General features: G+C 39.1%; 1 protein-coding gene across 2 annotated transcripts; it reads left to right on the forward strand.

The window, feature by feature from the left end:
• The first annotated feature begins 15,580 nt into the window (after nt 1-15,580).
• STIM2 (stromal interaction molecule 2) lies at nt 15,581-91,201 on the forward strand. Of its 2 annotated transcripts, XM_064449262.1 has the most exons (13): nt 15,581-15,961; nt 53,784-53,914; nt 65,481-65,595; nt 73,693-73,804; nt 74,492-74,607; nt 75,910-76,087; nt 76,962-77,139; nt 77,743-77,910; nt 78,119-78,219; nt 78,469-78,707; nt 82,319-82,520; nt 82,797-82,945; nt 83,325-83,502. In XM_064449262.1, the coding sequence occupies exons 1-13, from the start codon at nt 15,766-15,768 to the stop codon at nt 83,360-83,362; spliced, it is 1,923 nt and encodes a 640-aa protein (XP_064305332.1). In that variant the 5' UTR covers nt 15,581-15,765; the 3' UTR covers nt 83,363-83,502. The 2 variants fall into 2 exon arrangements, with proteins under 2 accessions (XP_064305332.1, XP_064305331.1); XM_064449261.1 differs by lacking the exon at nt 82,797-82,945 and having other exon boundaries at nt 15,583-15,961; nt 83,325-91,201.
• The last annotated feature ends 52,978 nt before the right edge of the window (nt 91,202-144,179 follow it).

The following is a 144,179-nucleotide window of genomic DNA, read 5'->3' on the forward strand; positions in this document are numbered from 1 at the left end:
TTTTCTCTTTTTTTTTTTCATTTTCAGTAGTTTTGAAAATGTTATCAGCAGGCAGAGATAAAGACTGTTGGGTTCTTCTTTGAACAAGCAGTTCTGTGACTAACAGAATATGGTCTGTTTTCCTCCGACTTGGCATTGCATTATTGACGTTAACAACCTTGCATCTCCCTTGTGTGCCGTCTTACCTCCTGTCGTGGATTAATCCCAGTTGGCAACCAAGCCCCACACAGCCACTGGCTCACTCCCCCACAGTGGGATGGGGAGAGAATCAGAAGGGTGAAAGTGAGAAAACTTGTGGGTTGGTTTAAAGACTAATAGGTAAAACAAAAGCCGCACACACAAGCAAAGCAAAACAAGGAATTCATTCATGGCTTCCCATGAGCAGGCAGGTGTTCAGCCATCGCCAGGAAAGCAGGGCTCCATCACACGTAACGGTTACTTGGGAAGATAAAACACCATCACTCCAAATGCTCCCCTTTCCTTCTTCTTCCCCCAGATTTTCATGCTGAGCATGATGCAATATGGTATGGAATATCCCTTGGGTCAGTTGGGGTCAGCTGTCCCAGCTGTGTCCCCTCCCAGCTCCTTGTGCACCCCCAGCCCACTCACTGGTGGGGTGGGGTGAGAAGCAAAAAAGGCCTTGGCTCTGTGTAAGCCCTGCTCAGCAGTAACTAACACATCCCTGGGTTATCAGCACTGTTTCCAGCACAAATCCAAAACACAGCCCCATACTAGCTACTACAGAGAAAATTAACCCTATCCCAGAACCAGCACACTTCCCCACTGGAGTACTCTTCCTGACTCTTCCAACTCTTCCTGACCTCCACCCTTCTTTCTGCTGTCGGCTGGGCAGGGGACCTTATTCTCTGTGGCTAGTGTGGTCCAACACACATCTTTGGCTAGACCACTCGTGCTGACCACCCAGGCTGGCTGCTCCGTCAACCTGGGGTGATTCTGTGCCTCTTACTTCAGGGTTGGCCAAAGGCTTCATGGACTGCATGCAGCTCTTGAGCTGGGTATCGTATGGTCCGGCTGTGGCAGTGAATCTCTTGAAGACCTCTGCTGCCTTTTGTCAGGTGTTTAAATTGACTTTTTCAAGACATGGAAAGATGCACACACACACACACACAGAGGCATATGTATAGAGGAATAATGGGTATAATTGCTTTAAAAATGAGATTAAGATGAGATTAAAAATGAACCAGATCCTATCCTTAGACTTCAGCTATATTGTTAGATTTTTATATCTTCTTTAAAATCTATTTTCAAAAATCGCTTTTACTGAAGATGTATTGTTTTCATGTTTCTCATTTTAGTTCCAACAAAATATGGCATTTCAGATTCTGGCTGATACTTGTATTTTTAATCTGCCTTGCTTAAATAACACTTGTTTCAAATATTTTTTAAATACTAAAATGAATGGTTTCTATCTTACAGCTAGATACTTCTTTTGTATACATAGGTAGTATCAATTATTTCAGTTTTAATTCTTTAACTTTAAAGACCAGTTCAAACCTGTTGATGTCTGTAGTCTATCATTTGGTTTCTCAATTCCTAAAACTCCTTTTTCATTTTTGCTGCTTTAAGTAATGGACAGATTTTGATAGTAGCATCATATCTAAATTGATAATTACACTGATTTAAACAGGCTCAGCTGAACCTTCAATGGCTCAATTTAGCCAAATTGTTTTTCTCAGTCTGTTCCTCCCTATCTGAAATCAATATAAACAGACATTTCAGTACAAGAACTAATTGTTTCCATATTTATAGGTAAAGGTCAATTTTTTGCTGCTTACCTTAGGATCTGGCTACGTCTGTCAAAGGCTTCTTGTAATGTCAAATAGGCTGTTTAAAAAAACACAAAAGTAAATAGGATTGTCTAAAAATGAACCTAAGTTCGCTTCATTCAGTGCTTCCAAAAATATATTGAAACTTGAACCTTGATGGCTGGGTAATGGAACAATTGAATAACTAGAACAGTTTCTACTTTTTAGTGGATTTTTTTGTCATAGTAACAAATTTTATTATGAGAAATGGGAGAGTATGGAGACTGTAAAACAGTTAGATATCCCAGTAAAGGGAAAAGGCTGGAAAGAGACACCAGTTTAAGACACATTTCTACTTGTTACCAGAAACCAGGAAAAAAAAAAAAAACCAAAACCCCAAGCATATGCCTCTTTTACTGTCATCTAATGAGTTTTATAAAATTCTTCCAACAAGACTGAAGGGATTTCATTAAACAGAATTGCTGTATAAAATCAATTAGGGGAAAGCAATTTAGTGAGCTGCTTATTAACACTAAATAAGAGATTATGTAAAAAATGCTGAAGTATACTGCAAACCTGTAGGGCTGTACCTTCAGTGAGGAAGGGTAAGAGCCTTTTGACGTATTTTAACAAATGGGTATGATATATTCTGTCCAGTAATTTATGTGAGGAAACGGGAGGGAGGGAGGGAGGATGCAGCAGGGGTGGTGGGAGCTGCTGGGCTCTTCCTTTTCCCTCCTTTCCTAAAGGCTGTTCCTGTCCGTGCCTGCCTGCTGGCAGATGCTGCTGCACCGGCTGCTTTCATCCCCAAAGCCCACACAGGAAAGGCAATTAGCTGAAGTGCATATTTGAGATCAACAGAGCTTTGTGTTTTGTACGGCCAGCTGCAGCTGGCTTCCTCCGGCCCCCAGAAACCCACTTGGTGTGCAGTTACTGGGCAGGGGCAGGCGGCAGGGCCAGGGCCGGGGCCCGGACGAGGACTAGGACCAGGGCCAAGGCAGGGCCAGGGCCAAGGCGAGGTCCTCCGGGTAATGGCCGGCAGAGGGGGCATTAGCCAGCCTTCCTGTCCTGAGCAGCACCAGCAGGGGAACCACCCCTGAGAGTAACTCCCGCTCCAGATAGCTGTATTAATGATACTGGGTTTCAGAGGAAGTGCTGGAGGACAGCTGTGGTGGGGTTGGTTGGTGGCTTTTTTTTTTTTTTTTTACAGCCTTAGGACCTAGTATGAGAGGGGACAAAAGAAAAAAACCCTCCAACCTTCTGAAGGCTTCAGGCTTTTAGCACAAGGCCCCACTTGTTATGAGGGACTGCACGTCTGTGAGCAGTTCTTACAGAACTGCTTATTGTAGTAAATAGCCACAGAATAATCCTAAATCTCTAGAATCCAGACTAAGCCGTGCTGCTACTTGAAATCACTGAAAGAATTTTTTTTCCTGCATACTTCATGCTCAGCTTTTTCAATACCTTAACAAAGCTGTTAATGCAGGGAACATTATTTCATACCAGCAGTGGAACAGTTGTTCTCTGCTTTAGAACAGTGTTAAAATGTCTCATCTTGATGTTTTTTTAATTAGGCAATTAATAGTATACCTACCAAATGATGGCCATACAGACCAATCGCACTTTTAAGAAGGATCTCAGGCTACTTGTGTCTCTGCAGATGACAAACAGTGCAGACGTTAATAGGGGCAGAATGACTATGTGGTTAGACTAGGATGTTTGTCTTGGGTTCAGCAGGATTTGCAAGACTGCAACACATAAACGATCGTAACGCAGTCTAACTGTGCTAAATACTGACTAGGGGATCAGCCTTAAAGTAATCACGGGGCAGTAATACTGCTTTTTGGCAAACCATGTTTTCTGAGTCTGCATTTAAGCCCCAGGAGGTTCACCTAATTCTGTGTATCGTCAGACACCACTGGTTGCTGAAGGTGAACTTCAGGGTCTGTGAAGGAGGATGTAGCAGGCCCTGTATTCGCTCATATTCCAAAATCAGTGGGTTGTTCTAGACGTTGGACTAGTGATATGTGCAAACAATTATCTCTAGAGAACTGGCTTTATGGAGGACCACAGTGCTTTGCCAAATGACATTGTGTTTGGCTGAACAGTTTGAACAAATTGTTTCTTTTGGGATTATGACCAAAATAAGTGGAATATTTAACAAAGGAGTTAAAGCTCACAATTTGCGCAAGGCAAAGCATGCGACCAATTTCTGTGCTTTGTTTTAAACAACAAAAAAAATCCGTATCATATTGCTAAGAGACAAATTAGAATTTGATAGTCAAAGACAAAAAATGTTATGTTAGAGCCACATCATATGTTTTAGTAGGTATCTGATAGTTCATTTTATTCGTGGTGCTCCATGAATGGAATATTCTGTGATTTTTTTGTGAAAAGCTCTATTTAAGATAGTTATGCTTTTAATGAGTCCAATCGTAAATAGTAAACCAGCACAAATATATGTTGTAAAAAGCAATAATATTTAATTTTCTATTTGTTCAGAATTATTTATTATCTAAGTGTCTTTGATAATATGTTTAGTGTCACAGCATTTTCCTTATCTCCCTTTTTTTTTTTTTAAGTGCTTCTGGGTTACAAAAACATAAGCATTGCTTTGAAGCCCTGTCTTGGTTCGTTAATGTTAGCATCAAGTTCTGACTGTGGAAAACTGGCGTGGTTACAGCTTATGTAAGAAGTTCAGGTCGCTTTCAGCGTTCACGTTAGTGGTGAAGAAGGTTGCTCCATAGTTTCTGACATGAAGACATCTTTAGCCATTTAATTGTAGCTTGTGATTCATTTGAGATATTGTAACCACAACCAGTTTCTGAAGACACTACAGTTAACTGACAGGCATGGGAAAGTAGTGTTATCAGTACGAATACCCCTCACAATTAACACACAGGCAGGGAGGCCTCTCTCCCACCTCTGCCTCGCTCTCACAAAACACACTTCCATTATGTGGAAAGTTATTCTTGAAAGTGCTTGTGGGAAAAAGTGCTCAAATTCTGTATACTATGTTCTCTGCAACACAGAAAGGGGTCAGTTGCTGTTTGTATACTTAACAAAGTACACTTTCTTCTACTGACTTTAGACTGCATCTTTATCCAGCAATTAACACATGTATGTCAATTAAAAGGTAAAAAGGTGTTTCTGAACTCAGTATCTTTAATTTAAAAGCTTGAGTAAGTTTTGTTAATCATACGAAAGGGAAAATGTCTTTTTGATATGTTCATATAAATTTTGAAATTCAAATTTTTTACGACTACATGTTTCTGTTCCAGAGCTTTATCTTCTCCTCTCTTCTCTTTTTGCAGTATTCATCATCCTTACATAGTTTTGTGCAATCTGGTTTTCCTGTCTTTGTGAATTACAGTTTACAGCTTAAAGAAAATATAGACTTTTCTGATTAGGACTCTCATCTTTCCCTAGCAGGATATTGTTTCTAATCTGTTATGAAGAAATCCTGGAGAAACTTTAAAGATTCGATAATAGTCCATTCCTGTATTAGGAGGTGATACGGATAAAGGGTATTATAGTAGAGAGTTGGTTTACAGCATGTGTTATTTATTTAGGCAGATAATCATTATTCAGACCCGAAAACACACAATTAAGGTATGGAAGTAGTAGATGTTTGGGCTCTGCAACAATCTGGGTTAATAAAGACCTAAATAGAAGTTTGAGATCTTAGAAAGTCAAATCCATCAAAGACCTTCCTGTCAGTGCAGTCCTCCCGAAACAGCAGGGACTGGTGCCCAGGATGGTTTCCTGAACATTCTGTGTCACAGTTCTGAATGCAAACACTGGAGAAAATGTGTGGAGAATGGGTGCGCTGCATATCTAACGGTTTTCAGTTAGAAGGAGAGAATGAGAGAGAAGGAGTGAAGTTACAGGCACCATAAGGGGTGCAAAGTTTCTCGGGCTGGATGGTAGCCTATGTGTTCACCCAAAGTTGGGAAAAAAAACTGGGTGAAAACATACTGAGCGCCTTAGCTTTGAAAGAAGTCACTCACAGTGCTGTACGCACTAACTGTCAAGCAGGTAATGGAGTATATTCCCCTTACTCTATGGCACTCATAAAACTCATCCCTGCTGCTAGGCTTTGGTTGAGGGAGGGGTCAAGATGGTAGTTTGTGCAAGTAAACTTCTTTCTCTTGTGGACACTAGAACTGTATGCAGTGTTCTAGAACATAAGGATAGAACAAAATAAAAGCATAATTTCCAGAGAGCGGTAAAATCTGGGCAAAGAATAAAAGAAAGATCATGTTATATGATATGTACAATATGTACAATAGAAATTTGCGATATTCAAGGCTTTATACTTTTTTCTAGTTTGTCAGACCTTTCCTGGTGTCTGAAAAATGGTAACATTTTCTCCCAGAGGTAGATCAAAGTCTTGATGTTTTTAAGTAAACTGTGGTTTGTTTTTTTTCCTTTTTTATAAAGAGTAAAGCTCCCTCTGACACGTAACGTCTACCTTTGCCTAGTCCGATGTGATTTTTTTTTCCATTGCTAAAGACGTTTATATAAATACGTATTTGTATTTTCCTAGTTCAGAAGCAGGAACTGTAATTGTTACAGTTATTCTAGCTGTGTTTTTGACTTGAGGCTAGTATTCTTATAGCTAGGCAATTCCGAACATTTTTATAAAAATCTCAGTTCAGTCTGTTATACTATTATAAAGGAAAAGATTGCCTTTTTTTCACCAGAACAAAGACATATGCAATGTAAAATTCATAGAAGTAGCCCTTCACAGATAGATATTTTTTGTTCACAAGTTCCAAACAGCTTAATTAAGAATATTTGCAGTTGAACTGGGCTTTTTTTGTTCTCTTTTTATAGAATTTACTGTAGATCTCTCAGAAAACTGGACACAACCCAACTGAAATGAGTATGTTCTCAGTGCAAATGTAAGCTCAGTGCAAAAAGCTGCTTTTTGGTTTTCTCTAGACTGAAATTTTGCCCCTTTTTTGAAACCACTATGGTGCGATTATTAAATGGCCAGTACAGGGTAAATATCTCTTTCCTGAATTCAGTCCAGACATTTAAACAGAGACATGGTTACTGATACTGCTCAGGGAATTGTTCCAATGCAAACAGGTTGACACTGTACGCTCTGCTTTTGGTGGGGCTGGACAATTCAAGGCAGGGTTATTATGGGACAGACGCATTCTTTCAAGACTCAGTGATCTATTAAGATTTTAGTGGGGATTAATGTTAGGCATTTTAGCTCTTTATTTCCTTCATAATACTTACTTTAAATAAATAATTTTCCTTCATAATACTTATTTTAAACTTTCACTAGCCCCCTTATTTCATTGTGAGTTTACAGGCCATCTGTTAGATCTAAAAGGAGGAGATGTTAGAATTGAAGTACAGCACGCATTGTGCTCTTCTTTTCAGCTTAAAACTCCCAGGACAAGGCAACTGCCCATCTCTAGGGAACAACACCCACTGCCATAATTCATGATTTGCTGCAATCTCTCTCCAGTAACTCTGGATAGGTGCCACATCTGCCTCAAGCCTTTATAATTCAGGAGACATTAGCAACCTAATTTTTTGGTCTTGTAGCTAACTGCTTCTTGAGCTTGTCTTTCTTTTTTTCAGATTACAGAAATATCAAGATCCTGTAGAAGGAACCAGTCCTGGAGTGATATCAAAACTTTCAGTTTTGAAGGATCGCAAATCCTGGTTCCAGGTGAAGGGGAACACCACTAGTGTTAGCACAGCTATTCCCACTGGGAATCCATCTTTGGAGCCAAATGCTTCTCTGAGTCTCTCCTTAGTCTTTCAAGATTGGTTCTGAAGGATGATGCTTTCTGAACTAATTTAAGCATACATGTGACAGCAAATAGCAATCATTAGGAAAGGTTTACCCATTGCTACTGGATGTGTGTTCCAACTCTTTCATGCAGTAAGTATTTACTGCATGGTATGGTTGTTTTCTAAGTATATTATTTCAGTAAGGCCTAAAAGTTATTCAGATTCCTGTGTCCCAAGGACAGGAAATATGGCACATGGAAAAGCATCAGGACTGCTTTTTGCAGCTCATTCCCTAGTGGATAAGAGACAAATGATCATTCCGTTTCTTTTTTCTCCTCTCCACTCCCTTCTCAACCATTTTTTTCAATGGCAAGACACGTAGAGCAGGATCTATGTCAACTTATTTTAGAAATCTAGCAGTTAAATGGCTAAAATAGTTTTGCAAGGCTCCCCTTATTGTCAGCAGAGAGAAACAAGTGTTTAAAAGGAAAAGTTGTCTGATCTTCATTGCTTATTTTAGTATGATATGAGCAGCCTTTTGGAAGTTCCCATTACTTTCTATTGATTCTAAAGGGATCAGGAGTGGCCTGTCTCTGACTTAGATGTCTAACTTTTAGTTGAGCCCTTCACTGTGTTTCCTATTAACCACCATGGACAGTTTAAAAAGAACTGCTAAAACTCATTAAATAGTAGATAAGTAAGTCCTAACTTCACTGAATGCAGAACTTTTTTGTCCCACCCTGACCAAAACTCTCCCAATGTTATCATGAAGGCAGATAAAGGAATAAAAAACTCTAGATCCAAGGAAGACCATGAAGCTCATTCAGCTCTGGTGTTCAGGGAAGTTTAGCGCATTGTGCACAACCCGCAAGTATCACAACCTGAAAAGCAACCAGGAACAAAAATGAACTGGACGTACTCTTTCTGAAGATGTAAGCAATAGATGGAATTTTGCTCTCACTTTTTTTTTTTTTTTCCTGAGAAACACAGCTGTTTGTAGGGAGTCTTAATGCCAAGTGCCCAAGGTTGTGTTTGAAAGTAGGAAGATGGTCTGTTTCCAATGACCTTATAACTGAAGATATGGTCTCCGATGTTTTTTGCCCTATTATCCAAACCAAAACATAAAAAAATTGTTACAAAGACAAAATACATGTTATTTGATTTTCTCAGCAGTAGTTTATCTTCTCCAACTTACTGGGTGATTTGAGACCAGCTGTTTCTGCCTCTACATAATAATCTTATTTATTAGGCACCATGTCGCTCACGATACCTGGCAGTATGTGCTGTAGGGTTGTGACGGATCTAGAGAGCTCCTGTTTACAGGATGTGCAACTTGCCTGCAGACATTCCAGGAAGCAGGCTGCTTGCTGTGAGCTCAGAGCAGCCATTTCAATCTACCACAAACCATCTGACAATAGAATTGTATTTACACACGATACACATGTTCACTTGGCTTTTTCTTACTATCTGTTAGTCACAGATAATGCAAATATAATTTCCTACTCACTCAAGCTCTGGCCTCCGATTGAGTGATTGCTTGTTCCACCTTCCAATCAACAGCTGCTAAAACTACCAGAACCACACTTGAAGTAAAAGCTCTGGTCACTTCCTTCTTGCTTCTTCATGAGGTCATAAATATTCTTTGTTCTTATCCCAAATATTTACTTAAAGGGGCAAATTAATTCCATTATATATAATTAATCTGACAGCATTTTTCTGACCATGTTCATTCAGGTAAAGAGCAGCTGTATACATGAGGAGCTACCAGGGCTTTAGCTCCTTATTTAGGCAGGAAAAAAAATTTATTCTGAAAGTTACTGGTTACATTACTTCTAATGCAGCAGTTACTTCCCAGCCACTGAAGAGATCACAGCTGATCCCCCAGCACAGCTCTAGCAGCCCGAATAAGGACTCCATCCCGAACAGTTCCGGTTGCAAGGGAGTGGGAACTTTTTTCTCCCAGTGAAAATATATCTAAGCATGCCCCAGGAGGCAGTCTTCAATACTTGCTATGATCATGAGTTTGTGCTATATTATTATGTCAAAATGATATTGTGATTTTTCATTGTATCTGGTTTTTTCCACACAGTTGGTCACTGTGCTTGTTATAAAAGCTAGTCATGTGCAGAAGTGACTCTCATCACCTCCTGATGGTAATTTTTTTCCTTGTTTGCTGTCCGCAGGAAGGGAGGGAATAAGCAGACACAAAGCCCTGACTGTCTCTTCTCTAGGTAAGGGTGGATTTAGAGATTTACTGGGATTCAGAGAAGGTGAAAGAAAATTATGTATGTACTGGGATATTTTTTTTTCTTATGGCAATGAAATTATCTGTACTCACCTCTAAGACAGCCTTTTTCAGTGAGTCATCACTATAGCTATCACTTCAGTGTTGGGCTGAATTCTTACATTGCTTGAAAACTGAAAAAGAAAGATGGCAAGCAAATAACTTTTACTGTATGGATTGGTTGTGTAATACTGCTGCCCCTTAAACATCAAGAAAGGTTACATTGATCATTTAAAGACAGTTTGAACTACAAATGAACTGATAATGACTTTACTGGGGATGGAAAATTGCCACAATCAAAACCTTCTTAAAATTTAATAAGATGTTTGGACTTCTACAGTCTGGCAACCAATTTTGGCAAAAAAGTTATAGTGAGGTATGCTCTAAGTAGATCAGATGAGGAGAGGGGCTCAGTCACACCATGACCTCCAAGATTGTTCCTTGGCAGTATTTAACATACTTCTGAGCACCTCAATCTGTAATGTACTAACTTCCACAAGTGCTTTTGTGTTACTTTTGGATGTCCTTTAGCTGTCAAAACATATAACAACCCATAACTTTGCTGTAATCCAACTGACATGCCAAATAATATTCAACTGGATAGCAAGATTCCTGCTCCTCTGTTACCAGTAAGATTGTGTCCTGGCAAGCTGTTTGGTTTCTGCTACAGACTCCAGAAATCAAAGTGCTGCCTGAAATATTTTATTCACTCATTCCACCATTGTTTTACTTCAGATTTGGTATCTCTGGATGTACCTCCAGATCTCATGTAAACAGATTGAGTCTTTGTTTATTTTTGAAATAAACGAAACCCAACCACAGTCTGCCTAGCCAACATCTTCTAGCTGGAATGGCATCTTTGTTCCCATAAAGAACTCAACAAATTGAAAAAAGCATAAGCAAAGTTTGCATGGAAATAGGAGACTCAGCTGTAATGAACATGTGCTGAACATTCTGTATTTTTCAAAGGTTTTTTAATATTCGTACTTTAAGCATTATAGAAAAAAAAATCTTCTACAATACCAGTGACAATACTGATTGAAAAAAAGATCTAAAATTAGGAGACATAATCAAAAAGTTCCATGCAGATCTACAGTGCTCTGGTTTGCAGTTAGTGACTGCTCCTTTTCACAGACTGAAAAAGTTTTTGTCATTTTAGCAGCATTTTAGCCTATTACCAGGCAATTTGGTCATTTGAGAGATACCTGGACTCTCTGTCATCCATAAGAAGATCAAAAGGGCTAATACTCTCATCAGATAAGGAAAATGTTTAATTCATTTCCATTCTCTCAGTTCCAATTTCATTATTGGACTGAGATAACATATATCGCCCATAGTTTCTTAGTCCATTAAGGGCTGGGAATACAGACTGCTTAAAATACTTAATACAGTTTCTTCTTGAGCTTACCCTCTCCAAACATAAACTTCTGTAACTCAGAAACAACTGAGCAGGGCGTCCTAAACTGACCCTCTCATCCTGGCAAATATCAAGCTTATAAAATTCCACCTTCATTCAAGATTTTATCAGCATGTGAAATCAGAGAATCAGAAGGTTGCAATTTGTACATTTTATAATTTGGGTGCAGATATAAGTAACTTATCTAATCAAGAAAAGACATTTGAATTTTACTCTCAAGCCTGTTCAGAATGATTGCTTCTTTTCACAGCTTTTGTAGAACCAAATGCTTTTGGACAATTTACCAATAATTTGGTGGTCATTTCTTATTTGAATGTACAGCAACTTACTGTCAGTTTGTATTTGCATTATTTTTAAAGAAATAAATCTGATTGAATTAACTTCTACCTCAGCTTTTGCTTATTATTTCTAAGTCTCCTTTTCTGTAATGTGGCGTCTCAGCATTTTTTTTTCAGCTTGTGCTTTGTTTCTGTTTTGCCCACCAGGTTTCTTTCTCATCTGTTATTGTCAGCCTGTTTCTTTACCTCGTTAATATTTTTCCTCTTGAGTCCCCACATCTGCCCAGGGCATTCCCAGCTAGTAGTTTGGAGACACTGTAAATAGCAGCAAATAGCAGTAAAAATATTTATTTTTCCTTTAGTCTGCTGTTCAAATCTTCTTCCAGGTGTTTTTAGGACCAGACAAATGTGTGCATTGGAAAGAACTGTGGGCATTAAACAACTCTGAAGATTATTTCCTCTCCCTTTTTTTGATTAGACAAATCAATGTGGACAGCAAGGCTACATAGGTGATAAAACTGCTGACAGAAATGGCAACTCAAAGTGGTAAAATATACACTATTAAAAAAAATTAGCTTTCTGCTCTGCAGATGAACGGAAGGATGGAGGACTGGTCTCAAAAAGCATCTCAGGTTATCTCTACAGCAACGTACACTCAGAAAATTTGACCAGGACTGTATGAGTCTATTAATACTGAGCAGGGCTTGTGACTAAAAGTAATGTAAACGGAGTGACTCTAGGCCTTGAGACCAGTTTGCTCTCTGCAAAAAGAGAAATATATGCACTTGTGGGAAATACTGTTGCAACATAATATCAGCAATATAGCATGCACCACTGCCAGACCTTATGAGGGAAAGGTTGTTTTATTTAAAACAGAAATTGAAACAAAATGCCTTTAACTCTTTCTCACACCCTCAGGGTGTCATGCTGAGGAGCACCAGGATGTGCGTGCCCAGCAAGTCTGTACAGCCACTGGGCACCAAGGCAGTAGTGATCAAGCTGCCCACCCAGCACTGTGATGCCTGTGTCCAGACGTCAGACGCAGGTCTGGTATCCATTGCAATTACATGGAGGACAAGTGAAGCAAGCTGTGAAGACCTCCTCATGTCTCCTGGGTTCTCCTTAGGTTGGCGACCATGTGCAGATGTTGGAGATGCCTCTTTGTAGCCTTTAAGAGCTGATAGTGATCAATGTCTCCATCCTGTCCCACCTCTGTGAGTCATCAGGATTTCTTCATTGCTCTTTTTCTCAAGATCTGGGCGTCTGTGAAACTGCACACAAATGTGCTGGGGTCTTGATGACCTGCTAATTTGTGTGCCATAGGCGCAGACCATGCTGAGAGCCCTTTTGCTGGTGTGTGCTTGATCTGGTGCCCCCACGCCCAGACATTAACATTCATTCTCCATTCACACCAATTCCAGCCTTTCTATTACAGCTGCCTACAGCCAGAGGCAGAGAAAACAATCTAAATAATTTTCATTACAAGCATACTAACTCTAAGGACTGCAGGTTCTGCTGCTGAATGGTGACCTAGTGATGAAGGATGGGGGCAAAAGGCTGAGATACTCAAAGCACTCTTTCTCTTGTCCTTTACTAGCAAGGTCAGTCCTCACACCTCACAGATCTCTATGCCTAGTGGCAAAGTTTGGAGGAGGAGACTACTACTAACTGTAGTGGAAGGTTGAATTAGGGTCACTTTATCAAATTAGATGTTTACAAATCCTTAGGACTGGACAGGAGGTGCTGGTGAAGGTGCTGAGGAAGCTGGCTAATGTCATTGTGCTGATTCCTATCACCTTTGAAAGGCTGTGGCAATCAGGTGGGATTTCCTGTTACTGGAAAAAAGCAAATGTCACATCTATCATCAAAGCAAGGTGCAGGAAACTATATGACAGTCATCCTTACCCAGCCTCTCTCTCAGAGAAGATCATGAAACAAATCTTTCTGTAAGCCCTTTCTGCGATGATGAAAGACAAGACAAGAAGTTGATTCAAAAGAACCAGCACCATTCTGCCGACATGATTGCCTTCTATGATGAGATGATTGGCTCTATGGATGAGGTGATCGGAGCAGCGCATACTGATTTTAGCAAGGTTTTTGCCGTGGTATCTGTAGCATCTTACCCAAGTGGGTAAGTGGACAAGGTGTGTGGAAAAGAGTCTGAACGACTCTTCCCAAAATGTAGTGGTCAACAGTCCAAAATGAAACTGACACAAGGTTAAGAGTGGTGTTCTTCAGGGCTGAGTAGGGGGGTTAGACTAGATGACCTCTAGGGGTCATAAATTATACTGTGATTCTGTGACCAAGTCTTGCAGGGTGTTCGGCAGCATTCGAAACCTCCTCATATGGAAACCGCAAATAATTTAAGTTTCTGTGGATTAATGGGTTAGGCTGCAGCCCAGGGTAGGTACCTTCCTTGGTTCTGAGTTTATGTGGCTGAGTCTGCATGATATGAAGCGGCAGTGCGTCATGGTGTTTCCATTTAATACACTTCTGATCATGAGGTTTTCTGCTAAGGTGCCCTGGCCAGCAGTGCCCTCCCCCAGCTCCAGAACACAAGCATTGCTTGACAACAATCCATTCCACGCTTCCTGGGTCACAGACTTGTAGCTGAAAGGAAGAGGTGAAAACTGACTTTGCAGGAGGATTTTAACAAGGAGCATTTTTTACTTCAGGCCCACAGCATTTTCAGTGAAGTGCTCTCTGCATCTCACAGCTATTCAGACGACGGCATTCCTCTGTAGGGCTTATGCAGTCCATACCCTTTGAACTCCAGTGGCTCTCCCTCTCCATCAGAACAGTTCACACTCGTCCAGGAAACTTGCCTCTTTCACGTACCCTTTATGATTACCTCTCTCTTTGCATTTTAAAATTAACTAAAAGTTAAACAGCACTGAAGAAACTTTCATAAGATGCACGTATTTCATTGTTCTCTTTGCACAGGTTCTGGTTGGATACTGTTGGTCTTTAAAGGCTGTTGTATTGAGCCAACAGAAACGATACAGCTACTTCACAATTCAAACAGGATTTATTAGGTGTAGACGCGTTTTCCAGATCTTCATATGCTATATGACTGCTTTAAAGTTTTGTGGGTTTTTTTTTTTGGTAAAAATATATGTCAGCTGGGATGGAGTATGCACATTAACTATGCTGCTAGAGAAATTATTTCCTGCTGCATTTAATAGTGCTATAAAAATTTCAGTTAGCCTTCTGGATTCAGCTGACCTATGCAAGCAGCTTGCACCACTCCATTTTATGCTCCCATCTCCTGTAGGCTTTACAAAGCGGGCATGGGCTTTCCTCAAGACTCTTTCAAAACACTTAATCTGTTATTTCTTAGGTGATTGCAATAGGTAATAGCAAATGTAATGTTTATATAGCTTTTACCATCCATGCTGCATCATTTTGTCCTGTATCATGTATCTCAGATATTTGATTGGATTTGGTCCTAAAAGCTATGTTATTCTTAGTTAAATGACTCAAAACAGACTGGTTGAAAATCCCAGATTTGGACAGGACAAAGCACAATATAGATCTTATTCCCATTCAGTATCTTGATGGAAATGTCTTAAGCAGTTTTTTGGGTTTTTTGGGGTCGTTTTGCTAAGGTCCTAAACACAATTAAATCGGGGTTTAGTCTTTGTGAGGGCTTAGTTTTCCTGATTTCACTGGTATGGGGTCAGATTTAAAACACCATAAATTTTTTGTTTGAGAGGGCTGTACGTGCCGAACTGAAGCGTCTTTCACACATCCCTTCAGAAAGCTCTCCGCAGGTGGCCGCATTTGTTGCAGAGTTGGTGTGAAAAGGACAAATTTAACCAACTCCAAGGTCTCGTTTTTCCCCGCCCTGTAGCTGAACCGGCTTGTTTCAGGGCGGTCCGCCTTTCCGGGATCCGGCGAAACGACCGGCCTCGACCTGAGGGCGTTCGGCAACAGGCCCCGGGCCCCGCCGCCCCGGGGCCGCTGCCGCCGGGGGGGCGGGCGGGGTACGGCTCCGCACGGCTCGGGGGCAGGGCGGGGGGCGGCACCGGCGCCGCCACCGCCCCGAGCGGTGACGTCACGGCGCGGTGACGTGTCGCCCTGGCGGCTCGGCAGCGGTCGCCGGAAGCGGCGGGCGGCAGCGTGGGGCCGGCGCTGAGGCGGGTTGGGGCTGCCGGAGCGGGCAGCGGTGCAGCTCCAGCCCCTTCCTTCCTTCCTTCCGTCCTTGCTCGCTTCCCTCCCTCCGGAGGAGCCCTTTGCTGGGCTGCAGCGGCGGTACCGATGAGCGGGCTCCGAGCGCCCGGCGGGCGGGCGACCGCCCCGGTGCCGACCTGCCTGCTTCTGCTGGGGCTGCTCCTGCCCGCCGCCGTCGCTGCCGGGGGATGCGAGCTGGAGGCTGCGGACGCGAGCGGCGGCCGGCGGGGAGGACGGGGAGGCGTTGCCGCCTCCGCCGCAGAGGCGGCGGCGGTTGTGACAGGTAACGGCTCCCGCGCGTGCCGCCGGCGGGGAGGGCGGGGGGCGCATCCCGGCGGCGGGGCGGGGGCGCGGAGGCCTTCCTGCCGGGGCCCGGCGGGGTCCCCGGGCCGTGCTCCCGAGCCGCTTCCCGCCGCCGCCGCCGCGGCGCGGCTCTGCGGAGGGCGGCGGGCCGGTCTGCAGGGGGTCCGGCTGCGGTGGCGGTACTGCGGTACCGCCCCGGCGGGGGCCGGCCGGCCGCCCCGCTGCCCCTCCCCGGGCAGGAACCCGCCGCAGGAGATTTACAGGATCCTGTTGAATAGGGATATTGTTGAGATCCGGGGCCGCCGCTTCCGCCTGGGCTGCCTGCCGCCGCCGCCGGGCCGCCCCTGCGGGCGGGTGCCTCGGGCGCCGCCAGCCGCGGCCCCGGCCCGGAGCCCTGCCGGCGGGGGTGGGGGGCTGCGGCGGCCCCGCGGCGGGAGGCGAGGTGACCCGCCCCAGCCCACCTGCGCGCCCGGCCGCGACGCCGCCCAGGAGCCCGGTGCTGCGAGCGCGGGGGTGTCCGTCCCCTGCCCTCGCGGGGCTCCGCTTCTCCAGAGGAGCGCGGAAAGGTTTTTTCGCCTTCCCGTACCTCTTTCAAAGAGAGCGAATATATTCGTGCTGCCGTGCTTATGGCTAATTGTAATGCCTGCGGTTAAAACCAGCAGTTGCTGAAACCTTTAAAATAAGCTGATTTGAGCAGGCTTTGAGGGCTCTGAATTGCGTATACACGTTCTGAATCTATCTTGTAACGAGCAGTAGGAAGCGTTATGGTCTTTTGCCTGCTCACTTAGGAAAATGGGATTTGTGCGTTAGGAAACAGGCAAAAACATTTAGAAGTTTGTCATGTCTTATAACGTGCTTTTCAAACACCTCTCTAATTGGGGAGTGCGGAAGGTGGAAGAGAGAAGTAAAAAACATACCCCTTCTGAATCGAAGTAGCCTGCGTTTCCTATCGGGGAAAAACTTCTGGTGTTGTTTGAAATAATATTGACATCCTGAGCTAAAATTTATGAACTTCAGTGGATGAAACATTCATAGGTTTCTTCTCAGTGTAATGCTTTAAAAACATGAGATTTAATTATAATTCATGAAACTTCAACGGTATTCCTGAAATAACTCCAAGACAGCGATCCAAGGCTACGTGATCTAGCGATCTTGCTTGAGATCACAGCATTTCTGAAATCTAAATTGTCCAATCTATTGGCTTGCCATATAAACTAAGGAAGTTGGAACATCCGCAGTCTGTGAAGCAGCAGTCATACCTCCCAAGGGTGTTATGAAAATGCTGTATTGGAGCAGTTTTTTTTTTTTTCAGACTGTAATTAATCTGCCTGTAGGTGGTATTAAGCGGTTCTTGCTATGTATAGTGCTGATGCTGTCTACATTTCATGCTTAATCAGTTTTGATGTGCCAGTGTGTATGAAAAAAGTTTTTTTTAAATCTTATGTACTGTAAAAGTACAGAGATGCTTGTCAGTTGTTGTGGTGCCCCGTCCCACCCCAGCAGTGAATCTGGTGAAGAAATACATTTATTTGAGAAACCTAACATGTTATGAGTGGATTTCCTGTGTTACATGACTGTTCAGTCTGGAAAATACGTATGATTAAGAGCCATCTTGGAATCAGTCTTAATCTTTAGGAGATTTTTAACATAGTTCCATGTTTATCTGCTTGGTAAATATGGTGTTTCAGCTGATCACGTAAGCTGTTCGCTTGTCTGGTAACTAACCCCCAAATACTCTGCAAAGCTGGAAGAACTCTTGAAGGTTGGGAGGAAACCAGATGATGTGTTCAGGGGGTGACTTTAGTTATATTATCTATCACTTTTTCCTTAAAGGTGAAACTTAGACGTGTCAGCAAGTTAGGAGGGATCGCCAGCAGTGGTCTGGAGAAGAATTAAACTTTTAATTCAGTCATTTTGATAGGTCTGAGAAGTACAATCCAGAAGATAAAAAGCTGCTAAGCAGAAAATGCAGTGCTAGGAAAAGGCTGCCAGATGCTCAAATAGAGGTGTATGGGCAGCACAGCTGTAGGAAATAATCCAGGAGTTCTAGTCACAAATTGGTCTGAATAAGCAACATTATGCACCTGGCAGAAGTGGGTGATGTCCTCGGATATGTTGATCCAGTTTAAACTACAGAAGGCATTTATTTTTTTCTGTTTTTATTGCACTTTGGTGTATGTTCTTGACTATTAAACAATCCAAAAAGGAAAGTAGCAATGGGGGTTGGGAGGCTTAGAATCTGACTGAGGAAAAAAAGTTTCAAGTATTGCTTTATTTTGGGGGGGTGGAAAGGCTGTGGGAGGGATGTGTGTGTAAGAAAGAGTTCACAGAAGCATATTGATTTTTTTTCTTCTTAACTTTTTCCATTTTCTATGCGGTTAAGATGGAGGTTAAGAGGAAGTAAATTGTAGTGGGTGAGATCGGGGTTAAATATAGGCGGGGAAGTTTTTACTTATAACAGTCCAATTATGTACATCATTCAACAAGCTCCCATTATTGGAGGTTTTTATTGGGTTTGAGAAGAATCTGGCAAAGATAATCTAGACCCTTGGAGGAAAAGGGATATATGATGAATTTTAGGACTAGGAAAGAACCTAAGATTCTACTCGTGTCATGTTTCATCACATATTCAGGAATTTACTTAATTGCTCATATAGATTATCATTACTGTTGTTGTCCTATGTATATGTGCCTTTTAATGGTAATTTATAAATGACAGCTGTATATGTTAACATCTGATGCTGTGCTGAAGGTGCTTAGTCACAGTTATGAAAATCAGATCAACACAACTGTGTTTCCACTGGATGGAACACTGTGGAGACGATTATCTATACATTCTGGCTCTGCTCATTCACTACTCAATTTGGTAGAAGGTTTTAAGGAACCTTCTGTTCTGAGCCTGAAGATTACACTGGCTTTTCACATTCAGTTTATTCATTGACTTTTAAGTAAGTTGTTTTGTGATCCTGGGTAATTGTGGATTCTCTTCTGGTTTAGAAGTCTATATTTTTATACATGATCATGGATTAATTTGTCTGCCTTTCAGGTGAGACAGAGAACCTGGACCCGTATTTGGCTTATAATTTTGTCTCATAATGGTTTATAATACTGAGCTAGACAATTTTTTAACTACAGCACCACGTTGTGTTTACTGAAGAAACAATGGACAACATAATATAACCTTTTCCTGAAAGTAGTTAAAAAATTGTTTTTCCTTTAATTTTGCTTCCATCCTGGAACTTATCTGTCATCTTAACACTCTGAGTTCTTCAAATTAATCTGACCGGCCTTTGAGAAGTGAAGGTTTCTAGAAAATGTGTGTTGAGCTGCAGCTTCACAATTACTGGTTTAAGCCATTCTAATGTGGGTGGCTTGCTGCTTTGGTGTTGACCCCAGCTGGCCATGGCAAGCAGCTAGTAGGAGCAGGCATGCTCATCCCAGGACTTGCAACCCATGGGGAGGGAGAGAGTTCCTGCTCCCTTTCTGCTTTGTACCCTTTTTGCCCCCAGTGTTGTGATGAGCGCTGTTGCTTTAGCTTGCAGGAATGTGAAAAGGAATGCAGGCAACAGAAAACTCCATGGATCAGACTCTTCCCTGACATACTTTAAGCACTAGCACTGGTGGAGAGAAGAGAGATGATGGGACTGTGCAGGTGGGGTCAGCAGCACAGAAGAAGGGTTGCCTGCCACCTTCAATGGCATGAGACTAGCTGTCAGTAGAATTGCATTGCTCAGGTGATGGTGAAACTGTGGTAGTGACCTTTTGGGCTTGAATAATCCATTTGGAAGTTGGCAGTTGTGTGTGATTTTGGTCACGTGGCACAATGATCATTGTAATTATTTTAGCATGCACTGGTCTTAAAAGGTTGTGAGCTGTATGACTTCTGTCAGTTCCCTAGTAAATGGCTTTTTTAGGGTGAGTGGATTTCTCTGGTGATGAAAACGGAGTATTTCAGGCATTTTTTTTATTCCATTACTTCTATCGGTTTGTCTCTAGTTAAGCTCTTGATCTGGTCTTACTATTTCTGTAGGGAGGACAGAAATTATGAGTCCTTTCTCCACCTAAAGGGTGACAACTTCAAGATGTCATTTACTTTCTGTCTGCATCAGTGCAGTCACCTGTCTCTGAAATCTAGTTAAAGCTCTGTGTTCTCAGTTTCATTAGGTTTTTAATTTCTTAAAATGTTTTTTATTTTTAGTAACAACGAATAGGAGAAACTCAGCAATAGGAGAAGTCCATCAAAGAAACCTTGTGCAACAAGGTTTCCAGGTTTTGATAGCTCTATCAGCAGTTGGTGAATTGCCATAACTACAAGATATGGCTATAACAGCTGCAGTTGGCTGGATTTGTAGAGGTTTTTGAAGCAAAGGTTATAAACCAGTCAGCCAGAAAAAATCTTGGCCTTTATGTAGCTGAGTGGCATTTTGGAATCCCACTCAGATAAAATCGCAAGCACTTTTAACTTCCTTTGCTCATTGCTGAGTATTTTTGCCTTACAGCCTTCCAGTGTTTTCATTGTAACTCTTCTGTGTCTCTGCTAGTGCATTCTGCACCTCCTGGTGTCCTGTGAGCTTTTCCCCCTTGACCATCAGCTTCGCCTCTTCTGAAGATTTCCCTGTTCTTACTGTTGGGAATTAACCAGATAATTTAGCTGGTGTTCGCTTTTTCTTGTCTTGCAGTAGTCTGTAGTAGCCCCTTTAATGCCCCTTAATGTCCCTCCCTGAAATTCTTCGACTCGGTATCATCCCTCCATCAGCGGGTTTTTGTGTTGCCCTTCCAGCTATAAGCTTTCTGAAGACAGCTCTGCTTTTCTGGGGACCTCCTACTAGATTCTGGCTAGCTGCTCCTACGCAATTTGGGCATGACTCATTTTCTGCTAACTAACCTCCATGATACTGATCTGTCATAATTAGGTTGAGCTGCCATGCATTTGTCAAAGGAGGACTGGACCAAATGGCAGAGGCAGTTGATCTTGATAAGATTTCCCATGATGATACTATCGCTATGCAAAACACCTAAAAATGTAGTTTCCTTTTTTGAAGTTTGTATCAAGTGAGCAGTTTAATATTCTTTTAATTAATTTTTAGCTTGCGTGCTGTGACCTTTATGTCCTTTTTGTATTTAATATCTGTTCTCAATCAGCATCGGGGGAGAGGAACGTATTGCGAAGAGCTATGATGAGGAAGAGCTATGAAAATTAGTATTCTTTTTTTTTTGTCATTCTTAATGCATTGTCAAAAACTCCTCAGAAGTGACAAGTGTATTTTAAATAAGAGTTGACTCTAATTTACTGCAGAAATCCTGATGTATGAGGAGACTTCATTGTGATTAGTCTGTTACATCCTATTTGTGAAACTGGCTTTTTAAAATACAGGAACTTGAGATGTTTATCATGACTACATGTGGTATGTGCTAAGAGTAAATAACCACTATGTATGTTGTCCTAAAATAAGCACCTATATATTTTACATACCAAGGTGAGTTTCAAGTTATTACATAAGTTAGTGTTATTCTGCCTTTGGATACTACCAAATCTCTCCTGTTACTATGGAAACTCTTTGCATATTTGAAAGGGGGAGGAGGTGAATAAAATGATAATGCATTGTTAAAATTTAGAATCATCATAAACAGAATGTGATGATTGTCTGGGTACTATAAAATCCACATTTGTTTACTTGATTTCTGTGAGTGCTTCAGACTATAACTGAAGAGAGTTTATTACTATATCTTTCATGTTTGGTTGGTTAATTTTTCTTCTTCTGGACCTTGCTCCTTTTCCTTCCAGTCCCCAAAGCGTGGCATTTTTCAGAGAACTGTTAGAGGAATCCTTAAATCTGTATAATGAAAAGTGCTCCAGAGTTTTAACTAAAATCTGTCTTGGGAATTGAAGATAATGTGCTTGTCAGAGTTAGGAATTTGAGTTAACAGAACTGTTGACTCAAATGAGTCAACAGAATTTGAATTAACAGGTAAGAACTACTGACCTTTTCTTTTAAATTCCATTCTTGTGGTCTCTAGCAAAGATTTTTAAGTATATCAGGAGAAAATCTCTTATGTATACAGAAAGTGTTAACTACTGTGGGTGAACCTTGCTTCTCAGGTGATCTCTGGGTGTGGAGATGGGAGGGAACCCCTCACTGACTGTTGCGGCTTGTGTTGCAACCCATGAGCAGCACCACAGAGAGTTGTGTAAATTGGAATGGTGGCTGAGGGTACTTAGATTGTGTGAAGCTTTAACTTTTGCAGTAGCTCCGAATTTATTGGACTGCAAAGATAGCTTTGATCCTTTTCCTCTAGGCAATGCTTTCTGTTTCCTACCTTCTGCATCATGAGGCATTTAAAAACTGTCAGCAGCCCAGCCCTTGGGTACTGTCTCCAGTTAAATTTTCAACACTTGAGTTTTTTTTGTGTACTTTGTTTCTGTGGTTATTGTTCATTTGTAAGAAATTGTCATGTGCTCAACTTCTAAAACTGAGTTGAGCAATAAACAGTAGTTTATCTGAACCTATTTAGAGCTGTGTTTAAAAGCAAATAGACCTTGTGGTAGAGTATTAATTTAAACAAGTTTTTGTTGAATAAGAATTTGGTGAAGACATTTTGGATTTCTAAGCTCTGTCTGGTTTCTCTTTAAAATGGGAAACTTTCCATACATGAAGGTGTGGTATGAATGCTCTTTCTCACTTCATCATTTAGAATAAAGGAAGGGGTTGGCTGTATGTATTATTAAGCACATGTAGTAATGTTACACAGATAAGGGAACAGTTTTACTCAGTTCTATCAGGGGACTGTGTGAACTGAATTAGATCAAATTCTGAGTTCTCTGCAAGTTAAATATGTTATTTAGAAAGAAAGTTTCCACACAAATGTTACTTTATTCTTAATAGTAAATAAGTCTTCTGGGCTCCCATTAAGGCATTAAGATTAGTCATCAGTAACTCCTGAATGTTTCTTGGTTTTTTTCTGTGTAGCATTTGATGAATGAGTGAATGGCTCGGTAAGTGACAAAAGTTGTGTTGATAATTCCCTAGCAAATCTTACTGAACATATTTCAACATGTAAACAGAGACTTTGATTTTTTTTTTTTAGGCTTTACATTAATCTGGTGAATTTTTTGTCCTGACCACAGAATTTTACTTGAAATGCATTCTTCCTTCCTACCCTCACTAGATGCAGTAAGCAAGTGAATTTTCTGTTTATATGCCTAGATCTAAAGCAAATAAAAAGAATAAGTCATGTTGTTTCTCTCTAGTTATAGTCTGAAAATGACAAGCTTGATTAGCTTTTCCTCAATTTGAATACTACCTAGTATTTTTATTTGAAGAACAACAAGCAAGAAGTATTATACTGTTAACAAATAAATAAACAAAACTACTCAAACCATGTTGTCTGTGATGATTTTGAAACAAATGTGAAAGTTAATTATTCTGAGTAGGAGACTTCCTTCTAGTTTTAATCCTAGATTGCTATATATAGAAGGTTGCAGGATAACTTGCGGTAATATTGTATGTCTGTATGAAAAATACTGTTGGCTTAAGTTATTTTCATTGCCTAAAGACTTAAAAATTATCTTGAAGTGAAAATGAAATTACTTTTCTAGTGCTAAGGCTTGTTTACTGTTTTGCTAAATATGAAAATTAGATTATAATATCATGTAGCTCCAGTACTTATATCATAATGTGGTAGGAAGGAAAAATGTATTTATATCTGTTCCTACTCATGATTTTTAGTTGCAAATGAAATGCATCAAGACAGTTCTCTCTTCCCCAGAGTATATTTTTAATTTTCCTTTGAAGGACTTAACTTTGCCAGTACTTTTTTGGAACATGGCTGCCTCAACCTCTTCATGTTCCCTGAATATATCTACTGAAACATTGCTGTCAGAGCCATGTTGAGTATTGTAGTTAGTTTGGAAACAGTGCAGTGATGTGCTGATCTAAAGTTACAGGTAAGAGACAATGAAATTGACTCCGTTGACTTCGGTGTGTGAACCTGTATTATGTGTTCTCTGGGATTTCTTTCTAAGACTGCATTTTAAGTAAATTAATATTTCGGTTTTGGTCTTATGAAAGTGAAGTCCTGGTAGTTGGTCTTATTTTGATTGTGTTGCAGGCAGTGATACGAGACCTGTAGCTCTGCAGTCTTTGAAAGATGTTGCTTTGTTATTGATTTAAACTGACCTTGGTGTAAGCTGTGGCTGCAGAAAGGGGTGCTCCTCATTTGTGCTTGTTGCTTTCTCTCCTTCCCTGCCTGTTCTGTGTGTCCTAGCGGCTCTCTTAATGTTATCATGGCTGGAGGTGAGCTCATTTGTGGGAGTTGATTGAGCTGGAAGTTGCTATTAATTTTTCTCAGCAGGATCAAGCCCTTCCTTCAGGTCAGGGCGTAGCTGCACAAGGGCATCTGTGAGAAGATAACAGCTTTGGAGGAAAGTAGTATTAACCATTTTAGTAGAAGCCCGTGCATGCCAAGTAAATAGTAAGTGAGAAAGGTGGATAAGGGAGACGTAGCTGCTCATGAAAATCAACATTTTACACAGACGTTACCAACTGTGAAGTTGAAAAATGACATTCAAAATTGGTAAAGAAATGCTTCCGCAATACCTAAAATTTTAGAGGGAGACTTTTAGATGAGCAGTAAAGTCAAGATCTTTGCGGGGCTTAAGGTGATTAGTTATTGTAGATAATAGTGCCTTAGCTTATAGAAAAATAAATGTTTTGGAATGAAATCTTTGTTTCAGGAGTTAATTTGTTTTTTACCCGTCGATTTATTGTAGGAGAGAGTTCATGTCTCAAAACTTAAATCGCCTGCCTGGCATAACTATTTACCTCTGTAAAGGAAATCTGATGAAATGTGATTTTATTAATACAGGATAATGAAGACATGTCCTATATTGAAGACATGTCCTATTCTGATTCAGCTGTAGGTGTTTGAAAGAAAAAAAGAACAAAAAACCCCAACAACCTGAGCTCTAAATGCTTCCAGTTGACTTTTAAACTTTGTTTTAAAGGAATCTGAGTAAAACTGGTTTGTTTCCTTTATTAACTAAACATCCTTCCTAAGAAACTGTGCATCTGTGATGTGTTTCTTTTTTGTCACAGAAGCACTCACACACTTGTTTTATATTGCCTCATGCCTGTTTATAGTATGCTATGAAGGCAGTCAAGGCTCTGATTTCTCGTGATGTTGTCAAGTGGTAAGACTTCCTTATTTCAACAAAATGGAAGCCCTGTACACAACCTTGGCTGTGATCAGGTCCACAGAAATAGCTGTTTCCTTACGAGAGAGTGATAAACAATCACAGGTAAAATGTTACCTCACTGGGAAGAAAAAGGATGCATCTTCACTGTACTAGATGGTTACAAATGGAGCATTATACTGTTTAGCTTAGAAGTGAGTGGAAGTTTCTGTAGTGGGATGATGAAGGCAGACTTGGTGTAAACTGCTGTTGTCTGCAGAGATCTCTGATGGTATTTCATGATATTGTGTGACAGGGTGATGAGATGGTAGTGTCAAAGTGCAAAAAAGTGAGGCAGGGAGAGAAAGGAAGGAGCTTACTTTATTTGGTACTTTCATACTGTTAAGTGTATACTCGGACTGGATTTAACGGCATAATTGGATCTCTGATTAGCTGTTAAACTTGAGATTTTGGGGAGTAATAAAGGATTGTTCTTTGGAAAAAGCCTGGTTGTTGGCCAGGAAGAAATGCTACAAATTATGAATAAAGGAAAATAGTATACTAATAGCTGTCACTTGAAAGGATATGTAAAACTAGAAAGGGTTTGAATAAAGCTTGCCAATGCTTTTGTGTATACATTTTTATTTAGAGAAACTAGGATGTCTTGGTTTTAAGCCCTACCCTGTGGCCATAGTTCTTAGGAAGCTAAAGCCAATGTATGTCGGCAGCTGTGGTATGTCCCCTCCTCATGCCGAACTATTTCAGTGCAGTTGTGGGTTTGTTTTCTTCCAGACTGGTTTGCCAAAATTGGCTAAGTGAAGGTTGATTGAATCCTGGGCTGGAAGCAAGGAAGGCCAAGGAGGTGGAGCGAGGGGAGGGATGGAAGAGCACTGAGGCAGCCAGATGGATTTCAGGCCTTAGGAGGTGACAGTGAGGATGTGGTAGACCTATCTGAAATAATGAGTATTGTAAAGGAAACAACTATAGGAAGACTGGTAGTTATTCTTGTGCTATGAGACTCGGGGGCATTCATTGAAAATCAGAAGGAGGTTTAAAAATAGATAAATCCCCTTGCTTCTTATTTTCCTGGGGGAAGGGGGAGAGCACATGTGCATGAACAGGTAAATTTAAACTAGGAAACTCATTGCAGCGGACTGTTCTGCAAACAAAAAATATGGTGTATTAGGGAAAAATTGTTCTTGCCATCACCTTTCATACTGCCCCATCTGGTGCTGACTGGAGCCGTGTGAAGTGAACTAGATGGACACCTTTGATTCAGTGTGGCCAATTCATATGCTTTTGCTAGTCTTCTGTGAAACTGTAAGGTATGGTTGTGGTGTTTGAGACGAGACAGTTTGACAAATACTTGCTGTTTTCCATTAGCATTTCAGTTTTGGTTTTGTGCAAATGTTTAAAGCGACTGCTAACATAGAGAGAATAAGGGGAAAAATGGTTAAAGAATGTCGTCATTGTGTTGTAGTAAGCTGCATCATTATTTATATGATAAGTTTTTGGGAGGTGTTACTAAGTGGGGGTTTTCAGCTTGAGGACTGGCAAAATTTTTGCTGGCACTGACTCACTTTGTAAATTGATTTTTAGGAACTGTTTTTTCTCTTGATTTGTATTGGTTTGCAGTCTCCTAAATGGTATCCTAAGGATGAAATTTCTTTCCTGTCAGAAGTTAGTGACTTTTTGTTTTGGATTTTTCTTTTTATCACTTTTAGTTTTCTATGCCCCAAATGCTGTCAGCAGCAGACTAACGTTCTTACAGAAGCCAAAGAACAAGACAGCCATTGTCCTGTTACCCAAATTATTGTATTTATTATTTAAATATGAAAATAGTAGTTGATTATTCATTTGAATAGGATTTTTCGGAGTTTTAGCACAAATGTTTTAATAAGTGCTTCTTTAATTCTGGTCATTTGTTGTCTGATACTGTATTTTTTGGGTCTATGAAGAGTTTGAGAAGACTCTAGGCAGAGGACTAAGCATACCAATTGAAGATACTGAGTTTTCAGAATACTGTGATATTGAAAGTCTATATGTAGTGCCTTGCTATGTGTGATGGAAGAACCAGTCTCTAGTCTTTTACCTTCAGATGTGACTGTGGGTGAAGTAGAGATTTTAGGCAGCTGTAGTGTGACAATTTTAAAGATCAGTCAACCCATTGCTGAACATCAGTCAACCCAACTTGCTTTGGAAAATGGGCTTTCACTCTGTAGCTTCTACCAAGCCACTCTTACTTATTTGCAGGATGTTGAGGGAGAATAACTTTAAATTTTCACGCTTTGTGGCCTCTTGTCTTTTTTTAATTTTTTTTTCTCCAAAACATTTCTAAGGCTTACTGGAATGAAAATTACTGTTTTGCTGCTTCTCATGTGACTGTGAATACTTAAGGTGAAACTATCTTGTCTTGCCATGGGTTCTGCTCTGAAAACTGATGGCAGAAATGTTTCATGAATGTGTCTAGTTTTGTTTGCCTTTTTGAAAGTGTTTTTGGTGTACACAAACATTAATGTGGAATTGAAACACTGCTATTAACAAGGACATTTTGCACATGACAATTAGGAGAAGTATGGTGTTTGAAGGAGTAAAAATTCAGCTTGCTTTTCCAGGTCCGTGCTCTATTTTCAATGATCATAAAGGACAAGCTTGATTCTAGCCTGTTTATTGGGAGTATAGTAAGAGACTTGTTAGAAGCAGGAAGCAACATGTATTTCACTAATAAGACAGAGCTATAATTATATTTTCCTTGGCAAGTTTTGCATTCAGAATTTTGGAGAAGGCAGACTTAAATATGAAGTTCTCTGGCACTTTCTGCACACAGATGAGAATTGGAAACATCAGCTGTAAACTGCTGTGGAAGACAATGGTGTATGTCCTGGGATTACCATGGAGGCTGCCATTTTGTACAGCTGATTGGATATTTCGAAGAGCTCTGTTTTCTTAGGTAGTGAATTTAAGATAAGAACTTGAATATGGAGCATTCTGTATTGTGTGAAACAAGCATATAAGGCATTTCTCTTAAACACTTCACTTAACCCCAGGTTTGTTGGATATCTAGTGGAAAGCATAGTTCCTGGATATTTTCTTAATGTTAGTATGTGAAGTAAGTGTAAGTTAGACATGATAGAGGGTGGATTGTGATGTAACTACTGGTGCTAATGCTAATAATGAAGTTCTTGAAATATTGCAGTTGTAAGTGCTAGGGTGAGGTGAATACTGTACTCTTCCTATGCATCTTCTCCAAGTAAGTAGCCTGTTACATTTGCCTTTGGTTCCAACATGTTCACTTGTTGTATGAAATATCCTCACCTGATGCTCTCGGATTTCTCACTTAGAAATATTTTGAAACTTGCTTCCTCTTTGGCCTATCTCAAATTTCTGTTAAACACAGGTTGCTTCAAAGTGCAAGTTCTGGTTACTTGGTTTGTTAAACAGGCAAACCCCCTTGATTTTACTGATTGTATGTTAGTAATTTTCTGTTTACTAATTGAAATAGATGTGAAGTTTAGTTGTTATGAAAGCAACCTCAATTATTTATTTTCTAACCTAAAAGATTTTTAAAGATGGTTGGGTATACTTAGAGATCTGAATATGCGTTAAATAATTCTACTATCAGAAGTTAATATTTCATTTTTGTTAAGGTGTCATCATCCAAAGGATGGCTTTCAGGCATACTCTAGCTCTAGTCCGGTTGTTATTCTTTTCAGAGGAAGTAGGGAAACACTTCAGATTTGCATTTGACAGGGCAGGCAGAAGGCTTTGCCGTTGTCCTCAGTGCTGCTTCCAGAAGGGGCTGAAGCATGTGGGGTACAGGGCCCAGAGCGGAGGGAAGCAGCCAGCCCCAGCACAGCTGTTGCTGCCCACTGTGGGTGTTTCCAACAGTAAGCCTGCTTCCTTCTCCTTGGCTTTTCTGCCTGTCTGTTGCTAATGCCAAGGCTATTGTTGTTATACTGGACTTTGAGACTTTGGGAGCTGGTGTATCATACCATGCAAACTTGAAGATGTGGTGGGAAAAGTGTACTTGGGTAGCAATTACTATGCACTGTTTCCTGTTTTACCTATTAATTATTTTCATTTGTTGTTTAACTGTTAAGTCTGTAGGGCCCACAGGTGTTGAAGTGCTTACCCATGGTGTTACTTGATCAGAAGCTTTAAGGATAGGATTAATTTCACATCTCTTGAGGTGTCAGCATCTGAGCTAGGACTCTGGGCTCCTTCTATAGCAGAGTAAACTTGTTTTGCCATGGGGTAGGAAGCCCTGTTCGGACACGCGGATCAAACCAACAATTCTACTCACCGTGTCAGTTAGATTTCTGTTGAGCATGAAGGGGATACTTACTTCAGATACAGGGAAAAAATGTTGTGCTTCTGGCTTTATGTGAGGACTGTTCCAGGAGCAGTGCCTCATACTGTTTAAGGAGCCTCTAATCTGTTTAAGTTTGTATCTAGACTTAAACACTCTTTGAGTCAGGTATTTTTCCCGTGTTTCTTTAATGTGTGTGTTTTTTGAATGCTACAGAATGAATAATTACTGCTCAGGTTGGATATTAATTTGGTGTTTATGTTCACAGTGCTTCTTAAGTGCACTTAAGTTTTGTTTTCTGTGTCATTTAGCTTTAAAATGTTGCAGGATTATGTTTCAGCCAATCAGTAATAGTACCTAAGAAGCTATAATTAATATGTTACTCAAGGGAGGGCAGATGGTGTTAACTCCTTCTCCCCATCTTTGATAGCCTTGTTAGCAATAATTTATTACTTTCAGAAAGTTTGTGACTTCTTAGTAGATGACTTACTAGAGAATATAGTCTATGCTTGAATTCAGTTCAGCTTTTGATATACTTTACAGACTTTATCTGAATGGTTGGGTTGCAGCATAAGGAAATTTAATTTTTTAAAGGATGTAATGTATTAAAATGTATTTTGTAAGATTCTTTTAAATATCTGATGAGTCATGCTGTTCCATTTGCCTTGCCTTCTGCACCCCAACAAATCTTGTGCAAGTTTGGTAAGTTCTGGTTGTGTACCCCAACCTCCTTAATGGGCCTTCTCACCTCATTTGATTCACCGCTTATTTTTTGCTCCAGTTTAAGAATGGGAAAGGAATACTGAAAAGCTAAATAATTCCATTTGCTATTGCCAAACTTTTGATGCAGGAATTGTGTGGGTCATGTAAAATGCTGGGTACAACAGCACGTAACTGAAAATGCTGTGTAGGTTCCAGAAGGAATTTCCATTCTTGTTCCATTTTTGTTTGTGGGTATAAGGTGGTCAGCTGGTTTTAGACCTATCTGCCTACGTTCATAAGGAGTAGCAGAAGTAGAGTGTAGTCTGCCATCAGTTAATGTGGTTCTGAAATGCTTAACTGAAATATTTTATATCTGTAGATAAGGCTAAAGCACAGCTATGGAAAAAGGAAAGAACAATTCCACCTCTGCATTAATTGCATCTGGGAACTTCAAGTAACACTTTGTACTTCATAGCAGAATGTTGTGCTAAATTAGAAATTGTGATATTCTCGCCCACAATTGTTCAGTATCATGCAACTGTGATTGGTTTAGTCACAAGCAGAATACTGGTCTGCCTACTCTGTCTTTGCAAGTATTGCAGTTGCTCTTAATGGTTCATTACTATTCATATGTGTTTTACAGTAAGAAGGATGAGAGTTGTGGGCAATGTCTTTTTTTTTTTTTCTGGTGGCATAGACTTGTCTTTGAAAGATACTGGAGAAATGCAGAAAACCCAAAGTCTTCAGCAATGTTTAGTCACATAATCTGCAGCTTGTTAGGAGGCCACAGATGTCCTGTGTTTGAGGATTCTTCACTGGTTGTTCAGAGTATCTGATGGGATTCTCCTGAGTTTCTGTTCCCTTTTTGGGCTGACACTGGAATCTGCAGAGAACTCTTACCTGTTATCTAACTAATGCAAATTGCAATGTATCAACATTTATACTTAAATTCAGTACTGTATTTCTAAGCATGGCTGAATGTGTTTTATGTAATTAAGGTGTCTAGAAATATGCAGAGTAACTCTTGATATGCACACGTTTTAATAACTCAACATAGTTGGAAGTAGTGATTTGTCTAGTAGAGAATGACTTATTTCTGTCATGCAATTTAAAAAATTAATCTCTTTTCCTTTGGGCAAAACTCTGGCTTTGGTTGCCTGTCCAACATTACCTTAACTTTTGGTCATACCTGTTATTTACCTCCTCAGTTGAATGTCCAATGGAACTTGCTAAGCAAAGTGTTCAAGAGAAGAAAAAAAAAATCCAGAAGTGGCCTTATGTGCAGCTTTTGCTTTTATGTTGTTTATAAGGTGGTTCAGTTCGGATGGGGGTGATTTGATATGAGGGTGAATACTTGAGAAATCTGGGGTTTGTTCTTAATAAATATTATACAAATAAATTCAGATAAGGCATTAATATGGTCAGTTTATTTTGACTTTTTGTGATTTCTGCCCAATTAATGAATGTCTGTATTATTGCATTTGGAGTTGATGGTTGACCCAATACTTAATGTTGAGAATGATTTTTGTGTTTGGTCTAACACACTGAATATATGCAAAAGGACTTCAAGTGGTATTACAGCATTAATATCTGCTCTGAACCGGGACCTTACTTGTGTCTAGTGATGCTAGATAACTGAATATGCCATGAATATGAAATATTCCATTATTAAAAGTAGTGTAGTCAGCTTTCAGCAAAAGGTGTGTCAAAATTAACTCCATTCTGTCCATGCACCTGCTTGGCATAATATTTAATATGCCAACAGCTGCCACTGTTACCCAACCAGATTGTAGAAAGAAGAGAAGAAATAGGAAAATCAGAGGCAAATAAGAGTAACTGATGAGAGCTTGTCAGTATGGACTCATGAATGTTCAACACAAGATGGGTGCTGGCTGACCATTGGTAGAGAAGCTAAATAAAAGTTTCTAGTGAAATGCGGGGTGGGCCGGGAAAAAGCCCTGTCAAGGTAGAGTAGCAAAGATTGTGTGTGCTGCACAATGCATTGTAAAAATCTGCATCTGTCTAGGAAAAAATACCTTGGCATTAATGGCATTCAGACATACAAGTCATTAGGATAGCAGTGGTGGCAGATTTGTGTAGCATTTAAAGGGTTGCGTATGCAGTTCCCAACAGTAACAAGTTGGGGAAGCTGGGAAATGTCGCTTTGGATTACTCCTTGTCTCTAATTCTTTTGGTGTGTTTGTTCACGCAAGTAAACAATATTCTGTCATGGCTGATTAAGAAACAAGTATAAAGCAAAACAGAAATGTTAAATTAAGACACGCCTTTAATTGTTTATTTTTGAGAAATGCGGTGATTCTGAAATTTTCCACTCTGAAAGTGCCTCACAGGTTAGTTGTGTATTCTTTATTCCAATCATGGAATACTCTTGCATACTTCTGTTATGTGACTGGAAGTTGTTAGCTAATACACTGCTAAAACACCTTATTTTTTTTTAAAAGTAAACCAATTGCTAAATCCTACCCTAAAAAAACCAAACTGGTTTAGCAGAATTTGTGTTAGTGTATGTATGAGAACTGATTGTCCAAAAATTAGTACTACTGAAATTATGCTGCAAAAAATGTTAGTTTTTTTCACTTTTCGGTAGGTAACTTAGCCTTACTTACCAGTGCTTGGTTACTTCCAAAGACTTGGATAACAGACAAGGAGGATTGTATGCATGTATCATACTCTTCTGTAAGTTAATATTTAAAAAGAATTATTGTAATCAAATTTTGGATGTGACCTTAGATCTTTACAGACCACCGAAGTATTATATTTGGAACAAAGCGATCCTGGGCGATATTTTACTGCTTTTACAAATGAGCAAACTTACTTGTGTTTCTACAGAACATCTATCACTGTTGTCTGTTATTCAGAACCATTTTGCTGAGATTTTGCTTCCTGATAGGGATTCAATTCCTGTGGCATCAACTTTTACTGAAACACTGGTGTCTACTTCTTTAAGAGAAAAGCTATGTATATTACCCATGGTGTTGGATTTCCACATTACATGGAAGCTCTTCAGGAATATTGGAATTGTAGTTTTTTTTTCCAGAGGTGGCTCTTCTAGACAATAACTGATGCTATTACTCACAAATATGCTTTTAGGCATAGTGTTGTGTGCATCTCCCCCCTCACTGGTCAGAAGTGACTGGTTAAAAACTTGTTTAATAACATAATTGTTTTACAAAATTAGAGAAGTAATTTATCTAATGTCTTGAAATAACCATCTACTTGGGGTTTGAGAAAAGGATATTGCAAGAAGTCTAGCACATAGTTGCAACACAGGGAATCAGTATGACTCTTCCTAACAAAAAACATTTACTAGTTGTCTTATGTCCTGAAGAGTGAAGACTTGCTCCAGACTGCTTGATTTTTATCTTACCTAATATAAACATGATACTCCATCATGTAGGTCTCACTTTGAGAAAAGGTTTGGTGTCTTGGACATGATTAGTAGAACTCATTGTCGTAACTGTATTATACCACGTGAAAGTGCTTTTGTGGGATTTGGTTTTTTTTTTATTAGCTAATATTTTGAAAAGCTACTATCAATTGGAAAAAAATCAGTATTTGGTTTATTTTTCCTCTAATTGGTTTTTTTATTGCATGCCTTTTGCATATGAAGATCTTCCCTTTCTTCTGTTGGAATTATGCTCATTCTGTTTGGAGATGAGCAGAACAGCACATAGCATCAGGCAAGGAAGGTGTAATTACCTCTGCAGTTGTTTAGTAACTTTTAATAGCTGCTTATTAAGCAAATAACTTAATGGAGCTAACACCAATTAGCAATCGTTCTGGTAAGAAATTCTCTGCTAAAACATTCCAATGTGTATAATTGCCTCAGGTGACTTACTGCGCAGATCAGCAATGGCCAGTTTTTCTATGCCTTCGCCTCCACATTTCCCTCTCCACAGCTCAGGCTTGGATTTCTCTTCAAATTGTCGTAGATGACGTTTGCTGTTAACATGCTTTACTTTGTCAACAGCAAACTTCAGTAGGAAGGAAGAAGATAGTTATGCTCGGTTTCATTTCTGCAATTGAACTTGTAGCTATTCAGCACTGATGGGGAAAAAGGGAAGTCTCAGCTTTTGTTTTGGGTATAAACTGAGAAACATCCGAGTGTAAAAGATTTGCTTTATAAATTGTGTTCAGTATTTCTCTGCCGCATTTGTATCCTGTGTCTGAAAAGTTGTGTTTTGCTTGTTTTTACATGTTATACTGTGTCTTCTATTGAGTACAACAGCTTATAAAAGTATATTGTACAATTTATTGGCTGTTAAATTTGACTTCAGGTAAAATACTAGATTACTTTCAAGAAACAAAGTCAACATTTTTCAGACAGAACTGATTGTAACTGTTTTTCTCCTAGAATGTATTTATGCAATATTTATTGTATTGATAAGGGAAGAGAAAACTCAAGGTGCTCTGGTAGGCCGAGTAAAAGGAAGATGTTAAGGGGAATTGTAGTTCTTTCTTATCTGGTAAACATTTTATGTTGAACAGCAAACAAATGGAGGATGTTCTAGGAACCTATTGGCTCTGTGTGGCCAAGCATTCCTGTGGATCCAAACTGAAATGAACAAGGCAAAATTTTCTTAGCAAAATATTTTACCTACTGAATGATGAATACTACCACTTGTTTTGGAGTAAGTTCTGTTAAGCATCATTTTATTTACATATTGTGCAATTCAATACGTAATTATGGGAATACTATTTCCTTTAGTTTCATAGTGTTTCTTGTCTCTCTTCTGTTCCCTAACACAAGGGAAAGTATCTTAAACAAACACATCCCAAAACAGAAGAAAAAAAAAAAAGCCAAAGAAAAAACCCCACCAAAACCAACCACATATAAACATGTTTTCATCATGTAGAAATGAAATTTTGTTGTTGCTTTTTGGGAAAACGGGTACAAACAGGGAAAGCAAAATGCATACAGGTATTTTTTTTTGTTATACTGTGATCTTGTTTAATGGAGGAAAGTTCTAGTTGGGATAAACAGGTGGTGAGACTTTTGATGTACTTTTTTGGTCCTTTTAACAAGAATACCCCTAGCATCTTTCACCAGAAATATTAATTTGGAATGAAAGAACACAACCAGCATGTTGGAGTGAAAAGTGATGGACCAGGTCTTACGGTTTGATAGAATACTTTGCTGAGATCTCTGAGCTACTGTGAACTTCATCTAGGATTCTGCACAGCACCAGGCGGTCCTAACTTCCCACCCTGAGACGGGCTTGAAAGGCAGGGCTTTTTAGTTCATGTACAACACTTAAGCAGATGAACTACCACAGCAAGACAGCTTTAAGTGTTGCTCTGGCACTTCTGCCCTTGTGTTCATGAGTGTCTTTGGCATAAGGATGTTCCTGTATCAACAGTGTTGGTGTGCTTGTACTGATGTAAGATATAAGGAGAAACTAACAAGTTGGCTTTATTTTAACTTTTAAATATTAAACTTGTGTGTAGTAGGAATAAGCATTGTGTGCTTCTCCTGGCACCTTGATTTACATTATAGTACTTGTCAGTAGTCGTAGCCACCTGGCAGTATATGTAGTGTCTCATAAACTTGTTTTTGTGTTAGATAATGAGTGGAGTACTAAATATTTCTGTATCTTGTTCAAATAATGCTGTTTTCCTGGCTGTGAATTGAGCATACAAAACTACAGGCTGGTGGTTCTAGCCATAGACTGCTCAGTGATGTGCTATAAGTGATTGTGTTCACTTTGCAAGTCCTGCCCGAGGTGTGTGCAAGCCAAGTTAAATATTTGCACCCATACAGAAAATTTCAAGACTGACTTATGAAATCAGCTTTCTATTGTCTTCCTCATTAGTTAATGACATACTACAGAGGCTTCAGCTTGTGCTGGGCTCGTGCTGCAGTTTGTTCTTCTGTCTCATGCTTGTGCCAGGGACCTTTGGGGTGGCTGGGCGGTGGACCTTTGATCAGAGAAGGGAAAATCCTAATGAGAAGATAGGTTTTTGTAACAGTTTGCCATCTCAGAGGTGACAGGAAGACACGATGCAACAGACATGACTGAATGGCCTGATTTCCTTGTTTCTGTTTGAAACCTCTCTGAGGTGTGGCTTCTATCAATCACATCTTCATGTGGGTGGATAATTCTCTAGACTAAAGATACTGATTAATCAAACTAGGGTAGAGTGTGCGGGAAGAGCGGGATGGCACTCTGCGGTTTAGATCAAGATGCTAGGGGTGACTGCAGAAGTTCTGGGCTCTGGCATTTTTTTTTTTTTTGAAGTAAAATGTAATGTGAAACTGTTGCCCAGGTTTGTTCTTTCTAAATTGCCATTCAGCTTAATTTGGATGAGGTTGAAAACTATTCTCAAGTTCTACCTCTGTGGGTTTGACTGGGCTACTGCAGGTGTTTAAGTAGGTCGATCGGCCTGTGCTCAACTTTTGGTATATGAACTTGGCATATATTGATGTAGTTTATTATGCAGCAATGCCTATGGGATTAAAAATAAGTATTGCGAGAAAAGGTAAGTCTTCAGAGGCCATTTGCATTGAGACACCTCTGTGGGAAAACTACAGCTAAAATCCTGCTTGTCTTCATTTTATCTAGTTTCTTGCTTCTTGTTACTTTGGTTATGTTTTCTTTACCATAAATAATGAGGGCAAATAATGGCTAATTTGCCCTCATGAGTGTGCGTTTTTTTTGTGCATACATAAAATATACAATTCTGACAAATGCTGATCTAATTTGAAAAGTGCAAGTGGGTGTTTAAGCATATAAAATACCTCCTTTTATGACAGCCCTCATCCTCTTGCTGTCTCTTTTTTGGAGTCGTTTCAAATTGGCCTGCAGGTAGAAAGCCCTTTCAGGTAAGAAAAGGGTATGCTTGTGTTCATTTAAGGAGTTTTTTAAAAAATAAAAATCTATGATGTTGCATGTTAAAGAGAGTGGGCAGGAATTACTTGCTACTTGTTCTTAGAATAAATGGAATATTTGCTTTAGAGTAAAGGTATGTGAAAATGCATGTTCTGGAGCTGGGTATTTAATTTCTTACCTCACCGGTCTGCATTTTTGAAATTTCTTGTTTGACATGGAAATGCATGCTTAATGAGGGTGGGAGGAACGACTCTTTTCAAGGCGGTGCTGTGGTAGCAACATAGGATTGCATTTTTCATAATGTAGGTTTTTTACCATCTCTGCAGGTGTTGCAGAATTCTGTTGTCGTTTGAGTGATTGTACTTGGCTCTCAACTTCCCTGTTACCAAAGTTGGGGTGGCTTTTTTGTTTGACAATTTCTGTAAGTTTTTGGCATTCTGTATTTGGAATAGTAGATGCTTAATTTTTGTGTCAGTGTCGTAGTCTTACAATCTTGTCTATGACTGCAAAATAGTGGCGTAATATTTATTTTAATTGTCAGGCTAAAAGAATTCTATTAATCAGGTTTTACTACAACAGAATCCTTTGTAAGGGATCAGAAAATCAATAGCCATGTGTTCTTGTATGAAATAAGGGAATTAAAAGAACTCCAGTTTTTGTTTATTAAAACTTGGGTTAAATTAATTACACTTTAAAAAAACCCACCCAAAACACAAAGAATCTTTTATACAGTGCAGAGATTAAATTTTACTGCCAGTAATTCACATTACCTACTGACTTCTGTACTCAAAACTTGTAGATTAAAAAAAAAAAAAGCCTAATGAAACTGGCAATTGTTTACTCCAGTAAATTTAGTGAACTTAAATAATATTTGATACTTGTCAGTTTGCTGCTTGAGACTGAGTAAAGTTATTAACATTTTAAAGTAACAGTTCTTAATAAGTAAGCTATTCCTGGCAAGTGTTAGAGAAAAGTTTTTAGTTAATTGCATTAAAGGCCACCTTTTGATAAATAATGCTCAAGTTCAGCGTGCAGTTATATGGAACAGCGGATGCTGTTCAGAAAAGGTTGGAATGAATTCTTGTCAGTGTTTTCTTTAAGCCCTGAATTTGCTTCAGGGTTTGCACCTTCTGTAAGGTGCTGCCGCGGGTAGTTATGCCCAAGTGAGCTCTGCGCTCAGTATTTTAACTCTTGAGGAAGAACTTGCAGTTCAAGAAATGCACTCTATTGGAATAGATTTGGGAAACTTTTCAGGGTGTCTGTTGCTTTAATTCTGCATATCTCCTTAATTTCATTTAAAATTATCTGATTTTGGTTGCTTCTCTGTATTAGTGCATTTCATATATGCAGTAATTTCTACAGCTTTCCAGTCAAAATATGGGTATAGTCTGAGGTTGCAAATAATTATTTTTTGTGAATATATTGAGTGTTTTTGTAAGGTGCTTTTGTTACACTGCTCTAAGTAGATCAATTAAACCGATGGTTTACTATTTTATCTCCTTTCCTACCATTTCCACACTCTTCTCTTTCCCTTCCCCCTGCTGTTGACTGCAACTTAGCTAACAGCATCTTGAATCTTTTTTGATCAAGATTGCATTTGTAGTACAGTAACTTATGTAACACTTTTTCATAAAATACTTTTTCTGCTTATAAAAACATGGAAAGCATTTTGAAACAACCCTGTCTTTTTCTCTCCGTCCCTTCTTCTGCATCTGAAAATAAACCCTTCTCAAAATTTTTATGTTTAAACTTGTGTAAACATCAAGAAAGCCATTAAACCTTCATTTCTTTTTAGGTATTCATCTGTAGAGAGTCTCAAATGTCTCAGTTTTTAAATCGCTGAAAGGAAAGGTGAGGTTTCTTACCAAAACAACACTGAATCTTTTTTGAGCTTTAGAAAACTAACAGTGTCAGAAAGTTGCTTTGCTTTAGCCGTGGCACAAAGGTGTAGACTTTTGCAATAGATATCTCACTTAAAAGTACGGGTTGTCATTTATTTGTGGCTAGACACAGCCATGTAAAGTAGAATTTTAGGTTTTTCACCTTCATAAAGTTGTGTGTACAAAATGTCTTCTAATATAAAAAGTGTTTCTCATGGAACCAAAAGATCCAAAGCAATGTTATACAACATGGTGTAGCTTTAAAAAACCCCCAAACCTCATTCTTGAACGAACATGCCTATTCTAGCTGTGATGAATTCTTTCTTCTGAATGGGTGTCACCCTATTTTCAAGCTCTGGGCTTCTGCCGGCATATCATATCTTGACAACCTGTTCTCTTCATTGTCTTTCAGCATGTCTTAAGTTCTGCTGAAACTCATATCTCTTCAGTATATACAATGTATTGGTTTGAACTGATGTGATGGTAAACACATACAGATTTTGCCAAGGTATTCCTAAGGAGAATTTAATTTGTATGCATGAATGCAAACATTCTTTACTATTGACATGAGGATTGCATATGCGCATTGAAAGGCAGTAAAACCTGTGCACGGATGTCAATGCTGTAAGATCCCATTTGGGATATGATCAAGATTTTCCAATGGTTTCTTTAGGCTTGCCTTGTTCTTTCTTCTATCATTAGATAATTAAATAATACTTTGGGAGGTAAATGTAGTGGGTCAGCAATTTCTTCACAACAGCATGTTTCCTAGGAGCATCCTAGGAACATATGGTGAGGGTACAATTAACGCTTCGTAAATGACTACTGGTATTACATTTTTGTGTTGGAGCCCTCAGTATTGGGGGCAGTTGTTTTTCTAGAACCTACATTTCAAAAGAGATGACAGAGATGCTAGTTGAAAGGGACCACTGGATGTCAAACTTGTGCTTTGAGCAAGAATGCCACCATTGTAGGAACAGGCCATCTGGCCAGCTCCTGAAAGTCCCTAAGGGTGAAGACTCCACATCCTTGGAGTAGCCTGTCATAGTGCTGCAGTGCCCTCCTAGCAAAAATGGGCTAGGTTTTCCTGATGTCTAACTTGACCCTCCCAGTTGTATAATTTGACTGCCTCATTTTATGTGGTCTTCCCCTACTGAGGAGGGTTTGCCATCTGCTACCAAGTAGTTAGTTGCAGGGTACTTACTACTAGATCCCCTTAGCCTTCTCTTCACAAGACTAAACAAGCCCAGCTTTCTGAAAATCAGTGCTCCTGAAATTTTGTAGGACTGAAACTGTTTTATTTTAATCCTAAAAAAATTGAACAAGTTCATTGAGCACAAGAAGTCGTGAGAACATGTAGTATTAATGGATTCAAAATGAGCCTCCAAGACACAAAAAGGTGCATGCTGCAAGTGTGTATATGCTCGTGTGTATATATAGTCAAAAAATGCAACTTTTTAAGTAAAAAGTTATTTGAGTATCATAGATTGTCGGTTGGCTTGTTGCAAAACTATGACCTGCTTTTGTGTAGAAGATATTTAATGTTTCACTTCAGTCTAAGGACTTGAAAATGTGATTTTTTTAAAAGAATTTTTCTGCCTGGAGGTTATTTGTGTGTTAGACCATCACATATGAATAAGAACCACTAGGCTTTGGAGAGAAACCAGGTGAAATCACATGTAGAAAGGATCTTCTATTCAACTGAGTTTAAGGAGGCATGTGAGGGAGAAAACAGAATAATTTTGTGTTACTTCAGTGAGAAAAAGATGGAGAGTTTATCACTCAAAACACTTAATAGCTTCAGACTGTTTCTTGAGAGTATTATCTTGCATGAGATAGAGAATTAGTAGCTCAGAGAAGTAAATTTGTAGACTTGTTTATAAGAAAGTTTTCAAATTGAATTTCTGATATGCCTAGTTGGAAGACTGTTTTTCTCTAATGCTTTGAATCTTCCTCCTTTAAATCTTAAGATTTTTAGATACCAAAATTAGATTTTAAAGAAAAGAAAGGAAGGAAGAATTGAGAACTTAACTGATAATTGCAAAGCTAATAAGGTAGTCGGTCAGTAGTGTAGCCTGTCTGGCGTGGGCTGCTTGTAATGTTACCATAGGTAAAGGAAGTGAGAAAATAATTCTGCAAGATATCTGTCCGCTTGGAATATGGTAAGCTTTTAATTTGTGATGCTACCACTTTGAAAAAACATACTAAAGCCATGGTTTTCGAAGTTGGGTTCAGTCCTCTTCTTGTAATAGCCCCATCTTTGTCACGTATAGAAATATTGCTGTTCTTTGATCTGTCTCAACCAAGTGCCTAAGGCGTAATAAGGTTCATGTTGTTTCCAGAGAGAATTTCTGAATAGAATTAGAATTTTTCTGTGTACCCTCCTAGTCTGAAATGTTTTGATTATTTTTTTATAACATTAACTGAGTAAGTTTAAAAATACTTATTTATGATTTTAGAGGCAATGTCACCTGGCTTTGGTTTGGCATTGGTAGTAAAACTTCATTTGCGCGAAGAGAACTTCAGCAAACATTTTAAATGTCAGAAAAGGGTTGTTTTTGTTTATCTGTTTTCATGTTAACCATAAACCTTTCCATGTTAACTTATGTGTTAATTTAAATATTACTAAAGAAATAAAACTTAATGAAAGGAGGAAACTGTTTCCTTTGTTTTAATAGAGTAAATGTAGAACATAACTGTTACAGAGAGTAAGGCATAACTATGTTACCCATTTCTGGTATCAACTGTATTTTGATTGTGTTCAGTATTCCTCAGAAGTGCAGAACAGAAAAACATTGTCCCCCTGCCCCCAGCAGATGACTTGGTATAAAAATAGCTTTAAAATGGTTATAGATAAAAACAGATTTAAAGCAAGGATTTATAACCTACAAGTCACTGTGTTAATATAGAAAAGATTAAAACATTTATGCTGACTGATAGACGTGACTGACATGGAATAGTTGGGGTTTTGGATGTCAGCTTCGTCAGGTGTTGAATTTAGGGCTTGAGAATAGACCCTGGAGATGAAGCTGTAGAATATATGTTCCTTGTATTTGTTTAAACCAGAGTGAAATTACAAAGTAGAATAACATTACGAAACGTGCTTCGCTTTGAGACGTGAATGAAGAACTTAACATGGGTTTTATTGTCCGTGGAGACCATAAACAAGCAACAGGACACTTAATAAAACAAGACAGAAACACCAACATATTTGAAAACAATGCTAATTTAGTAAAAGTGGTTTTCTATATGTTCTATCTGTAACATATTTCTGTTTCCCACAGAAGCAGAAGTTCTCATGTGAAATGAACTTCCTGGGGTTTTTGAAAATGGGATCTAATTGAATGTATTGAAGCAGAATTAATCATTCATAGTTCTGGTTTACTTTTGCTTGTGCTTAACGATGGGCAGGTGGCTTGGTGGCTTTTTAAACTTTTGGAAGTTACTTCCTTTTTGATATTGAAAATGATGGACTGCCTGTATGTGTTGATATTTGATATATTAAAGAAAGGTAGTGTAGCGGAAACACTTAGGTCTGTTGGAATTTGGCGCTGTGCCTGTTTTCCTACTTCTGTCTGTTGCAGAGAGCAATTAGCAACAGAAGCATTGGTAATTCTGTGAATGAGATAGCCGGTTCCATTTGCAGTATGCCTCCAGCAGAGTTTAAAAGAAATCTAGGGTATTAGTTTTCATGCTTTAGCCTTTCCAAATCAGATAGATACAAATCAATATTAGTGTTTAAAGTCTTACGTAAGACTCTAAAATATACACGGAAATCTTATGTTTAAATAAGCTATAGATATATATCGTGAAGTTCCTGTAATGATTCTCCTAAGTAAAAGTAGTCATCGTCTGGAAAAAGTTTACTGCCCTTCATTTAATCTTGCTTTTTCCCAGTGTATGTCAGGAACATACACTGGGACTCAAGCAAGGACTTAAGAGTAGATTATATATATCTTAATGTCATTGGTTACCTCTAGAAACATACTAATATTCTTTTGCAGTTGGTTGTAACCTCATTTGTCAGTGTTTAAAAGACCTTTATACATCCTTGTTCTTTCCTTCGAGCTTTCCATAAGTATCTTTCTGACTGTTTCTTCTCTTCAGAAAACTGCCTTATGCTGTCAATAATAAAAATTTTTAAAAGCTCCTAAACAAAAAAAAACCCCAGGCACAAACTCACTTGGCTTTACGTAGCCAAGTGCCATAGTTTGTCAGCTTTGGGATAGATCCTTTTATGTTGCCTTTTTTTATAGTCCTGTGTACTGAATTTTTAATGCATGTTCTGGCTCCTGGGTTTTGGAAACTGGTTAAAAAATTGGAGCTTGAATGAAGGGACTACAAAATTATAGCAATATTTGTGACAGACGTGTTTAGCAGACACCTTGAGCTTCCAGGTGCAAGTTTGTAGGGATGAGGTGTGTCTGATGACCTAGTGTTTATGATGCGGACTGACTGCAACCAAAGTAAGCTACATCTGGAGCTTGTGACTTCTCTAGGCTCGTGGGGGAGACCTTCGGAGAAAGGACGAATTCTAAGCTTGCTGGCAACAGTGTTAGAAACTGTTTTGTCAAATTCTGTGGAGTGTTTTATTTGTGTTTGCTATTGCTCCAACTCCTGCTCTAGTGTTATGAAAGTCTGTTTTAGGTTTTATAGGCCATGAAATCTTGAAAAAAATGCTAATTGTTTTAAGTAGAGGGTTCAATGTTGTATTTAAAGTCCAGCCATTATGTCAGCTTGTTGCAGGTAAATATGTATGTAATTTTTCTGCTTGATAGTTGTTAATTGCAACAAGTAGTCTAGGACATGGCCTTGTCCTCTGCCTCCTAGTAGAGAAAGCAACGATCTAAAAAAAAAAAATAAAAAATTAAGGAGCCGGAGTTTTCCGCTCAAGTAGCGTAGATGTTGTTCCACTGCATTAAATCAATTTCTCAATTTATTGCTCCTCTGCTGTGTTGCTGGCTAGATTCAGTTGTAATATATGGCACATCAGGACCAGGGTTTAGCAGCAGCACTGGCTGTAAAGTGTGGTTCTGCCTGCCTTCAGCATGGGTTTCCTCCTCCCCCCCCCCCCCCCCCCCCCCCCCCGCTTTTGCTGTCGCAAGTGTTTGTGCAGGCTTATAGAGAACCAATTCAGGCAGAATCAGTTTCCTGATCCTTCCTGTAGCATGATTGCACAAATGTGCTCATTTAGTACAAGGAAGGAGATAGTACAGGGACATGAACGAATGGCGGGGGTGCAAACAGATAGGGATCCTTTTAGCATTAGTCTTTGGCTTATTCTGCTTTAGAGCATATGTGAAATCATTGCTTTGGTTCTTCCTTGCATCCTGCATGTGCTCAGGCTGTTGGGGAGCAAGTGATGGTGTCTGACGCTGTACAAGTAGCATTTGGCAAAGCGTGTTGCTCAGGCAAATGTAGAATGTTCAGGAATCTCAGTTTTCTTTTGCATGTGACTTCTTGAGATTTGTTTAGATGTGGAAGACTACTACTTTAAACTTCTATGCAAATTGTATGTAACTCTTTGGGGAAGAGCTGTGTATTTGTACTAGATTTTTTAAGAAAAGAAACCATTTTGAATTAATCCTCTGTAACACTCTATGGCCTGTAAGTTTTGCAGTTAATTGAACTGAGTTTCATGTTTTGCTGCTCAGTGTGTTCCAGTGCATGACTTTATGCACAGAGTATGAGTTTCCAGTGTATGCTTAGTAAGAACTGTCTTCTATTTTAATGACCATTTTAACAACTATACTGGAATACTACACCATTTGCTACTATTTTGATGGGCCCAGAAATGTTTATCAGAATGGTGTCAACCAAGATATATTTAGGGTATGTGCCACTATGGTTTATTCTAACATTCTGATAACTGTAAATATCAATAGCTGTGTTAAGTTTGAGCAATAGCAAAATGATGTCATGTTATTTCCAAAGGTGTGTGACTTTTTTTTATATTCTGAAAACTTAAAAAAAACAACCAAACAACCAAACAAAAAAAAACCCCAAACAAAAACAAAAAAAATCCAAAGGGCTCTTTAGATCATACTTGCATCAAATAAGCCAAGGTGAACTGGGACAGGATCATTAGATTTGTCAGCCTAGTTTACTGCTTGGTGAAATTCATCATGAGAAAAATATTTAGCAGCATATTAGTAGGAGCAAAACTGTCAGTTGTGCAGTCTGGAGTTGGATATGAGTGCTAACTGCAGACAGTTCGTGTACACTTCTGGAGGTAGGATAGTCCTTAACTAGACAACACCCTGCACTACTAAATCTTCACATAAGCTAATAGGACTATTTAAAGAAACTGATGGTTATATATCCTTAATTGAATGGTGCTAAGAGGAAGTGTTTCATTATGGTGTTATTGATTAAATAAAATGAATCTATGTACTTAGTGCCTTTGTATTTCTGAAAGTATAAACATTGCACAGGGCGACATTTAATACTCAAATGCTAGAATCTTAACAGATTGTATATTATAAAAAGTGCCCTGACGCTAAGCTTCTTTTATTGTAAGTACAACGTTACATCTTTAATTTAGGTTTCAGTTATATAATTCTGATATGCTCTCTTAAAGTATAAATACATCCTGACAACATGTTGTTACAGGAACTCTGAGGGAACGGATGATGCTACAGATGGTGCTCACAGAGGATTAAATTTGATTCCTTGGTTAGAACAGTTAATAATATACATACTAGATCAGATGGTGTAGAAGTCTGAAGTAATTCAGTAATGTCAGCAATGTCATGCTTACATGCCTGATTCATGGATATAGGATATGGTTATGAATCACATGTGAAAACAAATATATCAGAGGAAAAACTGGTGTGATTAAAAGTATATGTTTAAAGTTATAAATTTCATATGAAAATAATTACTATTACCATAATAAACTCCTCTATAATTTTAACATGTTTCAGTTTATTTGCCTAAACATGTAAGGATTTAGGTCTTAAAAGATGCTTTTTTAAATCTTAAAACCACATCTGTAAAGCTTTCTATGCCTTTAGTAAACTTTTTAAAAATTATGTGAGATAGTAAAATCCTTTTCAAATGCTTCCCCCATCCACTTTTCCATTCTAAGAAGTTGTGAACTACTACTTCAGCATAAAAATTTAATAGGTTACAAAATTTATCAGCCATACTATCGAAGTAGTTGTGTTCTGCAGATCACTGCTTCCAGATAGGAGTTTAGTAGCTCATGCTCTGCTTAGCTCTTGAGCTGTATCTGAATAGTAATTGGTACACGGAATATTGACTATTCACTTTAACCAGGAGGCTAAAAATCAGGCTTCCAGATTAAAGCAAACCAGAGGTGTTAACAAGGATGGAATTCTAAGCAAGATGGGGTTTTATCTAGAAAACAGTTCCTAGGAAGTTTGCTTCAGAAATCACAGGGACATATTGTCAGGTGTTCAAAGGTCACCTAGATATCGCTTTTCTGATTTCTGAATGAAATTAAGAAAGTGACTTAAATGCTGTGTTGCTGTTCTTCCTTACGAGCTGACAAATTCTAGGGCAGATGAAAGTATATAATCAGGGATATATTGCGTCTTTTCCAGCTGTCTGCTGTTAGAAAAAGGAGAAAATTGTTAGAACAGCAGAAAAGAACTGGTCAGACCTAAAATATATAAAAAGCTTAAATGTGTGGTGTTATATGTGCTTAGATGTGTTGTGCTAATCATCACTGAATAGATATGAATACACAGCTGTAGTTTATTGTCAGCTTAATTAATGTTTTGTTGACAAATGAACTCAAATAGTAAATTCACAGTCCTGTTTCTTTGATAATTGTAATTTCTAAACATGTAGGGGATACAAGGCAAAAACACTGTCTTGTTCATTTTGTCTGAGGTAAGGGTGTGTTTTTATTCCAGGTGAAGTTAAGAATTTACGTCATCTTTGAACCTGTGTAAATGTGTGTTTTCTTGGAGCTATTCTGATTTTAGATGTTATTAATTATTATAATGTGCAAAGACTACATCAAAAACTTTTAAAAAAGTGTATTAGTCTTTACTACCAAATTGAGATATGAGACAAAAGCTTAGATTTAAACTGCATTAAATAGTTTCCTTCTTGGTCTTGTGCTAATAAATGTAAGTGAGACAGACTTTCCTATTGCTGATAGGTATCAGACATCTGGCATTTTTTCTAAACAGGAAGTTCGTGTGTGTGTTGGTTTGTATAGTAAGTATTGTTGAAGTACAAGTAAGGTTGGAAGGACAAAAAATGGAGGATTTTTTGATGCCTTGCATAAGATGCATCTCCCAGTTTCCTCTCACCCAGCATGTTAGGGTTGGCAGGAGTTCCTCTTCTACATCAGTCTACTTTGACCATTGTATACAATAATTGTCCAACTTCCTCTTCCCTTCAAACTGTGTCATTGCTCAGGGAGGGTGTGGGAAGGAGATGGAAAAGCCATGAATCCGTCATCTTGACTTTTGTGTAAGTCAGACAGAGCAGTGTTGTAAATTAATAATTATTTTCCTAACATTCTAAATGAGGTGTTTATACTGATATTTTGTCTTGTCAGAATAATGCTTGACATGTTGAACATATTCAAAACCCTCTTTTGTAACTTCCTTTTAAACAAGCATTGCTAATTTGGGATAGTTGCTTTTAATGCTATTAAAGGAAAATTAGATTTGACATAAAATTTAATTCTCTAGAGAATTCCTGTTTTATCTTTCCTTTGAATAAATGTTTTTGTTGCTATGAAGTTCTTAAATAGTTTTCTAAGGTAGTGTATGATGTTTTGAAAGTCTTAACAGATGATGAGAAAGTTAAGTGTCTGCTGTTCTAAAGCTTGTTTCAAAGGTTTTTTTCTAGGAAAGATTAGAAAAGCTTTAAAACCTGTCTTAACACTTGATTTTGCTAATGGTGTTATTTGAATTTCTGCTTCAAATAACTGATTTCATGGATTCCCGCTCCCCCCATCCCCAATTAAAAAAAAAAAAAAAGTACAAACTTAGACAGCTTTTTTGTGGGTGTGGAGAAAGCAGAGATGAGCTAATGGTGATTTAAGGGAAAAAAATCAAAGCCTGTCTTGCCTCATCAAGCTTCAAGTTTCCATGTGGGGGAAAAAATATAATTGATTTGCATATATTAAAAGATACTGAAAGAGCAGAAAAAGTGGACACTTCTCAGTAGCGACAAAACCAGGAGTGGGTCTCTCATGCAAAGTTCACTTGTATACATATTGAAGGGGTAATGATTTATTTTAAGGTTGTTTGAAATGTCATCTTTTTTTACTGAAGGATGTTTAGAGGATTTTAAAAGAATTATGGCAGCTTTCACAGAGCTGAACTGCAAGTAGTTGTTTTTTTTTTTAACTGAAGTATTGCCAGTCCCTAAGCATTACACATGTATTCAGAAACAGGTGCTTCAGATACCAGACTCTGCAGTCCAGAGTTTCATCTATGAGTCTCACCTGCTGTTGTTGCACGAGTTACAAACACAACTGCAGAAATTACCTGAGTTTCTAGTATGGAGTACTGGAGAAGCCTAATGTGAAACTTCACTTTTTAAAGTTCTTTGGAGATGGCAATGTCCCAAACCTCTTTTCCTGTTGCACCCCATCTCCCTTCCCTGCTGTCATTAGTATTATTGCATTTTCCTCTTCAGGAAGCTCAATTAAGTAACATCAGTGTTGTGATCAGAAGATAAATGTATTCTGCCCTTTTTGTCAAAATTTTGTCTGTTTTTTTGAATATGTTTTTGGTGGAAAGATGTGCTGCGATGAAAACTTTATTTTTCACTCTAATCATTTAAATAAATGTCACAAATGACATTGTCAAGTTAACTGTTATATCCTGCTCAGCCTACTTGCCATATGGAGGAGTTTAATTATTAAAAGTAGGAGTGATTTGCTTTGGGAGCTTTTAATTGAAAGATTAAACGAAGCTCACTCTGAGGCTGTCTCTTCAAGCACTTGAAGATTTTAACGCCTTATGTAAGGATTTAAGATAAAAGCAACATGTTTGCCTTTATAGTGAATAGCTGTTTTGAACATCTGGTGAAATTCATACAAACACTTGTTTTTTCAGTGGATTAAAATATCCCTACTGTACCTGGTACTTGGATTTATACTCAGGTCTTTAAAAATGATTGTTGTTTTACAGCTCCCCCACCCCCTTGAAAAGAATCATATTGAATTGATGAAGAAACTGTAATGTATTAAAGTACCATGTAAAACTAAAGAACAAAAGAAATGGAAATCTTCATTCGATGAAGGTGTATTTGGTGGGGGATTGAGGGTATTCTGGCCACCAGCTTTGGCTCTGGAAAACGCAAAGAAACCCTACTTCTGTCATCATGACTTGCTGAAACAGTTATTTTAAGCTGAGAGTCTGCACTTAGGAAGCTGACACTTGTGTATAGTGCTTGCCTTTTCTGTGAGGCTTCCCTTTATCCCAGATGGCTTCCTAGGAATGAGGATTCGTAAAACTAGCAGAAGAGGGTACACTTCTGAATTAATCAGAAAAAGGCAGTCATGCAAACACTGTGGGCTTCCATAGGACTGCCATATGCTAGCGTAAAATAGTGCTCTTCCTTCTCGGTGAACACTGAACGTCCTCGTAGAACAAAAATGATGTGTAATAACCAGTCTCTCCAAATAACTCCCAATATCTGAGTTGCTCTGAGTGGACTAATAGGGAAATATAAAGGCATTGAATTTTACATTTGGAGGGGTGTATCTGGTTCCAGGTGCCTCTGAAAATCATAAAGGTTTTGTGTGTCCCTGTATTCTTAGAAAGGCTATTGGAGGCATTGAAAGGACTTAAGGACTCAGGCGCTTTAGAGGCCAGACTGGGACTGCAAACAGCTGGCGAAGGTGCCTCTGTCACAGGCTTTGGTATAGTCATAGCTTGTATGCTCCGGTGTCCATATGCAAAGGGGTGTGTGTGAGATAACTGCAGGATTATTAGCTATTTGTTGGTCTGTCCTTTTCATTCTGAACAGTTTAGGGGAAAGTAAACGCAGGATAAATGAAAGACAGCAAGGTGCATATACCCCTTTGCTTTGGAACCGTTTCTAATGGTGTATTCCTAAAATAAAATGGAAGGGCTTTGCTGACATGAACTTTTAAAGATATGGCTGTAATTAATTTTCCTTACTGGCTTGTGTTGACAGTCTCACTTTGTAAATTTAACTCCTGCCTTCAGGAAATGGGATGAAAAAGCTGTGATTCTAAAGTAAGGAGAATTTTGAACTGAAGCTTTTCTTGTAGTCTCGCCTTATTTTAGCCTCGTGGAGGGGGGGGGGGAAAGGAAGGAAAGAAAGAAGTGCTAAGTGTTACTTTCCCCTTATCTGTAAATACAAAGTTTCCTGTATATGGAGTTGAATAACTGTACCCGGTTTATTATCAGACTGTTTCCTATACAACTGGTCTGTACCCATGGCTTTGCACAGCTCCCTGGACTGGTGAAGACCCCTGCCTCAGAGCCAGGAGGCAATTACTGAGCTAATTGAGGCAGGAGGATGGTTTGGTTCAAAAGCCTCTGCCAAGTGTAAGCTGTAAATTTGACATTTAATTTTTTAGTAACAAATGCCTTCCTTATCATGACCAGAAATTCTGAAACTTCCTCACTTCTGACCAACATTAAAAACTGGGCTGTAAAATCACTTCTGCCTAGAGTGACATGGTGTGCTTGTATGCCTCTTGTCTACCTCATCTAAAGTGTATCTCTTTTTGCTTTGTTAATTCTTCTGTGCTGTTTGTTAAAGGTCAGATTCTAAGCTATCAGGTTCACTTGCTGAGTGAACTTCTTGGTACCATCTCTGTGGTCTTCCCTGTAATGATGATTTAGGATTAAGTGTGTTTATGACAACACACCAGCCTAGGTCTGTCCTTAAAGTACAATAATGCTTTGGAATTCTGGAACACATTCAATAGGGTGGATTCAAAGTGAAACACAGATTATCAGCTAGGCTTAGAGTTTGTTGTGCTTGCTGTATCTTGAGACTTTTCCTCTTGGCTTTTATCTTCATTAACTGCATGTTGAAGTTTCTAACCATGCGTCATCTAGTATTAATTTGAATTGTTTCTGCTGTGCAAGTGATCCAAAATAGTGCATTTTAGAAACTTCTGCAGAGCTGCAGATGATTAAATCTGCATCAGCTGTCTCTTGCATTTGGTAGGGCTTCATAGGTATGCTTGTGAAATGCTTTTCACTTATTCTTTAGGTTGTGGCTTTGTAATTTGTTTTTGTTTTAAGGTTGTTCTCTGAAGAGGGGGATGACAAGTGTTCTCAGTCTAGGAATGTTTAATTTTACCATATGTAAATAAGCTGGAAGGTAAATCTGGATTCTGTTTAGAGTAGGTTAATTTTTATTACAGTCCATGTGGTCCTAGTTCATGCTTCTCAGCCCCAAAAGGAGCAATTGGAACTCTATCGTCTCTTAAGAGGGAGATCAAGTGTTCCTGGAGCCAGCATATTGGACATTTGAAGTACAAGCAGCCTGTTTACTTATCTCAAGAGCCATAGCTCTTTAAAGTGCCTTCATGCTTAAATAACCAAAAAAGGCATATTTAAGGTAAATAAGTACTCATATTAAGAAATTGATCAATCTCAGTGTTGAGACAATGTACTCTGAGAAAACTTTGATTTGAAAAGCAGGGCTTTCAGTTGAACAAAATGGAAAAGAGTTTGAGTGGGTGCCTGCAAACTGTGCACGCTGTTTATCTGACGTTTTCTTCAATGTAAGAACAGAACTAACTACAAATTAAACAAGTTGAGTGTGTTTGAGGGACCTGCTTATCTGTTCTGATAAGTATGCTTTCTTCTTTCTTCCAACTTAAAATGTAGTATAGATCTAGTCTTGCAGTAAAAAGGTGGTTCTTCTGATACATTTAATGTCATATTCTTTGCTCATGGTTATCGGAATTTAGTTATTATGAGAACTTAGAGGTGATTCATTACCATTGCAAGGGAAGCTCTTATACACCAAGGGCTCTATTACAGGGATGTGTCCTTAAACTCCCCCCCCTCCCCCCCCCCCGGTAGTAATTTTTTCATTGCAAGGCAAAAATTGAAGGCTGTGTATTCTGCTAATTAAACTTCTTCTAAAGAAGCAAAGGTGGACAAATATAGATTTTTTTTTACTTAAAAAAAAGGAAAAAAAGAAAAAAAAAAACCCCAAACCAAAACCCTAACTGAAACTACTGTTTCACTTTTTTCAAGAAATATTAGTTGCATTCCAGAGGTGAAAACTGTTTTTTTGTTGGCCTTGTTTAATGCTCAGTAATTTGTCCTTCTAATTTATATGAAGTAGCTCTAAAACCAGCATCTCTCTCTGTTCTGGGGCAGTATCGGTGAGGTATTTGGGGTTTTTTGTGTGTGTGGTTTTTTGGGGGTTGGTTTTTAATTTTTTCTCTTAATTGCTGCATGGGCACAGATAAAGGGCGACAACTTCTGTGTAATAAAACTGATGTATAAAGTAAGAATGCATTGACTGTTGTCTAGCTATAGGGAACAGTCCCATTAATGTGCACCTGAGATTCTAGCTATGCCATGGCTGCTACCTTCGGACTTTGGCTTTGGGGCCTTGTACAATCTGAGTCTTATCAGCATCTATTATTTTTGATTATTTTTAAATGTATAGTAAAGACATAAAAGCAGAATCATGCCAACTCAATTGGTATGAAAATACTAACACAAATTTTTTTCTATGCATACTCTTGATCCTCTCAGTTTCAATATGTGCTTTTGTTTCATAATTTATATAAGTGAGTCTTTAATAAATTCTGTAGTAACAAGAAAGCTTAACCCTTTGATAGAATGGAAGAAGCAAAAAATTGCTCATATGCTGCCTCAATTTCTATGTGCATTGATATGATTAAAGTGGAGTGTACCAGTTTGTGGGACTAGTCAGTGCATTTTATAATGGCTGTTACAGTGGGAATTCACTATCTTACTAAATCTGAACTTTCAAAAAAATGATTTCTGTATCCTTCTCACCTTCCGCTCTTTGGTATTTGGTATATCAGAATAAATGAAAAAGCTAGCTAGCTATTAGTTAATGCCAAGGTCTGTGAAAGAGCAGTCTTCAGTGATGGTTGATCATCATGCATTGTAGAATTTTGGAGTATTTGGCATGTGCCTTGTGGAGTGGAAGGAACAGAGAGATAACAGTCTGACATGGCGGAAGCAGAGCCTCCAGATCTGCACAAATCATGAGCCCTGAGTAGTGAATGCAAATGAAAACATATGATTTTTGACCTGGAATCCTGCTCCACAGTGACTGCTTTTTTGACCAGGGCATACAGGACTGAGATACCATGTATTGTTATCAGCTGAATTTTCTTTGTGGTGTCCGTCCTTTCTTCTCTTGTAGTCCTCATTGAATATTTTGTGTTCCGTAGTACTATCTACTTTGAATTTGATCTGTTGTGTAGTTACCATCCCTTTGTTATCTCTTTATGAAGCTATGATTATAAGACGTGACAATTCTTTTTCTCTTCCTTCACTGCTCTCTGTTTAGCCCAGGCTTTCAGAAAGGAGGTTAGAAAATGCAGTGACTCTATTTGCTGTTGCAGTGGTATATCATTCAGGGTGGATGATAGAAGAGGTGGAGATAGCAGTTACAGGGGAGGAAAAAAAATTCCAAGATTCAAGCTATTCCACCCTATTCTTTGGGCTTCCTTTCTGGATTAAAAAAAAAAGAGGAGTTGATTCTTGTGCCTCCCCTACCTCCCCATTACTTTTTTGGTAAGAATTATTATTTTACAGCTAAGTTTGAATGACATGGTGGGTATGTGCAGTGAAGTGCATGTACACAAAGAAATTTAAACCCTTTCTCTTGCTTGAGAGCTTTATATTCTATAGTGACATTAGCTAATATTTCTGTTTTGTCCCTGTCTTCCTTCCCTGCCCTCCCAGATCCCTGCAGTTCACTCAGCCCACCATGCTTTACTGAGGAGGACCGATTCAGCCTAGAAGCTCTCCGCATGATCCATAAGCAAATGGATGATGACAAAGATGGTGGTATTGAAGTAGATGAAAGTGATGAGGTAAGAGTAAAAAGCCTTCACGTGTGCATACATGAGGTCTGTCTTTTCTTCCCCCCTCTGATTTATATAGTGCTTTTTATGTTCCAGCATGTAAGAAAAACAGCAACCACTACTTAATTCAGCCCTTCCCACAGCTGAATGTGGAAGGAAAGTCTAATTTCTAGAATTCTCTGAAATGGAATATTATTGTCCATTGTTCTAGCCTAAAGTAAAGTTTTATATAACTATGTAAAAAAGCTGTTAGTTTTATGTGCGTGAGGTAGGCAAATAGTGTTGGTTTAGCTTGCAGTGAGGTAACTAAGAGTTGATGTGAGCTGCTACCTGCTATTTTAGTTTCATTGCTCTAAGGTTTTCTTGCTTAAGGCATCACTGAGCTTTCCTGTTCACCTTAGATCTGTTCCAGGCACTTCATGGTGCAAAACAATACCTGTTACAGATAGTACTACTTCTAACAGGCAAGTAGTAAGCACCTCCTGCTCTAATGGTAGATTAAGTCCTATGAACTGAGGAAGGTTATTCAGACCTGCCTGAAACTTCTTGTGATTGTGTTTGAATGAGTTTGGTAGGCAGGATCCTGATAAAGGACTTGCCCTTGCACTTACTCAACTATAGCATTGGGATGCTCAAAATTGCTGAGTAGGAATGGAAATACCCGTGTAGATTCATTGTTCTTGCTTCTGCTCTCTGGCAGTTGTCAGGTACAGGCTTGAGGAAGGAAGGGGAGTGAAGATATCCCCTCATCAGGTGAGTGGGAGAAGAATCTAGCCCTGGTTTCTCTTCCCTTTTTTTTTTGTAACATCTCTGGGAAGATTGTTCTCCCTGAATAAGTTCTGAATTACCATTGTAGAGTTTAATGCAATGCTACTTACTTTTCTGTGTGACTGTGTACAAATAGTATGAGCAGTGATTGATGCTTGGTTGATACGAGTTTTCTGAAGGAATGCAGTACAATGGAGAGAATGACCCAGAAAAATAAAATGTACTTTTTAATTTTGGAGGACAAAATCTGCTCTGTACCTTAGGGGGAGTGTCATGGCGAGGTAGTTGAGGCACTGGAAATAGTCTAGCTCTGTTACCACATAATGTTTGCTTGTCATTAATGTCTGGGACAGGCACAATCCAGTTGCAAACTGAAACATTAGTGATGGAGCGTGGCTTTCACAGGAGCTTCAGTGTTGTGTGATTCTCTTGACTCGTTCTGCATTTGTTATACATGAAAGTTGAGAAAGTTAAAAGAAAATACTGAAGTATTTTTACATTAGAAACTTTTTATTAGTATTTAAAGGGTCTGCCCTAGTTTCCAGTGGACCATCTTTATATCTGACTTTAAGTTTCTTCCTGTTCCAGAGGAATGTTGAAATAAATCCAAGCAACAGAAGCTACTCTTAAAACCTGATAAAAAGGCTGAAATTAGAACAGTGCATGAGGGGTACTGCTGTAGCTGGGATAATCAGAGATGAGTGAAACTATATTCAAGCTACTCACTGTGCATAAAATAACATGACTGAAAGGTAGCCCTTTTTTCTGCTAGCTCATTTTAAATTATTGACCAGATATTTAATTAAAAAAAAAAAAAACAAAACCAAAACAAACCCAAATGAGCTTTGGTGTATGTATAGTTCCCATGCAAATCAGTGGTGAATATGAGTTTACATAGAGTGCTTTCTTCTAAGATATTAAACCTGAAATCTGCAATTTACTTGCAAGTTCAGCTAGTAATCTATATGGTCTTATTGTAGAGCTCTTCCTGGATCTTTACTGTAACCTCAAGAGATATGACATTTTAAAAACATAGTTATGTAGTTACCTGATCACAGTAGGTCTGAATATATACTAACTATATCCTGATATACACTATTTCAAAACCAGATTTATTTTTTTTCTGTCGCAGTTGGTAATGCTGCTTGTTTTGGTTAAGACTGAGGACTGACAATTAAAAAAGAAACAACCACACTTCAGTAGAAGTAAAGGTGGCATGAAATACAGGGATTTTACTTAACAGCAGGGTAAGGGATTTCCTGTTTCACGCTGCATGGTTTTTTGCTTGCAAGACTCCTGGAAGAGCAGTAGACTGAGTATGTTGATTAGATATTCCCCAGCTTTTTATTTGACAGAAAAAAAATGTGACCCTGTACAATAACTTTCTGCTGTTTAACAAACACTAAAACAGTGTTACAAATTACAAGTGTATATTTACACCAAGGAAGGAAGTTCTTGTAAATAAGTTACTTTGGGAGGGAAGGGTAACAAGAGCTAAAGGTATTGACCTGTTTATTTTAACTATTTTCACTTGCTAATCCAGTTGAGAACTCCCAATAGTGATTCCAGACACTTCATCTGCATGCTGCTATTACTTTTTCTCATGCCCTGTTTTATGCTGTAGTTTTGTTGTTTTCTCTCTCAAATGAAGTCTCACATAAAATCATTCTGTAGAGGATATAAGAAAATTTGAACTAAAACTTATTTCCTGAAAAATTGTCTGCCTTTTGGATCTACCTTGTGCAGAATGGAAAGAAGCTTGTATTTGACCTTGATGAAATTGATGTGGGGAAACTTGATCTAAATTTTTAGCATGGGATTTATTAGTCATTGAAACACATGAGGGATTTGTTGAAGTCTTCTGAAGAAGATAGAGGGGTGCTACTTTGAGCATGGACCGGTTAGATCTTTTTTTCCTTACTCTTTGGTCTCTTACCTAGGTTAGGCTAGATGGTATAACTTAAGATACTTAAAAAGATGAAAAAACTTGAACTTAACTAGAATTAGGAAAGTATATTCTAGTGATTACAAAATATTAGGAAATAAGAGCTTTTGTCACAGCTAGTCATGTTTTTTTTTTTTTTTTTTCCATTCAGGATTCATATAACTTTCTAATACTTGCCCTGATTTTTCAATGTAGAATTATGTACTTCAAAACAAGAAGCATAACTTAAAGGAAAAAATGGTTTAGGTAATAAATTTGTGTTGTACTTTAGAGTATGCTTTACTGTGTGGTTACTAATTTCTGTAAAGTAGCCTATCACAGTGTGAAAACCAGTGAGTGTGGTACAGCAGAGGAGAAAAAAGGAGAAATGTGGAAAAGACTATACTTACCTTTAGGGCAGGCTAACTGAATTTCTCTATCAAGTTTGGCTCCTGCTATTATTACTTTATTAACAAAGAAAGATTGTAATTGTTTAAACTGGTTTAAAGAGTAGGCTGTAAAAGAGTAAGTGGAAGGGAGAATGTATTACTAACTGAGGTTTTAGTCATGTGTTGTGGGAGGCTATCTGCCTCAGGAAGCATCTGTTGCACCACGTGTACATGATTTGTTTTAATGATGAAGAGGCATAAGCAGTAAGACAGACTTATGTTCACTATTTACATAGGTTTTTCCTGTTCCCAAAGAACCTCTGTATGTAGATATGACATCAAGTAATTTCCTCAAGGAATCTCTCTGTAGAAATAGAATAAGTTGATTTTTTTAAAATATTAATATCTTACTGGGTGTCACACAAAACTAATGGCATGAATTTACAACTTTGAGTGGGGTCTTTGCAGAGATCACATAATATCTTAATATTTTGTTTGAGTTTTTTTGAGTACACTTGCATAACTAATGAAAATCCTAACCCAACAAATCCCACAGAAAAAAGAGAGAGAGAAAATACACTGTGCAGAGAAGAATGGACTGCAGTATTGAAAGCATGAAACAATCAGAGAATGGCTTTTAACAGTATGATCAAAGAAGTTGGAACCTCAGGAGGTGATATGCAGAAGTGCCTGGCTTAAAATGTTGTCTGATGATGAGAATCAAAAAGAATCTAGCCTAACCAGGGAGGATGATTGTCTGCTATACAGCAATTAAAGCAGAAAAAGTAGCTAGTATAATCTCATCAAAAATAGCAATAGTAGTATATAGCACTTTGGCTATAGTAAGTTTGACAGGGACAGTGTATTTGACAGCCCCAGATATTCCTCTGAAGTGACTATTTCTGCATGATGGGCTCTGAAACTATTGAGGGCTTGAGGCCATATTTGCATCCAAGATGCAAATAATCCAAGAGAGGTGGAACAAACATAATGTTTTGAGAGAGTACGCTGTGTTTTTTGGGTGGAGGTGAAGAGGTGGAGTCCAAAAGAGAAAAAGAAGTCAAAAGAAAAATCCAGAAGTAAATAAAAATGCAGAAGATAGAGGTTGAGTGTGAAGAACTCAGTGAAAAATAATTTATAGAACTGGGGTGAGTTTGGAAATGTATGCTTCCAGTATACCCTCCCTTTAATGCTGATTTGTGATCATAGGTTTTATAGTAAAGAAGAACCAGTTCATGCTTTCATTATTTTTATGTAATTAATTTGCTAGTCATATTCTTGGTTGTTTATGCTTCCTTTCTTTTAGCAATTAAAACGGTACATGCATCTATACATCACTATTTTACAAGCCTGCTAAATTAAAATATTATGCGTTAGTATTACTACTGTAGGAGAATCTGGAGAAATAATTTTATTATTTTGGAGAATAATTTTATTATTCTGGAGAAAAAATTTAGGGTGTAACTTTTCAGCATGACATTATTTTCTGAGTTACGGCTGAACGAGAGCTGACTCTTCAATTTGTGTAAAGATGAGTTGGTGAAAAGTCTGTGGATATCTTTGTTCTTTAATTCCTTAAGAGATACAAAAAATTAATGAAACATTATTCACTAGTTTGGACCAGAGACCTATTCATTTCAATCTGTTCTGGACAGTAGTGAGTACTAGATACTTCAGGCAAAATTGCAAGAAATTCCGTGACAGGAAATCCTGAAGAACTAGATGCCAGGATAGTGTGGTGCTGCCATTTTAAGTATGTGTAAGCTGGATATTAGGAGCATGAAGTGTGAGGTGGAAAACACTTTCAGAACTTAACTTTAAACAGAGGATGGCTGTAAGTGAATAGCCCTTCTGTATTCTTGAACAAAAGCAAGTTTATGTGTAGAATTTATCTTCCTTTAGATTGTTACATCTTGGAGGGAGTAAAGGTTTAGCAGATGATTGGGGGGGAGTACAGCTATGTGTGGAGCAGATATTAAAAAATAATGGATGACCTAATTCAAAAGCTTGATCTCACTTTGTTTAGTGCATCTTGGCACCTTGTTAAACCTCAGGAGCTCACCCCAGGTGTTGTAATTTCAGCTGGGAGGGGCTCTGCTATAGACTGAGCTCTTGCTTCATTTTGTTGTCTGCAAATACAGACATAGCAAGATGTTAAATGTTGTTTTAAGGTCCCTCAGTATGCTGTTTTTTTCCTTATTTATAGAATAAATAACTTCATTTATTGAAAATGAAAATATAACATCATTTATTATATAAATCATAGAAAATGAAAGTTCCTTAAACTGGTGTCCATATTTATGCAAACTAGTTTATACTTCAGTGTCAGTTGGTTAGGCAAAATTCTGAGTGGTAGAAAAATACCCGCTGCAGTGGTTCAGAAGCTGAAAACACTGTTTTGCATGAGGCTGGGATGCCTCCTGAGTGTTTTACGTCTCACTGTGCAAGAACATTTTGTTACGAACACTGATCGCTTAAACGAGTATTTTGAGCTTCCTAACCAGCACAGCAAACCTTTTCCCCCAAAGCTGTTGGGTTACTTTGATTCTCTTAAATTGTAGTAGACTTCTTTTGGTTGAATTTTATCATTCAACTGCTAATGTATTTGTCCCCAGGCAGAGTGTCTTTTAGCCTCCTGAAGTTTTGTAAGCAGCTCTGAGCATGTCTACACAGTCTGTTTTTCAGAGCAGGATAGGGAAGAGCCAGGTCTTGTCTGAAAACATTGACTGTGTTAATCTACGACTGTGTCTGTGCAAAGTAGTACTGTAGAGAGGCAGCATGTGTTATCATGGGAACAGTTGCATAGGAACCTGTTGCAATGTGATTTGGATCAGACCTACCTCATGCCTTGTCTCCTTGGAGGTACTTAAGCTAATATGTAGCTGTCTGCACCTGTTGATATAGCACTACAGGCATTTAGTCCTGCTACAATGAAATGCCCCCTTGGAAATTCTAACGTGGCTTTGAAGAGATTGCAAAGTTTACTTTGCAGTAGAATAGCTACAGTTTTGTTTCGAGCTGCAGTAATCTCTTCCCAATAGAATTTGTAATTAAGATACACTTGGTAACACTGTCACAGTTTTATCCTATTTTTCTAGTAATGCTTCTATTATGGTTAAATACATGTGCTTAGTTTACTGTGTAAAGTAAGAGAGAAGCCATTTCTATAGAGTAGCCAGTTGTGAACGCTGTCATACGTGAATCATAATATATTGCCCTTTAAAAGCACACTTGCTATCATAACTTAGGCAATAAGTGTGATGTTGCTGTAGCTGCAGTGAGTCTGGTAGCAGTAGACAGGAGCGAATGTACTAAATGCCTGTCTAACAGTGACCAGCTGTATCTCAGGGTAGGATTATAGGAAAACTGAAGTTGGAACTTTTGCAGGTTTTTTTTTGAAGGAATAAAACTGTAGGAAAGAACACTGCTTGAAGAATATAGATGCTCAAGGAAGATGGTAGTACTTAGCCAGGAGATGTTACTAATTGCTCTTAAAGTAAATGTGTCAGTTAGAGGGTCTATTTTAAGTTGGTGAAACTGAAAATCATAAACTTGAGCCTTCACCCAGACCAAAATATAAACACAACATATGAGTACTTCCTTCTGCAGTTAGTGTGTGTGGTTAATTTTACTGTTCCACTGGTGTTTGCAAAAATATGCAATGGTTCATTTGCTCCTCAAGGAGCAAGCATCTCTTACAACTTCCATATTTTAACATACGTATTAAATATGTACAAATACACAATATGTATTGTTGCATGTAACTTCAGTTTGTAAGTGCTCTCTCTCTATCAAACCGGTACTGGATTTTGGTATGTCTTTTTTCCTCTTTTGGAAGGGTTGGAATTTTTTTTGGTGGCTTTTGCTTCAGAGGTTAGTTTTTTGTTACGAGTTGGCTGGATTTTGGTGAATGTTACCCTACTAAAGGCTTTCTGAAGAGGAAGGAAGATTGTGGCATACCTGACCTTTTAACTCTTTTCCAGGGCTCCACAAGTCCTGTCCCCTCCAGAGAGGAGAAAGTTTCCTCTACCTATTACACTGCTGAACCCTGGGCTTTGGGATGTGAATCTTTGTAGAGGCACGGTTGTTATGGTACTTTTGGGATCAGAACTCCAATTTCAAGTCTAGGTGTGGTGTTTTTTTACTCTCTACTTGTTTTTGAAGTAAGTACTGTGACATGTGATTTTTTTTTTTTTGTTTCACATGGAGTTTTTAGGTAACTTTGCTGCTTTCTTGGTTTCAACTTTGTAGACTTAAAAGGCCTTATCCCTCTTGAATAATTATGTTGGCTAAGATAATCCTTAGATATTTTTTGTTAGAGCTTATTCTTTTAACCTCCCTATTTAAAGTTATTTTTCTAACCTTTTCTTTGTATACTTAATGACAAGGGTAACAGAAGAGAGATTAGCTGCCATGACAAGGAACAGAAAAATCCTCTCTTTTTACTAGAGTTGTTCTGTTTTTATGGCTTTCTTCAGTTTAAGAAAAGGAACCACATCCTAAAGGAGAAATTCCATATCAGGCCATTTATGAAATGAAGATCTTCTAAACAAAAGAAAGAAGTTTGTAATCTTCATTAGTAAATGCATTCTTTGAAATATGCTGGCCTCCTTCTAGCTATGCATGCTGTAATTTTACCATTGTGACCATTTGGTTTTAGAGAACCTTGCTGAGGAAGTTAGAATCATAGAATCATTAAGGTTGGAAAAGAACTCTAGGATCATCAAGTCTAACTGTCAACCCAACACCTCCATGTCTCCTAAACCATGCCCCGAAATGCCGCATCTACATGTTTTTTGAGCACCCCCAGGGATGGTGACTCCACCACCTCTCTGGGCAGCCTGTTCCAATGCCTGACCACTCTTTCAGAAAACAAATTTTTCTTAATATCCAGTCTAAAACTCTCCTGACACAACTTGAGGCTGTTTCCTCTTGTCCTATCATTTTTCATGTGGGAGAAGAGACCATCACCCACCTCACTACAACCTCCTTTCAGTTAGTTGTAGAGAGTGATAAGGTCTCCCCTCAGCTTCCTGTTCTCCTGACTAAACAACCCCAGTTCCCTCAACCTCTCCTCATAAGACCTGCTCTCTAGACCCTTCATGAGCTTCGTTGCCCTTCTCTGCACATACTCCAACATCTCAATGTCCTTCTTGTACTGAGGGACCCAAAACTGAACACAGTACTCAAGGTACAGCCTCACCAGTACGGAGTACACTTCTCTACAGCTGTGATTTTTCTCACAAGATCTGGGAGCAGTATGGGTAGGATTGAGCAGAAGAGGGGCTCTTTTCATGTCGAAATTCTCATAAATGTATAATCTCTCTCTGAGGAGTAACTGCATGCTGATTACTAAATGAGCAAACTGCTCACAAGTTTGTGTATTGACAGCCCTTTTTAAAAAAGGGATTTAGTCAAATACTCTAAACAGTCTCTAAGTACGAACCAGATCTTTTTCACTGTCATTGTCTTCTCCCAGGAAACCTTGGGCTTCAAGCATGGGATTTTTTTTTTTCTGGTTTTGTGATGAAATTTGAAATCAGGCTTTTCAATTTTTTCCCCTCAACTTGTTAGCATAGCCAGTTGTGTTCCAGCAGTGTGCTGAGAATGTGAATTTATATGTTAACTCTTGCTCCCTCTGCGGGCTCCATAGCAGAATGACATGAAATGTGCTGTAGCTTTTCCATAAACTGTTGTTTGCATTGCTTATCTGGCTGTCAAGGTTACCGAAGTCCATCCCATTTTTAAAATCGGAATGCTTTCTTTTAGTACCTTATAGTGCTTTGGGCTGAGATGTAACACCCTGAAGCTTTTCTGTTTATCAGTTGCATCTTCCTTCTCTTCTTTATTCCTAACCCTTTATGTAGTATTGTTAACAGCAACCCAGATTTTCCTTGAGAGCACCTGTAACTGTTCAAACGTTCTTGTCCTGAAGTATTTTGCCTTTGCTGACAACTAGCAGTAAAGATAGAAGCAAGTTCATTTCTTACGAACAAAAGTGATCTGAGGTATGAGTTTTAGCTAAGGAGATGCAAAATGTGCTGAAACCTTTACATACAGTATGTACTCCACTCTGTTCCTCTTCAGAAACTGATTGAGCTATGACATTTGTTTTTAAAATGAATGTCCACACCTGACATATGGAGTCTCTAGGGGCTGTGCATCACCAGTCACGAGAAAGCTGAAGAGTGAGTGTTAACATCTACCTTAACCACCATATGTAGGGATAGTTTTCTAGGGAGGGACCTGTATTTGTCTTCTCAGTGTGTTTTTCACAAGTTACCAAAAGACACGTTGGAGATGGTAGCTGATAGTGGGTACTTGCAGTCTGCAGGGAAAAGGTGAGGTGGGCAAATATCGGTTCTTTCCTGCTGCTCCAACTGTGAGACTATATTTTAATTTTCAAAGGCTTAGAGACATTAGTGGGTAAAAAGATTTTGTTGTTGTTGTTGTTTTGTTATCTTTTGGTTCCTTTTATTTGGGTTATCCTTTAATAAACATGGAGTGGGAATGAATAAGATAATCTGCCTTTAATTGCACATTAACTGTGGAAATTGCCAGCTTCATAGTACTTGTGTCAATTTGGGAAGTACTCAGTTTACACTTGGACTATGGAATATGCATTAGTTTATAGAGCAGACTTTTTTTTTACATTTGCATATAGTTACAACAATCAGTTCTTTTCTGTGCTTTTTGTACCTTTTTACAGTTGCTGGTTCATGGTGTTTCAGAAGTTCTGTAACTGCCTCTGTTCCAACAGGCTGCTATTTTCAATTGTTCTCATATTTCATAAATGTTTCCTATATTTCTTGTGTGTATATATATCTGTATTTATGCTTTTCTCATATGCATAGGGAGGAGTAGTTAAAAATGCTTATGCAATATGTAGGGGCTAAATGGAAATAGTCTAGGAATCAAAAGGCTTTAGAAAGCTAATGCCTGACAGTCAAAAGTGTTGAAGTGGCTGAATGAGAGAGGGTTTGCATCCAATCTGTGTTTGGAACCAAAAGACATGTATGGCTTTATGACTGGATTAGGGAAGGCAACTCGTACTTCATCCCAAGTCTAGCAGTTAGAGAAGAAACTTTAATCCCTTTGGTATTTTTAGACTCCCTTACTTCCTAGTAAGAATGAAGTTTTTAATAAGGGGATTGATCAGTGTTAGCTTTTTCTTGTATATTTTTGCTATCATACACTGTCTCTTTTGATTATGAGTTAATATTATGGTTTAACACTGACTGCTTTTCAGTCTCTCCTGCAGTTTCTTGAATGACATTGTCTTTAGATTTGTTAGAAATGGGGCCTGTGCAAGAAGCTGCAGTTGAATTACCAGGACTAAATTTTCAGAAGTGGGGTCTTCTGCAGAGCATTGCTAGCTTGGCATTCTTCCTCACCTCTGCTTGAAGTGGTGATGATATAGGACGAGCCATGTAAGAAGCTGGGTTTTGAGTTAGCTGTCATGACTATAGCTTATTTTGTTTGAGTAGCTTATACTTCAAGAACTGAAGAAAGCAAACATTTTGCTGTGGAAGATTACTTAGCTCTCATGTTAGTTTTCTGGAACTAATGCTAATGTTTCCACCTACAGAGACTGCTTGTGCTGTGCTTTTAGGGACTGATACCTATGAAAGGTTTCCACTATTAATGGGAGGTGGTTTGCTAACCAGTATTCCAACTTCTCTAGGCCTGTGTGAAATAAAAATAAAGTAGGTTTTACAGTTTCATGCTTGCTTTCTTTTATGTATTTGGAGAACCTGTTGGTAGTGACTTGTGAAACACTGGTACAACACTGCAATAAATATGATTGCAGGATCCCTTTTAGTAAACACAATAAAAAGGAAGAAAGTGTGGTATTTTCACATAGCCTTCCTGTTGACACTGTGAATGAAACAGCTTTGTGTAATGCTTCTGTGCTTGGAGTGTAACTACTGAGGAATGATTAGGAAGAAGAAAATTGGCCCTAAGATGACTTCTGTTTTTTGATTAAAGTCAGATTTTTCTTGTCTAATCAAAAGACTTTAGTAATACTTAGTCAACACCTTTCCTCTCATCCCTCAAGCAGTTGCATTTAACTGGTATAGCAGGATTCAGGTATTACTCATCCATAAAGGACTGGCCCGTTTTCAGGTCTTACATGGTCTTGTTTTCAAGTAGGTGAAGTTGGTTAAATGTGTTCAGAATAGAGGAGTACAGAGTATGACTTGTATGGTGCATTCTTGTAATCACTGTAAATCTAAGGCATACTAATGACACTGTTAAACCTACCATACTGCCAACTGCACCTTCAGTTTTTCTAGGATTTAATAATTGTGAAAATCAAATCCTGTAAGAATGTTTAACTTGCTGCCTGAGTGTTTGATATAGTCAACTTACATGAATTGTATGCTGCTTGCATGGGAAAGAGGTAGTAAAGATTCTCCTCTGCCTGATTTCCTTGTAGTTTCTGTTTAGAAATTGCTATACTGGTGTTTAAGATTGTTTTCCTTTTGTTCAGTTTCTAAGGGAAGATATGCAATACAAGGATGCCTCTAATAAACATAGTCACCTGCACAGAGAAGACAAGCATATCACCATTGAGGATCTGTGGAAACGCTGGAAAACGTCTGAAGGTAGGTAAAGAGTAACTAAAAATGATGACGGTTATTGAAATAGACATAATTCAACAATTTTTCCACCAAGTCGTTTAGAGTAGTAAATGGATGACCTCTTAAAGCATCTTCATGAATTTGTTTTGGTACTCTTACAGGTGTACACAAACCTGATGGAAAACTCATTCAGTCCAGCTAGGGTTAATTTCCTCTTGACGTGCTGGGTGTAAACTAAGCTAGCTTACGCACTTATCAGTATGATGATGTAATTTATGAAGGTGTCTGTGGCAAGCACAGAATTCCAGACAAGCACGTTTTTAATTTAGTAAACCCTAAGAGCTGCTGTCAAGCTGTTTTTAAACATTTATGATACACTGCATTAAGTGGAAAATCTAACGTGCTTCCACTTTGATGTAAACGTTCTTTGGGCTACAAAGAGCGAGAATTCTTAGTCCAAAGTATTTTGGAAAATGTTTTTAAACTAGGGATACAGGAAAATGGACTGAGAAGCGAGCACCACCATTCCTCCCCCACTTTGATTTGAATGAAGGTAGTAAGCTGAGCCATATACTCCAAATACCAAAAGACACTACTTAATGAGCAGTACAGTGTTCATTGCCAAATATGTTCCAGGCTGTAGCAATTTAAAAAAAGACATTTTCAGAGGTCCAGCATGTTACAGCTGATAGGAGAAAAATAGTTACCTACTTGTTGCATGATAGTTGCTTTACCTATCTCCTTTTTCTTTAACTAAGCAGTATTTATATACATGCAGAGCATTTCACCTGTTCTAAAGTATGAAGTTTAGTATTTATTACTGGGTTAAAATCAAAGGTGCATCTTCAGTACCTTTTCTACAACTGCCTTGAAGAGTGCAGCAAAGGTGTGAGATTAACATTTATTTTGATGTTTGAATAAAAGTCTTTGTACAGTTATCTTTGGAAATTCTGTGTCTCAAGGGTGTCTGCCTTCTCTTTTTTTTCCCCTCTAATGGGCTAAGATATGTGAACTTGCTGTCTGAAGAGATAAGTGTAGCTATTTGGCCTCAATAGTAAGGGAGTATCTAAAATCAGCCCAGGGCCTTCAGCTGGGTAGTTCTCTGACCTGTCTTGGTGAATAGGTAGGGTGTTGCATTCTTGGTGATACAGCATTGTTCCCTGGGGCTTTACTTTGTAACAAAGTAAAACTGTAGTGGTCAAACCTGGAGTTTGTGAAGGGTCTACTATTTTCAGTCTAATGAGTCCTACCAAAAACTGGTTTTTACAAACTGCCTTAAAAAACCAGTGTTTTCTTTACAGTTATGGCATATTTGACCTTTAATTTACAGTAAGTCCCATAGGCTGCCCTATAATAATAAAAAAACCCTGCTCCCCTGCCCGGTGCATGTATTTTTTTCTTTAATTCTTTTTCTTTCCCTGTGGAAGGTAGATGTACAAGACTACATTGTCCTTATTTATTGGGGGGAAAAAAGAAAAAATGGTTTTGTTTGTATGTGTGATTGCCTGTTGTATTCTGACGGAATGTTGCACAAGTATTCTTGGAGCAACTGTGACTAAACTGTGTGCCACAAAGATGTTATGGTTGCCTTGCGCTTTCTTAATCATTTGCTGTGACAAGTTTTAAATATCCAGAGATTGGAAATGCATGCAAGCAGGGCTTGGCTAAGGATGAATTACATAATACTGCGTGCTGTTCCAGGCAGGACCAGTACAGTACTGCAGACTGTCCCTTCTGTGTGAGAGGAAACAAGAGTTGTAATGTTTAAACTGTTGAAAAGATAGTGAGGGTCACTCCTCTCCTTTTTCATGCTATTGAAAAACCCACTGGTGGCAGCACAGTTCCTGCTGATGTTGCTGCTGAAGGTCCTGCTAAAACAAAACTAACTTTTGAATCCTTGTGAACCTATATTGCCTGGTCTGCCTATTCTCAACTTTAAGCCTAATAAATGGCTGTCATTCAGTCCTTGCCATGAAATACTCTGAATGTAATTTGATTTCCGAAAGGAATAGGAGGCCCATAGGAGTACTGGGGCTGACACTGTAACGTTGTTTTACTTCACGCCTCCCTGCCCTGAAGCACTGTGTGACATGAGAATTTTAACAAGAGAAATTGATGTATAGCCTGATCTTCTTGTCAGCCATTAGCAAGGAGCAACTTTCATACAGGGCTGGTTTGAAGCTACTTTTGCTGTCTTCACTTCAGGCATGCTATTATAGCAGTTAAAAAAAAAAAAAAAAGAGGGCAAGATGGGCAAGATATTAGTCTTTAATGCTACGTGCATTTAACTTAATGTAGGTGTCAGTTGCTACTCCAATATCTGAAGTGCTATATTCTTTTGGACAATTAAAATAAGGAAAAGTTACCACCTCAGCTAATTAGCAGGAGCTGTCACATTCTGATACGCAGTGCTGATTGAGATGAATTTCAGCTGACCTGCTCAACATGGCTGAGTCAACCACTCCCCTAGGGAGATTATTCCAAGGGTTGACTGTCCTCACTGTCAAAAATTTCCCTCTGGTGTCCAATCAGAATCTCCCCAAGAGCAACCTGTGTCCATTCCCCCTTGTCCTCCCCATGTGACTCCTTGTAGAGAGGGGGAGTTTCCATCTTCTTTGTAGCCATCTCTTAAGTACTGGTACGTGGTAATGAGATCCCCTCTGAGCCTCCTTTTCTCAAGGCTGAACAAACCCAGTTCTCCCAGCCTATCCTCATATGGCAGGCTTCTCAAACCTCTGATCATCTTGGTGGCCCTTCTCTGGACCCCTTCCAGCCTGTCCACATGCTTTTTGTATAGCGGGGACCAGAACTGTGCACAGTATTCCCGGTGTGGCCTGACAAGCGCTGAGTAGAGTGAGATAATTATTTCTTTCTCTCTGCTGGGGATGCCCTTTTTGATGTAACCCAGCATCCTGTTGGCCTTCTTGGCCGCAGCAGCACACTGTTCGCTCATGTTGAGCTCCCTGTCCACCAGGACCCCCAGGTCCCTTTCCACAGAGCTGCTCTCCAGCCAGGTGGATCCCAGTCTGTGCTGCTCTCCTGGATTATGTTTTCCCAGGTGCATGACCTTACACTTGTCCTTGTTGAACTTCATAAGGTTCTTGCTGGCCCACTCTTCCAGTCTTGTCCAGATCTCCCTGCAGAGCAGCTCTCCCTTCTGGAGTGTCTACTTCCCCACTCAACTTGGTGTCATCAGTAAACTTCATCAGGCTACACTTGATGCCATTATCCAGATCACTTATAAAGATGTTGAATAACATCAGGCCCAATATCGATCCCTGGGGGACTCCACTAGTGACAGGTTGGCAGTTTGAGAAAAAGCTGTTTACCACCACCCTTTGGGTGCGGCCTGTCAGCCAGTTCCCCACCCACTTCACAGACCACTTGTCTAGTCTATAACGCATTAATTTCTCCAGGAGGAGGCTGTGGGGGGCCATATCAAAGGCCTTGGAGAAGTCCAGGTAAACAATGTCCACTGCCTGCCCCATGTCAACCAGGCAAGTCACTTTGTCATAGAAGGCCACCGGGTTAGTTAAGCACGATCTACCTTTAGTGAAGCCATGTTGGCTTTTCCCAGTCATGTGCTTCAGTTGACTTGTGATGGCCCCCAGGAGGATTCGTTCCATAACTTTGCCAGGGCTTGAAGTAAGGCTGATGGGCCTATAGTTACCTGGGTCCTCCTTCGAGCCTTTCTTGTAGGTAGGGGTAACATTTGCCTTCCTCCCGTCCTCTGGGACATCCCCTGTTCTCCATACCTTCTTGAAGATTATGGAGAGTGGCCTTGCGATGATGTCACCCAGCTTTCTTAACAGCCTTGGGTGGATGGTGTCAGGGCCCATTAATTTGTGGGGGTCAAGCTCCTGTGGTAATTCATATACTAACTCTTCCTTCACTGATGGTGGGTCAGTGTTTGGATCAACTGGCAATTTTGTTCCCAAAGCCTGGGACCTGGCAGTGCTGGTAAAAACAGAGGTGAAGAAGGTGCTGAGGACCTCTGCCTTTTCAGCATCGTTGGTGATTGACTCTCCTTTTCCATTTAACAGTGGGTCTATGTTTTCCTTCTTTTTCTGCTTATGGTTGACATACCTGAAGAAACCTTTCTTATTTTTGACATCTACAGCCAGTTTTAATTTAAGCTGGGCTTTTGCTTTTCTAACTGCGTCTCTGCATGCTCTGTCAATGCCCTTGTAGCTCTTGACGGGTAATCCTCCACTTCTCCATCTCTGGTGTGCTTCCCTTTTGGATTTGAGTAGACCCAGGAGGTCGTGGTTGAGCCAAGGGGGCCTCTGGCTCTGCTTGCTTCCCTTTCCGTTGTAGGGGATAAATTGGCTTTGTGCTTCCAATAGAGTTCTTGAAGAACTCCCAGCACTCACTAGCTCCTTTGTCATCCATGGAAGCTTCCCATCGAATCCCTCCCAAGTGAGCCCTGAGTGAACTGAAGTTTGCTCTTCTAAAACCAGAACCCTGGTCTTAGAGCTGACCTTCAGCACACTCAGCAGGATCCCGAACTCCACAATATTGTGGTCACTGCAGCCAGGGCTGTCACTAACCGAGATATTACAAAGCAGGTTATCTCGGTTTGTGAATAGCAAGTCCAGCAGTGCCTCCTTCCTGGTTGGCACATCTGACATTCGTGTGAGGAAGCAGTCCTCTACACATTCCAGGAACTTGGTGGATGACATGCGAGCTGCCGTATTGTTCTTCCAGCAGATGTCTGGGTAGTTGAAGTCACCCATCAGGACCAGGTTCTGTTGGCCAGAAGCTTGCTTTAGTGCCCCAAGTATCGCTTTGTCAGCTCAGTCATCGTGGTTAGGAGGTCGACAGCAGATTCCCACTGTGAGGTCCTGCTTGGAGATGACTCCTTTGACTTTAACCCAGAGGCATTCGATAGAGCAGTTGCAATCACCGTAGTTGACTTCGATACATTCAAGGTGTTCCTTGATGTAGAGCGCAACTCGTCCACCTCTTCTACCCTGCCTGTCCTTACGAAAGAGCCTGTAACCGTCCATTGCGATCCCCCAGTCACTTGAGTTGTCCCACCATGTTTCAGTTACTCCTATGACATGCTACCCTTCTGAGTTGACACGGAGCTCCAGTTCCTCCTGTTTGTTACCTAGACTGCGTGCATTTGTCCACATACACTCGAGGTGTTTACTCTTCTGTTTCACCTCTTGGGAGACAGCTAAGGAACCTTTGTCACCACACTGCTTGGCCTGACTTACTCCCCCGTTGGATGTGCTGGTGTGAGCATTTTCACAATGGATCCCATCCTTCAAATCCTTCAGTTTAAAGCCTGCCTCACCAAATTAGCCAGCCTCCTGCTGAAGATTCCCTTACCTCTTTTAAACAGATGGATTACATCCCCTCCTAGAATGTTGTAGTCATTGAAGAACACCCCATTGTCATAAAAGCCAAACTCCTCATGGTGGCACCAGTCACGTAGCCAGGAGTTGATATACATTATGCACCTGTTTCTGGCTGCTCCCTTCCCTTAGACTAGCAAAATGGAAGAGAAGATCACTTGGGCACCAGTGTTTTTCACTTGCTCCCCCAGGGCTCAAGTGTCTTCCTTGATTTTACCCAGGTTACAGCTCTCAAGAAGAAACAGTCATTCAGTTTTCAGTGATACAAATCAATCTCCCAGGGCTCTGCTGTGGTACTGTAGGAAAGGGAGGACAGGGTAGTTTGGGGTCCAGTTCCACCTGGAAAAGTTGGGGGTTTTGGGGCACTGACACTGGAATTAGTTTACTTAATAAATTGTGAAATATGATGTTGTCTGTAAACTTGAGGGGATCAGCTGCACCCTCCCTATCCATATAATTGATTAAAGATACTAAGCAGTGCTGGCCCCAATACTGAGCCCTGTACACCAATTATCGATATATATGTATCTCACACATATATGTGGGTGTGTATATGCATATATATATATTGTATATGCATATACCAAAAAGTAATTGATATTAACTTTTATGTAAACAGGTAACAATGTAAGAAGAATACAGAAAGTGCAAGTTCTGATTCTAGTTCGGGATAGATTGGTTGCTGCTTTTTGCAGTTTCTGTACTAATGGAGATATCTGATACAGTGATAGATAATGAATAAAGTGATATTTTCCTAAATGTACCTGGTTTGTTTGGGGGAAAATTCCTTGATATTCTATGAAGGAAACATCACACCAGTCTAAGCAGTAGAACAGATGTGATTAACTCTACTGTAAACAACTTCAATATGTACCTTATTTCTTCCATGGTAATATGTTTGAAACTACTACTGAATTATTTAAAAAGTACAAATTTACATCAATTTTGACACACTGACTACAAAATACTTTCAGCAGTAGGAGTGAAACTTCTTGATTTCTGCCCTCCCCTTCCTTCCTTCTCAATTTATAAACTCTGCACTGTGTGGCTTCCAGAATCCCAGGTTCTGTATTGTCAGTGGTAAGCTCTGTAGTGCGTAGTAGCTATTTTAGGTGATGTTTTCCTGTGTCACATCAAAAAAATGCCTTTGCTTTGGATCAGTTTATGAACATATTTCCAGAATGCAGTTAAGGTGATATTTTTCTGGATGATTTTACCACCCTTGTGAGATTCTTAGAATGACTTAATATTCACAAAGCACTTAAGAATCTTTGCAATGTCAATGATATGTTTACAAATAGAGCCCAGACATTTTGCATAAAAGCTTATAGTAATATGACGTACTGAGTCTGTTGCAAGATCAATACCTAGAAAACAGTTTGTGGCTCAAAAGCAGAGGAAGAAATGGGACAGCATGCTGGGAGGGAGGTGTAGCCATTGATGCAGATACAATACAAGTGGTTTGTATTGCAAGTATATTTTTTAAAAGCTATGAGTGGGTCTGTGAAATATGCTTTGTCTCTAGTTATGTGGAGAGATGAAAACCCAAAGTGTTTAAGCTTATTTTTCAGCTATGCTGAGTGTAGGCAAGAGACCTAGAAGTCCTTATTTCAGTTTCACTACGAACTGAAATATGAACTCATAAAAATTTTCATTGCCTGCAGCTTACCTGCCAAGCTTTCAGCAGCTCTTTATGAAGGAATAATTGTCAAAATTCACCACTGAGGATGTGTCCCTGCGATAAAGTATCCAAAGAAATCTCTGCCCAGTATTGTCACATGCAAATAGTTTTAAAGAGAGCAGTGTTTAAAGAAAAAGATATTTGTTCACACAAAGATGTCTGTCCAGAAGGAGGGTGTTACTTTTTCTTTTGTGTGTGGACAAACTTTTGCAGACTTCATAAACGGAGAGAACAATTTCCCTTCAACTTTGCCAGTGTGAAGCTGTAAGCTGTAGCAGCTGGCCTGTAAGGTCCAGATATGCAGGTGGTTTGGTTTTTTGGGTGGCTTTTTTTTTTTTTTGGTAAAATCTATGGGTCGTACTTCCTTATTTTCTTAGAACATCTGTAGCTATGAAAGGTTATGTAGACTGTTGCTGTTATAGAGATTTAAATAATTTTTCTTAGCAGGAATATTATTGCATGTAGTACAGTTGCTTTTGGAATATTTGAGAGGGATTTAATTGTTTTCCTGTTAAATTTCTGCTCTCTTTTTCAGTATTTTTTTTTGGTCTCCTCTTTTCCTCTCTTCTCTGCTCCCATTCTGTGGTTAGGAGGTGTGAGCCACTATGAAGATTCATGTGAAAAAAAATTCTTTAAACTATTATCCTGGGAAAGATCTTGGTACCTTGTCTTAAATGGTTACAGCACCTGCTGATATGTGTTTAGTTCTGCAAGGGTAGCAAGGACAAAAGGATTGAGGCGGAGATCAGTTTGAGTAGATAAAAGTCACAAGATGCTGTCCTGACTTGAACTAAAGCAAAACATTAAATTATTCTGTGGAATTTTTAATAAACGTTTCTATTGGTTCCGTGCTTGTTTGTTTATAGTTTGCCTAAGCTTCCTCTGAGAAGCATATAATGAAAAAGGCAAAATGCCAGAAACACCTTGGTGAATGTTAATGCTATTTTTTCTGCAATTATACTTGGTTAAACCCTCTTGCTCGCTCCAACCTGCTTTTCTACTGCTGGTCTTCTATGTCGTGCTATTTATTTTTACAAAAAATTAAAGGTAGTTAAACTGATTTTTTTTTTCTTCCAGTTCATAACTGGACTCAAGAGGACACTCTTCAGTGGCTGTCAGAATTTGTTGAACTGCCCCAATACGAGAAGAATTTTAGAGACAGCAATGTCAATGGAACAACACTTCCCAGGTGAATGTTCCTTCTGGGTTAGTTTCAAGTAATTCCCTGTAGGTTCTTATTTTAGTCTGTGTGTGGGAACAACTATGTGAACCTAAAGTATAGTAAGATATGGTCAAATGCAAGAAACAATAAGCATCCTTACAGTTTTAAAGAGCTGGCTGCGTTTTTTTTTTCCTGCCAAAGTATTTTGAAACGTGAATGCTTCTTGCCACTGTTTTCATCTTAGTTTTGTTTCTTGCAATTGAAGTTTTTACCGATGATCACATAATTCTGTGTGGTAGAGAACCTTCTTTTGAACAACTCCTGATCTATTGAATGGGTACACATAAACTCTCTGCAGAACCCCTTTTCTTGAGCATAACAACTAAATCAGAGTATTGCATGTGTTTCAGACAGTTGGTGCCACAAGCCTGCAAATATACTGTTACCTTTAACTATGCTAAATGGATTTATTTCATGATTATTCCAGAAAAAAAAAATTAGGGAAGCTATTTGATGTTTTTCCTTTGCCACACGCTGATATTTTTTAAATAGCACTACTGTAATTGTATTTTATCTTTCACTTTTAATTGTATAACTATAATGTAATGTAGAAATTTATATAGCTGTGGGAAATACTAGTGATGTATTTCTTTCCATAGTTTGGTTTTGAATGTAGCTTGTGCCAAAGGTAATGTTTTGTCTTACTATTAACAGGATAGCAGTAAATGAGCATGCTTTCATGATCTCTCACTTGAAAATAATTGACCGGAGCCATAGACAGAAGCTTCAGCTTAAAGCCTTGGACGTTGTTTTATTTGGACCTCTTACACGTTAGTAGCTTCTTGGAGTTTTTTCTTACCTGTTATTTGTAAGAATTCAACAGTGACTCTTGATACTTGTACGTAGGACAGCTTATCTGTTTTTTGGATATACTGATGGATTGCTTGGCATGTGTTGTGGAACTAGGCACTGAATTAGAAAAGGTCATCAAGGTGATGGCATCAGGACCAAAGTCCACTTCCGTGTGTGAGATTATGTAGAAATTTTAGTACAAGCCCACCTGATGTTGGCTTTTGTATCACAACGTTTTTGATTGTTTAAATAACACTTATAGCTCACGTTACATTCAATTCCTAATTAGCTTGGACAGTGTAAGCTGGGATGCTGAAATGAGAGGGGATGACCTTCCCCAAGGAAGAAAAAAGGAGATGGTGGTGCAAATCCAGTACCAGTGTCTCTTGTGCAGACTCGAGTTTAAGTGTAGTTAAATTTAATGCAGCAGTTCCACGTATGACCCATTTTAGCATATGCAGACATCTCCTTACCATATCACCAGTGGTCTACATGCTTGCTTGTATGCAGTTACAGATCTGTTGTGCTACTGTGTGTGTCAGGTATTCCTGAACTAGGAGGTCCTTCCATAGGTGGGCGGTCAGTTCGGACACTAGTGAATGACTTCGCAATGTCAGTGGATGACAGACCTGAGCTGGAGATTTTTAGGGGAAAAAAGCACTTTGTGTTTGCATTATACCTTTAACACTAGCAGAAACTGTCCTGTAAAAGTTTGTTTTACAAAGGTGCAAGTGACTGTAAAAGTTGTACTAACAAAAAAGCATTATGTGAATCTTGGATATAATACTAAACAATCCATGTTTTGCTTTTAAGAAGTGGTGCTATTAGCTACTTACCCTTTTTAAAATCTACTTTATTTTGTACAAGTGCATTTTTAACTCAGCATAGGGTATTCCCGAGGGCATACGCTTGGGAGAACGTATTCAAACATAACTGAAGTTCCTACTGGCCTGATAAAGTGTAATTGGGAAAACTCTCTCTTAACTCATTTAAATAAAGATACAGACTATGTATTGTAGAAGTTTAATAAGCTTGCCTCAATCTATTTTATGTTTTAGTATAGACTAAATAGATTGTATTAGGGTTGCTTAGGTTGTATAGAAAATGCTCTGGAATCCATTTGAAAGTTTGAACGGTAGTTGTTGGAGATGGTTTGAGATAAATGAGCTGGAATTCTGTTTAGCATCAGGTTCTGTCACCTTTTAGGCTGTGGGGGGAAAAAAGTCCATAGTCGGTCTGTATCAATGAGCTACTTAATGATCATGTTATTCTCTGCACAGGTCCCCCTCACAACTGGATGAAGGATTTTATATTAACGGTTTCTATAGTTATTGGTTTTGGAGGCTGCTGGTTTGCATATACACAGAACAGAACCTCAAGAGAACATATCACAAAAATGATGAAGGACTTAGAAAGTCTCCAAACAGCAGAGCAAAGTCTTCTTGACTTGCAGGAAAGGTACTGAAGTTGTTAATATTTATTTGTCCTTTTGTTTTGAGGTTAAATACAAATAGAGATCCTTACAGTCATACATTATTTAAATCAAGCTGCCTTTGGATTTTGTTCATTTTGCATGAAAATCCTGATTTAAGTGACAATAGGTTTTTGGATAGAAGTTGCTTCCGTGTATTTTAGCAGGCAATATGAACTTGTGGATGAAGGTAGAGAATAGATGTTCAATCTTTTTTAGCTACAGATTTAGAATTATGTACTGTTACTTTCACATAATTACAGTTTACTTTGGAGTACTTACATACATGGAAATTAGAACATTGCTTCTGTTTTTAAGCTCTTAAAATTGAAACAGACCTGGGCTGATTACTTTTTGTTGCTTATTTAGCAGTGTGAGAGTCGATAGTCTTCTTCGGTATACTGGTAACTCAGTTGTCTGTAAAGACTTGTATTTTGATCTTACTACACCTTTAATGAAGATTCATATAAAAGTTTGTATGTTTTGTCTGACATGGATGTCACATTGTGTGATGTAATTTGCTGCTGGTTCATGAAACTTGCACAGTCTTTATTATCACAGAATGGTTGAGGTTGGAAGGGACTACTGGAGGTCATCTTGTCCAGCCCCACCTGCTCAAGCAGGATCATCTATAATAGGTTGCCCAGGACCATGTCCAGGCAGCTTCTGAATATGTCCAAGGATGGAGACTCTACCACCTCCCTGGGCAAAAAGTGTTTCCTGATGTTCAGACGGAACCTCTTGTGTTGTGGTTTGTGCCCATTGCCTCTTGCCCCGTTGCTGGACACATTTGCTTCTCAGGACTGCAGCTTTTAACGAATGTGCTGTGTATTTTCTCATATTTTTTGTTCAACTGTGAAGGCTTGAGAAGGCACAAGAAGAGAATAGAAATGTTGCTGTGGAAAAGCAAAATCTGGAGCGCAAAATGATGGATGAGATCAACGATGCAAAACGGGAAGCTCATCGCCTAAGGGAGTTGAGGGAGGGGGCTGAATGTGAGCTCAGCAGGCTCAAATATGCAGAGGAAGAGCTAGTACAGGTATCAGCAAACTGTTTATAATTTTAGTGTTGACTTTTTCAAGTGGTCCCGGTTTTATTAGATCCTTAGGAGTGTTGAAAGCAGCATTTGTCTGATGCTAGATTTGAATGGAAAAATTCTAAGAGCCCTTAATGATTGTCAGTCATGCTATTATCTAGTAAAATAATCCTGAAACTAGAAAAAGACATACTTTGTATATTAGCTTACCATAATATTGTTGGACTCATGGAACAAAATATATACAAAAGCTGTTCTTCCTATCTTGTTATCAGATGAGAGATAGTAGCTTTGTTTCACTCTTCTGAGTAGCAATAGATTGGATTTATTGTACTAAATAAAAATGCTGACTTACAAAAATATTTAAGCTTTGAGTGAGGGACTAAATATCATAGAAAACCCTGAGTATAATATAGTATATGGAAATTCGTATGCTGTATTTCAGAAATGCCTGTTCTGCCTTCCTGACAGCAGTTGGCACACACCAAAGCTCTGTAAAGCCTTAGTACGTTGCTGTGGGGAGGGAAGGTGCTCATATTTCACTTTCTTCTGCTGTCAGTTCTAACGATACCCTTGGTGACACTTTTATTTCTTTTTGATTGCTAGGTTCGCATGGCTTTAAAAAAGGCTGAGAAGGAGTTTGAACTGAGAAGTAACTGGTCTGTTCCTGAAGCTTTGCAGAAGTGGCTTCAGTTAACACATGAAGTTGAAGTACAATATTACAATATCAAAAGACAGCACGCAGAAATGCAATTAGCGATTGCCAAAGATGAGGTAATAACTCTTACTGTTCAGCTACTTAAAGACTTTCCTGATCCGTTACTAGATCTATGAAATAGTGAATACCAATTATTCAGATAAGCATTTGGATATATTTTCTCCTCTGAGTTGTTTGCTACCTGTCAATATTGCTAACGTTTTGTCATCTGTGTTAAGTATATAAATCCTAGTTTTATGCATTTCATTTTATGTTGCTTTTTAGGCAGAGAAGATAAAAAAGAAGAGAAGCACTGTATTTGGAACATTACATGTTGCACACAGCTCCTCCCTGGATGAAGTGGACCATAAAATCCTTGAAGCAAAGTAAGAGTATTACCAGGATGCATATTCTTCTGTGGTTATTCATTCCTGGAAAAATGGAATTTTGAGAGTTATGGAATTTTGTGTCTTAACAGTTTTGCACTTTTAAGTAAAACAGTTTAAAAGATATTAAAGTGCAAATATTTGGAGAGTCCTAATGGTTCTTCTAGTATGCTGGAATGACTGCACTTGTGTTGCTCTGCTGTATCATTTAGAACAGTGTATGTAATTTTAATGTGTGCTTTTCTTCAGGAAAGCACTCTCTGAGTTGACGACATGTTTGCGGGAGCGTCTTTATCGATGGCAACAGATTGAGAAGATTTGTGGTTTTCAAATAGCACACAATTCTGGGCTCCCAAGCTTGACCTCCTCTCTCTACTCTGATCACAGCTGGGTAGTTATGCCTCGAGTTTCCATTCCTCCTTACCCAATTGCAGGGGGAGTTGATGACTTAGATGAAGATACTCCTCCAATAGTTTCACAGTTTCATGGTAAGTGGTAAGCTCACTAAAAGAAAGGGGGAAAGTTTTGGAGGCATGGGATTTTAAAGTCAGGTGGGAGAATAGTGCTGAAATCAAACAGAATTAGATCAAAGTCAAAAGGACCAGAATTCTATCTAGCAGTTCAGATGCATCTTTTGGGACTTCCATAAACTGAACACTGGGTTTTGCAATAACAACAACATGAAGGAAAAGCCTTCAGTGGGGAGGTGAGGGAGTGGGGGGCAAATCCAGCTGAGGTTTTAAAAGTCTGCTTGTCGTGCTTGGATTGCCACTTAGACAAAAATTTTTTAACGAGTAAAGCAGAATTTCTTTTAGCATGTCTGTTCTTTCAGATGGAAGAGATGGAGTTAGTCCAGGGTCCCTTGAGCTACTAGAAAGATTACACCCCTTGAGAGGCTGCCTGCTACATAGCTTTTCAAACATTCTTTAGTGGCTGGAACAAAATCCTGTTGTTGTCCAAGGGAAGATTTCAGGCAGAATGTTTGTGTTTGGATACAGTGGGGCGGGGGATGGTGTGAGGCAGAAAGGCCAAGTGCCGGAGGAGGGAAATCCAGCTTTGGTTAAACTATGATCAAAAGATATACACTGGAGATTCAGACCACCCTCATATATTGAGTCACTGAGTCAATACAAGAGCTCGTTTCATGGAAGTTGTGATAAACTGGACTCTAGAGGCAAATCAAAAAGATGAGCTCCCATGTAGCTATTCAAACAAGCAATATCAACTTGAGGAATGAGTAGGGAAGAAAACATTGTCATATGTGTACATTTTTCTTCCAGGGCTGGGATTCTCAGAAGAAATTAGAACTGTATTTTTAAAAAGCATGAGAATAGTTGGCACTTTGTTGGCTCTGTTTAGTGTGCCTTGGGCACACGTTTTTCTTTTGAATGTATCAGCTTTTTTTCTACAAGCCACATTGAGTTCATTAATCCCCTTGCAACACTACTTCCTGCAAGTTCTGACCTTTCTTAAAGAATACTGTCTCTCTAGTCTTCACTGTGAAGGCTTTGATTTAAACCTTAGCAAGAAATGACTTGAATGGCCCAGTAAAATATGGATGGCTGGAGTTGAACTTCCAAGTCTGTATGGAGCAACCTGTGGTCTGATTTCAAAATGAAGAGCTCCACTTATTATGATGACTTCCCAAATGGTCTAAAATGACAAAACACTTAGATATGTATATAAGGCTTCAGACTTGTGAATTTTTAATCACTGTTCTCATTCAGGTCTTGCATAGAAGTGAAGCCAGAGAGCAAAGTGCAGTTGGTTCAGAGGAATTACGATTTGAGAAGGACTGTACAGTTTATAAGAGCATACTTAGCTGAAACTTCAGTGTATGCTTTTGCAATTCTAGTTTAATTTTTTTAAGTTCAGTTCATTTGGAAGTATTTAGCTAATGGATGTTGTTTCAGTCAGTGATGCAAGTTATCTGAATCTTAGTAACATTACAAAAGCTTTAAATGTGTTTTTCTGAATTTTGGTAAGGCATGAGAGCCTGATTTTGCTAAAGTGATCACAAGGGAAGTAGCTCCTCCTTCATTTACTAGCTTTAAAAATGTCTACTTAGTGGAAAAAGAAACCTGGAAACATTTGGGAGTGGGGAAGGAGAGGGCAAATATGCTAAATGAACTGTTGAAACCAGTTCAGGAGTCAAGTTATTGCAGTTTAGTTTGGTAACTGCTAAATTATTCCCATTGTTTAGACAAAAATGACAAATACGCGTGAGGAAGGACAGAAGCAAAATGCCTTGTCTCACTCCTGAGGCTTCAGGCAAAATGCAGTGTGCAGACAGGTTAATTATGAGCAAGGGTGTTTCAGTGTCTGGACATAAACTGAACTGTCTAGGCTGTTACTTTGCCCCAGCATCCTTTGATCTCTTAAGACTGACAAAATTTGAAGTCGTTCAGACGGGCTTCTTTGTGCCACAGCAGTTGGGATGATAAGCTAAAATGGTGTGAAGTAATAGATCTGTTTGTTTAATCCTGAGAACGAAAGGGGATAAAGAAATACATATACGAGACTGGAACAAAGGTGATAGTGAAACTTCTACTTTTGCATTGACTGACCAGGATTCAGCTGATTCCTTGATTTAGTGAGTTTCATTTGTACTAGAAAATTCTAGATGTTAAATTGTCATAGCTGAATCCTTCAGAATCCGTGTATATACACCTACAAGGAACCACAATGCTTGTAACTTCTTTCAGAATTCACTGCTGATGGTGCATTCTTGATCTTTTCTACATCAGTGAGTAGGGTGGCATCCGATTTACCTGGACGAATAGTACAAATTTCCTAAAGGGATTCATAGTCTCTTATCTCAGTTTGCGGTTTTAGGAATATTTTTGTAATGATACAAGCTTATTTTTGAGCTGCCAACACCTGCTTTTTCAGTCAGTAGGGATTACATCAAAAGTAAAATCAAAACTTTGAGTTACATGACAACTGTCAAGTTGGGCATCGTAAACCTTTCTTTTCCGCTCAGCCTGGAAGGAAACAAAGTCTAAGTGTTTGCGAAGGTGCAGCTACTTGCTGTTTTGTGGAAGTTGTGATTTCCTGCACTAAAAGCAGAATAATGACTCAACCTTTTTTGAGATTCCAGGAAGGGAAACTGTAATTTACCTGGTGCTAAACTGGCATCTCAAAAAATAAAATGCATTTTGTCAGGCTAGACATACTTGTCTACAAAACTAATTTGAATTTTTCTAGTGTGTTGTGTTTGGTAAACATTTAGAATATCAGTAAGGATATGGTCTGTCTTACCTATGCAGTGTGATGTATTCTGTGGGACAGTTTGAGGAGGGGTATGAGAAATCCTGATGCTCATAACAGCTGGCCTGAAAACAGGTCTGCAGATTTTTTTTCAATAGAAGTATTGCTGCCTAACCATCTTTTGAAAGAGGAATCGGATTAAGAACATTCTAGTTTGTCACTTCCGGTTAGATGCATTCCTAGTCAAGTCTTGTGTTGCTGTCTCCACCCATTCTGAGTATTTTTGTTTCTGGAAATTGATAGTTAGTCTGGCAAAAGAAAGTGTTATCAAATAGGAAATCATTGAGCTTAAAATGAAGTTGAATTACATATTTTCTATCATGTTATATAGATGATGTTTGTTTTCCATGTCTAACATGACTTTCAACTAATGCAGTGTATTTCAGTTGGCTGTTTGGTTAGGTATATCTACATTGCAAAACTTTTGCATATTCTTTTAAGCTCTAAACTGCCAAACAAGTAAAATACAGGATATTGTGTAACTTACTAATTTCAGCACTGCTATTTTTAGTTTATAAAGGGTTGGGAGTTTCAGCAGAATCTTTCTCTTTGTCAAACGAGCATAGTGAGCCAGAGTTTTGGTGAACATGGTCAGCATAATATTTGGCAGGCACAAAACTGCTCCAGCTGCATCTTGGCTAGCTGCTTCCTCTAACTCGAGAATGTATAAGGTGATGCCAGTCTTTCTTCCCTCTAAACAGTTGAGCAATGTCAAAGTTGTTTAAGAATCACTGGCCGAGGCAGATAGCAATATCTACTCTGAAAACTAAATAGCAGGTAACATCAATGTCACTTGGAGGGTTTTGGTTTGTTTTTTTCTTTGCCTCAGGGTCCATTGTAAAACCTCCCAGCACACTGGCAAGAAGCAGTAGCTTGTGTCGATCAAGGCGCAGTGTTGTGCCATCATCTCCACAGTCTCAGCATGCTTTGCACTCCCCCGACCCTGACATCCTTTCTGTGTCGAGCTGCCCAGCTCTTTATCGAACTGAAGAGGAGGAGGAAGCCATTTACTTCTCTGCTGATAAACAATGGTACGGAGAATAGCAAACAGCACTTGTTGGAACTGATAGGATTATTTGAGATTAACAGTTTAGAATTGGCTTGGTTCAACCTCTAAAAGTTAAAGTAGTCTGTAGGACAATATAATTTAATATAGTCCACATGGAACAGAGAGAGTTCTTGTCTGGTATGTGTATGTAAATACCTAGCATGTCATATACAGTTAAGTAATGTTACAATCCAGGGTGCACTGAACTAACCCTGATTCTCCATTACAATATGTTACTGGCTTTTACATCTGAAACTAGGATCAAAAGCAATGTCAGCTACTGGGCGAAGAGAAGATGGATGGTAACACAATTCTTACAGCATGTTGAGCGTGTACCTACTCTTGTTACATGGCCTCATAGGAAAAGGTTAAATTCCTTTTGGAAGGAGCAAATGAGCTTGTTGAAAGGTAGGGACACTTGTCCTGAAGAAACTTTTTGTATATGATAGGTTTCAATCTCCTGCTTTCATAACTTTTCTGACTTCACGTGCCAGAAGATAATAGTTTTTGTTCTTTGAAGTGAGATAGAAATGACTGATTGTGGGCAGATCCTGCTGCCCACCAGAAACAAGATTGCAAAAATTAATTACCTTAAGTTTAGTTAATGATGTAATGCAAGTTGTAAGTTAAAATGTTTAACGTAATGTTTTTTGTTGATTAACTACTAAGGAAAAGTGTGGGTGGTGCTTTTAGACTAATGTAATTGATTCTAAATTGATTTCCTTTTTAACTGCTTGTAGGAAATAGTAGTTTCATTATGTTTTCTCCTGTCTTTCCTCTGACTCAGGGAAGTACAGGAAACAGGTTCGGAATGTGACTCCTTAAACTCATCTACTGGAAGGAAGCAATCTCCGCCAGCAAGTCTTGAGATGTACCAGACACTTTCTCCTCAGAAGGTATCCCCGGAAGAATTCTCACTGGAGGAATCATCTACAGGAGACTCCTCTTCTCTAACTGCAGATATCTCTAGGGGCTCTCCTGACTGTGTAGGCATGGCAGAAACTAAGAGCATGATTTTTAGTCCTGCAAGCAAAGTTTATAACGGAATCCTGGAGAAGTCCTGCAGCATGAACCAGCTTTCAACTGGGATCCCAGTCCCAAAGCCTCGGCACACCTCGTGTTCTTCAGCCAGCAGTGATAGTAAACCCAGCCATGAAGCTGCTTCTGTCCCTAGGATAAGTAGCATCCCACAGGACCTGTACCAAAATGGTGAAAAAAACAAAAAGCCATCAAAAATTAAAAGCCTCTTTAAGAAGAAGTGTAAGTGAGGTGGGCAGAAGAAATCTATAGTAATGTTATAAGAACTCTATTTTTTAAATCTGTAGGAATGTAATTCCATTTGAGCATTCCAGACTGGATGCCCTAATGGAATGCTCTGTAGGTCAACTATATTTAACTGACTGTACTGTCAAAGGTCATGCCAGCTGTCAATGAGAAATCATTAAAAAGTTCAGACAGTTTACATACATTTCTGCCTATTTATTTCTCTTTTTTTTTAGTTTGCCTTTTTTAGTGTTTTTGGTTTTTTAAACTTCTGTTGGTTTTGGGGTTGGTTTTTTTTTTCCCAGTTTACTCATAAACCATTTTTTAAAGCCACTTTGGACTTCTAAGCTTTAATGGACTAGTAAGCCTTCCTGGGCTTGCCAAAGTTTCTTGTTTACTGGAGCATCTTCCTATCTTTCCATAGAGCTAGGACATTCATCTACTGGACTTTCAGAGAAAAAAAAAAGTAGAACTAATTGAATTGCACTACTGTTTTACAGACTGGAAAAGTCTCTCTGCAAGTGAAACTGAAAGACTTGTATTTGAGAAGAAGAATCTTTTCACTTTTTGATCTTTTGGGATTTTTAAGTAGAACTTAAGATTTCTAATTGACTTGATTTCTGGAAATGGAAATGCCATGCTTTTATTATGGGAAGCTTTGTTAGATGCATTTATTATTAGAATGGTTCGAGTCCTGCTGTAAAGATCATGTTTTTCCCAGGACTTCCACTGTGATTTTACTTCACTGCAGGCTGTATGACAAAAAAAAAATAAAACCCACACCCCTAATTTAACAAGAGGAGAGCTCTTGATTCCTTATGCAAGTGATGGATATGAAACTTGACTGAGGACTGAAAATATTCACCCTCTTAAAATGAGGAGGGGGATAGTAGCTTTTGTTTACAGACTGACAATGGACATTTGGTTTGTGAAAGTTTGTACTATGGTAAAGATAAAAAATTGGAAACATTATTGTGCTTGGAATGTTCCAATTTTAGCTCATGCTTGTTTCAGAGGTCCTGTTAATTGAAAGCTGTTGTAGGCTACATTGCTTATGCTTACTGCTGTGTATAAGTTATTATATTTTTTGGATTAGCTATTAATGTCTTAATGTCCTCCTTTTGTAAGATTTCATACACTTTATTTTTGTATAGTTTGAAGATTTAGCTGTTCAGACATGTCTGAAGTAAATGGTATAATTTTATAATGCATACTGTTATACTAACTCCTAATTTTAGATATAAAGATAGATACAAAGGTGAGACTCGACATGCTTCAGATAAAAGCAATTTTTATGTTAGGCTTTTATAGGGAGAGATTAAATTACTACAAGGTAACAAGGAAGTCTTCGTAGGGCAACAGTAGCTAGTTGTTCAAAACCATCTTTTTAGGTTTTTTTGAAGAGTCAACAAATGTACTGCATCAGCAACAGTGCCTTTTATTCAGTTAGTCTGAAAATATTAATACTGAGCAGGAATTTCTTTTGAGGTCCATTCCAAAGAAATACTACTTGCTCTAGTGAACACAAGCAACTTACCCAGTGATGACTAAATAGTTTCAGCTCTTCCATTGGGGTATTCTAGTTGCCTCAGTAACAGGCGCCACTACCAGGGACCTGTGGTTAGGGGCTCACTTCTTGCCAATATGTCCGTGCTGTACTGTATGAAAGAATTAATTCACTGACTGCCTAAATTTTTTTTCTAGTAAGGAGCCTTCAAAACCTGTAGCTAATTGAAATCAAGTGATACATGTCTTTTCTATCATTTTCTATTTAGATTCCACTATATGTAACCAATGTTAGTTCTGTCCTCGAAGTGGTGGTGATGTTAACAGAAGCGTTTACTGTGGCTAGAGAAATGGTTAGAAGAGGAGGGTTAGAAAATTGGATGGAGACCTTACATGTGCAAGTACCTTAGAAGTCCTGGTACCTTGATCAAGTCCTTAAGAGAACAGAAGGAATCCAGAGTTCCACTGCCTAACAAAGAATGATTATATGTCATCTCTACAGAAAAAGCATAGGATGAATCAACTGGTAAAGTCTGGAGAAGAGAAAAATTGGTGGAATAGAAAATAAGAACAACATGCTATTGTTCCATTACTCTTGGAATCATCAGATTAAACATCTGTAGCTGCAAAAATGTCATCACTAGGTAACAGTGGTCTCTTTGAACAAAGATTGTACACTCTGTACATGGCAGACAAAAAAAAGCAGCAATGCAAAAGGCTTTGTGCCAAAAAACCACCTCACTGCTGAGCCTTCAGAGTTGAAGTCGAAAGCTTGATGAGGTACTTGAATGTGTACAAAGCGCAAAAATACATAATAGTAGGGAACTTACTTTGCCTCCCAGACAGCATGGAGAAGACTGCTACCAGAAAAATGTTCAATTTTGATGTTTGCACTTGAGAAGGCTGTAGCAATAATTGAGCTTCAAGTAAGATCTGGGGCTGGATAGTAGATCTTGCAGTGTGAGGTTTGAGGATCTCTGTCACTACCAAAGATGATGAAGTGGCATTTTGATACTGGAGAGTAAATATTTACACAGGGGAAAAAAAATCTGGTGCTCAGGAGTGGGAGGACAGCCCTTCTCCATGCTGACGTTGAAGTCAGACAAGCTCAAATACTGAGAAGCCAGAACAGACAAATTCAAATTTTTTGTAGTAAGTACAACTACAAATTGAAATAGAGGTGGTGCTGGACTGTTCACTGGCTGTGAGTTTGTGTGTTAAGTATCTTTTTAAAATGCACAATTTAACTGTCTTCTGGAAAAAAATAAGTTATGGTGTTGTACAAACAAATCGGGTGAAATCATGATAGCGTTAGATTTTGGCTTCAAAATGGCAAACCTTTGGAGCACAGGCTGCTCTCAACACTCGGTTTATCACCACCTGTCCTGTAACTTTATAGCTGCTACTTAATAAATATTATAGAACTAAAAGCTTAAGTTAATATGATCAGAAGTGGTGAGTATTGTATGTTGGAGCCCAAACTGTAATTTCATGAACTGTAATTTCTATGAACTATAAGTTCATAGAGTTGGGTTTTTAAAAATTATTTTAGTAGAGCCCTTGCACATCCTGCCACCATCTTAGATTGTCCGCAGTCTAAGTGACTTTCATTGCTCCTATTATAGCTACTGCGGAAACTGTTGGCATCCTATTGCTAAGGTGTGTTGAGCACTGACTCTAAGGTAAATCCTCATTGGCAAACATCAAATCCAGTCTTAATGTTGTAGTACCTGACATATGTCAACATCTCAGAAGTGAGACAGAGTGTTTTAAAATGTCTTCTGTTTTTCCTATGGTGTAACTTGAGCTGGCTGGCAGTCAGTGAGTCCAGCCAGGATTTCTTTAAGACATGTCATTCATTTGAGACAATCATTTTGTGTCATCATCCTTAAATGGCTGAGGAGCTTCCTAAACTCTAAACTCAGAATGCTTGTGATCATATTTTTTTAACATTTATAGCTAAAATCCATATTCTATTTTAAATTCTCCACTATTTCTCAGAAGGTAAGAATCTTTGCTTAAATATTTTGTTAGATGCCTTTGTCAGGACAGCAGCCCCTTTGTGGAAACTGTCTAAAAGGCTTCTCACTGAAGAGATTACCATTTAAGACTTTCACGTGTAAAAGGAAGAAGTGTCAGGTGTGTGGCTCTATAGAGAGAAAAAGAAAAAAACCCTTCAATTCTTCCAAACGGAACAAACCCAAACCGTTCCACAATTCTTACTAAAGCTATGTGACAGTTCTTCCCTAACAGTGTAAAAAATTTAGGAAAGGTATTTCTGGTTGCCGTGGGGAATGCTTTTGACCAGTTTATGATGGACTTTGAGATTAAAGCAGTTGACTTTTTTCCCCCTGCTCAGTGATGGAATTTAAAATTGCTCACTGGCAGTTCCAGGCATGTGTCAACTCTTCTTTCCCCACTTCACTGGTACCTAGGTAGCAGATTATCCTGCACTTTCTGATGGACAGTTTGCTGAAGAAGGGAAGATCATCCATGATAGTTACGGGAATAACGTTATAGTAAGAATACAGTTCCTCATTTGGAAGCCTTGAAGATGGTAAAGCCAGGGATACTTGACTTCAGTTTTCTTATGATATTTTTGGATGCTGGCTAGAGTTAGGTATTAACTTAAGTCTGACTGAAAGCCTAAAAAGATAAAATGAATTAGAAATTGAAGCTTTCAAGATTTTGCCCTTTTGCTTTCCAGTGTATGGGAAAACAGCATGCACAGGAAAGATGAGCTCTAACTAGCATTTCACCACCAGCTTTTAGTGCTTTAAGATAGTTTCATTCCATTTCCAAGATACATTACTGGAGAGGGATTACTACCTTAATTTTATAATGTATGCAAAGAAGCATTTATTTTTCATTTACTTACAAGCAGTGGAGAAGAATGTAAATAAACTGAATGCTTAACTTAAATTTTTTTTTAAAGCCAAATAGAGGAATTACTGGTTCTCGGGCCTCCTTACTATTTGCTTATCTCCTTGTACAAACACAGTTTTCTAATCTGTTCCAGTTGCACTGACTGCAGTGATGCATTACTATCTCATGTTTGAAACGTTGCTTGCTCTGAATTGCGGTAGGCATTTTAATCCTGGATGTTGCATCTTCACTGAATAATCGTTGAACCTACTAAGGCTGTTTGATTCTAAGTGCTGGTAAACTTTTCTCCTAGTGACTTAAACACAGATGTTGGTATAACCAGTAGCCAAAAAAGGCTTTTGCCATTAGAGTTTGACTGCCCGACAACATGTAAATGTTTAGGTAACCATTCTCTGAGGCTTCAGTAGCAGTTCAACCATGTCATATACGTTTTCAACAGATAGCTTTCCCTTGCAGCCCTGTAGAGATGGTGCTGATCTGAAACTCCGCTTAGTCCTCTCTTGCATAAACAGAATGCACTGATTCATATAAATGGTAACAATATTACCTTTAAACCATTATTCCTGGTTGCTCTTGCATCTGACATTACTTAAGCAAGATGGCAGTACTTATCAGTCCACTTCAGTCTTTCAGAAATAAAAGGGATTTATGTTACCTTTTTTCTGTACAACTGTGACTCTCAAGTTTACCAAATTGTGTGTGTTCTGTGTGTTTAATGGTTCACTGAAATGAAAGTGGGAAGGTTGGTCTCTGATTAGGTGTTAAGGAAAGCACATTTGAGCAAGGTAAAAAGAAATTCCTCTTGCTCATTGCAGAGGATGAAAAAGAGTTCAGAGGTATTTAGTCTGCTCCTAAGTCAGAAGACTAAGGAATGCTGATGACTTACATTGCTGGAGATGAGAGGTACATTCAATCTCAAAGTTTTCAGATCAGTAAGTCTTTATCCAAGAAAAACCTTTCTTCATTAGATGTACTCTGCAGGGCATTACTTACGTATTTCTATCCTATTTTTGACCCAGCATTAAAATTGGTGGTTACAGCACTAACTTAGGTGATTGCCAGACCTCAGAGCAGTTTCAGATAATGATTTCAATATCATGTCTTAAAGTCAATTTTGGTTTAATATGTGCTAAAGACATCTGAATTAAGATTCTCCTTTACATTCCTTTTATTTTAATTCACCTTGGTTCTTTCTGATCCCTCTACTCTTTAAAAAAAAAACAGGTACTGATAGTTGATTCATGTTCATGTTTAGAATACAGTATTCTTTTTCAACTGAGAATTACTAATAGATAAGTAGAAGATAGTTGCTTTTAAAAGGCTAGATCATGGTTGGATATTGTTGTCAAAATACTGCTGTATTTCAGTTGAACCAGGTACAGCATTGACTGGTGCAATTTGTGTATGAGTGGTAAAGTTATGCTTCCTAAATTTTCTTTTGTTTGTTTTTTATTTGTATCTTAACTTGATGCTGCACAATTATTTTCAGACTTGAATTCATTTAAAATTAAGGTCAGTGTGTCCAGCCCTACAAAAGTCAGTCTTCAGTTGTCAGCCATCAGTCCATTCTTACTGAAATTAATAAAAACCTTGAATATTTGTACTAGCTTATTAGCTTGGTAGGTGGTAGAGTGGGTTCCTCGAAGTCTTCAGGTGGAAGGCAGACAACTTCTGAAGTGACCCAGGTACCCTGTGTCCTTTATCAGCTTTCAAATCCATCTCCCAATAAGACCGAGTCTCCCCAGAGGAATGTAGATGTACTTACTGCTTGGAATTTTGTAGTTAATTATATTTGGCTATCTAATTCTAATAACTTGCATGTGTACTATGCTTGCTTGCTTTTCAATAGCTGACAAAAGCTCTAGGAGATCTTGGGGGTTTGTTTAAAGAAACGGCTGTTTAAAAAAAACAAAAGAGACTGGCAAGAGAAATCTGTCAGGCTGTGAACTGACTAGAACCAACAAAGATCCCAGCTTTTTGTCTAAAAGAATTGTTTTAATAGTTCTTAATGAAGTGAGTTGGGTAGCATGTGTATTTTCACATTGCTCTCCTCCAAGCAACAAAAACAGTAAAAATACCTACATTTCAGCAAGGCTATCTGGGAGATGTCTTACCCTGTTTTTATTTTTAATTTAAATAACATTGAGCTGTAGTGAGTGTTCAGCATATTAATGTCTGACTTAAAAGATTAGCGGAATTTGAATGACTTGCATTATTTTGTTTAATTACAGCTTTATAAAAATGTAGATATTTGCATAAAGCCTGTCATTGGATCTAGGTATGTAGGTATGTTTCAATGACAGAGCAAGAAGAGGACCAAGATAAGTAAATATGTGCACAGTTAGTAATCTTACTTAAGATGCTTAAGATGTTCTGGGAAGAGATGTTGTTCTCCATGCAGATTCTGCTCTTCCTCTATTTGCTCTTGGCTTCTGTTTGTTTTCATTAGTTGAACTAAAATAAGAAACAAAGTCCTCAGACTGACTAGCTTCTGTCTCTCTAATATATACACACTGTACTTGCTTTTAACCTCATCTACTGCATGTTGTTAAAGCTGTACACAAATGCAGTTGGAGTATTTCTTTGGTGTTGTACAGCATGATGCATTTCATTCCTCTTTCTAGTTTACCTCCCATTAGCTATATATTGCTTTACAACTGGAAAAAATGGGGTTTTGGGAAATGAGTCTGTTTGCGTATAAACTTCTCCCCCCCCCCTCCCCGCCCCCATGAGTCTTATGAGAAATGTCCTGCTTGGAGAGTCTCAGACAGTATTTTCCTGTGTTTATTCATGTTACTTTGCTTTATTTTATAAGTGGATATTGATTTCTGATGTGTTGTTACACTTAATGTTGAATAAATCTGACTTCCATTTTGAAAAGTGAACCTGTGTTAGTGAAAATGTTATGTAATGTTAATTCATCTTAGACTGTTCCCAGAGTGTATAAACTTTGATTATATGTTTATTTATTTAAAAACTGGAGATAAATTTTCTTTGTTCTGCTTAGGATTCTGGCCAATATTTCTTTGCTTCATGCTGTTATTAAAGCTTAACAGTAATATTTATTACTGGGAAGGGAAAGGTGGAGACAGTCTCTTTTTTGGCAGCTGAGGTGCTACAGTTAGCCTTGGAAATCCTAAGTCTTACTGCTTTTGCTTAAAAGAGCCTTTTTGAGTTTAAGTTTCTTCATATTTTGAAGATTTAGGGTTTTTTCTTCCAAACAAGGTGAAATGCCTTTCCAAATGACTATTGGAATAATGCATAGCCTTTTGAGTTTGAGCATGAGGATTAGTTTGAGAACCTGTAGCTCTCTACAAAAGAAAACCCCCAACAAAAAAAAACCACCCCAAAAATCCTTGCTGTTGTTTAATGCTCCTTTTTAACTGGTAGTGACTTTGAGAAGGAAGAAACACTAGCTGTACATCAAAAATAGCTTTTTAAAAGTAACCAAAAGTCCCACCTATGCAGAGATAAGATTGCAGTGAGAAATGACTGAGTGCCAATAGAGCTGTGGACTGTGGGATCAATGTGAATTGTGTTTAGAAAACTTAGAGTGCAAAATATTTACTTTTTCCTTGATAGAAGTAGGATATTGCTAATTGAATCTGTATATAAATTTCTTTCAGTTGTAGTTGTCTAATACAGCCCTCTTCAGAAGCTATAACTTCGTGCGTGTGAGCTGGTCACTGGTTCACTTCAGTTTGTCCTTAGTGCTCTTGATTAAACAGTGTGGACTGTTTTCCAATGGAAAAAGCATATAGGCTCGCAAAGCCTAAATTGGCGCTCTCATCTTCAGAGAGCTAAACACCTTTCTGTTGAGGACCTACTATTAATTTCTCCTGCAAATTTTGATTGAGCTATTACAGCATAGCTTCTAAGAGATATCTTATTTTACTGCAAGATTTGGCACCCAAGCAAGTGGAACACAGCATTCTAATCCCATGGGATATTACTGAGCTTTGGTTAATTAGCAAGTTCAGCAAGCTGGTATTCAGAAGCTGAAGTCACTTTTTTTTCTTTTCTCCCCTAGATGAGCTGCTTTTGATTACCGCTGAATTAAAGTCCACTTCCTTATCCTGCCAAATTTAGGCTTTTAAAATGACAGTTTTACCAATTCTACTGGGTGATAACATTGCTTGTGAAAATCTATAGCATCCTGCTTGCCCTTGGTGAGATGGAGAATGTGGAATAGGCTTGAAATAGGACAGGTTGTCTCTCGTTAAGGTCCTTCAGGTGTTGAGCTGTTCCCGGGGAGAGAGTGCTCCTAGCTAAGCCTGTTCTGGGTCAGCTTCATAAAGGTCTCCCAGACTCCCTGTTCTTTTTGAGTGCCTTCGAAGGATGTGCTAAGTATCCACTAACATAGCTATACAGTGGAAAATATTTCTTTATTCAAGGAATTTATTATATTTGAAGTAAAGTTTAGGTGAGTTTCCTATCAGCTTAATGCTGCGGTACTTGTCTGCTTCAATCCTGTTTCTCTCCTGTTCTTAAAATTATCACTATTTACCCAGTGTTTCCAAGAGGAAGTTAAATGGCAAACTCATGAATCTAAAATATAAGCGTAGTTAAAGTTCTGAAGGCTAGGGTTTGACTGTATTCTAAGAGGTCTTATCTTTCAGCTAGTGGCCGATAATATTCGGGAAGTAATTTCCGAACCTCATGCTGGATTTCCAGTTGTTCTGTATACTACTTACATCTTACAAAACTACTTGTTCTCCTGACGTTCTCATTGGTTTTATACAGAGGAGGCTTAGCAATAGGAAAATACTGCAGAAATTTTAAGTCACTATTAGAGCATGTGGGTGAAGGCATATGAATACATAGACAGGGGCCTAAGAGAAAGAGTATGCTGTTATTTGTACTCTGAAATGCAGGAGTCTGGAAGAACAGTTGGGAAGATGAGGTATATCCAAGGGAAGTTCAAACACAGGCTATGTAATTGCTGGAGCACATTTCCCCCCCACCCCTTCCCCTCCCTTACTCCTGCTTTCAGAAATATAGCCTGTTTTTAAGGTGTAGAGAGAAAATCCTGAAGACGATTCTGAATGAAAATACGGTTTTGGGGGGGGGGGGGGGGGGGAATCCATTCTGGTTTCTGCTCAACCTACAGAATGTGTTAATCTTTTTGTAGCAATTTTAGATTAAATAGCTTCAGAAAGATGAATAAAATATCAGAAGTAATATCCTGTCTCCAATGGTATATCTGATGTTATCTTCCAGGAATGCTTCAAGATAGATGAATACCCCAAATCACTACAAGGAAAAAACAAAACCCAACCACCAAACCCTGTGGTGTTAAAGTGTCTTCTTCCTTTAATATGCTCTTGCCTATTTAGAGCATATACAGCCTGGATAACTGTAGCTCACATTGCCAGAGATTTTGATTAATTTCTGTCAAGGGTGGAAGAAGCAGCAGAGGCATAAGAAAGAAACACCAAGTTTTGACAGAAGTTGATGAAGTTATTGTATCACCAGTTCCGAACAAGCAAAGGGATTCTGAATTGTGGACTTTTTCTAATGAGGTTCATAACACTTTAAAAAGTCCTTGCATTCATATGTCTAGGCATTGCTGAATTGTTCAGCCAAAGATGTGCTTCAACTGTGTACTTTCTGCTTTGATGTATGTCTTCAGATTTGTAAACAGCAAACCCTTCAAATTTAATATGTAGAAGTAAAAAAAAAAAAAAACAAACAAATCCTGAGCTCAATAACCTCTATTGAGAAACTTCAAATAGGAAAGAATACATCCTTTTAAGACAAGTTTTCTAGTGTAAAATAGCTAAATATAACAATTAGTTGTGTATCAGTGATCTTGATTTCTCTTGATAAGCTGCTCAACCCATCACTCCCAGAGTTTACCTAAACATGAAGTTATGTTTTGTAGTAAATCCGACCTCGTCTTGTGTAATGCAAAGAAAAGTTTTTGCAGTGCAATTTATGCCTTAAGTGTACTGCTGCAACCTCCATTGTCTAAATTGGGCCTGGGATTCCTCTGCTGCTTTGCTGTATCTCCTCATGTTACAGGCACACCTAAGTTTTTTTGGCAAGTTAAAAGTTTTTTTTTGGAATTTTGTTTTGTCAAGCCTGGAACACTTCATTCCTGGCAGGTCTGGCCAGAGCTGCTGGGCATTGCTAGGGATCACGTGTCTGAGACAACTGCTGTAGCTACTCAGTGCCATTGCTAAGACCTAGCCATAGGCAAGTATACTATGTTTTATATATATATATATATATATATAACTATATATATAACTATATATATAGATAGTTGAGGCTTGGTAGAGAGTGGAGAAAACTCTCATTCACCAAAATATGGAGGCTCTTTCTATCTAAATTATGTCAATATAAATTAAGAAAAAGCCTTGAAGGAACTCTAGTTACTGCAGTCTTGAATGAGGTAATTTTCTTTAAAAGAAAAAAAATATTACTTTGTCCTTCAACATTCCAAAGTAGTGTGACTAAAGGACAACATAGTCGTTCCTCTTGCAGAGGGCTACAAAAGAATGTGTTCATGTCACAGCATCCAAGAGTTAAGAAACTAAAAGGAGTAATATGCTTGCATAGCTGATGGGAACAGTGAAGGCACCTCAAGGCTCCATTTAGATTTATTGGTATTTAACTCCATTAAAGATGGGAAAGATGGAATATGTATAAACAAGTGTCGAAGAGTGATTAGATGATGAGTTTTGATAAACGTGTGTTAGAAATGTCAACTACTTTACCCTAGAATGCTCTAGATGTAATTTAGAACCTGGGGAAGAGTTGGCAGCCCAATGTAGAATTTGGTGCTGAGTTGCTAATCAACTTGAACATGCACCATGTCAGGACTGGAATTGGGTGTGTAGAAAATACAGTGATAAAGGTATTTAAAGTATGGCCAGTTGTGCAAGGTAATAATTAGCTGCTAATTTCTCTTATAAGAGCTAACTTTTTTCTTTTTGAATCAATCACATTGAGAGATGTAGTGTAGTATTCAGCATGAGAGCAAGCTATAGAGGAAACCAAACCAGGCTCTTTCACATGTCTGAAAAGACTCCTGCTGTTCAGAGCCCTGATTAATAACATTGAATGCTAATAATTTGAGGATTATCTGGAGATCCTGTAATTTAAAAATAAAGGTCCTGCAGGAGTCCTGCAAAGGGGAGCTGCACAGAAGTAGAAACTCCTGATGGCATTTTCTCTAAACACAGTGAAAGACCGTATACTTTTGCATGCCTTGCTCCTGAGTGTATAGCAGACAACATAGCTGTGCTGCTTATGCCCCCCGTTTTATCTGCAGCTATTAAAATTAAGCATAAGATCCCCAGCAACATGGACTTGTTCATGCCTTTCTCTAGATTGTCTTAGATATATCCTTTGCCAAACTCAGGAGGAATATTTGCCCCATGCTGCTTACCTGCCATACGCATCTGTAGGCAAAAGGTCATGTATTTTGATTCAGATGATCCTCTTGTCCGTTTGGCTTCTGCCAGATCTTTCAGTATTCCTGTGGAACCAAACTGTTCTGAGATTTGTATGGAAATAATTCAGCCTTCCTGGGCACTAATTTGCTGCAACTGCAAAGGCTCTTTTGGATTTCTGTCTACTGTAGTTAAGAATTCTCAGGTGTCCTATTTTCCAGGGGAGCTCAGACAAACCTATTATCAAAGAGCTGTGATTGATTTTGTTGCATTACAACCAAACGTTAATTTTCTTCTTATGTTCCAGAGGGAGAAGGGGGCGTATGTTTTCCAATCCCTTTAAAGATGCTCTTCATCTCCAAGCACTGTGTAAGCTGGCATATGTTAAATTTTGAACATCAATGAGAAAGCAGCACTGTAATTCGCACATTTTGATTTGACAGCTAGGTCGCAAATATGCTAACGTTCAACTTGTTGGTTATTATTGCTGCTCCTTTTCACAAGGGAAAATTAGTATGCACATTAGAGGATGACTTCTCTACAAAGAATTGTATAAACTAAGCAGGCGGCTCAATTTCTTAGCTGTTTGTGAAAAAGCCTTTTATTTCTTACTGTATTCCCTGTTTGGGAGAAGTCAAACATTTGAACAGGAAGACTTGGAAATTAAACAAACAGTTCCCTCACTTTAAATGCAGTCTGAATTCTGCTGAAACACTAGCTGTTCACTTTCTTTTTTTGAGGGTCTTGCACTGGTGAATCATTGGTTTAGTGCTATGTTCATGATATATCCCATTAATAATTTGCCTACCGAAGATTTTGGGGATGCACTTCCATGCAGAAAAGAGGGGATTGTAGCAGCAAAGGACACCTGCTTTGGTCAGTACTCTGCTGTAGGGTGTAGTTACAGCCATCAGGAATTAGGAGGAGAGAGAATACAGAAAAGGCGGGAATTCAAAGATTACGTTGGTATTACTTTTCAGGAAAATATTGTTGGATTGTGAATCTATACTCAGAAGCCTCCTTGAATTTTTATAGCTTACTGGTGTATGGACACCAGAAAGATTTACCCACACCTGTGGTGTTTAAGTTGATTTAAAATAGTATCCTATACATTTGAAACAATTAAATAGTGCTCCATCAACTTGCCAACTTGAAATGATAGCTCTTGCAAGTTACCTTGGGCATTTCTTCCAAATCATGTGTCTTCCAATAAGTTGATTACTAATGTTTCTATTGCACTTCTGCCCCCATCTCTGGTAGTAGGATGTGGTCAGCCTAAATCAGCAAATTCTTGCTAAGTCATGCTGGAAGTGCAACCAGGATTGCTGAATTTTTATTTACACTTTCAGTCCACAGTACTGTAGAATTGGATTGTAGAAATACATAGAAAATGGCTGCTGTGTATGACACTGCACTTTTTGTCTTTGTAGTGTAAGAATATAACTTACATATAATTTGCACTATTGCAAATCTGTCCTTAGTGAAAATGAGGTAGTGTGGTGTTCTTTATTTTTGTTTTTCGGTGGTAAAGCATAGCAATAATGTCTTCCTCACAGCTGTCAAGAAGTTCGCTTCCTGAACTTTACTTGCACAGCCTTCTTCCTCTTATGTGGTGATGGCTGCTCTGGAAATACTCTGCAAAACTACAGGTCTTTCAAAGCTGCTTTTAATGAAGCAGTAGGACTTTGTTCTTTTCTGTGTCAGCAGCCGGATAAAGCAGCCCCAGCTGAGCTTTCCCAGTGCCCTCCAAGTTAGTATTTGATCGCTCTGCCTAGACTGCTACTGATTGTGCTTTGTATGTTTTGAGGGCCTTACCTGATGGGAACCAACCCAGAGCACCTCAGCCAGGTTCCGTCTAAAAGAAATAGCTACGACCTAGCATGGCAATCTTCTCAGTAGTAAGACAGGGAAGAAAAACAAGCACCCAAATGCCCTTAACAGAAAACTGACATTGTCTGCTTCAAACTTAACTTCAGCTAACTGTGTGTATGTTTCTTATATATATATCTACACACATATATAAAATAAATATATGGCTAAGGATCCATATAAATTCCCACTTACACCTTAGAGCAATCTTTCAAGTGAAAAATTCTGTTTTGTCTGTTGTCACTTGGCAGTGAAAGATTTCTGTTGTGTTCTGGCCCTTCAAAGGCAAGTTTTGACAATGGTAGTACCTTTGGATCTTTGCTTTAAAAAATACAAATAGATAACATAATATGCTTAGTTAAGCTCCAGACACGAAGTTGAAATCTAGTTCTTATTGTCACAAATGTGCTTTGTAACTTTTAATTAGACAGTTCACTTGTTCTGTAAAATAAGGGCAATAGTGACTGGCTTCCAGCAAGGGGTTGAGCGGATGTTAAGCTTCTGTTAATTGAAAGTACTATTATGAATTCTAGATATTATTAGTAATTCACCAGACCAAGGGATAAAACTCTCCTGAAAGCTAAGCATTTTGTCTTGCAAAGGGAATTCTTGATTTTCAAAGCTACATAAAACTCTGCTCTGTCCTTTTAGGGTACTCTAACCTATTCACTGGGGGGAGGGTGGGGGCAGGAATGGTGAGTGGGAACTAAAATGAAAAGCCACGAAAGAGTATAATATAAAGAGCAGATTTGACCTTCCTTCATCTTAAACAAGGAATTACATAAAATGACACGATGAGGGGGAAGGAAAGTACACAAATGTACTGAGAAAGTGAAGTGTAAGTGGTATGGAACAATCACAAAGACTTTCAACAGTGCTCTATATGTATTTCACATCTGTGTTGCTAGTTCTTCTCTAAACAGCTATAAATCAATGGAGTACACAGTAATAGGAGAGAAGAATGTTCAAGCTTATCCTGTTATTGCTGCTCATTACCTGAAAATATTAACGTGTGTGGTCTGCTAAAGCATAGTCCCTGTTTCTGGAGTGTTTGTTTCCTTTCCTGGGCAAGCCTTGCAGCTTGACTTCATTGGAACTCAACATGCTCAGCAGGCCTACCTAGCGTTTCAAAAGTATTCTGGTATCTTATTCTGGGTGAGATGACTGACGGCTTAACCTGCTGGTGGATTGCAGTTAGGGTGCGTTTCCTGAGAAGGTCTAACAGTCTCTGATCTCTTTCCATATGATAATTTTGAAGCATATTGAGGAACAGTCAGTTTCCTTTAATTTTTTTTCCGCCTTATTCAGCCCCCAGAACATGGATCTCAGACCACATAACTTTTAGGATCAGAAGGAGCCCCTGGAGACTGTCTAATCCAACACTCCTGCTGAAGGCAGGGTCACCTACAGCAGGTTGCTCATGAATGTGTTCAGTTCTGGTTTTGAGTATCTCCGCAGACGGAGACTCCACAGTGTCTCTCTGGGCAACCCATACCAGTGTGTGATCAGCCCCAGTGTAAAAACAGTATTTGCTTTGAATGGAAATTCCTGTTTTGAATTTATGGCCATTATCTTGTGTCCTTTCACTGTGTACCACTGTGTAGGGTCTGGCTTAGTCACTGCACGCTCGGACAGTGTCTCAGTATTCTTCCTGGGTCACCTGTCCCTGCTACTATCACTAGTTATGTTTCCTTTTGAAAGCTGAGTTTTGTCAGGAGTACCCTGTTCATCTGTGCAGATTTCCTGCCAACTTTGCTTGGCTTTCTTCATGTTGGGACGGACAATTCCTGAGCCTGGGGGAAGTGACCCTTCAAAAGAATCAAACAGCTCTCCTGAACCCCTCTTTTCTACAGGACCATACTCTATATCAGTCCTCCAAGCAGGCCCCTGAACAGGCCAAAGTCAGCTTTCCTGGAGTTCAGGATCCTTGTTTGCCTTGTTCCCTCCTGTCTGGATCCTGAACTCCACACCTCGTGGTTGCTGCAGCCAAAGGCTGCCACCAGCCTTCACATCCCCTGTACTGGGTCTGGCTGGGATGAAGTTAATTTCCTTTATAGCAGCCTGTAAGGTGGTATGTTTTGGATTTGTGACAAAAGCAATGCTGATAACACATCAACGTTTTCACTGTTGCTGAAGAGTGCTAACACAGTGTCAAGGCCTTCTCTGTTTCTCACTCTGCCCCACACAGTGTGTAAGTTGGAGGTGGCAAGAGGCTGGGAGAGTACACAGCTGGGACAGCCGACCCCAACTGACCAAAGGGATATTCCAAACCATTACAACATTGTTCTCAGCAATAAAACTGGGGAGGAGTTTTCCAGGGGTTGCTGTTGCTTGGGGACTAGCTGGGCATCAGCTGGCTGGTGCTAAGCAATTGCTTTTGCATGGTTTTTTTTCTTGTTTTTCCCCCCTCTTTTTCCACCCCTTATTTAGCTGTCTTTGTCTCAACCTACAAGTTTTCTCACTTTAACCCCTCCAGTTCTCTCTCTCATCCCTCTGTGGGGGGAGTGAGTAAGCAGATAGGTGGGGCTGAGCTGCCTATGGAGGTTAAATCACAGCACCCCTGACCAGTTCGTTCTTTGTAAGTATAAAGTCCCTTGTTGGCTGCTTGATTACTGGTGTCAGGAAGTCGTCATTAGTGTACTCCTGAAACATCCTCAACTGCTTATGCTCTACTGTATTGTCCCTCCAGCAGATATTGGGGTGGTCAAAGTCTGCATGAGGACCAGGGCCTGTGTATGAGAGGCTTCTTGATTTGTCTGAAGAAGGCCACAACATCCAATACTTCCACTTGATCAGGTGGTTGGTAGCAGGCACTCACCACAACATTACCAGTTTTGATCTGCCCAATGATTCTGACCCATAAACCATCAGCTGGCTCATCACCCATCCCCATGCAGAGCTCCATGCATCACTGCAGTGCTCTCACATCAAGGGCAACTCCACCTCCTTGCTGTTGTGCCCTGTACCCACCCATTGCAGCAGCTGAGTTGCGTGAGCTATCCCACCATGTTTCCATGGTCCCAATGAGATCATAGCCCTGTAACTGCATGTGGACCTCTAAGTCTTAATGTCTGTTCTGCATGCTGTGAGCGTTGGCGTGCATCACAACACAAAACTAACCAGTTATTGAAACTCTGAGGACATGTCCTTTAGTGTGTTTCTGCTTTAATGGAGATGAGAAGAAGAGAAACAGTGGAGGATAATGAAAGTTGGTTGCCACCCTTTGCTCTCGAGTTCCACTGTGCCTATTTAATCCCTGTTCCTAGAAATAGAAAGTAGTTTGCTCTCCAGGGAGTCAGAAACGATTAGTGCAGTATTGAGAAATGTGGTAAAGGTTGAGAGAGGAAAATGTTCTCTGACTTTTGGGAGGAAATGTCAAGAGAAAGAACGTGAGGGATAAGGTGTTTGGAGGAAATGTGATACTCAAAGGACAAATGATTTGAAGTAGGTCAAGACTAGCAGATTTGAAAAGAAAGGTGAATGTACTCAGGATTAGGAAGAGAAGAGGTCAGGATAAACAGAAATAATAATAAGACTGGGAAGTGTTAATAATATGCAATCCCACAAGTGACAAGAAAAGGAAGAATGGTCAGAAGAAACCAGTACTTTTTAAAAGTATCTGTGCTTCACAAATTATATAAAAATGGAATGCTCTGTTCTGAGTAATCATTGACTTTACTTTCCTTGTCCTGAGATGAATATAGGTTGATGTGATCTGAAATAAAACTAGAGTCATTGTGTTTTCAAGGGCTTGCTTCCCTATACTTTGCTTCGATGCCTCACTTTCCTGCATCCCTTGGGTGTGATAATGGCATTCTGTGAATCATAACAGCAGTGCAGAGCTTAATTAATGTTTGCAAAACACTTGGATCCTCAGATGAAGTGTGCTATGTGCATGCGGTGCAACATATTATTGCCAATAAGCACAAGCTATTTTTAGTTCCAGCAACACCTCATTCTTGATGCTTTTCCTATCTCAAAACCAACCACATGAGGATGGCCATGATGGGTTGTGCCAAGGTCCAGCTATCTCACTATCTAGGCTCCAGGAATAGCAGGTGTTTATGGAAAAGAACTGCAGAAAGACAGATGCTTTATCTGGCAAACCCTCCTGGCTTCAAGCAACAAATATTTTAAAGATTTTGTGATTCAGAGGTTATGTCCAGAACTTGACAAGAATTCCCTTCAGAGGCCATGCCTTTTCAACCAGCGCTTGGTGAGCCAGGAGATTAACCTTGCATACCCTCCATAGGGTGTTTTCCTCTGCCTGAGAGAGAGGAAGAAAATAATATCTTTCATCTGATTAGTTGGAAGTAGATATCTTCCTACCATGATGACAAATGTATTTCAGTCACTAGAGGAAAAATTATATGCTATTTGGTACTTTGACATAACTGCTCATGGAAGAGCTCAGCATATGTCCTTTCAGCCCTCAGAATAGGATGATTTATTGCTTTAAATTTATCTGAATCTTTAAAACCACAGATTCATATCCAAGGAGACATCAGTTCCTCACCCTTATGAGACAGAGAACTGGAGTTAGATGCATTAATTCTTATTAATCTAATGCTAAAATCCTAGCTTTTATATAAATTAGACTAAGGATCATCAGCTCTCTGTAAAGAATTGATTTGCCTTGCTATTACCTTACTTCTTCCCTCCCAGCTAATGGACAGTGTTTTACATATCAACTGGCAGCATTTTTTGGCATCAGAGGTATTTGGAAATGTGAGAGATATATATATATATATATATGAACTGGAACCATTTTTCTGTTAAATTGGGTTACGGTTTCCTGAATTGCACAAATAGACCAATTCCTAATTTAAAGCCTTATTAAAGGAATTCTGTCCCGTTTATGAGGGGAAATGGATAACTACTTTGTGAAGTTTTGGAAATATTTGGAGATGTGTGTAATGAAAGGGCCAATAAAAATGTAAATTATCTAAACTGTATTTATCATATATTTCACCTAGTTCTCTGGCAATGCTGCTGATTTTGATAGCAAGCAGCCTACTAAATGTTTTGTAGCACGATTTAAAAAACTTGAATAAACCCATAATATTTGCATTTAATTATCTGCCACGGAAGGTATCTCTTCCATTTCAAATTAGTTAAGCAGATAGTGCATGTTCACCAAATCTTTTTATCTTGGTCCTGGATTTTACTCTAGGTGGCAGAATTGTTCTATCTATGGCACATGAAAAAAAGATTAAGAAACAAAAATGGTTAATGATGTATAGCTCCCCAGTGTGAATAATTCTTGTTTTCTAAGTCAGCTGCCTTATTTTTCTAATAGTGTCAAATTTATTAGTAAGCAGGTAGAATTCATAAGCTGTGTTTTTTAAGGGGGGGGGGGGGAAAGCCTTTCTTCATAAAAACTGCTTGACTCAGAAGCTGTAGAATATTTTGTAAAGTATAATTGCTGTGACATGCTGATACTTGGAGCACCTTTTTGGGAATGTATATGAACTGCCACAGACGCATAGTCTCCTACGAGAGGTTGAGGTTGGGAAGAGTTAATCTTTCCACCAGCATAATGTCAAATTCTTTGCGTATGGAGGAGTTAAATTCTAACACAAAATGCATGTTAAACATGAAGCTGGGACACTTCACCCACCTTTGTAAGGAAACAACTCTCTTAAGCTAAAATATGTATGCCTATGCTGAGCAAGTGTGGGTTCTATCTGTCAGGTGCATTGTAAAACCTAGAAGGATTGAGCTGGTCTGACAGTTAGACGGTTACCTAGATTAACACTTTGACAAAAGCTCTGCCCTAGATACTCTTATTCAAATAATTTTGTTTTGGAACATTGGATATAATTTCTTTGTTACCCAATGTAATGAAATTTAAGCATAATCTCTTGTGTCCTCATGACAGTGTTTCTGAACTTTAGATTACAGGGGGAAAAAAGGCAATAAATGCTTTCAGGAGGAGGGGCAATTAAAGTAGACTTTTTAGGAGATCAGACATTTGGGGTCTAGAATCTTTTTCTGGAGCTGTGGAGGGGAGTACAGAATTCCAAAGATGTATTTTTTCCCCCCTTTTCTCCAGCATTGATGATGCCAGTTCTTCTGTTTAGTATGTGTTTTCTTTGCCCACATTACAATCCCTGGTCATCCTTGGCCAGTACGTTATTGCTACTCCTAAATGAAAACTATTTAGGAAAGATCCTCTCTCTGTGCTTACCGTTTGTTTTAAATTTTATAGTGGGTTTGCTGCTGTGGGATTTTTAAGAACTGTTTTTTAGTGGTACTCTGGAGACTGATGTTGTCCTTCTTGGCAAGGTGGGAAGAGTTAGCTGGGCACATAGCTATAACTGTTGGAACACGAGGGAAAGAAACAACAAAATTTCTTTCAAAATTATGCTACATTTGACCAAAAACTTTCTACATTTTTAGTAGTTTAAAAAGAGAGTGAAACAGCTATAGCATTGGCTTGCAAACCTCTCCTCAATGTCGGAAAAAGTGTAATTTTTATTTTTTCCTTCTCACAGAAAGTAGAATTGTTGACTAAATGCTTGCCTTTGGCTTGTGGACTATCTAGACCTTTTTTTTTTTTTTTCCTCTAAGATTGGCTTATTGCAGTGTTTTGAGTTGAAAGCATCCTTTACTCACAGTGAGTATAACTTTCTTCCCCAAAGGATTCTTTGAAATAAAATGGAGCCACTTTGTAAATGCAGGGAGTATAAATTCTCTACATGAGTGTGAATGTGCTCCTTGCCTGAGCGCACCAGAAGCAAGAACAGAAGGTGGAAGGCTCCCATGGCAATTTATCCATGGATACTTTTGAAGTGCATTTTTACTTGATTTCGCTTAACTTCAATCAGAAGTTTGTAAGGGTATGTGGCAGTACGTAGGGGTATGTCACATGACTCATAAAGGGTGTGGGGATATGGGAACATTTGTTTCTGTAAGAATATCTGGTCAAGGACCTTGTCGAATGTGATGAAAATCGGAAGGGGAAAGCAATAACTAAAATAGAGAGACACAGACCTGACAGACAAACATAATGGGACAAAGACAAGAAACAAACAAAAATTATTGGGCTGTCGGGGAAACTCTAAGCAAATTGGGACTGCAACTGATGAGGCTGAAACCTGAGGGTCCAGGATGCTGCAGGGCGTCGGTGGTACTGCACAAACGGATGGGGAAATGTGTAAGGGAAGGGGAACAGGGAGGAACAAAGGGGACATAGACAAAAAGTGGTACAAAAGGGGTTGCTCACTTGTAAAATGGGACTGGTCAACATGCTTGTCTGTCTGAGCCCTGTGCCTGATCACCACAGACTGATCTTTTGGTTAAATGATTTCTTAACAATCTTTCTGTGTACTCTTGCTCTGTGTCCCGTTTGTGTGTGTGAATGCTGCAGGGGCTAAGTGCCAGCTGCTGGGGTGTTGGTGTCAATGGATTTGGGGCTGCTGGAGTCAGACTGGGGGTGTGACACCCCTGGCCTGTGGTGTCAGCTACTGGAGCCAGTGGGATCACTGTGCTGCCCACTGGAGAGATTGAGTGGGGGTCTCACCCCTGGCCACTGGGGCAGGAACAATGTGAGCGAGGGGCTGTAGCGGGACTGTGGGTCACAGCCTGGTGCTGGCTGCTGTGGGGGCGTGTGTGTCTCCCCCAAATCAGGTGCGTGTGTGTATTCACTAGCAAATATCAAGCAGGGCCAGTAGGAGACCTGTGGGACACGTAAGAGGGCCCAGGATCTGGGCAGGGGTGTTGGGTGGACAGAGGGACTGTGCCGGTACTCAGCAGATCTGCAAATGTGCGTGTGCTCACGAACCTAGAGTGCGTCGTGTGTGTCTGCACTGGTGACCTCCTGTCTCTACCAGGTGAAGAGGAAGGCAGGGTACTTGGCTGGCGGGGCTTGTGTTTTATGAGTTCTGTATGTAAGTGCTGTTGAAGGCAGCAGCTTGTCAGTGGCAGCCTGTGTGACCATTTGTTTCAGTGTCCTGTGCATGACTGTATCCATATTTGTGTCTCTGGGGCACGTGCACAGCTCTGCTACAAGTTGAATGTGCAAATGTGAAAGCAGAAGCTGTGTCTCTCAGCCTGGGCAGAGACTCCTGGCACCAGCCCAGGCTCCGGTGGCCAGGCAGGAGGGTCCTGGGAGGGAGCTGCTGGAGGTGGTTGCTGCTCCCAAGGTCCCTTAAGCAAAGTCCTTTCATTCTAGAAAACATTAAATGATAGGAAAACCATGCTGCTGAGGGTTTTTAGCTGTGAAAAGCATAAGTAAGATTAAATAACTACAATTTTTAATGTAAAAGTTTCAGGAAAATATGAATATTTGAATTTATGAAAAACTTGGCTTAAAGATTCAGATATTTTTAAACAGGCGTGAAAGAATAGTTTCCTCATACTTGAGCTTCAGCACAAATGTATAAATCCTCAGAGCCTGTAAAAGCTGCCTCTTATTGCCTAAAACTGGTATGAATTTGTACTCTTACCACTTCTAAAAAAAATCAACCCTATTACTGAGTAGAACTGAAGACTGCCTTCAGTTGCTCAATTTGTAAGAAATCTGTTGTGTTTACTTTATAAAACTGTAATTGGTGATACATATTTGTGGGGATATTTCGACTCTCAAGGGAATTTTGGCACTCTGCATGCTAACTAGTGCTACTGCAACGTAACCATTTATCATTAGGGAGTCTTGAAGGTCTACAGCATTAATGCTGCTATGCACTGCTTGATATGACAAGACTGGTGTTTCTCTAGATTACTCATACCCTGTTGTCAATGGGAAAGGTCATACAAAACTGAATTCTGCTTAATGTAGTAATATTTCTTAATTTGTATTTGCTTAATTTTAAACAAAATTCTTCTTGCTATAGGACAATTGGACTAATCCTCTTTAGCTTGTAACTACAATTCTTGTGCTGTTCTATTTTGGGAGAATAGGTTTATATTATCACTTCTCTATAAAACTATTCAGAGGTCACCTTTTGTGACATCATTTTTCTTCTAGCTTGCTCTAGTCACCATGAGGAGATTCTGTTCTCTGAAGTGGGAAGCACTATGCTAATATTGTTTAATGTGTTTTTCACAGGGCTTTGCTATCAAGTAGCATAAAGCGATGTTCAGGAGGTGAGGTTTGCTACCTTTGTAGCTGCTCTCTGTACTAGAAGAATGTCATACTTTTATATCTTTTTAATGTTAATGAAGCTATCTTACAAAAGGTTCTCGACTTTGTGTTTTATGAAGCTGTCTTACAAAAGGTTTTTGACTTTGCATTTTATCCCAGAGAAAGTAGAACTTTTACACCCACCACTTTACCAAATTTGCATACAATTTTATTTACATGAGCTGCAAACAGTATCTGTATCTACCCCACCCTTGTTAACACCCTTATCCCACCTGTATAACATTAAGAAAAATTGTCTTTGCTTCTCTCTGAGATGTCAGTTAGTGTGCTTTGACCTTCCTCTGTATCGGTGTTCCCCTCATTTTCCTTTAGCAATATCGTTTGTGTTTTACTACTCGAACACAGTGATTGAAACGATTTACCTTGCCTCTTGAAACCAATGTGCTGTGCCTACGACTGCCTGCCTTGGTGAGCTGCCTTGCTGCTGCAGAGCCCGGTGGGGGAAGGCCTGGTGAGGGCTGCTTCCAGAAGCTAAAGCTGGCTTCCTGGTGGGGCTGCTGTAGTTTCACTGCGAAAATCTGGAGACAACGTAGTAAAAAGTATTTGCTCAAATATTTTGCCTTTTAATCAAAAGAGAGATGTCAGTTTTCATGTTTTTTTTCTTTTTTTTATTCTCAATTTGAGGCTTTTCTCTGTGGAAAACATATTTTAACAGAAGCGCCGTCCGTTTTAGGGGATGTTTGTAACATTGTACGTGGTAAGGCCTGCAGAGGAAAGAGAGGTGTGAGAAATGTACGTTGCATAAGAATGCTTTAGGACATGCAATATAACAATTTGTAGGTCTGATGATTTTAGACCTGCAAAGAGCCTTTGAAGGAAGCTCTATTACCAGCTGACCAGCAGAAAAAAAATAATTTAAAGTTGAGTACTTCTCAAAATACTATCTGAGGAAAGATATATAGTCTATGCTGCATCTCAAATTCAGTTATTAAAAGGGAATATTACAATACAGTAAATGCTGAAGGTGAAGGAAAAGCTAAACCCCCATGCATTAATGGGCATTAATCAGAATAAATGTAAATCTTTTGGAATTAAAAGAAGTTTCAGTAGAGTTTGTTGCATGCTGGAATATTGCTGAGTTATTAATTGTAACATTTCATCATTGTTGGATTACCTGAAATGTGTCCCTAGCTAAGTCACCTTGTAGCTTTGCCCTTAAAATGCAGTGTTTATAGGACACTAACTCACCTTATGTTTATGGAGGAGGAGAGGGCCTGGTCTTCCTCCTGCAGCCACGGGCAATCTGACAAGTCTTTTCTTGATTTCAGGCACTTCTGAGAATTGGGCAGTTGTTCTGCTAGCATTGCCTGTCCTTCTCCCATATGATGAAGATATCGCACACTCCCTAAATGCCTGATTTGCCTGTGTATTTTTGGCCTGAAGAGTTTTTCTCAATCTGGGAGAAAAGAGCAGGTGGCCGTGTCTCTGCTTCCATTTTAAGGGACAGTTTAGCTTTAAAGGGAAGTGAGAATAGGATTTGTTTCATATTACAGGGACACAGTTTATCAATTTACAGCTCTTTTAAGGAAGGTAAAGCTGAGAAAACCAGCTTCCAGGGATAAATAATGAACAGTCTTAGGATATTGCTGGTATATTCTTATCCTTATAAGGAGGAGAGGAATCAAGGGATTTCCTTTGAAAGTGTTAACTGTTATTCCTTGACTGATGTAAGAGATCATTTAACTGCAGCCTGGACTCAGTAAGGTATCGGGTTTTTAGGAGAGGAAGATCACTAAATAGCTAATAAAGATTCAATTTCCTGCTTCAAAATCCATGCAGATGCGCCATTCATCTGTTTTTGAACAATGATTAACACTAGAACATTATTAATGATGGAAAACAGCAAAACCAGCAAAGTTGAGATTGGATAGGTGGCACACATTGGAAGCTGAAGGATCTTGGAAAACAAAGAGGATTATTTTGTCAGCAGGGGATTGGAGATCCTTGAACAGACTGGATCCATTTACAGACTTGATTGTCAGGAATTATGGAATTTTCATCTTTTTAAAAAGAGGCAATGAAGGTGAAAAAGCTACCTGAAAATGAAAGTTTTAAAATTTTATTCTCACAACAGATTTTTCCTGACTGAGATAGGCATTTGTTCTTGCAGTGTTACTTAACAGAATTGTAATGATGAGTGTTTAAAATCCAATTCAAGGGAAAACAATTTCTCTTGATTTGCTTCAAAATGAACTTCTAGGGTGGAGGAAGAATAGAGAGGAACAGCAAATTATATGGAAAAAAGACTATTCCATCTTAAATCATGCTTAGCCACATAAAACTCTCATCAGAGCAGACTCTGGCTTCAGGGAGTAATTTGTGGGGTTTCTTTTCTGCAAACAGAACAAGAATGGGACTTTTAAAGTTTGTTCAGTACACTAAAATTCTCTCCATTACATGTTGAAATAGGTTTTTAAGCTTCTCTTGCTGTAGCTAAATACCAATTTGCCCACATTTCAGTAGTTTTTAGCATTTCTAATGTCTGCTGAATAATACATGTGAATACCTGATGTTTTATATGAACAGGCCTATGTTAGTTCTTGAATCACCATGGAAAAAAAACCCTCAAACATTACAAGATCTGATTACAAAAATAATTTCCATGCCCTTTATCTGCACAGATTCTTAAAATATGATTTTTTTTTTTTTTTTGCAGTAATTGGAGTGGAAGGATTTTGGACACAAATAAGCCTATCTTTCCTAATATTCAGGATGGCTGAACTTGTCTCAGGCACCTCCATTTCTGGCAATGAGGCTCTGCCTGCTCTTCTGCAGACCTAGATTTGGTATTTTTTAATTTTTCTCTTGTAGGCTTCAGGGTTTTTCTCCTCTTACATTCTTCCCCCTCTATAATGGTTGCTGGAATGGGGAAGGTAGAAGCAGGGGAGATTGAAAGCAGCCTGGTGTAAGCCCCAAAAGCAGCCTACCTGACATGGTTAACTCTGTTTTCCAAGTGTCTGTGTGTCTCAAATGAGACTCCTGAAGCAGCACACGTGGTTGGTTGCACAGCGCAAGGGTGTAGGTACAGCATGGGAGACAACTTATGCCCACAGGGAGGTGAGTGTCTTTGGAGGTCATATGCATGGAAAAGAGAATACACCAGTTATCTAGGGCAGCTACCGGGTTTGTAGCTTGGTAATGTATTTTCAATGTCACACTTTTTCAGAATTTTTTTCTTCCTTTTTAAGGGTCAGATCCTATTACTTTTGAAAGTTAGGTGGTGTTTTAGGCAACACCTTCACTCTCCTTGTGTGCATACATCTGAATATGAGAATATACTTATGTTCTCACAATTTCTAGGTACTATCTTTGAAAACTTTTGAGGCCACAAGTCTGTGTTCATTGCCTTAATCCCAATAATTGCAATGTTACTTCTATAACTGGGAATACCTTTTCACCTGCAATTCTTTTGTTTTTGTCGGTTATGATAACCAGATAACCAGAAAACCAGCAATAGGGAGAACACAATGTCTGGATGGGAAAAGGGTCTAACATGTTCTTTAGCCTCCTACAAAGATCAAGCAATTGTCTGTAGACGATACTTCTTCTGTAGACCATAATTTGGGCACCAACATTTGTGGTGAGGCTGTACACTAGTCATACCTAGTCAGTACTGAAATATATTTTAAAGCAATTATATCCTACTTACTGTTTAAAGGTACTGCTTTGTCACACTTTGCAGAGTACAAATACTTTGGTGGGGAGATGGAGGGAACAAAGAAAACTATTACCTGCTTTACACACTGAAACCTTCCTAAAATTTGTTGTGGTTGTTTTTTTTCTTTTGTGTAGTACCAGACACATGATTTTTATACAATTAAACCTCATCTTGTTTAGACTGTGCTCTTCCTAGAAAGGTTGGATTAGATGATCCCTGAGGTCCCTTCCAACCTGGGATTCTGTGTGGTTCTGTGATTGTCTAAATTAGAAATCTTTTCTTTTTTTAAATTATTTGTGAGAAGGAAGGGAATCTAGCTTGTCTACAAAGAGAACTCCAGCGCTGGAGCCAGCCAGACTTTCTTGTACTCTGTTTATCCATGTAATATCTCAAAATTAGCTTGTTTAAAAACAGAGAGAAGTGATAACCTTTGGTTTTGACTTAATCTAAGTGGTATTTAGCCATGTGGCTGAACAGGGAACAAATTTGTCTGAAGATCATCAATAGCTCCTGTCTGAGAGTAAATCAGCCTGTGGACAGAGTGGAATACTGCAGCCACTGTCATTTTCCAATGACACCCAAATTACCTTATTTCACTGTGTTAGAAAAGCTCAGAGGCTGTCACTGCAGCTACTCATTAATTAGAAAGACTCTTTGGTGTTCTGGAGACTGTGCTCCATTATTGTTAATTAAAAAAAAAATCTCACTCAGTATAGCCTATTTACAAAAAAAAAAAAAAAAAGAAAAGAGTTATGCTAAGCATATTAAAGAAGGCATTAAACACTGCCTGTGGTGTTGTTCCCCAACATTGCTGGCCTGGGGGCAGTGATACTGAATGAGTAATGTGCTGCAGGCGTATTGTACTTTGTTCCTCCCTTCACCTTGAATTCAATTTCTTAATTTTCTCTGCCTGTGAGCGGTGTTGGGGAGTATCATGTGCAAACAGCGCTCATGAGAGGTAGGGATGGAGGGCTGGCCTACAGTGCATCTCCCTTTGCTGCCTCTTACCTGTCACATTTGTGCTGCTCGTTATGGAATTATTCCCAGAGTTAACTAAATTCTATGAAAAGTTTCATAAACTGAAAAATAAGCCAGCAGAAAAGCATGTAGTGTGTTCAAGACCTGTCGTATGATGATGTTACTAATGCACACAAGGGGGCACAGTTATGCTTTCCCATGCAATTTTAATGTGTTAATCTATAGCATCTCAGGAAATTAAGCAAACTGAAAATACTGGGGTGTTTAGTACAACAATATATTAAGCTGTTCAAATTCTGAGTTGGCTTTTCTAACATGTTAAACTATAGTTTAAATCCCATCTCTCTAAAGAATTGCTATGAAAAATGGATTTTGGGATCTTCAAAATATATCAATAGAGCCTGTCTCATGTAGGTATTGCACATTGATACCCACCATTAGTGTGTGAGTGTTAGTTCTGAATTGTTGGCTTTCATCCACATTAAGCAATTACAGCTGATTTTGATAGCCCAGCTTTCCTTCCTCATGGGCTGTTGAAGAAGGTTAATTTAATAATCTTTATAACTGTAACTGTCTCATCATCATTTTGTGTAGTTTTATATTTACATAGATCAAAATATCCATTCTTTCTCAGGTTCTTTGCTTTAGAAAAACCCAAAGCTAAGCCAGCATAACTCTTCATAGTCTGGTGGAGAGAACAACAAATAATTAGTTGTGATGATACTATGAATTAATTTGAAACACTGATGCATGAATGCTGAAATGTTTCTATCATGAACTCTTTGGAAAGTTTGTGTGCTGTTAAGGTATGCCATCATTTATATGAAGTACTGGGTCAAACTGGAGCTACTAACATTTTAACTTCTTTTCCATGCAAAAATCTGCTCTCCTAGATAAAACATTAGGGACTTGATTGTGTTTGTGATACTTAAGGCCAGATCAGATGTAGTTTCTAGTTTAGACCCAATAATACCTATATCTTGCAAATGTTAAGCTAATTCAACCCTAAATAGTGGAAAATAAATAATAAAAATTGCATGGAATTTCATCTTCATGAGGTTCATTTAATTGTTTCCCACCTTCACTAGAGGGTTGGTTCAGATAGGAAAAGATTTAAGCATGAAAATTTGATCCTAGGTCCTGAAGTTTTTAGACAAAGACTTCAATATATATTTATATAAATATATTTTTTTGCTAATTCCTATTGTCCTCTATGCTTTATCTTGTTTTCCAAATAACAGCAAAGTAAAGTGAGATTTTTACATGCACTGAGGAAAGTGGTTGTGCCTGAATTGTCTCTGTGGCAATTGATACAGGTATGCAATTATAATCTTAAATGTTCCTAAGTAGGGATCAGTCATGCTGGAGTGCAAACACAAAGCAATTATTAGTCCTCATCTCAGAGATGCTATAAGTTAAATGGACCTGATGGAGATGCGAGGAGAGTAAGCAACACAGTGGTGGCAAGTGTTCATGTTAATGTAATAATTATTAAATGATAGGATTTAGTTAAAATTTTGCTGACTTGAAAGTCAGGAGAAGGCAGCATGTGTGTGTGTGGTCCTGTTCTACAGTCATCAAGGAGAATTCTGAATATGTCACGGTCATGAAGATGAAGCTTTTGCTAAAACACCGAAGTGTGGGAATGTGGTGAGGGAGGGGTGAGCGCGCCTCCTTGTTGCTGCTGGAAATGGACAGCCCAGCACATACTCATACTAGAGCTTACTGTTTTTTTAGAGAGCTGCTTCCCCTCCTAAAGAGGCAGGGCTGAACACATCTGGGGAGTCTGAGCCTACCCAGGGGGTGGCCAGAAGACTTGCACTGTAAACCCAATTGGACTGCTGAAACCAGTAGGAAAGATTGTGTAAGCTAGGGCCTTCAAATGCTGTCAAAACAGTATCTTATCAGTCTCTGTACTTTTGGGAGGCTGTCCTGAACATGTCTTGGGGCACCTAGGCCCTGGTCAGCTATGTAGCTTCACATAGTAGACATCATCTTACTGAAGACCAGCAGTAACTGTTTCCCCTATCTTTGGCGTTTCACTCTTTTGCTTGGGAAAATAGGTTTGCATTTCACTTGAAAATGAACGGGAATACCTCTCTGTGAACCCGGTACAGACAGGACTATTTCTGCCTGTATTTGGAAATACCAATGCACAGTAGAAGATTTTTTGCCCTACAAAGGTCAAGGCTTTGGTTTAAAAACAAAACACTTCTGTCAATATAGCTGGTGTAAAACAAGCTTGGTTTCAAAGATGTTTGAGAAGCCAGGGCCTGCTGGCTCCCAAATGCTTTGCTGATAGAGTGTTGAGGTGTTGACTTAGTGTAAAGGTGCTCATACATGCTTTGTCACAGACATAAGCTTTTACTGTATATGAGGTCTAACTGGAAGCCATTATCATTGCAGGAGAGAATTCTTCATATTACATATTACTTTATATGTAAATATCATTCAAGAACAAACATTTTATGCATATAACTAATTTTCAGTACATACACACATACCCTTGTCAGTGCAATAATATTAATTATAGGCCAACTGTGCCTGTCTGATCTTACAACCTTACAGTATTCTCCGGTGTAACACTTCATGTATTCTGACGATGTGAATTTCAACAATAATGTCTTTCTTTTGAGAATGCCTCTGCAGAGCTCTGTAAGAAAGTCTATAGATACTAAACGTATACTAGCCTACTGCAAAAGGTCACCATTAATTTTTAGGGAATAATTGAAATAAATTTTACAAAAATCTAGACATACCTATGCTATTATGACTGTACGGCAGCAAAAAAACCCCCCAAAAATCAACAGGTATCATTTTGAACAGTAGATAGACATTTCTAATTCCTTTGAATGCCGTGAGTTTTGAATGTAGGCCGTGGCACAATGGAGTTAGCGGCCTAATTTTCAGGACTGTTGAAGCTAAAGCTTCTTTTCTGTTGTTGAGCAAGTAACTTTTATATCACAAAGATGCTTGCTGTTTCATGGTGAGAATCTTTGTGAGGGGAAAATGGTTAACCGATTTCCATCTGTGATCAATATGAAGCTGACACAAAGTCTTTGCTTTAGCAATTCTAATGGAGGTGATGAGCTGCTACATGAAGGGTTTATACTGGTGTTATTTTTGCTCCTTCACTTGTGTATTATGTGTATGTGATGTAAAAGGGATTTGAATGTTTTCTTTGTTTCTTCCTCTCTGCCTAGAGGAGCTTGCAAGATTAATTTTTGGTGCATGACAAAGTGTGTCTGGCTCTGGAAACTTGTCTCTATTCACAGAGAATCCAAGCAATGTCTCCCAAAGACTCCATGTAGGTTGATGTTGCCTGAACACCACCAGCTGAAGCTTTTGTTTTGTTCATGAAATGAATGCCTATACTTTTTGCCTATACTTTTAATTGAATCTGAGATTATCTCTGAAATGATCTTTATATATCATGATTGAATAACCATATTCACAGCTTGGGGAGGAAAGCAGAGGCAAATTCTCGCTAGCCATAATAAACAGTAGTCAGATAAAGAAAAAAGCCATACCTGGATGGGCTGTGATTTCTAACACTACAGTCAAGCACAATGAACATGTAGATCAAAAATAAGTATGGGTTGTAGCCATTTATGGAAATACAGCTAGGAAGAAGCTGTCAGGAGTTAGGTTTAGAGGTAACAATGCAGAAGAACCTCTAATTTACAGTTGAGGTGACAAAAATATCTTGGGGACAACAGATATTCCTCACTTCCAAAAAGGCTTGTCTTCTAGTTCAATGTTTTATGAGAAAAATGCCTGACCTTGGAAGAGTAGTATGTTGCGATATGCCTTAGTGTGAAGAAAATCTAGGAAGAGTTAAGAAAACTTCTCTAGATGGAGTTGAGGGAAGCTGTTGTGTCTGATCAAGGAATGATCAAAGGGAAATAATTTCTAGAGATGTAAGCTCTCCTTTTCTCTGCTACTAAGCCAAAGAATGCCTATGTTGTCTGGTTTCTGAGAAATATAAGTCTGGATGTGTTGTTAAAACTGATTTTGCTAGCGCTCGCTGATCTTATTGATCTTTTTAGATAGCCTCACATGCTGTACAAAGTAATGCTAGAAACAGCCTTCAGCAAAAGCTAGAAGAGACTATCTGAAATGATGGAATGAGAAGTTTTACCTGGTGACTCTGCACTTAATGGAAAAACGTTCCTTTTAGTAAAATCTTGTCCTGTCTGCGTGTTTGCTGGCTGTTATAACTGAGTATCTTAGTATTTAATCAGCCGCCTTCATACACTGTGTGAAGTACAGAATGATGTTTTATCCATTTATAGATTTGGGGGGTGGGTAGGCGAAACAAGTTGCTTAATATTTTTGAGCATCTCACTTTAAGGTCTTTGCTCAGGAAATACTTAGGAAATACTTGCTTTAATGGTAAGACTTTCTCCAGCTATGAGCTAGGACTTGGGGAATTAGCTCCAAAGCTTTGTCCTTGAATTGTAATCTTACCTTGCCATCTAATTTCCTCTATTTGTTACTCTATGTTTCTATCTTTAAAGTGGCTTTAGGATCTCTCCTACTGGATGTTCTGAAGATTGGCACATGTATACTGCTTTGAGGCTTTCAGATGAACAGCAAAATGGAATTGCAAAGGTTACTAGTTTTACTATTTGCTGGCAATCTAGAAAGTGCTTGTATTCCTAAGGGTTAATACAAAAATAAATTTAGCTTAGCACAGTTGTCAGCCAATTTAAGGTGAAGATTTCAGAGATTAGTTCTGACAATCCTGTGGAACACACCATATGTCATCTTTTGAAAACTGAAGACAGTATTCCTTCTGGTCTTTGTTATGAACTTAATGAGGTTAGAGAAATGTCCTCTGTCTTTTTACAAGACACAAGGGTAGAAGGCCTTCATTTGAAAAATACTGATCAACCATGTATCTTTAGTAAGAAAACAAATTGAATTATGCTGCTGGTTTTGTTCCTATGGTGCCTCTCAATAAAAGTTTCATCACAAAATGATTTAATTGAAATTGCTCATAAAACCCACAATTTGTTACAAGCCAAAGTGGAATCCAGTGGAGATGACTGACTGCTTGTTGTGAGTTTGCTTACTGTGTTTTATGATATCTAAGCCTGATGGGATAAACTAATAGCTATAATAAAGGTGGAGGAGCTCTTGGCTGTGGAGCTGTTTCTGGGTGGGTGTTGTGGTTTAACCCCACCTGGCAACCAAGCCTCACACAGCTGCTTGCTCACCTCCCCCCCGTGGTGGGATGGGGGAAAGAATCAGAAGACTAAAAGTGAGAAAACTCGTGGGTTGGTTTAAAGAGAGTTTAATAAGTAAAGCAAAAGCTGTGCACGTAAGCAAAGGAAAACAAGGAATTCATTTACTGCTTCCCATGGGCAGGCAGGTGCTCAGCCATCCCCAGGAAAGCAGGGCTCCATCATACGTAACGGTTACTTGGGAAGATAAAACACCATCACTCCGAACGCCCCTCCCTTCCTTCTTCACTAAGCTCTATATGCTGAGCATGATGTCGTATGGTGTGGAATATCCCTTGGGTCAGCTGGGGTCAGCTGTCCCAGCTGTGTCCCCTCCCAGCTCCTTGTGCACCCCCAGCCCACTCGCTGGTGGGGTGGGGGAAGAAGCAGAAAAGGCCTTGGCTCTGTGTAAGCCCTGCTCAGCAGTAATGAAAGCATCCCTGTATTATCAACACTGTTTCCAGCACAAATTCAAAACACAGCCCCATACTAGCTACTGTGAAGAAAATAAACTCTGTCCCAGCCAAAACCAGCACAGTGGAGATCACTGGAGGAATGAACCACAATCTTCCTTTGACTGAAAGGATTGACATGCCCTAATGCCAGTTTCCCCAGGCCAATTACAGTGTGATGATGTTTTCATTGTTTCACTGCTCCAAATATAATGAATGTTGCTGCTATGACAGAGAAATAGCCTTTAATATGAGCAAAGAGACTGGAAATAACTTGTGCATTCAGCTGCCTTGCTGGCTATATTTTTTTGCTGTCTGAGTCTGTTAAATGACAACTTGAAGGCTACGTGGTTGCTGTTCTATTTGCTCTGATCATTTTGGGTGTATGTATCTCTTTCATCCATCAAATAGTTGGCCAAAAATGCTCCTAAAGTAAAGTTTTCTTTATTAGAAGATCCTGAGGACTGGACCCTTAGGTTTTGACTGTTGTTTTTATGTAGTTGTTATTCTGTACACCAAATTGGAGCCAAATGTTTGTATTTAAGTCTATCTTTAGCATATTATAGTTGAGAAATACTTGTAGGGATTTTCTTTCCATTTTATTAAAAAATTGCCTCATTTTAAACAAAAAAGCTCCATACTTTCTGCTGTCCCTTTGATCTCTCCTTTCATAATCAAACATAAATTTTGAAATAAAGGATTTAGGGATCATGCTATGTTCTTTTTAATTTAAAACTAAACTGTGAAAATAAAGAAGAACTCTTCATGTATTTTTTCTTTCACTGTTGAAAGTATTTCAAGCAACTGAAATGAGAAATGTGTCATAAATGAAACCAAGGTGATAGAAATAAAGTAGTTTTTTTGAGACTGTCTAGGATTTAGATGAAGAGATTGGAAGTTTTTCCGACTTTGCTATTGATTTGCTAGGTGATGGTGTTTAGCTTCTCTGTATGTTTCTGCAGTCATTCTTATCTCCCAAGATTTTCTTACACTTTGCATCCATATTTTTTTATTAACCGATAGGTAGAGGGAGGGGAAAAGTAAATAAGGTGCAAAGGGAGACTCTGACTCCTTACTTATCCAAATACTATCTAACTATAAGAAATCTTATTTCTGGAAAGAGTAATAACCTGCAGAATACAACACTGGTAATTCTAAATTGAGTGAAGTCTGTGTATATTTAAGATGAATGATCAAAAGAGCCAAGTGGCACAAAGCACAAATGGGATATGAGAAACAACAGTAATAATGAAGGCAATTAGTTTACTTTCTCTGAGAGAACAAGATGGTTGCTGCCAACTGAATATCAAATTGCTTGGCAGCTGGGGATGGTGCATGAGGGGGCAGGAGCAGAGTGCTGAATTGGCAGTGGTTATCCTTTTCTCTGTTTCCCAAAGAGGTTCTGGGGCTGGAGCAGATGGGAGAAAGACATCCCTTTCTGGATAAGCAGGGCTGACCTGCCTTCCAGGACAGAGGAGACCTGTACTGGTGAGCCAAAACTTGCTGTAGGTAGCCTTTTGCAGAGGTTCTCCTGGAAATGCTTCCAGCCCAACCCCCAGGGATGAATTAATATTTTCTGAAGAGCCAGAATATCAGGATGACTTTAAGTCTGATGAGATGATTTTTTTGACAACGTAAATGAGGTAAGGAGCATTTGGTGAGTAGAGATGGATATCTTCCAGAACATGAGATTCAGACTTCTGATTTCTAAATTGAAAATGCAGCTCGGGGTAATGGCTAAGTCTGCCTGATATGTGAAACAAAAACTAAGAAAACAGTAATGTACCTGCGGAACTGAGGAAAGAGAGAAGGCAAGAAAAGGTGCCCTGTGGCTCTTGGCCTGTAGGAATGGATTACTGGTAGCTGAATATCAGTGGCATTTAAATTCTGTGGTGCAATTGTCCTTGGACAGCTTTGTAGGAAGTACATTTGGGTGTTAAAGGGTAACTAAACTAAGACATCCTCTCATGCTCCAGAAGCCAGCCTGTGATGGAAACTCTTCTCATTGAGGAAAGCTACTATGCACAGCTTTGTCTTTTGCTGGTAATGCCATTCATAGGCTCATAGTAAAGTATGAGTGCAAGATATTTTTTTTCAAATTTCTGTATCTTTATGGTAAAATCACTCATAAATTACAAAGTTCTGAGCCTTCCTAGCCTAACTTTAGGAGTTTTAAGTAAACGAAGTATATATGGCTTGTGCCTGCTTAACAGAAACCTTTTCTTATGTGGAATTATTATCCAAGTTAAAAGTACTTATTTGTACATTTTGTACAGAAAAAGCAGAAACAGAGATGAGCCTTTGTTTTCACAACAGGCATATGATTTATCAGGCATTGCATTGTTTCCCTGGGGGAAGGTAGGTCAGCTGAAGCATGCAGTGGGGGATGTAAGGCTTTTTTGTTTTGTTGCCTCCTTTCTGTTACCTGCAAGAGATATTTTGTACACATATGTCAAGATACCTTTGGTTAAGACTGCTTTAGAATTAGCACTATTAAAAGCTAACCATAGGATTTAAAATTTGTACATTGCTAGGATGAGTTCTCTGTTGTGGAAAAAATTATAAATTATTTTCACAGAGAAGACAAATGCATGAAAATACTTGTTACTGTGAGAGTTCTATAGTATTATATTTCGAAAAGCTGCCAAAAAAACCTGTATGAATAACTAGCAATGCCCTGAAATGTCTAGTGCTGTGCCTGCAAATTGCTCCTTGGCATGAAATGTGTTTTGCAGCTCTTATAAAGGTACATCAAAGCCTGGGCTGGGGGAAAATTCAAACTAGTGGGCAAAGAAAAAACCCTGAGTGCAAATAGTTGATCGTCCCAGAGTGAGATGAAGCCAAATATTGTTTGCTTTGCATTGTCTGATAGAAGCATTGAGCAACAACTACACGCAGGCCAAATTTGCTGCGTGCATAAACAAGCTGAATGCCACTGAAGTCAGCTGTTCGCACCAACAGTGAATTTGCCTTCCAGGTTTTAGACGATTCTTACATCCTTTGATGTCAGAACATAAACCAACGTTCATTACAGGGTCTAAATTAACTAATTATACAAGTTTCCTGTTTCTTGCTGTAGAGCTGGGGGGAATGCTCCTTGTTCTACTGTGGAGCCTTCTGCCCTGGTTTGCATCACTTGGATCTGGCACAGCAAAGTTTTCTGTGGAGCTGCTCAGCGGGGAGCGATATAGGGTAGGGGTCCTTGCCCAAATGTATTGCAATGCCCCTGGCAAGGCCCATGGGGGTCAAGCTGGAGAACAGAAACAAGCTGTGAGGCTGCACCAGGTGAGGTGAGGAAGCATTTTTGTTCTCTCTCTCTTGACTGGGTCAGACTTGGGGCCCTTGAGTGCTGCTTCTCACCACTTATGTACATATTATAGCCCTTAGCTCTGCATTGTCTATTCAGATCAGTACTAGAGATATTTTGAATTGACTGTTACAAGACCTGCCCTAATTTTTCTTTTTTTTTTAGCCCTGTTGTGCAGGTGGGTGGGTGGTGTTGGGAGCCTACATGGGGGCTCAGCTTGGGGCCTGTCAGAAACAGCGTTGCTGGTACCCATGCCAGCTTCCCCTCCCTCCCTGCTCCTGTCCTGCTACCTTGCAAGCAGTGGAGGTAGATGAACAGGGAAATCACTTGTAAATAGTTAATACTCTCTGCAGGATGCATCCTGATACAAGGGATTCAATCCTCACCAGGTATAGGAATGTGCTGGTAATTGAAATCTGTTTTATTATTCAAATCCCTAAGTATTGATACTAACACATTAACTTAATTTACAAGCAAAGAGCATAGTTTTGTCTGATAACAATGGTGTAATATACTACTCACATCTGTTAGTAAGGTCCTCTGGGAGCTTCTCTCTATTTAGTGCTCTCTCGGAAATCATCTTGATTTCACTGTTGTGGGCTTTTATTTGATTACCCATCTTCCAACAAAGGCAGAAAATAGTTTTTTCTTTTTCTTCTACTGGTTCTGTTTTAAGTGACTTGATGTTCTTGAAGGACTGATTGTTTAAAATAAAATAATTTTAAAAACCCTCACTCCCCAAAACAATGAAACTATTTAGGATGGACAAATTGTATTTAAAAGCTTGTTGGTTTATTTTCTACTTGGCCATCTGCAGAAGAAAAATGTGATTCTTGTTTTTTGAACATGGTCAATTTTCTACAGAATCAAAAAAAAATTAAATAATTCTGTATTTTGCACAGGCAAAATGAAATATTTTGCTTCAGAAAAATTAATCATAGCCGAATGTTTTAGAATTATTCAACTTAAGCTTGTTCTTCTCAGCTGCCTCATGGAAAGTAGAGGTAACTCATGAGCTGGATTGCCTTGTTTTTCTCTGCCCTCCATGTTGCCATGTCCTCCAGGTGGGAAAACCAATAAGAAAAAATACTGGAAATCCTATGATGCTGGGAAAATGTCTTTTTCTGATTAGATTGACTCTGTTTCTTAACCTTTTATTACTGCTTTTACTGCTTATTGGTGTACTTTGTGCTTTACAAAACATGACAAAGACGATGCTCTGTGGCTCTTATAAAATATGTGACTGAAAAAGTGGAATGAATGAAGCTTAGTAGAAGTTCACAGACTTAGTCCCTCACAATCACATGTTCAAGCAAGCTGAGTTTTTAGGCAGGATTTGAATAAGAAGTAATAGTTTGATAGCTGTGGAGTGCTAATGAGGGGAACAGCAGTTTTTGATATGCCTCACAACAAAAATTTAAGTTCCCGTGTGAAAACTTGGCATCGGGGCAGAATTCATCATTTATTTGAAACTGATTCTGTGTTGTCGTGGTTCAGCCGGCAGCTCAGCCCCACACAGCTGCTCGCTCACTCCCCCACCGGTAGATGGGGAAGGGAATCAGAAGGGTAACGCTCGTGGGTTGGGATAAGAACTGTTTAATAATTAAAAGAAACAACAACAACAGAAATGCAATGGAAAGGAGAACAATGAGGGGCGCAAAGCCCCGGGGGAGGGGGGAAGGGAGGGGGGAGGGGACCCAACCGCCGAAACAAACCGCACGCGCCGCAGCCGCGCGTCACCGCGCCGCCGCCTGCCCCCCCCAATATACTGGTCATGGTGTCACGTGGTATGGAATGAACCTGCCATTGGCCAGTCAGGGTCAGCCGCCCCCACCATGGCCCCGCCCCTCCCAGCCCCCCCCCGCCACGCGGCAGAGCGCTGGAAAGGTAGCCGACCCCCACAGTGAGGAGAATTAACCCCTTCTCAGCCAAACCCAGCACATGTGTATAGTTAATATGTTTGTTCTAAGGATTTAGCTTCAGTAAAAGGGATAAATTATCTGAAGATGAAGAGCTTTTGCAACATCAAATAGCAAAGGTTACTGTCTATATGCTGCTTTCCTCTGACCTGTTAGCAGAGCCACTACAGGTTAATGCGTGGAAGCAGATTCCCATGTCAGTACTGCCCTAGAAACAACAAAACCTGATTGTGGAACCTGGAAGAGAACCTTGAGGAACGGGCAATTATCCCCTGATTTGGGATGAATGTCCATCCATGGCCACCATGGAACATGCTGGTGCCACTGGTCTGAACTCCCAATGCTTCCTTGAAGTAAGCTGTAGCTTTTTAACTAGGAATGGTACAGAAACAATGCCACAGCAGTGCCTGATTAAGCAAGAGATTTAAGAGGTGGGGATGAAAATGTTGGTTATATGAACCTTGTGTTTTGGCTTAGCACTTTCCTTTACTGTAGCAGAATTTCTGTTTTTGCGCACATGTAAATGCCTCAATTTTTTGTATATCAATGAAGATAAAATTAATTCCATACCTTACATGCAGGTACCATGAGGAAAACTCCTTGAAAGACTGAAGCGGTCCATTTAAGGGTAAGTATTGTGTGTTAGAAATGACTCATGGTAAACACAGACATTAGAAAAAAACTAACACCCCCCACCCCACCACCCCTTTTACTAGCCTGTTTCTGCATATTTTTTGCTTTTGTGCGTGAATCACATCTACAAAAAACAGTCCTACTACTGGTTTCTAAATGGCTCTTTTTATTCCAGGTACATAGACTTCCATGCTTAAGTATCTGATCCAAAGCTTACTAATAACAACAGAAAGACTGCTGTTGAGTTTAAAATGGTTTGGTTCAGGCCCTTAATGTGATTGACTCTAATGAAAGAAGATATTAAACTATGTGGAAAAATGAGGTTTTGAAAACAGTGCTGTCTGTCAGTAGGTCACTTCTTGAGCTATGTATCTTAATTTTCAGACCACTACACTCCATGTTCTTATTTTTCTACAGGCTACCATTAAAACAGCTATATTTTCCAACTGTTCTTTACTGCAAAATGATATGAGAGAGCTTTAAATTTTTGTTATTGGAAGAGGCAGGACTGCTGGAAAGAGGATAGGCAGGCAACCATCAGAGTTTCACATTGAAAATATTAAATTAATTTGATAGATAAGAGAGAACTCTGGGACGTTGATCACTATGTTTTCTGAATGGAATCTCTTTGGAGCAAGTTAATTTTAATTGGCTTTATTTAAAAAAAAAATCTGTACATTTTGGGAGAAACTGGAGGTACAACTTCCAGATTAATGGTATTTTGTAAGGAAGTTGCATTCCATTTAATGTGTAGTTGGATTTTTTAAACCAATTCAATCTAAATACCTTGTAGATCTAGGTCCTAAGGTTTCTTTTCCATCTACATTGATTGTTTTAGTAGATATTTGGATAAATGTCTAAAGAGCTTGGAAGGCAGAATAAGTATTTGATCCGCCAAAATCTTCAGCTTTCTCTCAAAGAAAGATCAAGTTATGAGCAAATACTATTTTTACTGCTGCTTTCACATGTATGAATATTACTGAAAAGACATCTGTAATAATGTTCAAGGAGAATGGGTGTTGCATCTATTATGCAAGTATTACAATGTTTCTAAACCAGATAAAAATAATGTACTCAATAGACACTACAAAATGAACTCCAATTTAATTCCTCTCAACACTATATTATATCACTCCCATTCGCACCTTGCTAATGATTTCAAATGTTCAAACAAGCCATTTTTAAGCTGATCAAAGTCTATTGCAGTTCTAACACTGATTCATTTCACCATCTAATCAGGTCTCTGACAAATTCCTAAGTACTCATTTCCTTGGAAGTAATTTGCAAGTGGTGCTACTCGGAGTATTATGAATTGGTGCAATATCCGGCTGCTTGTTAAGAGATACAGCATGAAGCCTGTGTTTAGAAGAGCATAAAGGATAAGCTCACTTAGTCAAACATGTTTTTCATGTTATGACAATAGGGCAGACTTTACACATATCCTTGAATATGGCTTTGCAGCTGGTTCTTCAGGTCTTTTGTAGATATATAGCTGTTCTAGCATCTCGGGATATGAATGCCTTTAGCATTCTTGCTCTTTGAAATGACTGACCACACTGAGGCTTGTTCAGAGGAGTGTCAAGATGAGGCAAGCATTCTTCTGGCACTGTTCTGTCCATGTGTATGACAAATGTATGAAGAAGATATGTTAAAGCCTAGCTTTACTGGACAGGGAGCAGTTTCTGTGTGTGCGTATTTCCAAACCTTCTAAGACTACCCTTAACTAAAATTCTCTTGGGCTTCCACCAGTCCTTGCGCCAGAAACTCACTGCTCCCATTAATTTTTCCAAATGCTGCACTTGCACTGAAGTCTCGGGGAGTTCCTTCTCACACTGCCTGCAAGTTGTGCTCAGGCTGTCTCTTATAAAGCAGTGCCTTGGACAACAGTTTTGGTTTTTGCAATGTGTTCCTAAAGGAATGTTTATTTGTTCCCTTGTCTAAATGGACTGTCTAGTGGCTAGTGATTGCCATGGATCACACACCTGTCTTTTAATAGAAACAAGGCATTAATTTGTATACAGCAAGAAACCTATTAACTACGGAGGTAACTAGAATTGTAAGGCTCTTGTTACCTTCAGTTTCTACTGATGTTATTTCATCACCTCTTCTTTGTCTTTTACATTACATTTCCCTCCACAGACTGCTGTCTCGTTATGCATGTTGAAGAATTTGCAATATTAAGCTGGATCATGTTGTACCATTAATGAATTTCCAAGATTTTGATATTGCTTTTTTTCCAAGGAAACTTCAAGTACACTTTTATTTTAGTTTACATTTCTTCATTGTAAAATTTAAAGTTGGAAATAATTGGTTTTCATATCCGTTTTTCTGATTTTACTTGACAGTGCGATCTCCAGCATTTTAATGGGCCCGAAATAAAAATCTGCTCATTATACTTACCTGTCCTTTGTAAGTTTGTAGCAGGGACTTTACTGATGTCAGAGCTGAGCTGACATCAGCAAAGTAGTGTTTGCTAGCCTGCCACTTCTGCTCAGGAAATGCTAATCAATTAGACTAGAACCACTTAGGATGCCTACATGCAAAAATTTTTGCTGCTCTTCATCACTTGTTAATTTAAGAGACAAAATTCTATCCATAGGTAAGGATAGATACTGTGTTAGCTAATGACTTGTATGCGTTGACTGTAACACTGCAGAATTTTTTGCTTAGTGATCTTTTAAAAATACTTACAATTGAGAGGAGATTGCTAACTAGATAATAATGGTCTTTACACATCAAATTAAGTCCAAATATGTCATGTTGTTTACTTTGATTTAAGAATGCTTTAAACATCAAGCTTCATAAAATAACACACCTCAAATCTGAAGACCTCAAAGAACTTTGCAGATACAAATGATTTAGAAATAAACTTCAGTGGAGGAGGATTTGGATTAGGAAATGCCTTTAAAAAGAAAACAAAGAAATTACAGAAAACCTGCAAATGGACTCTAATTTTGTTGTACCAGTTGACAAGGTGGTTAAAATGTCTCAGAGCACAGAAAATTGCATGGAAAACTAGTGGAACTGGGGATTTTTCAGGCCCACTGCCCACCTGGTTCCCACATGCACTTTGGTGAGTGTTTGAGAGTTCCCTCACATGGGAAGTAGGCATGATCCAGGGCAGAGACTTTCACACAGATCTTGTGATATTTATCCTGTAGAATTAGAGGGTACCACTCCTTTTCTACTTTGAGATGCTATTGGGTTTTGGATCTAATGGGCAGAAGCCTGTTATCAGTAAGGGTTGGTTTGTCTTGCTACACCAAAACCAGATGCAGGATTGGAGCGTAGCCTGCTTCAAGGGGCTGAGCCAGAGGAAGAAAATTTTGTTGGAAGTGTGCATGGACTGTGACCATCAGCTACAGGTGCAAAGTAACGAGTTCCTGTTCATTACCTGCTTAAAAGGACGTTTTAAGGCTTTCTGCAGAGTGAAAAATTTGGAGCTGTCTGCATTTAGATTTGTCCTGTGGAGAAAAGGGTTTATTCTATCCTTCAGAAGAGAAAATTCTGGAGCTTTTAGTTTCATCTATTATCTTCTCCACCAGTAGAAGGTGTCTAGAAGACCTGGAATGTTTGAGAGTTGCACTTGCCCAGCTCTTTGTTCCAATGTGCTCCACTGGAAACACCAAATAGCAGGCTAGGTTGGATGTACACCTTTTCCCTTGCACAGAGGAACTGTGAATAATTACCCTGAAAAGACAGCGTAATTTCATTAAAGAACTATTAAAGCTCAAAATATCTAAAAGATATTTTTAAGATCCCCCTTTTAAACCTAGAACTTTGACATCAAGCTCCATCTTAGCCTTTGTACAAACACTTCCTACAAAAATTAGGCTGAGGGAAATGGATATTTAATAATAAATTATATGAAAGAATGTCTGTTTTGTGAAATGGAGCTAAAAAAAAAATTTGAGCCCCTAACTGCCCACCAGGTTTCCAACTTTACCTACAGGGTTTTGGTAGATTTCACAACCATTCTCCATAGCTGCAGTATTTTCTCAAAAACAGGAATAAAAGATACCTGAGAAAGAGTTGTTAGGCTTAAATAGCATTTAATTTTAAGATAAAAAAATGAAAGAAATACAGATTTGGTGTAAATGAACTGGTAGGATGGTTGAAAATACAGCTACAAATACACATATGTATTTAAAATACTGTCTATTTCCCATTATAAGCCCAGTGAAATGCTGAAGCATTTGATGAGCACCAGTAGGGTAAAGGCTTTTTTTTGTTTTTAAATTATGAATCCAGTGCCACGTTGACTGGTAAGTGATGTGATTACTAACATTTCCTGTAGTCTGACTTTTCTAGCCATGAAATCTCAAAATATTGTGAATTATATTTACACTTAAAATGAAATAGATTTTACTCTTGGCAACAGAGAGGCTGCATGGATGTGAAATAGTATACTAACGGTAGCTCCAGTCACAAAATGGTTTTGTGGACAAGCAACCCTAAGCCTATTATGAGAAGAGCTACAGCAAGTTGTTATGGTAACTGGAGCTGTACAGTAACAGGGTAGGATTAAATACTTGATTTTTTTCCTTGTGTGGACTTTTGTGAAGCATTGTTTTCCACATACAAAGAAGAAAAAACATTTCAGAAGAAAATGAATGAGAAAATAGCCCAGTCAAATGTTTGTGTAAATTGGCTGTTGTACTTTCATGAAAGGCCTTGCCCCTCATAAACGATAGGTCTTGCCTCCTTTCGGATGGAGATGAATATATTTACCCCACTGAACATCAATGTTTGGTTTGGTTGGATGTTTTTAATATGTTATTGCTTTTTGCTATTCCAGTTTTATTATTTCTGGTACGATGATTCTTTTATTGTTTCCATAGTTTTGCTTAGAGGGTGTTTGCATCATGAAATTTTGTGTCTCTGGGAAACTGTGTTTATGCTGCAATACTGCTGCAACAGGCAGCCTGGAAGTTGGAAGGACTCAGAGAAGTGGTGGGGATGGCTGAAGGGACAGTGGCTACTACCTCCGTCCTTCTTCCAGAGCCTGCGGCAACTATGCGGCACTCTAGTTATTCTAAATTCTCCTTGAAAATCGTATCTTTCTTTCATAGCTGAAAACTTGCTTCAACCATGTTTAACAGTGACAGAAATGTATTTTTCTAAACTTGTTTTCAGTACAAGTAATTTGTTTGACTCCTGCTTTTGTGTGTAAGTATGCAAGACTGCTTGTTATCACGACTGTTGTGCCTGTCGCATCTCTTCCATATGGATTTACGCATTATTTCTGAGAGAGATGTAATTATTTTCAGCAGTAATCACAACATTTGATGAGCTCCTAGTATGTCCTTTGTTTTGTGAGAATTTTGGTTGCTTTTCTTTCATGAAGCAACTTATTTTTTAAATTTATTTTGCGGAATAAATATGCTGACAAAATGTACAGCACTTTTATCGGAGTTCTGACCCTAGTTATCTGAGGCTCTTTAGCATTTAAAATGCTTACTAATGTGTTGCTACAAAAGCTGAAGTCTTTAGAGTTTAGGTTGCTAAGCAGGTTCCACAAATTGCCTTGAACCCACTGGTTACCAGCTCAGTTGGATTAGAAGTGGTCAGTTTTGTCATGGTTATTTTTTTTCTAAAGCACTTCACTCTTCACATTTGCAGCCCACTTGAATTACAGCACTGCTCAGAAATAAGTGGTAAACTTTACTGGCCATCAAAGCAATCCTCTAGTACCCTAGTAGACTCTCCTCTTTGCAGTTAAAAGCTGTAGCTATATAAAACACTACAAATCAAAGGTTGAATCAACATCTTGCAAAAATAAAGGGGGTCTCCATTGTGTTGGTGTTTTTTATGTTGATTTCTTGTAATGAATTCCTCCCCCCCCAAGCATAAATTTAAGCATGTGCCACTTAAAAATTTAGGCTTGGTGATTACGGAACATAAAGCAGACAGTGTGTATATAATATGCCAAGAAATAAGAAAAGAATAACAATGTAGATTGCAAGATATCATCCTTGTAGAGGATGATAAAATATGCATGGTTCAGATGACAATAACACAAATAAAATGCAACATTGTACAGAAGTGAACCACAGCTCCTGACACAGCTCTGGCACTAACATGCACGTGGTGATTATTCAAATGTCTCCGTGATTAATTCAGTTTGCATTGATGCAAATAATCCTGGAGGAGACCTGTGAGAGCTAATGCATTTTGGTTCTGTGGCTTTCTATTGATAGCACAAAACAGCAAAGAGGAAAGTAATTTTCATGATATTAATAATGGGATTATAGAATCAGGTCATTTAAAAGAATGATGCTGACTCAGCTGTAGTAGTGCAAGGTTGAACGTAGAGATTAATTCTTGAGCATGCCACATAAAAATCTGCTGCTGGATATCTCATTGCACTAAAGCATATTTCCTCCTTTGTAGGAACTATTTAAAATGACAGCAGTTGATTTGATGCCTTCTTCCCTGCTGTTAGGAATTCTTTTGTAACAGAGCTCTTTCTGTTGAAGTATTTACCTTTACCCTGTGATAGGGGGCTTGTCTTTCTCCCTCCTCCTTTCCAGGAACTGAAATCCATTCCTTCTTTTATAATTCCCGGAAGGTCACTGAAAGTCTGAGGGGATCATAACTGCTCTGCACGAATAGCTGTCTCAGCCAATGAATCTTATAAAATTGGTGATGAGAGGGAGCAAACTTTCCCTCTTTGTGAAAGGACATCTTCATAGATGTCACTGGAGGCAGGCTCCTGGCTGGCTCTTGCTACCTTAGGTAGTTCTAGTATTAGACATGTGTGCTTTTATTTTGCTTTTTTTTTTATGACCAGGCCAATAAGCTTAACAGATACGCAGAAAGGTGGTTCTTGCACAAGTTCCTTTGTGACAAAGAAAAAAGACATTGCCATTGATTTTTTTTTTTTTAAAGGTACAAGTAACAAATGCACCACATAACAATGTCGTTCCCTATGTTTAAAAATAAAACAAGGGAAAAAAGAGATGTTTAAGACAAAATGCTTAAAAGGAGCCTCTACTTGGTGTGGTTTGTTTTTTTCTATGTGGAGTTCTTGGGGGCAAGCTTAAAGAAATAGGGAAATAATTTCTGTACCTTTGTAATGTACTGTTTCTGCATTAGTGATACGTTAGCTTGCTTTGATGGAGAGAGCAGGAAAAGCCTATTTTTCTCTTGTGAAACTATGAAATTACAGCTGAGTTGAAAGTTAAACACACATCCGTTCCTTTATTATTTCTTCCTAACATTGCATTTTTCTGATCCCAACTAATTTATCTTTAATATATTACTTATTTCCAGAGTAAATAAGAAAATACCATAACACAATCTAGACAAAAACATGGCTGTATTACACGGGGTCAGTTAACGAGATTTGTTGTTTAAGCTTGCTGATGACCAGGAAAAAAATATGAGAGAGGAGAGCATTAGTGAAGGATATTTGGAACATCATCTGGTAATTAGAGACATGAATATTTCTGAGAATCTGTAACAACGCTGGAAGCTGAGAGACTTATTTTCCTCCTTAACATCTCGGGTGGTAAATAATTGGGCTACTTTGGCCTGCCTGCACTTGAAAGTAAAGCTCATATTTCTTGCTGAGAGTTGTTTCCACACTTTGTGTTTTAAAATAGGTCAGATGTGTGCCATCCCCTTTGGCTCTGTATTAAGTCATATCACATAGCTGCAAACTCACTGTCTTCTCTGAGAAAGTTGCAGTTTGCTGTCTGGGAACGCGGGCTTTGGCTGGGAGGATTAATTCTTACTGAGAGTGCAGCATGATAGCCTTGCTCCCAGAAGGACTTGTTCCACAAGTATCATGTTAAGTTTCCTTCCCAAATGCCAAGATACTTTTTGGGTAGGATTTGGATGGGGTGTTTTTGATAAAGCCTTTGATGCTTTTTCGTTACACTTGCCAGGTTGGATTTGTACCTTGGTGCATTGCCAAGAATGGCCCCTGCTGTCCTGTTGATGCCCAGCACATAATAACCCCAAACACTCCCCACTCAACTTCACTGGCCTCACTCGCTCCTTGGTGTTCTTCCTCTGGGTACAGGTCTCACCTGCTTCTCTAGCTGTATTGCAGGGGGTTAATGCCATTAGCTGCCTTGCTGACTAGCTCCTGCAGTTGAAAAAGATTGAAATGCAAGCCCTTTTGAAAGGCTTCTACTCTCTATTGCTAATGTCCAGATCATGAACATGGTCCTGTAGCCACAATGGCTGTCACGGGTTCATGTGCAGCCAAGGGGGAAGGGAAGGCAAGATCCTTGAGAACCTGTACTTCCCTATCTTGGTCAGGTTTTTGAAATGAGATTCACTCATGAATTTATCGTAATTTTGTGAAAAACATAGTTGAATGTCAAAATACTGATATGCCAGCCTGCACTATGCTTCTGTTGAACCAAATGGGGTTGTGTACTATTGAATGCTGAGATAAGTGAGATTTGGCTGTGACCAGGACAGTTGTTGTCATATTTGTCTGTGCTGAAGGACTCAAAATTGGAATATTGCCTCAAAGTTTGCACAGGTGGGAGAATGACGTGGAAGAGTGAGTCACATCAATTTGAAATGGGAAAGGGGACTAAAAAGCATTGTTTTAATGTTTGTTTTTCCTATTGGTGTGACTCCATTTTTAACCACTTTATTATTCTCTGTAGTTATTTTTTGCAAAGACATTTGCCAAGGATTAGTTTTTGTTTGGTTGCAAATATTGTATGGCAGCTGGAAGCCTTTTTATGCGGCTTTCAAATGCTGAGAAACTGGTTGTCAGTGTGTGAAAAGTTCTTTGCTGGTACAGTAAACTGCCTTTCATTAGGATGTTGTATATTTAATGATTGCTAGCCCAATGGGGCATATAGAATTTCCTGCTGTGGTCTCTGTACAAATTTATTGGAGAAAGACATTGGAAAATGTTGCTGGTGAGCAACAATGCATGGAAAACGCTCGCATTTGTGTAAAAGTGATGGAAATCGTCAGGAACAGTTGCTAGATTAAAACAAAGCCAAAACCTTTGTGATTCTAGAGTTATCTGCACACAAATATTGGCAGGTAGGGTAGACATTAAGTTTTATCACTGCCTCTGGGCAGCCAGAAAGCTCTCAAATCCAGGATTAAAGTGTTTTTCTTTTGGAAGAAAAAAGTAAAATATTGTTTTCTCATTTGTTTGCATGCATGTGCAAAATTACGGAACAGCAACTATAAATTGGACAATACAACTTAAAAATAGAAGTCAATCTTTCAACTCTTACATGAAATTTTGAGATGTGCTTTCTGTCATAAATCTTGTCCCAGCTTCTCTCTGTTTTGAAAAGTTTATTACTTGTCAGAGTCTGTGATTTTTTTTGTTTGTTGCCATATTGGAAAGGCATGGCTCTCTGAATGCAGATGTCAAAAAAACCAGTGAACTGGACGCATTGGATCAGATAGGTCTGACTAAGGAAAATATGATACAGCTCAGGCTAAAGGGGAGCTGACACAGTTCTAAACTAAAGCTACTTGAGTGGTTTTCTGAAGTCAAAATGTCCAGGGATAAACAGGCAATTTTTAGACCAGTGACTGGAAAGGAAGTGACTGACACAAGAACTGCAAGAAGGAGATCCTGTGTTCTTTACGTGGTATTTGAGGGCTCCTTTGCAGGTCAGACACTGCTGCTCTTGCTTTGAGCTAAACAGTAGAATACATATTAAAAATACGTTCCATGTTTCAATTTCTAGCATTTCAGTTTGATAATTAAATTGTGTCTGTGGTTATTCTGTTGATGTGTCAACTTTAGTTTTTGGTTGTAAATACAGAACTTGTGTATATTTGCTCCAAGTCAAACACTAGTATCAAGAGCACTACGCTTCTGCTAACTGATCTCTCATGTGGCTCAGTCTTCTCAAGAGAGTCAGTCCTCTTCCAGACCTACCTTAAGTTTACATGGAGATATTACGAAGATCCATTAGGATTGCGTAGTTGACTGTGACATTATGCAACCTATGCCAGTATCTAGAAAAAGCTGAGCTAGGATACGAGCAATTTAATGCATGATGTAGTGCATTCTTCAGTCGTGTAAGGTGACATGACTCCCATCACAATGATCCAGAGGTAGGTGCTGAAAGCACAACTATCCAGAATGTAAACAAGACACATGCAAGGGTTTTAGTGTAGACCTAAACTGTGCTTTGAGGTATTTTCAGCCACATTACAGTATTCTCTGTGGTGAGGATAAATTCTTGGTGTGAATTCTTGCGTAATAACATGTGAAAGACCCTCTACCATTTCTTGTACTGTCCTGTCTAGCAGATGATATCTTAGCCTCAGCTTTGGAATCTACAGCAATACAGAATGTTTAAATGTGAAACCCAGTGACTTAAGAAGATTTAACTCAGAACACTGCCATGTTTCAATTAAGTAAATACACAATTTACTTATTGAGAGGGTCAGCGGGTCACCAAGATGGAGTAGAGGGCACGTGCCCTTTGAGGGAGCTGGGCTTGCTTACAGTCATGTAGAGGCTAATGAGTGATCTAGTAGATGTCTACAACTACTTTAAAAGGGGGAGTTATGAAAATTAGAGGAGTAAACATTCCTCTGAAGGTGCAGATGATATAACAAGGCCCCCAATGACCACAGTTTCTGCACAGGGAGGGTCAGATTAGCCATCCTTTCTTCCCAGGAGTGTAGTGCAGCACCCAGGCAGGTGACCATCTTTGGGGTTTTCTATGGACGACCTGATTCAATTCTGCTGATAATCCTGCTAGGAGGGTGAGGCTGACTGGAGATCTTCAGAGTTCTCTTACAAACAGCATGTCAGTGATTCCGTTCCCAGTCTACTTGCCCCAGTTTGAACCCCCCAAGACCCTGAAGATGCTTAACAGCTGGGTCCATTCAGCACTCCACCAAATTTCAGAAGAAAGCCTTCAGATGTAGACACTCTGGCTCTCCAGGTAAGTGTTGCTCTTCAGTATGAAAGCAAGGTCTATTTCAGCAGAGGTTTTTTAATAATCTCATATTGGAACTGTAGTGGGAGTTGCTGCTTCAAACGGAATGTCTACTTTTTTGACCTTGACTTCTCTAATATAAGCACACAGCAGCATGTATACATTTATGCGGAGAAAAACAATCCTACCAGATCCTACTTTGCATATGTAATTTGGTTACAGGGAAGAGAATGAGAGAACAAGCTGCTTGTGGCAAATATAAATAAATTAATTCATTACTGCATAGCACTTCTTGCTGTGGCATGATAGGGTGTTTTCAAATCTTGTAGTACAAAGTCTTATTCTCCTGGTTTGACCAGATGGACTAATGATCTTTTGGGTTCTATTATCTATGATCTGATGACACTTTAAAATATTCAGAATCTGCACTAGACAAATCTTAAATACACCACTAAAAGATAAATAAAAAGAATACTGTTAGTTATTTTATCTGCGAATTTTTTTTGTGATTAGTACTGTATGAATGTAAAAAAAGTGATCCCTGATAAGTCTCTGTGAAAGCATACTGATGTAGAAACTCAAGCAGAGAGGCAGAGCCACTTGCCATGGACCACACAGCAAGTCAGATGCTTCTTTCTCTTCATTAATTCTGATGATAAAATGGATGTGACATCAGTTCTTACACTGATCTGGAACAGCTGTTGAAGATCTTTTAACAAAACCCAAGTAGGAATAATGTCAAGCCAAAATAGCTCTCTAAGTAACTAGACACAAATTAATAACACCCCAAAATGTAGGGTCATAGTATGAACTCTGATTTAATCCCGAAGAGAAATCTGAGAGGAATGAAAATATTCTTGATGTGTATGTACAGTATTTTCTGTTTAAGAATTTATGTTCCTCTCATCAGTGTAAATGCTAAACATGTAAACAGGCAAGATTGAAGTGATTTCTGTGGGGGAAGGATGGGGAAAGCAGTTAGAAACCATGCCACAGATGATGCTGCTCTAATTATGAAGACATTTTGTCACCAAGATTTGCCAGCTGGATACATTTATTGATCCTCAATTGGTTTTGTGTTTATATGTGATAGTGATGACTGATGGGCTCTCCTAATATTTTTTTTATTGTGCAGCTGAAAACATTGTAACAGTTTTCTTCCATTTGACTTCCTTATGGCAGTAAAATTTCTTTCCAGGAAAGCTCTGCAGAAGAAATTATCTTATCACAACATATCACAAAAGACAGGTAGATCCCTCTTCATCAGGAGTAATATTCAAGCATCTGAGAAACAGGCTCTTTTGTACCACTGCAGTGTTAATATTATCAGGGAGTGAAAAGCAGAGCTCATTTCAGATATACCCTGCCTTGGAAGGGAGGGAGAAGTCTGGTTCAAGCAAAAGTCAGGTAACCAAAAACTCAGGTAATTTCAGATTTTTCATGTAATTCTTGAAGGGCTTTTGGGTAAGTCATATCTCTATTTTTGTGATTAAAAAAGGGATAATCCCTCTTTTCTCTTCCTTTCACTGTGTCACAGAGTGCTAGAGATTTGTTCACCCCTGAGGAAAACACAGATTGTTACGATGATGTAAACTGTTATGTCTGCATGTCGTTAAATAACTGTAGTTTTCAGCAATATCTATTGCTGTAGCTGCTTACTTTGATGCAACCAGCCGTAACTCTATGGATGGATATCAGGCCCTGACACACTGTTCCAAAGCCTCAGAGGAGGTAAATCTGTTCCTTAAGTTTTCTTTTCCTAAATCTAAACGGAGTCATAGGGTCTCATCCTTTCTTGCTGAGTAGAGGAAAGAAGGTCTGGAGTCTGGATGTCCTCTGCAGGGTGGATGATGGCCCCTAGGCAGGGTCTGGCCATGTTGTGCCGGGCTGATGGCACTGCAAGTGTCCTGGCAGGTGGGAGCCGGTGCTGAGAGCTAATACCGGAGTGCCCCAACCTCTGTAAAAGATTCTCCTCTGTCACAGCTTCATAGGTTAGAAGGTGAGAAAGGTCTAGTCCTACTTATGTCACATAAGTCTAGGACCTTACAGGATTCACTTTTACTAAGTCACATTCCAGAGATACAGAATCCACTTCAGCCACTAAAATTTGATGAAATCGACTGGAGGGAGATAATTAAATGTTTTCACATGAAATAAAATCTGCCAGAATTCTCTGTGCTCAACCCTGGCACTGCTTTGTTAGGCTGGGATATTTCCTTAAACGTGCACTAGGGGGCACTTTAAGACTGATTGAGGGAAGCAGAAAACTTTGCAACACTAATTCCACATCATCACAAGCAGAGTAAACAGTCTGGTGCAAAACAAAATATAAAAAAACCATAAGCAATTAAATATGTATTTAGCAGCAAGTGTGATTCGATTCCTGTTTTTTCCCCCAGCAACTGCACTTGCTGAAAGTGGACATGCAACTGAAAATTACATTCTTGTTCTAAACAGATTGTATCATTGTCGTCTTGTTCTTCTAAATAAATGGACTTTGCTTTTCAGCATCTAGCCAAACACAGGATCAGATGCTATATTTTTTCACTAATCAGCCTCTGTCTCTACAGCTATCTGTGATGGTAGGTTTGCGATTTTGTCGTTTCTTCATAGGAACTGTTGAAATTTCTGTTCTCCAACATTGTCGTTTATTTTATTTCTTTCAGCTGGTTTTATCTGACTTAAGCCCATCCAGAGCTAAAGTTGTGTTCCAGGAAAGCCTCTAGAGTGTCTCCTGAGCAAGAGAAACTGCTTTTGCTGCCATGTTAATGTCCATTCCCCTGCCAGGAATATGTTTGCCAAAGTGTTTGAATTCTGTAATGATTTGTCTTGTTAAGCACATTAGAATGACATAATAATGATAACTCCTAATTCTAACAGAGTTTTTCCTTCCGTATAGTTTTGGAAAGCTCAGAAATAATCAGATTAATCTGATAGATGCAGATAAACTAACAGAAGCACAGCTTTGTTATACATTACTTTCCACAAAATGACAGATCATCCTTTTGCTAAAAATTTGATTTCATCATATCAATAAGCTATATAAACTGTGAAAAGGTAGATAAGAATGACCCATTCCATCTTCCACAACAGGAAAGCGTATAGTACATAGTCGAGATGACTTGATGTCTTGCAACAGTAGATTTATAGTGGTTATCATATAAAACAGACAGACAATAAATGCAAACCTTTTTTTGAATTTAATTTGTGGGCTACATTGTGACTTTCCTTTTTTTCCTGCCCCTACCATGCACATGACTGCAGTTCACTGTTTCTGATACTGATACTTTTGCTTATTTTAAGAAGCTGTTAGAACCTTTAAGCATTACTGGATGCACTATTTTTTGTCAGGAAATAATATTTTGTTGAAGCTGAAACATTTTGTGGAAACAATGATTTTAATAAAAATTTGTCAGGAAGGTGTCTCAGCATCAGGAATACTGAGCTAGTGCTAAAAATATGTTCACCCCAGAACAGCTAACAGCCAGTCACTGAGGACAAGTGTTGCTTTTAGTTTGGCACTTACGCTGTACAGAGGCCTCCATGCAGGCCCTGTATAAAGGGGTATGTAGGTAAGCCTACCTCAAGCGCCATCCCAACCTGTTGTGTAAAAGTATTCTAAGTCTGAAAAAGTTAGAAAACTAATGCGAACAGAGAGCTCTGCAGGCATGACCCAAGGGCTGCTTTTGTAACTGCATACTCAGAAGCTTGCTCTGAGCCAACTTCAGCCTGAAGCATTCAGACCTGTTAGTGTGCAGCAATGCCTGCAATAAAATGTCCCGCTCCTTGGGTGGACACCTATGCACAGGCAGAGCTGTGTGCTAATGGGGCTGCCGAGTGCTGAGCTGGAGCGGGCTCCCACCCAGCTGCCTTGGGGCACAAGTGGGCCCCACATGTGGCTGCTTTCTCTGAGCAGAGAGGAGGCCTATCTTTACAGTAAACAAGAGGAGTGTGTGACCAGAAATCGATAAGTTGAACTTAACAGATAAGAAATGAGGTCTAATTGGTGATTAAACAGCACAGGTGGTTGAAACAATTAGATGTCAGTCCATTTACCTCTCTCCTTTCTGGAAGAAAGCTTGATTGAACAGCTTGAATTTCACAGCGCCTGCCGCATTGTGGGATCCCTCAAGATACTTCTGGGCTTGGGAGAGAGAGACTGATCAGACAGTTGGAGTAGGAAGGGATCCTAGAGGATGTTTTTGTTAAGGGGCCTCAGTTGTCTGAAATGCTTCTAAGCCAGATAAGACTACATCTTCTGAAACATTGTGATGTGAACCTTTTGAACAAAGATGCAGATAGATGTTTCTTAGGTGACGGTAAAAGTGGTGTAAGTTTACAAGGTCACTGCCTCTTTGGCAGCTCTATAGTCTGGTCCTTTACTTTGTCTGTCCATGGATGATTTATGTGTGAAAGGATATCTTTCCAGCAGTATTGAATTAGCTATGCCTTGTACCAATATAAGAGGTCAGTTTTAAACTTATTATTTCAAATATAGTTATTAGTATTGCTTTAGAAGTGTAGGTTTTAGTAGGAGTTACCGAAGGGTCTTGGGTAAGCTTCTCAGGTAGGTAGTCCAGTCTGCACTGAGCTGCTGTGATTATGCTCATAGCAACAACTATCTAGTTAGTTTAAAATCTAGCTTTGGTGTGTCTATGCAAACAGTAGTAATATTGCATGTTGCTGTGCACATGTTGCGGGTATGTGTAACTGTAACACATGGTGCTATAAGATTCACAAACAGGTATTATATGTTCTAACTTTTTCATTTTGTAGGTGCTTCTTATTTTGTCCTTTTTTTTTTTTTTCTTAAAATTAACCTAATTCATCCCACAGAATGCCTTGCTCTCCTAAAACAGACTTCTGTTAACTATGTAATCATTCTGTGCAGTGTGCTTGGTGGTAGAAATGACTCCCCCATAAAACAAAAAAACACCCATCTAGAAATACCTCCCCTTTAGATTTCAACTTTTTTTTGCTTATTTTTCTCTTTTTCCATAAAATGTTAAAAAATTATAACAGTTATCTACTAAGGAGCTAAACTGTGCGAACATTAGAACTCTGATTTATTTTAGTGCTTGTTACTGTAAAGGGATAGTAAAGTCATATTAGCTCCATAGGCTTTTTTTTTTTGCGTAACGTTTTCCACTGAATTAGCCCATGAAGGAATTGACTGTGATTCTAGGGTCCTAGAAACCAAGTGTCTGCTTTTTTTTTTTATTTAGAGCAGGAGAGTGAACCTCCATCTCTGCTTTCCTTTGCAGGTGCCAGCATCAAAGCGTTAGTCTGAAGTGGGATTTTCTTTTTTGGGGCTTTTCTTTGGAATGATTTCTGGTTCAAAACATTGAAAAAAAAAATCTGAAACCTAGAAATATTTTTCAAAGTACCCAACTATTTTTGTTCATCCCTGGTTCTAGTGAATATGTTTTCAATCTTTCTAATTCTTTTGTTAGCAAGTACAGTCTTGTATGTAATCAGAGTGGAGAAAGGATGCAAAAATATTCCAACACAGAGAACCTTCCTGGGGATTTTCCTCATCTCTGCTGTTATATTATGAACTCATTAGATTTTTGGTTTTTTGGTGAAGTTTGGTACCCTTAGTGTCAAATTCCTGTAAATCAGAGTAATTCTTCCTATGTGTATCGCTACCAGCAAATATAGCCTTGAATCCACAGCTAATTATAATTTCTGTTATCGCTTAGGCTTTTTAACTAAAAGAATCTACTCTGCCAGCGGTTCCCAATGTTTCCAGTGCAGTGTGGCATACACAAGTTTCTACAGTACTCCAGGGCTTATACGTCATGACATTCTTCTGTTATGGATGTGAATGCACTCTTGTAATACAGCTAGAACAGATGAGTGTTCCCATCGAGTTACAAGTGTACACATGATGCAATGAAAAGTTCCTGCACTTTGATTACATGTTTGGATAGGTGACCAGACTGATCACAGAACCACAGAGTCATTGAGGTGGAAGGGGACATCTGGAGATTGTCCAGTCCAGCCCCCCTGCTCCATGCAGCGTCAGCTAGGGCAGGTTGCTCAGGGCCATGTCAGATCTGGTTTCGAATATCTCAAAGGACCAAGACTCCACAACCTCTCTGGGCAACCTGTTCCAAAGTTTAATCTCCCTCACAGTAAAAACTTGGGGTGGAATTTCCTTTCTTTTTTCTGATGGTTAAATGGTATTTCATGTATTTGACCAATAGGAGCTGGCTCATTTCTCCAAACTGTTGAGGTCCCTCTGAATGGCAGCACAACCATCTGGTGTACCAGCCACTTCTCCCCATTCATGTGCACTCAGGCCCATGTTCCAGGTCATTTAATGAATGTGTTAACCAATACTGGCCCAGTATCAACCCCAGGGGTACACTGTTAGTGACTGGTCTCAGCTGGACCTTGTGCTGCTGATCACAACCCTTTGAGCCTGGCAGTTCAGCCAGTTTTCAATCCACCCTACTGTCCACTAATCTAGTCTGTATTTCATCAATATGTCTGTGAGAAAGTTACGGGAGAAAGTGTCCAAAGCCTTGCTAAAGTCAAGACAAAAGTATCCACTGAGCTAATGATTTCATCATAAAAGGCTATTAGGTTGGTCAGACCTGATTTCTGCTTCATAAATGCATGCTGATTACTCCCTCCTTGTCTTTCATGTTTTTGGAAATAGCTTCCAAGGTTATTTGTTCCATTACCTTCCCAGGGACTGAGGTGAGGCTGACTGCCCTGTAGATTCCCTGTCAGATTCAGCTCCAGACAGCTTTTGGTGTACCTAACTCCATCACTGCACACTTGGACGGTGTCTCTGTATTCTTCCTGGGTCACCTGTCTCTGCTGCCACCTCTTATTAATCTTTTTGATAGTTAAGTTTTTCAGGAGCTCCCTGCCACCTTTGCTTGACTTTCTGCACATTGGGATGGACCATTCCTGAGCTTGCAGGAAGTGGTCCATGAAAAATTGAACAGCTCTCTGAACCCTTCTTTCCAGTGTCATAGTCCATGTGATTGTTCCAAGCAAGTCCCTGAAAAAGCCATAGTCTGTTTTCCTGAATTCCAGGGCTTCGATTCTGCTATTCGCCTTGTTCCCTTCTCCATGGATCCTGCACTCCACATCTCATGATCACCACAGCCAAGGCTGCCCCCAGTCTTCACACTCCCAGTCAGCTCTTCCTTCTTTGTAGGTATAAGGTCCAACAGAGCATCTGCCCTTGTTGGCTGCTCGATCACTGGTGTCAGAAAGTCATCTTCAATGCACACCTGAAACAGCCTCAATTGCTTGTGCCCTGCTGTATTGTCTTTCCAGCAGATATTGGGGTGGTCAAAGTTTGCATGAGGACCAGGGCCTGTGTATGTGAAGCTTATTCCAGCTATCTGAAGAAGGCCACAAAATCCAATACTTCCTCTTGATCAGGTGGTTGGTAGCAGGCACTCACCACAACATTACCAGTTTTGATCTGCCCAATGATTCTGGCCCATAAGCCATCAGCTGGCTCATCACCTGTCTGCTGCTCTTACAAGGGCAACTGCCCCTCCTCACCATCCTGGCATTCCTAATGGTAGATCCATCTGGATCCACGATCACCTTCCTAATAAGCCTGTATCCACCCATTGCAGCATTTGAGTTGGGTGAGCTACCCCTCCATGTCTCTGTGATCCAAATGAGGCTGTAGCCCTGTAACTGCACACAGATGTCTAATTACTTCTGCCTGTCCTCCGTGCTGTGAACATTGGTGTACAAGCACTTCAGAGAGGCACCACGTTACTGATTTCTGAAAAAACATATGCAATCCTTCTTGTGCTTCCTTTGTGTGCATAGACTTGGGGTGGTTCCTTCAGCCCAGTTCCACTGAATGAGGTGTCTCCTGTACACATCATGCTGCACACTGTACTTGCCTACCCTGTCCTCACTTCCTTGCTGTATTGAGTGTTTCCATCTCACCTGGCCCCCTTGTTCCTAGTTTAAAGCTCTTCTCACCAGGCTGACCAGCCTGTTGGCAAAGATGCATCTGCTCCTCTTGGTTGGGTGGATCCTGTCTGTTCCAAGCAGTCCTCAGTCATCAGAGGATGCCATGGTTAGTTGCTCCAGTCACTGGTGGGGATCATGCTCTTTGTCACGTCGCTGTCTCTGCACAGGTACATATAGAGATTGTTTGGCCCCCTTCTGCAAAAACTGCTGCACCCTAGGCCTCTCTCTAGAACCTGCTGAAAGGGTGCTTTGACACTTCATGATCTCCTGATTAGAGCTAGAACACCCTTTGATCAAGAACAGCAGCTAGGTCTTGTTAGAAGATGCTAGGGCTTGCTGGAAGCTGCAGCTTCCTGTAGCTATCCTTTCCTGGCAGCAGCAGGAATCTTGATGCTCCTCAGAGAGTTCCCAGGGGTCCTCCAGCAACCCCAGGAGTTCAGGAAAATCTAGAAACAGAGCCCAAAAACTGCTGTGCAAACTGCTGTGTCTGAATGTAACACTGAGACGGTCAGCTAGAAGCATGTTGTAATTGCCTGTTTGAGACATTAATTTCCTCTCCTGCCTATGCCTAAGGTGCCCTGACTGAAAAACAACAAGTGGAGAGGTAGATGAATTGTACTTGTGCACTCCCTCTGAACCAAGGCTGTAGGTTGACTGCCGCTTTTAGATTTATTACATACAAAAGGATAGGTGTCCTGGTTTCAGCTGGAATAGAGTTAATTTTCTTCCTAGCAGCTGGTGTAGTGCTGTGTTTTGGGTTTAGTATGAGAATAAAGATGCTAACACACTGATGTTTTAGTTGTTGCTAAGTAGCGCTTATAGTAAATCAAGGACTTTTCAGCTCCCCATGTTCTGCCAGGTGCACAGAAGCTGGGAGGGGACACAGCTGGGACAGCTGACCCCAACTGACCAGAGGGATATTCCATACCATATAACACGATACTCAGTATATAAACCGGGGGAGTTGGCCAGGGGGCAGCGATCATTGCTTGAGGACTGGCTGGGCGTTGGTCAGCAGGTGATGAGCAGTTGCATCATTTGTTTTTCCTGGGTTTTGTTCCTCTCTCTCTCCCTTTTTTGTTGTTTTCCTTTTCACCGCAAATAATAATAATAATTATTTATTAAGTTGTTATTATTACTATAATATTTTGTTTCAATTATTAAACTGTTCTTATCTCAACCCACAAGTTTTCTTACTTTTGTCCTTCTGATTCTCTGCCCATCCCAATGGGGTGGAGTGAGTGAGTGGCTGTGTGGTGCTTAGTTGCTGGCTGGGATTAAACCATGATAATTGGACATAGAATGAAAGCTTTCCTTTGAATTTTGTTCTCAGGCGACTAGTTTTTTTAAAAATCTTTTCTGCATATTTCAAGTTGCTCAGAAACAGCCCACTCTGGATTTAAGAAAACCAGCAATATACCTAACATTGTAGATGGCAGCAGACTCTGCCTACTGCTGACACTTCGTACTGTTTTGTCATCATAAGTACAATGGAAGAGCACTCTTGTTGTTAAAACTTTTCTTTCCATCTGCTCATACTGACTTTAAGCATAAGCCTGCTTAACACAAAGGGAAGGCATCCTATCTAGCAAGGAGAGGTTCAGGAGGGTTCACTGTAAACAAACTGATGAGATGAATGTAAACAGGAGCAGTTTGTTCTACTACAGATGGCTACCCCTCCCTCTTGCCTTATAATTCCTATGTTCATAATGAAATATTTTCGTTTCTTAGAATCCTATAATATGAATTAGCAAGAAATGGATTTTTTGGAAATAAGGTTGAATTCTTCATCTGCTGGCAGTGATAATGGATGACTGAAGAATTAAAACCCTGACTTCATAGCTGACCTTGCTTTGGGAAGGAGGTTGGTCTAGGCTGCTTCCTTCCAACCTGAATTTTCCTGTGATTTTATGAATTATCTCCTATATGAGATACTATAGCAATATTTTTCAATATAGCAGTTTGTTATTTGACTGCAACAGTATTGATCTTAGCACTGCTATCAAAAAACTGTATCTTACCTTGTTTCTAGCCCTTCTGTTATACTTCTTCTGTAAATTGTTACTGTATGAATGAATGAATTTGTGATGTACCCTATTTCTATCTAAAGCTAATGTTCATCTACTTTAAAGATATAGTGAGGGAGCTGGAGCACTTGCCCTGTGAGGAGAGACTGAGGGAACTGGGCTTGTTCATCCTGGAGAAGAGACAGTTTTGGGGACACCTAACAGCAGCTCCCAGTACCTACAAGCAGGTCAAGAAGATGGAGCCAGGCTTCAGGGGTCTGACCTCAGAATTGGCCCTGCTTTGATCAGGAGGTTGGACTAGACACCTCCTGAGGTTCCTTCCAAGCTGAATTATCCTATGATCCTCACATAACAGGCTCTACATATGTTCAGGAGATCATAATTCCTGTTATGAAATGTCCAAGCTTAGCACCCCCCTTAGTAAGGGTATATCTATAAGGCTCAGGACTCAGGGCTGTATTAATGGCAAGAGTCTGAGGAGTGGCTAGAGTGAGATCCTGCCATTGAGTCA

Source organism: Phalacrocorax carbo, chromosome 4 (assembly GCF_963921805.1).
Source record: "Phalacrocorax carbo chromosome 4, bPhaCar2.1, whole genome shotgun sequence".
Taxonomy (NCBI): Eukaryota; Metazoa; Chordata; class Aves; order Suliformes; family Phalacrocoracidae; genus Phalacrocorax; species Phalacrocorax carbo.

Excerpts from the sequence above, each read along its gene's own strand:
- STIM2 (XM_064449261.1), top strand. The coding sequence starts at position 15,766 with ATGAGCGGGCTCCGAGCGCCCGGCGGGCGGGCGACCGCCCCGGTGCCG. Across the intron at positions 76,088-76,961 it reads CTTCTTGACTTGCAGGAAAG|GCTTGAGAAGGCACAAGAAG; the intron begins GTACTGAAGTTG and ends TCAACTGTGAAG. Across the intron at positions 82,521-83,324 it reads TTCTCTGCTGATAAACAATG|GGAAGTACAGGAAACAGGTT; the intron begins GTACGGAGAATA and ends CCTCTGACTCAG.